Source organism: Myxocyprinus asiaticus, chromosome 44 (genome assembly GCF_019703515.2).
Source record: "Myxocyprinus asiaticus isolate MX2 ecotype Aquarium Trade chromosome 44, UBuf_Myxa_2, whole genome shotgun sequence".
NCBI classification, from domain to species: domain Eukaryota; kingdom Metazoa; phylum Chordata; class Actinopteri; order Cypriniformes; family Catostomidae; genus Myxocyprinus; species Myxocyprinus asiaticus.
This window is the reverse complement of record NC_059387.1, coordinates 34,590,672-34,734,850: the sequence shown is the minus strand read 5'-3', so window position 1 is coordinate 34,734,850 and position 144,179 is coordinate 34,590,672. Positions and strand designations below refer to the sequence as shown.

General features: G+C 39.0%; 1 protein-coding gene across 5 annotated transcripts; it reads right to left on the bottom strand.

Annotated features, from left to right (window-relative positions):
* Positions 1–40,059: 40,059 nt before the first annotated feature.
* On the bottom strand, positions 40,060–142,764 carry LOC127434805 (microtubule-associated protein 4-like). 5 transcript variants are annotated; one of them, XM_051687803.1, is made up of 17 exons: positions 142,687–142,764; positions 121,772–121,954; positions 118,948–118,998; positions 98,523–98,642; positions 93,277–93,363; positions 91,145–91,333; positions 86,224–87,450; positions 58,504–59,219; positions 57,667–57,918; positions 56,220–56,370; positions 56,047–56,106; positions 54,212–54,501; positions 51,375–51,440; positions 50,870–50,962; positions 50,327–50,408; positions 50,142–50,254; positions 40,060–46,063 (listed from the first exon to the last, which is right to left on the bottom strand). In XM_051687803.1, exons 2-17 carry the CDS (start codon positions 121,944–121,946, stop codon positions 45,821–45,823), a joined length of 3,915 nt encoding a protein of 1,304 aa, XP_051543763.1. In that variant the 5' UTR covers positions 121,947–121,954; positions 142,687–142,764; the 3' UTR covers positions 40,060–45,820. The 5 variants fall into 5 exon arrangements, with proteins under 5 accessions (XP_051543763.1, XP_051543761.1, XP_051543762.1 ...); XM_051687801.1 differs by lacking the exon at positions 86,224–87,450 and adding an exon at positions 47,654–47,825 and having other exon boundaries at positions 40,060–46,204; XM_051687802.1 differs by lacking the exon at positions 86,224–87,450 and adding an exon at positions 47,654–47,825.
* Between the last annotated feature and the right edge of the window lie 1,415 nt (positions 142,765–144,179).

The window sequence follows — 144,179 nt, the reverse complement described above, 5'->3', positions numbered from 1 at the left end:
CCAGAGCCCTGGGGATCCAAGCCTCATATGCAGACCTAGCGCTTGAAGGCAACAAAATGCCTCGCGTTAAGGTGAATGCTAGAACCGGACCCCAGAGGCGCCGATCACCTCACCAGCAGGGTAGGCAACAGAACCAGGGGGGTGGTAACCAGACACACCCCCAGGGTCACGGCAGGCCTAAACAACAAAATGTTCGCCGGCCGAAAAGAAATGCGCGTTTCGAATGAAAACCCATACAAGAAGGTGAGTGGGTAGGCAAGGTTTCAAATCCCCTCAGAGAACAAGATTTGAGAGAGGAAATGGTGGATATTAGGAGACGCTTGACTGAGTTGGTAACTAAGCTTGACGTGCTCCGTTGTTCACCAGGTCCGTCGACCTCCTCAAAGGAACACGGCACTGAAACCCTGTCAGTATGACTAGACGATGCACCCCCTCCCGTTAACGCCAAAGTTTACTTTGTAGGTCGGGAAAAGGGGAACAGTGTCCAAGTTGCTCCCCAAAACAGTCACTCCTAACATGCCACACCCTCCTTTCTGACCTTCTTGGGTGATCTGTACCGTAAGGGCAACGCCTGACACATGGGTCGTTCAACTCCCACACACTACTCGACACCGGTTCCGAAATAGTCTAATGGGTTCCAACACCTTCGCAGAGGTGGCTAGAGCAAAGCTCTCCCTTGGCAAACCATTATAGACAGAGACCTACAACGTAAGCATCACAAGCTACATGCAAGATAGGTTGTCTATCACAAAACAGGCCTGGATTGACACCTTTCAAGGGATGATGCTAGTACACCCTGTTTACATATGTCCCAATAATACAGAACCACTGTTAGTTGGCCAGGACCTACTGAACCGATTGGCTCTGCTCATTGACTGCCGTCGTGGACACATGTGGGCTCAGGTTGACATACTGAGACCACTTGGTCCAGAAAACAGTTCGCCAGCTTCAGATGCACACGTCGCCATCGTCCAAAAATCCAGCAAAGACGACGACTCCAATAAGAACAATTATAGGGCCTGGGTAAAACCCTTCAGGGTACTATAGTCACTGTAAATTTGCAATCCGTTCTTATCAATAACACTTTGCACACTTTAGGGACTTTTGTCAGAGAAAACAACTTATGCGTGTATCGTTAGAGATCTAATGCAGGACCTCAAGGAAATTAGCTCCTCAGTCAACAGTCTGAGTGGTGGAAGGATTCCAGCTTACCTGGTCTCCCTAGACCTTGTTGAACAAATCCTTAGATCTGCTACTATCTCCGTTGTGCAACCTTCACAGATACACCTGGCATATAGTTTGGCATTGAAATTCCAATCCATGTAAATCCTCAGAACCTCAAAATAGGATTTATCCTCAATCTACCGTCATAGGCAGAATATATATAGACTAAAATCTGTATTTAATGTTGGTTTTCAGAGAGGTAATGCACACATTCACCTCAAAACACCACCAACACTCGCCGACCATGATGAGGACCCCTCACTCTACCTTATCTCTAACCTAAACATGTGTACCAAGACAAAGAACATTCATTGGGTTTGTCCAAACGCAACCCCTTTGTTAGAGAGGTGACTAACTACCTCCCTGAACAAGTGTCATGGTAGCATGTCCATCAAAGATGAAGGAACAGAGACAAAGGTAGAGCGAGCAGGCAGTCGCTGGCTCGTTAACACACCAGCCACCGAAGTCATATGACTGCCATGATACAGCCACTAAGCTAAGGCCACTAAACTAAGGCTACCAAACCAAACAGTGTTCTTAACGGTTCCCCAAATAGCCATCGTGCACATTGACGATATTGTCCTCCATCATCTACAAAAATGATGCAGAAATTGAGATCATGGACGCATTTAGCGGTCACAGCCTCACCGTTGATGACACCCTTCAACAGCAGCTTCAGGCTGAAGGGATGGAATTAGTGAAGTTCAGTCTCAAACCGAATGGCTTGACCACTATATTTCATAGTCACATAAGCAGATCGTCATCTTACCGAGAACACCCTATCAGTTTGGTTGCCCTCTGGCTCCTCCTTAGTGGTTGGATCATCATCGCAATTATTGCACACGCCATGTACAGGTACATTCAACACCTACAGGCCAGACTGGACTCACTTCTCATACAGCCGCATTTTTCACACCAGTCTGAGCCCATCACACAGGTTAACCCCATCATTTCCAAGGATAAGCCTTTTAACCTTTAACCCTCCTTTCCTCTAACATTTTGTTCCTAGTAACCAATGTCAGGTTCTACTTTGATTTTGTGTTATGACCAAAGAACAACAAAGGATTGTGTTATGGTTAATGCTGTGCCTTCCAATAACTTGAAATGTTTATGTGTGATGAATGTAGTTTTAGAATTAGCTAGAAGTTCTATGCCCAGATGTGCCTCAATCTCTGTCCAGACGATAAAGCCTCTGTGAACTCTAATGAACTGTATGGACTGTGCAACCATTTCTCTTTCCTATCAGGAATACATGGATGGCAAAACCCATAGGTTACTGTGAACCGACAAGAACTGTTCGGCCCTTTAGTTGCTCTAAAGATGCTGGACAACAACCAACTCTTCAGATCAAAGGGGGGAATGTTGGGCCTCATGTATTCAGATAGAAGACAAAGGCAGGCCTAACACAAGTCGTAAAACCTAACTCAGCCCCCACACATTCCATGTTGTAAATTTTACTGATAAAAATCGCACCAAAATCAAACAAAGGGAGTCCAAAACAGACTACAAATCCATGAAGCCTTGCTCACTAAAGGATCGAACTCTCAACTCCTATTGGATGAGGCACACAACAGAACGTCCCTCAAACATGACATCATCAGGAGTTGAAATACCTCTGAAATGCTTCCAGAATTTACTTCCAGCGACTTTGTTCACCGAATATAGACGTAGCTTTTTTGCTGCTCTCCGGTGCAACCTCGTGTCACAAGGAAGTAATGTCCGACTTGAAACTGTAGCCATACAATCTCCATCTCGCTGGAAGAGTTGAGATTACTCTGTGTTCAACTGAACACTCTAACGGATCCGAAGGAGACCGCCGAGCAATTCGCATCTTCATCCGTTTGCCTACAGAAGTGAAGAGATTAAAGATTTCTCTTCCATCTTCAATCAAGTCGACATTTCTGAGTTCTCCGCCAGCCCGCCGAAAATCAACAGCTGTACCGCCCGCCGACAATCAACAGCCGTACTGCCCGCCGACAGAGCGAGGAAACGGCCTCCCATCATCACCCGAGCCTCAAGGAACCAGGTCAAAGTTAAAGGACGGAGGAAAACACATTCTACCTGTGTCCTCCTGCGATTCAAGTAAGAGGTTTATGTCTGGGCAGAGATAGAATATTATAGTGTGTTATTCTTGTGTTACAAAGTTTTTGCTTGTACAGTTTACGGACCGCCATGTCCGCTCATTATTAATACTCAGGGTATTAATTATCACAAATTTGTTTTGCTGTATTGTGGTCCAACCAAATTGGATTGTGCAATTTCGCCATCGCGGGTGAGACAGAAACTGAGTTCATCCATTAAAGAGTCAAATAACGCAGGACTTTTACGAGCCCCGCTCGTAAAACCGCGTCTCTGAGTGATGAACACAGCTGCTTTCTCTCCCGCTATCGCAAAATCGGCTTTAGGGCTGTCACTTAATCATCTCTCTCTCTCTCTCTCTCTCTCTCTCTCTCTCTCTTACTAATCACACACACACACACACACACACACTGTCACACACACACACCTTATGTGTTATAGGATTATTTTGATTTACATATCTAATCATATCACTATTTAGTTTGTAGTTGTAAGTCGGAAGTTTATTGACTGCATTGTATTAATTATTAATTGATATTACTGCATAAATAAACTTTGTTTATATTACAAAGAGAAGTGTTTTGGTTTGTTTTGCATACACCTGTGTCATGCTGACGGGATGTCAGTGCTCGGATTCAAACCTTCATTCATTGTTTTTTTCCCGAAAATCGATATTCTTCGGATGCCGATTTTCCTAAGAAAACAATCTAATATTGAGACTGTTTTACTATTCAGTTATTAGTCCCTGATTTCAGGGTGGTGCCCCGTCAATGTTAATCCTTATTAATATTCTATTGATTTTTGATAATTGATAATTATCTTTGATGATTGAATTTGAATGATCAATAAGCTAGTATTAATTTTAATTAATGTTTCATCGATGTTAACAATTAACGATTATCTTTGATAACTGTTGATTTAAAGGATTTAAAAAAGCTAACATTGATTCTCATCAATGTTCTATTGATTTTAATAATTAATAACTATCTTTGATAATTATTAATTATTGCTAATAACCAAACTTGCTCCTAAACGTAGCACACTACATTTACTGGAGTCCCATATGAGGTTTTAATGAGTTAGATCCAATTGATTAATTCAAATATTAATTAATAACTACAGAAATAATTATTAATTATTTCTGATAGTAACACTGATCTAAACCACCAGTAAAGCCCTACATTGTTCACTGGGTTTCTAAATACAATTATTATTTAATTACTTATTTTTATACACAATTCACAATCGTGTTTTTATCAAACTACACAATGATCAATCTAAGACTTTATAGATATTACAGTTTCAGTTTCTGTTAACGCATGATTTTCTGTAAAGCTGCTTTGAAACATTGTGTGTTGTGAAAAGCACTATACAAATAAAAATGACTTGACCGGTAATAGTTGCAAATTTGTAAGCCTGTGAATTTCATTCTTCCATGGAACTCAAAAACAGATGTTAGAGAGAATGTTAGTTCCCTATCTGTCACTCACTCGACGTTGGTGTCGATGTAATGACACTAGGGGTCACTCTTGGGAGCCCGAGACACCTCTGGTCTTTGATAAAAGGCCAATGAAAATTGGCGAGTGGTATTTGCATGCCACTCCCCCGAACATACGGGTATAAAAGGAGCTGGTATGCAACCACTCATTCAGATTTTCTCTTCGGAGCCGAACGGTCATGCTCATTGAGCTGAATACTACTGTTCATTCACCTCTGCTGGATCTGACGGCGCATTTCAGCGGCTTCTCCCTCCTCTGCACTGGTGCACTGCAGAGAATGCTCCTGGGCGCTTCGGCAGAAAAACTAGAGAGTATATTTTCTGAAAGAGCATTTTTCCCCTCTAAAAGAGTATATATTTCTCTAAAAGAGCACACACACAGAACGTCTTTTTAAAGACGCGTCTTTTTAAAGATGCTTTTCCGATTGTGTGTTATTCCTGGTTGTGCTCGTTATCTCTCGCCTTCTAACGGTCACGATCACTGTCTTTCGTGTCTGGGCACTGCTCACGCGGAGACAGCGTTCGTGGATGGTCATGTTCTCATTGCGAGAATATGTCCATGGCAACGTTGCGGTCGCGGCTCGCCTTCGTAAGAAAGCGAGCCACCCCAGAGGCTCCCGCCTCGGTCCTTTTACCCACGGGTTTGAGACCAGCGCGGCTAGCACTGGGGGCGATTTGGGGACCCCAATGGGACCGCCTCCGCCGGGTATCCCCCCGCGGACCTCCCATTCCCCAGCACGCTCGTCTGCCCCGATCGGGCTTCCGGGTGAGTCCGCCGGCTCGTCTCATGGCGAGTTCGACCTCTTATTCGGAGCCCGCGAAAGTGATGAGCTCTCGAGCGCAGCATCGGAGAGCGTGCTCGTCCAGTCGGAAGCCTCAGCTGGGCTCCTCCCTTCGGGGTCGATCGCCCAGTCACAGGCTGACGTGGAGATGACGACATGCTTTCCCGGGCAGCTGCGAGCATCGGTTAGAGTGGATTTCACCGCTGTTCCCTGAACCCTCGCGGCTCGCTGTTTGGTTCCTGGGCTCGCAGCGCTGCTCAAAGCCACGCCCCACCCCGCCCCGTTCCTTTCTTCCCGGAAGTGCATGAAGAGCTGACAAGGTCACAGGAGGCACTTTTTACTGCCCGGTCCCGATCTTTTCAGCTTCCCCGCTCTCACTACCCTCGATGGTGGGGCGGCCAAGGGTTATTCGGCAATCCCCCGGTGGATAAAGGCACTCGCGGTGCACCTATGCCTGCAGAGCGCCGCCACCTGGCACGGGTGCCCAAAGCCCCCGTCCAAGGCCTGGAGGTTTACGTCGTCTCTGACGGCCAAGGCTTACGGTGCCGCTGGACCAGCCGCCTCCGCCCTGCACGCCATGGCTCTCCTGCAAGTCCGCCAAGGTGCTAAAGGAACTGCACGAGGGTAGTTCCACCCCAGATTTGATGCAGGAACTGCGCTCGGCAACCGACCTCGCCCTCTGGGCGACGAAGGTCACAGCGCGGTCTCTCGGGCGGACGATGGCCACACTAGTGGTCCAGGAGCGCCACCTATGGCTCAACCTGGTCGAGATGGGCGAGGCCGACAAGACACGGTTCCTTGCTGCCCCCATTTCCCAGGCGGGCCTATTTGGCGACACCGTCGAGGACTTTGCCCAGCAGTTCTTGACGGTAAAGCAGCAGACGGAGGAAATCCGGCACATCCTACCCCGGCGCGACTCAAGACCCCGCACCCCGTCTGCTCATCGCCAAGGGCGTCCCCCTGCGGTGACTGCACCGGCTCCGCCGCAGCCCGCCCCTCCGGCCCGGCCCCGGCGTGGAGCCCACCGCAGGAAGCCGATGCCACCCGTCTCACAGCCGGCACCGAAGAACCCATGGAGGTCTTCGAAGCGCCCCTGAGACGGGCAACCCAGGGACGAGGGAACCCACTCACGTGGAGCTGGTAGAAAGACCACTCCATCCCCCGGTGGAGGGCCGGGTGGAAAATCTTTTGTTGCCTTTTTGTTTGATTTCACCGCACGCCCAAGTGGCCGCAGTACCCAAAAGTTCAGCAAAAGAGCGGCTTCCTTCCTCCCTGGGTCACATACCCGGTGTGTACGGTCGTCACCACGACCACCATCCACGGGCTGTATCTTGCAGGATTGGCGCTCCAGCGGTGCCCTTTCTGCCCCTGAGCGCCCAGCTGTGGCACAAATCCACCACCGATGTGACAGCCTCCATGGGTCGCGAGGACAGGCCTCTTCCTCCCCTGTCCCAGGCTGTTCCGGGGGTGGTCACAAGGAGCCAGGTAAGTGCTTCGATGTCCCTAGACTCAGCACGGCCATGACGTGCTGTGGCACCTCGCGCGCCGCCCCGCCGCGAGGCCCCACCTGCCGGTACGTCCGACAATGTTGTCCCCTTGGTCCCCCTCGCACGGAATTTGGATGCATGGCTTGTGCTTCCCAATCCATCGCGGTGGTTGATCCGGACCGTCCGACTCGGCTACGCGATTCAGTTCGCCAGGCGCCCGCCCAGGTTCAGTGGTATTCACTTCACCTTCGTCAGGGCGAAAACGCTGTTACCCTGCGCGCGGAAATCGCTACCCTCCTACGGAAGGGCGCGATAAAACCTGTCCCTCCAGCCGAGATGAAGAAAGGGTTTTACAGCTCCTACTTCATCATACCAAAGAAAAGCGGTGGGTTGCGGCCAATCTTGGACCTGCGAGTACTGAACCGGGCTTTACACAGGCTCCCGTTCAAGATGCTGACGCAAAGACGCATTTTAGTGAGCGTCCGGCATCAAGATTGGTTTGCGGCGGTAGACCTGAAGGACGCGTACTTTCACGTCTCGATCCTTCCTCGACCCCTTCCTGCGGTTCGCGTTCGAGGGTCGGGCGTATCAGTACAAAGTCCTCCCTTTCGGCCTGTCCCTGTCTCCTCGCGTCTTTACGAAGATCGCAGAGGCTGCCCTTGCCCTGTTAAGGGAGGTGGGCATTCGCATTCTCACCTATCTCGACGACTGGCTAATCTTAGCTCACTCTCGAGACGTGTTATGCGCACACAGGGACCTGGTACTCTCGCACCTCAGCCGACTAGGGTTTCGGGTCAACTGGGAAAAGAGCAAGCTCCTCCCGGTTCAGAGCATCTCTTTTCTCGGTTTGGAGTTGGACTCAGTCTCCCTGACGGCACGCCTTACGAACGAGCGCGCCCAGTCGGTGCTGACCTGTTTGAAGACGTTCAAACAGAAAACAGCGGTTCCACTGAAACTTTTTCAGAGGCTCCTGGGGCATGTGGCATCCTCGGCGGTGGCCACCCCGCTCGGGTTGATGCATATGAGGCCACTTCAGCACTGGCTCCAGACTCGAGTCCCGAGACGGGCATGGCGCCACGGGACACACCGCGTGGCCATTACGTCGGTCTGTCACTGTCTTTTCAGCCCTTGGACCGACCTCTCGTTTCTACGAGCAGGTGTTCCCCTAGAACTGGTCTCCAGGCGTGTTGTGGTCATGACAGACACCTCCAAAATGGGCTGGGGTGTTGTTTGCAACGGGCACGCAGCTACCGGCCTCTGGACGGGTCCGCGGCTGCGTTGGCACATCAACTGCCTCGAGTTACTGGCAATTCTGCTCGCCCTGCGGAGGTTCCGGCCTTTGATCCAGGGCAAGCACGTGCTAGTTCGGACAGACAGCATGGCAGCGGTAGCATATGTCAACTGCCAAGGCGGTCTGCGCTCCCACTGTATGTCACAACTCGCCCGCCGTCTCCTCCTGCGGAGTCAGCAGCACCTCAAGTCGCTGCGAGCCACTCATATCCCAGGCAACCTCAACGTTCTTCTCGACACGAAGACCTCCAGAGATGCGCAGTCGGATCAGTGCTTTCCTTCCTGCAGGAGAGGTTGGAAGGGAGGCTGTCCCCTTCCACCTTGAAGGTGTACGTTGCTGCCATAGCAGCACACCATGACGCACTTGACGGTAAGTCCTTAGGGAAGCACGACCTGATCATCAGGTTCCTAAGAGGTGCTAGGAGGCTGAATCCCTCCAGACCGCCCCTCGTTCCCTCATGGGATCTCTCCGTAGTTCTTCAGGGCCTACAGAGAGCCCCTTTGAGCCTTTGCAGTCAGTCGAGCTTGAGGCACTCTCCCTGAAGACTGCCCTCCTGACTGCGCTCACTTCCATCAAGAGGGTAGGTGACCTGCAAGCGTTCTCTGTCAGCGAAACGTGCCTGGAGTTCGGTCCGGGCTATTCTCACGTGATCCTGAGACCCCAACCGGGCTATGTGCCCAAGGTTCCCACCACTCCTTTTAGGGACCAGGTGGTGAACCTGCAAGTGCTGCCCCAGGAGGAGGCAGACCCAGCCCTGGTGTTGCTGTGTCCGGTGCGCGCTTTGCGCATCTATTTGGATTGCACGCAGAGCTTTAGACTCTCTGAGCAGCTCTTTGTCTGCTTTGGTGCACAGCGGAAAGGAAGCACTGTCTCCAAGCAGAGGATCGCCCACTGGCTTGTTGATGCCATATCTATGGCATATCTCGCCCAAGACATGCCGCCCCCAGTAGGGCTACAAGCCCATTCTACCCGGCTTCTTGGGCCCTGGCCAGAGGTGCCTCTCTAACAGACATTTGTAGAGCAGCGGGCTGGGCAACACCCAACACCTTTGCAAGGTTCTACAACCTCCGGGTGGAACCGGTTTCGTCCCAGGTAGTGGCATGCAACCTAAGCGGATAAGCCCGGGATAGCCGGCCGGGTGTATCGCTTGCACATAGCGCCTTCCACCTCCTTTTGAGCTGAAGACGTGCACTGTTAATTCCCAGTTGTGTTCACAAAAGTTGTTCCCTGGTTGACTTCCTCCAAGCCCTGTGGCAGTCGAGTTTTCGGAGAGACTCACTGCCGGCCCAGTACACGCGCTAACTAAGAGCCCGGTTCTGGGGTAGGTGCTCCGCATGTGGCGGTTCCCTGTAAGGCTAACCCCATGCGATCTATGTCTTCCGCTAATTCGTTTCCCTGCTGGCAAACTGCGTCTTCCTTGGGCAGAGCCCCTCTGCCCCAGTCTCCATGTTGTAGTACCTCCTCCCCCATTGGGCAGGATCTACCTTGAAGGCTCTCCACATGGTTGGAAAGACCATGTGACATATTTTTCCACTTAAATATCCCCCCCTCTCTGGGGTGAGGTGTGGTCTCCGCGGTGTCCTCCCCTTGGGAGGGACACCCCCCGACTAGACCTGGCGGCCCAGTCGGATAATCCCCCTTCTTTTTTTAGGGAGTGGAAAAAGGGAAGGGGAAAAGAGGCCACGACTGTGTTAAGCCCGTCTCTATCTTTGGGTAGTCGACTTGTTCCCAAAAAGGGCTGTTCGACACTCATAACTGTGTTGGGGGAGGTTACGTGTTGACCTGGTGTGCTGGCTATGAGGCACACAGCAAGTCTGCCCACCACACACCACCAGTTCACGTAACACAGTTCAGCCTTGTGGCGTTTTGTATAGGGACCCCTAGTGTCACTACATCGACACCAACATTGAGTGAGTGACAGATAGGGAACGTCATGGTTACTGGTGTAACCTCCGTTCCCTGATGGAGGGAACGAGACGTTGGTCCCTCCTGCCACAACACTGAACTACCCGCTGAAATGGCCGGACCTTATATCGGCTCCTCAGCGTAAAACCTGAATGAGTGGTTGCATACCAGCTCCTTTTATACCCGTATGTTCGGGGGAGTGGCATGCAAATACCACTCGCCAATTTTCATTGGCCTTTTATCAAAGACCAGAGGTGTCTCGGGCTCCCAAGAGTGACCCCTAGTGTCACTACATCGACACCAACGTCTCGTTCCCTCCATCAGGGAACGGAGGTTACACCAGTAACCATGACGTTTCAGTCACCATTCATTTTCATTGGAAACAAGTGACTGAAGACCATAATGTATGCTACATACTTTAAAAATCATTCCATCTGAATACAACAAGGTCAGAATTTAGAAAAGTATCCCCACATGAGTTTTAGGTGAGATTGTTGTAAATATTTTTTAGCATTATAAATTTTACCCTGAGTAAACTTTTTACTCGAGTTGATTGCATAGGAATACTATTACATAGGTTGGGCATCTGTCAGAATATTAGAAAACATACAATAGAAAACTTTTTAATTTTCTTCTCTCTGGACAAGTAAATGACCAATTTAGCATAGGTACATACAGTATAACATTTAACATATGTACATAAGTGGATTGATTATACTGTCTTTCGACCAGATTCATTCAATTTTGACTGAGCAGTAAAATGCAACAAGGGACACTAGCAGTCTACACAGACTGTCTGAGTTACCTCTCGGTAGTTTAAAATAGTGACTATGAATTATTGTTGTATACAGAAATTGATCACTGGACTGAGAACAAATTTACACCTCATTATCTAAAGCAAGGATGTCAGAAGCCTCTTTCTTTTTCGTCAATATCTGTTGGCAATATTTTATACCTAAACCTAATTTCTGATATGCTGTGAGTTTGAAAGCTGCCATTGTCAGTCACCACCACTTGAAGGCACTATTAATCTAACTTGCAGCCTTCTTCTTCTGAACCTGTCCATGTAGGAAAAGGGGCAATTTGTCACAAATGTTTACTCCCTCAATTTCTCAGGGTAGGTTTATTTTTTAAAGTAATTTTTTTTTTTGTAAAGGTACATACCTTAAAGGCCTGGCTACCAAAAAGGCAAGACAGAAGAGGAGTGTCTGAGCGATTTCACTGTTCTATATGATTCATCTGTAACCACATGCATGGACATAATAAAACGATGCATGGAAAAGAATCTGTCGGCAGTCTGAGTGAGTTTGATTTGTACATTGACAGATCGTTCATCTTATTAATGATATGATGTATTGAGCACTGCTGCAGGCAGGACCATTTCTAGCATAGGCGAACTAGGCGGTCGCCTAAGGTGCCACATGCTGGGGGGGTGCCAAAGAGGAGGCCACCGCCACGCACGGCAATAACAACCCCCCCCCCCCCCCCCACATCTTGCCTAGGGTGCCAGAATGGTCAGAAACGGCCCTGGCTGCAGGTTATATAAAAACACTCTCTCCTGCAGAATATGCATTTTTAGAGAAAAGAAAACTGAATCCTTGTAAAAGTAAAGTGATATCTCAGTTTTACTGGCAAAATGCCTCATCTGTGATCATATTTTCAAAAGACATGGCCAGACATGCAGTCCACCAATAACGTTCGAGCAAAAGCAGTAGAAATGCCCACTAGCGACTTCAGAGTACAGAGGCTAGTGACATCAAGTGATAAAGTCGCTGCACGTGTGTACGGGGCTTAAATATATCTCCCTGCACGGAGCACAAAACTACACAGAAACAGACTAACAGCACAACTGTTATAATCCTTAAAACTATATAAGTCTAAAACCTGCCATATTTATTTCTTATACACTACCATTCAAAAGTTTGGGGTCACTTGCCTGAAATGTTTCTCATGACCTTAAAAACCTTTTGTTCTGAAAGCGTATGCTTAAAAGTTTGAAATTTGTTTTTTTAGACAAAAATGTAATTGTGCCAACATATTAATTTATTTCATTACAAAACAAAAATTTTATAAAAAAAAAAAAAAAAACGTTTTTGAAATTGATGACTTGGACCGAATAATTAAGAAAAGCAGCCAATAAGTGCCCAACACAGATTAAGGGAACTCCTTCAATACTGTTTAAAAAGCATCCCAGGGTGATACCTCAAGAAGTTGGTTGAGAAAATGCCAAGAGTACATTTCTGCGAAATCTAGGCAAAGTGTGAGTACTTTGAAGATGCTAAAATATAACACAGTTTTGATTTATTCTGGATTTTTTAGTCACAACATAATTCCCATATTTCCATTTCTATTATTCCATAGTTGTGATGACTTTACTATTATTCTAAAATGTGAAAAAAATCTAAAATAAAGAAAGAATGTGTAAGTGACTCGGTAGTGTATATGCAGTAATGTATCTTAGTGTGTTTTTCTTGTGTTCCCTTGTTAACCTAGCAGCTATAATAAATGTAAGTTTCCATGTATGATAAAAAAGTCTAATGTCTTTGTTCTTGTTTAGTTTTAAACTAGGTCTTTGAAACCAACATAGAAAGCACTGCTAGAGAAAACAAGCATTTACTGTAAGCAGTTGGGCATTTGACTCAAAACCTTGTACTCATTAAGTTATAGCCCCTGAGACAATTTGCCCCAATCTTTCCTACTTGCAGAATCATAAGCACAGCCACATGAGGGCTTCTGAGAGCCATACACACAAAGCCACATTGCCCTTATGTTATTGCATCCTGATCAGAACAAAGAGATAAACTACAAAACGTTTGTATACATGTACAAAATTACACATATTATCAACACTATTATCAACTTGTCAGTTATTAACACAATAAAAGTAATCAACGCATTTATAGTTTGAATGTGACGAGGAAATGTCCGGGTCATATTTCCAACCAAAATTAAAAGATTTAAATAAGAAATTATATTTCACATAAATAAACTGAGAACTATTTTAAGACCTTTAGATTTTTTGGGACTGTGGCATTATTTTATTTTTTTGACAATTAAGCTCATTTCGACTTAAATTCTTATTACTGTAATGCAGGAAAATCACATTCTCAGTACTTAAATACAGTATAATCAGCATAAATTAATCAGCACTACAAATACTACCATGATGTATATTTACAATCATATCAATTGTACTTTACAAGCATACTGTATATCATTATTTTTCACATTACAGTAATAAGAACGAGATTTTCTCTGAGTCAATTTTTATTTTATATTTTCACATTAATTAACTTTCATGAAAAAAACAATGCAACACATCTTAATGGTCACAATAATTGAATCATCTTAAAGTCAGAATGCATGCTGTCACAATGCAAACAAATTATTCATTATTTATTCATTTAGCTTTTGTGGTGAAATATGACCCCGATATGTTCTTGACAGTTTTCGTGAGATTCACCCTTTTACCTTTCAAATTTTACACAGTATTTGTGCCTTATTAGAACAACTTTACTGCCAATTATACAAAATAAATTGTATTTTACTGCCATACATTAGGAGCATCAGAGAAATTAAATAGAAAAGGTTGCATTACCTTCTTCATTTGAGCCTTAGAGGAGTGGTGGGTCTTCTCTTGCAGAGAGCAACGTGTTTGTTTGTGTGTGGCTGTGTGGGTGAAGAGGATACACGGCAGGTGCCTGAGGGAAAAGAAACATTTGCACAGCAGAAGTCAAAAGGCTTGCATAATAATAATTCATCATGATCTTTAACGACCTTACAAACCTTTTGATCTAAAGGCTTCTGCTTAAATGTTTAAAATTAGTTTTGTAGACAAATATAAATTACGCCTATGAATTTTACTAACGAATTTCTTCACAAAACAAAATGTATATATTTTTTTTAATTGTTAAGTTGGATAGTGAAGGAAAAGCAGCCAACAAGTGTCTAGCCTACATGTGAACTCCAATACTGTTTCAAAAGCATCCCAGCAGGATGCACCTCATGAGTTTTGTTGAAAAAATGATCAGAGTGTGCAGAGTCATCTTTATGTTTCTCCATTTGTGTTATATAAAGTTTTGAATTACCATTATTCTAAAATGTGGAAAGAGTCATAATAAAGAATGTAGGTGTGTCAAAAATTGTAAATAGATGATTAAATATTAAAGCACTCAATAAAAATATTAAAATATGAATACCTGTAATCTCCGTTTCAATCATACATCTGCCTTGTACAATGCTTTATGGAAAAATGACTCGCAACTCAAGGAGAAAAAGCCTCACAGGACTTCCAATGGACATCTGAGTCCATTTGCCCAAATAAATCAAACAGACCCTCATCAGTCTCCATGAATAGCACGCTCAATGGTCATGATGTACAATGGGTCAAGTCATTGACCTTTCAGTGAGCTGTGACGTCAAAGGGTCTAAACAGCTGAGAATGAACCTTCTCAGTCTCACAGAAGAGTGTGGATCGGAATGTTTCACCTTGTCATTATAAGAGACAGAGCTGGAAGATGAACCTCTAAAATCATGTAAGCAACATGCTGCAGACAACATGACACCTTTCTTAGCTTCTCAGCTGAGCAACTCAAAACCTTTAAACAACATTTGCTCAACCAACTGGCCTTATGATGTCAAGACCTTACCAAGTTAATGTGAAAAAAACAAAACAAATAAAAATAGAGCCAGAATGTACTTATACATTCCTAAAGATATGTATACACTTCTGTATACACATATGTGTATATGTATACGCATATATATACACGTTGTCCATAAAATTACGATGTTTAACTCCGTGTCAAACCAACGCTGTAGCCTTACACATATCTCAATTATATTCTGTTTATTTAGTTACAAGCGAAACACATCAGTTTACAACTTTATATATACCTGTGTGCTTTTACTCGATATGCAGTATATTTGGTCTGTTAGTGAAACAATATACTTGCTGTATTCTTTATGAGACCTTTTCGATCTGTATGATATTTTGACCATATATTTCAGTGTGGTGTACAGTAAATAACCTAATCATAAAGTAATGAAAACTAAACACTTCTAATTTGTCAGCAAATTAAAACACACTTGTTAAAGATGTGTTCATATTGACTAGAACATTGTAAAGTTCAGCTACTAAGCTTTAAAATGACACCCATCATGTGTTGATCAAGTGAGTAGTTATTATTAAATGTGAAATTTTTTTCAGCATCCAAACATATGTATTTATTATTATTAAAGTGACTGAAGAGCAAGCATACAGTATATTCCTGATTTATTTTCTCTGCATACCAGGCAACTTGTATAATAAATAATAATATGTACCTAAATCTAAACATATTCACATACTGTACATTCACATGCTTTTGGTAATTTATGAAAGGCAGAAATAATTCAGAAATTAAGCCATTTTCTCTCAATACAGAAGCATTTTGGCTGTGTACTCGCAGAACTATACATGCAAACCACAGTGTAGACCATCGCAGAGGGGGTACGGTGTAAGTTTGACACAGAAGTACAAATCGGTCTTTATAGGATGTTAACTAAGCAGGTTTGCCTATCGCAATCAGCAAACTGATTTAACAGAACTGAAGTATGCAATTTTAAAGGACAAACCATTCAAACCACTTCTTACAAAAAATAAAATAAAAAAGGTCTTGTACTGTTTAAAACAACGTTAAAATTTAGAGAAAAATTAACTAAAATTAACATTAATGGTGATTTTCAAAGCCTAGAGTGACTTTGGGTGTTCTAGAAACTTGACAACTATTAAAAATAACATAAGCTGTGTATATAAATCATAAGTATGTATGTTATATCACAGTACATTGATACTGTGATGTTTATAGCATCACATGTTATTATAGATCCTAATCCTTATGTTAAATGATCCCAAGGTTCCTAATAAATGATACAGTACACAACAATTCACACATTTGCAACGTGGAGAACAGCTGCTGCTGCAACTCAATGGCCCACATCTACAGCTGACTTAGACCTTCAGCACTCACTGTAAGGAAGCTGAGAAACTTTTTTAGTATGGTTATCTTTGTCCTCAAGGATAGACCAAAACAATGGCATGTCAACAAGAAGTGCAAGAGGTTGCGGTCCAGCGGTACAGGCTGTGACAATCGAGCTGTAGGCCTCTCCTGACCTTGCCCCGAAGCACAAAATGGCAGTTGTTGGCTGTCTGTCACCTCCATCTATAGACAGTCCTGAATTAGTTTAATAATTGTTATTGTTCTTATATGCCCCCTCTTTATTTAACATGTAAAAAAAAGCCTAAATGTATGTAGAAGATTAACTTGATATCTCACAAACAAAGTGTGCAGACATTACTTTGATTTAGGCTTGTGCTGACATTAGTTTCGGAGACTTTAGATACAATTAATTATTTAGCTTCTTATATTAGTGAAGAACTTATTGTGTAAGAACTCACTAGTGACTTAATTATGAATTGTTTTTTTTGTTAACTGGATGCATCCCATTTGTTAGCTCCTTGTCTTGAAGAGGCTATGCAAAACAATATATATATATATTCTAACTATATATATATATATATTATTTTTGATTTTCTCCCCAATTTTGGAATGCCCAATTCCCAATGCACTCTAAGTCCTCGTGGTGGCATAGTGACTCGCCTCAATCCAGGTGGCGGAGGATGAATCTCAGTTGCCTCTGCATCTGAGACCGTCATCTCACACATCTTATCACGTGGCTTGTTGAGCACGTTACTGCGGAGACATAGCGTGTGTGGAGGCTTCGCGCCACCCACCGCAGCATCCACGTGCCCCACAGAGAGCGAACCACATTATAGTGATCATGAGGAGGTTACCCATGTGACTCTACACTCCCTAGCAACTGGGTCAATTTGGTTGCTTAGGAGACCTGGCTGGAGTCACTCAGTCCGCCCTGGGATTTGAACTCACAAACTCCAGGGGTTGTAGTCAGCGTCTTTACTCACTGAGCTACCCAGGCCCCCAAAATAAAATCTTGTAACATACAATGACCTGCTCTAAGAGAAAGTTATCTAAAATAGCCAACTGTTATTCATTTTAACCTAAGACAACATAGTAAAAGAAGTACCTCATTGTGATGGTGTTGATGAATCTTCTAAGAAACATGGGTGCTCTCTTGTTCTTCCTCCTTGAAGCCTGTTGTTACATCCCACCATATATGTCAACTTCCAGTGAACATCCTAAGCCGTCCAATCATATGAAGGTTTATTTAGAAGGACAAAGGTGGGGCATCCATGGCTGACAAACATTTTGGGATCAGTGACTCCCTTTAAAAAGGTGGCATCCACTCTGGAGTGGACAAGACATAGGACAACTCTAAGGTAAGAACCAAAGAGCCCACAAGCAGGAAGATCTTCAGGACCTCACAAGCATTGCTTCAAAAGCTGACACAAAAATGTAAATTAATTGCAAGTTAGAATAGAATGGTTACTACACCAAGATAGGTGTAGTGATTTTCCTGATCTGTTCAAATCAAAAACAGGTCAGTGTTCTCAAACACTAATGACTCTTTTATTTCATCCTCAGTTTAACACCAGTTAAGGGGTACAGAGGTCTGACAAACACTAGGTAAGTTTTATGAAGTAACTACTTCCAAATACATCCACGTTATTGAAATGCATTACTTTGGCATTCCTGTAACTGTGATGCAAATTATGTGGCACGAAATTCTAAATTCTTTGAGAGTGCTTCTCTGCAGTGTTGCTTAAAGACAGAAAATGTATGAAGTGTTACAGGTATGACATTGTTTATTTGTGTACTTCTAGATTTTAGAATGGGTGATGCTGTAATGGCAGAGTTTGGGCCAGCTGCTCCCTTCTTGCGGAAATCGGATAAGGAGAGTCTGGAGGCCCGGACTTGCCCCTTCGACATGAAGAAAGAATGCTTTGTGCCCGACCCTGAAGTTGAGTACGTCAAAGCCTCCATCACCAGTAGAGATGGTGACAAAGTCACTGTTAACGCTGAGTTCGGAAAGGTAAGGATACAGCGGGTTTCTTATCTCTCTAAAGCAAGCATCAATTAAGGTTCATGGTTTAGGTAAGTGTTAAATTAAATTTGTGCTACGGACATTCAATAGTATGGGTTACTGAGGTGTGCTGGTGCTTTTCTAAGTGATCACACTTAAATCAAATCAAATCCCTTTATTGTCACTCAACCATATACACAAGTGCAACAGTGGGTGAAAGTCTTGGGTGCGGTTCCAAGCAACATAGCAGTATAATAATTATAATAAACATCTGATTTACACATAACACAGTTTACACATCTGTTACACAACACAATATACACATAATAATATACAATATACAGTATACACAAAATAAGAAGACTGTATACAATAAAATACAATGTACCCCCCACCCATGTAATCAGTGGAAATAAAAATGAAGTGTTGTGTTGACATTCAGCTGTCAGTTGATAGTCAGTTGCCATTGTGTTATTAAGAGAAGTATAAAATGTGAGTCCAGTCTGAGGCTAATACAATGCGGTGCTGATATATGTATTGTGATCGATCAAGAGTTCAAAAGTCTGATTGCTTGGGGGAAGAAGCTGTCATGAAGTCAGCTGGTGCGGGTCCTGATGCTGCAATAGCACCTGCCTGATGGTAGCAGTGAGAGCAGCCCATGGCTCGGGTGGCTGGAGTCTCTGATGATCCTCCGAGATTTTTTCACACACCGCCTGGTATAGATGTCCTGGAGGGAGGGAAGCTCACCTCCGATGATGTGTCTAGCAGTTCGCACCACACTTTGCAGGGCTTTGTGGTTGAGGGCGGTGCTGTTGCCATACCAGGTAGTGATGCAGCCAGTCAGGATGCTCTCTACAGTGCTGGTGTAGAACCATGTGAGGATGTGGTGGTTCATTCCAAACTTCCTCAACCGTATCAGGAAGAAGAGGCGCGGTGAGCCTTCTTCACAACGGCCTCAGTGTGGACGGACCATATGAGTTCCTCAGTGATGTGGACACCAAGGAACTTGAAGCTGCTGACTCTCTCTACCGGTGCTCCATTGATGGTGATGGGGCTGTGTTCTCTGTCTTTTCTCCTGAAGTCCACCACAAGCTCCTTGGTCTTGCTGACATTGAGGGAGAGGTTTTGCTCCTGACACCAGCGTGTCAGAGTGAGCACCTCCTCCCTGTAGGCTGTTTCATCATTGTCAGTGATCAGACCTACCACCATCATATCATCAGCAAACTTAATGATGGCACTGGAGCTATGTGTTGCCACACAGTCATGTGTGTACAGGGAATACAGGAGTGGGCTGAGAACACAGCCCTGCGGGGCTCCAGTGTTGAGGGTCAGTGATGAGGAGATGTTGCTGCCCATTCTAACCACCTGGCATCTGCTTGACAGGAAGTCCAGGATCCAGCTGCACAGTGAGCTGTTTAAGCCCAGAGAGTTTCTCATCAAGCTTGGAGGGCACTATGGTGTTGAATGCTGAGCTGTAGTCTACAAACAGCATTCTCACATATGTGTTCCTTTTTTCCAGGTGGAAGAGAGCAGTGTGTAGTGTAGATGCAATGTCATCATCAGTGGAGCGGTTGTTGCGGTATGCAAACTGCAGTGAGTCCAGTGAGGCGGGCAGCACAGAGCAGATGTAATCTCTGATTAGTCTCTCAAAGCATTTGCTGATGATGGGGGTCAGAGCAACAGGATGCCAGTAATTTAAGCAAGTGATTTTGGATTGGTCCACGTGATCAAAACAGTCTTGTAGCATAGAATCTGATTGGTCCGACCAGCACTGGATTGTTCTGAGAGCGGGTGCTTCCTGTTTCAATTTCTGCCTGTAAGCGGGCAGAAGCAGAATGGAAGAGTGGTCCAATTTGCCAAATAGTGGATGGGGGAGGGATTTGTAGCCATCCCGGAAGAGAGAGTAGCAATGGTCCAAAACCCGGTCCCCTCATGTGTTGAAACTGATGTGTTGGTAGTATTTCGGTGCTACTGACTTGAAGTTGGCTTTGTTAAAGTCCCGGGTCACAATGAACGTGGCCTCAGGGTGCCCAGTTTCTTGCTTGCTTATACTCCCATACAGTTCCTTGAGTGCCCGGTCTGTGTCGGCTTGTGGCAGGATGTACACAGCTGTGATAATGACCACTGTGAATTCCCTCGGTAACCAGAACAGTCGGCACAAAAGCATGAGAAATTCCAGATCAGGAGAGCAGAAAGACTTGATAGAATGTACGTTCCACTGATCACACCAGGATTTGTTGATCATAAAACATACACCACTACCTCTGCTTTTACTTGAGAGGTCTTTCGCTCTGTCTGCTCGGTGCACGGAGAACCCCACGGGTTTGATGGCTGAGTCTGGAATCTTCGCAGACATCCAAGTTTCTGTAAGGCAGATAATGCAACTTATATTTTCACCGGGTGAAAAAAATCCTATAGACTTATTGAAGAAGAGAAATGTAGGGAGCAGAATATAAGACTTTGGGTTGTTTTTTTCCTAGGGACAGTAACAAACCACCTGGGATGCCCTAGAAACTGCAACACTCAGAACACCTTACCAACCACATAGTAACGCCCTGTCAACCACCCACAGCACACTAGAATCGTGATAATGAGTTTAATACTCACCTTTTTTTTTTCAGAAAATGTAAAAATCTACTTGACAAAAGAGTAGCAATGTGATTTTTTTTGCGTGGCAGGCAAACAAAACAAATGCTGGGGATACTCTCATAATCTAACTAAAAATGTATTCATTTTAAGCTATTAAAGACACACCTTCCTTATTTTCATTATCCAACAGACTCTGACTTTCAAGGAAGCTGATGTCCACCCTCAGAACCTGCCAATGTTCGATAAAATTGAGGACATGGCGATGTTCACCTTCCTCCATGAGCCCTCTGTGCTGTTTAACCTCAAAGAGCGTTACGCAGCCTGGATGATCTACGTGAGTGACCAACTCAGAGTCTTAATGAATATACTGCAAGTACTTGCATGTATAATCATACTGAGCCTATTTATCTCTCACATTACAGACCTATTCTGGGCTCTTCTGTGTCACTGGCAACCACTTATGACTCCTTTGTTGTCAAAGCCTACAGAGGTAAGAGGAGGACTGAAGCTGACTCCATCTCTGACAATGCCTACCAGTACATGCTGTCAGGTTAGAACTGTACTTTAACTCTATTCAACTGAATAACACTCATTTAAATGTTATCATACACAAACCTTTTTCTTACAATTCTGTCTGAATTTCTCCAAACAGAGAGAGAACCAGTCTGTCCTGATCACATCTGCTTAGAATATTTACATAATTCAATTCAATTTATGTGTATAGCGCTTTTCACAATACATAATGTTCCAAAGCAGTGAGCCAAAGTACAACAATGTCAAGGATCAAACTTTAAGATGTTTAATGAAGAAAAATATCCATCCCTTAAATCCACAGTGGAGAATCTGGTGCTGGAAAGACTGTGAACACCAAGAGACTCATTCGGTACTTTGCCAGCATGGCTGCTGTATCTGGCAAAATAGATGCAGCTTCTGAGAAGAAGGTGAATATAGCCTCAAAACAACCTATTTTAAAATAAATGCATGAAGCTTGTGTAAACTTTTAAAAGCATACTATGTTGAGATCCATTAGTGATAATTAAGTCTTACCAGGTAGCCTGGATTTATTGTGTGCATTTGAGGATTTTGAAAATGGTGATATCGTTTGTTTCTAGGGTAAGATCAAATCATCCAAGCAAACCTGGCCCTGGAGGCCTTTGGCAATGCCAAGACCATCAGAAATGACAACTCCTCACGATTCGTAAGTTTCCCCAATAATCGTGAATGTGTTGTGTCCAGATAGCAAATTCTACCGTAAATCATAATTTGATAATAATTATGAGATCAGTTTTTTTTCTAACTGAACATGGTAAATTCATCTGAATTCACTTTGGTGTGAGTGGAAAACTGTCCTCTGCTGATATTCTAACCTGTGAGTATGCTTTCTTGTAACAAGATTATGATTTATCTTTTTTTTATTTTATTTTTTTATTTTTTTATTCATATATACACCACAAAGAAAAACCCAACACATATACAAGGAATCAATATTTCACATTAAAATCCCACTAATATCCCTCCCTATTTACCAACCCCATCCTGACCCCCAACGAACACCCCTGTGGTCCCACATAACACACACACACAACCAAAAAAAAAAGAAAAAAAGAAAAATAATAAACATACATAATTAAACTAAACTACACTCTCCACATCCCCTCCTCGATAGTCCCCCCAAAAAATTAAAAAAATTCCAAATTTTTTAACAAATAAATCCCAAAACCCCAGCCTTCTACTTACCACCTCCTCGAAAGCAGCCACCCTCCCCATTTCCGCACACCACTCCGAAAAAGAGGGCACTCCATCTGACTTCCATCCCCTTAAAATGATTTGCCTGCCAATCATGAGACTGGTCAGAACCCAATTTTTAATGTGATTATCCCCCAAATTTATGACCGCCCCATCACCCAAAATACAGAGTCTGGGACAAAGACAAATGAGTGCCCAAAACGTCACACATACAACTCTGAACTTTAAACCAAAATTCTTGAATCTTAGCACACCCCCAAAAAACATGGATTGTGTCTCCATCTTCTGATTGGCATCGCCAGCAGGTGGGTGTGTCTTTAAGACCAAGCCTATATAATCTAGAGGGGGTCCAATAGAATCTATGTAAAATCTTAAATTGCATAAGGCGAACCCTTGCATCTCTAGATGCAGATTTGACATATTTTAGAATCCTAGCCCACACTTGCTCCTCCAATATCAAGTTTAAATCTTTCTCCCATAATCTCTTAATAGAAGTTAAAGCTCCGTCCTCCAGACTCTAAATTAACAGGGAGTAATATACTGATGCCTCATGACCTTTTCCAAAAGCAGTAATCACCTCTCCCAGAGTATCTGCCGCTTTAGAGGGGTGTGAGCTACTCCCAAAAATATTACAGAGCAGGTGGCGCAGCTGTAAATACCTACAGAACTGAGATCTGGGAATCTCAAAGTGCTGAACCAAATTTTCAAAAGATCTAAACACTCCACTCTCATATTGGTCTCAGAGTGTAGTAACCCCCATCACAATCCACTTTGACCAGCAGAAAGGGGACCTTTAAATACACCATTTAGGGTTCAGCCATATGCTAGAGGCAACATTTAAATAAATTAAACTGAATTAAACACTCTGGACACTTTTGTCCATACCACGTGCAAATGCAAGATAATGGGGTGTGACTTAACTACTCCATTTAGTTTAATCTGCAATGACTTTTGTCAGCATTGCCTACACATTCATCAATTCAAGCTGGATTTCTTTCAGTTCACCGTCCAAATTGAGTCCGGGGCTTTCGGTCTGTTGCTCCGGGGAATCAGCCCGAGCATGTAAGAGTCTTTTAATATCTCCAGAGCCCGAGGATTTTGAATTTTTTGACATATTGTCTTCCTTGAACAATTAAGAATCTGGGTGTATCAAATCTCACCGGTTTATGACACAAATAATAATAAAATTAGCAAAGTGTGCAGAGCTCGCCGTTCACACATCCGCTCCTCGCATGGCATCATGTGACCCTCATGATTGGACAGCTTTAATGTATCTACAAATATTTAACAAAGTAAATAATTACTTTATGAATTTTCCTCATTTAGATCTGCTGGAGAAGTCCCGAGTCACCTATCAGCTTAAGGCTGAGAGAGACTACCACATCTTCTACCAGATCTTGTCTCAGAAGAAACCGGAACTATTGCGTAGGTTTCTATATGCAGTGATGTACAACTATATTACATACACCAAGTGTATCAGTTCGCATAGCTAACTGTGATGTAAGTTCTTTACAGAGATGCTACTCATCACAAACAACCCCTATGATTATTCCTACATCTCACAAGGAGAGACACAAGTGGCATCTATTGATGATGCTGAAGAGCTGTTGGCCACTTATGTTAGTGACATCCCAATATAAGATGACCAAAAATACATTTAAAACAACACTGTTGAATTAAAAGGACTTTCGCCAAAAGTGTAACAAAAGTAGACTAAAAATATTGCTTTGTCATGCTGTTTACAAACCACAGGAGGCCTTTGATGTCCTGGGCTTTACTACAGATGAAAAGATGGGCATATACAAGATGACTGGTGCCATTATGCACTACGGTAATATGAAGTTTAAACAAAAGCAGAGAGAGGAACAGGCAGAGGCTGATGGAACTGAAGGCAAGTCACTTTGTGCAATTAATACAACAATGGTATTGGTTAGTCTTTGATACACAGTTCTAAATTTTAAACAAAACTTTTAATCTTCTCAAGATGCTGACAGAGTCGCATATCTGATGGGCCTGAACTCTGCTGACCTCATCAAGGGTTTGTGTCACCCAAGAGTCAAAGCTGGAAACGAGTGGGTCACCAAGGGACAAAATGTCCAGCAGGTGAATACACTTCATATTAAGCATAATATATAGCCTTACAATTTATGTCCTACTTTTTTTTCTTTTTTTTTTTTTTACATACTTTCACCGTTTAACACACTTCCAGGTGTACTACTCCATCGGTGCTCTGGCAAAGTCAATGTATGAGAACATGTTCCTTTGGATGGTTGTGAGAATCAACCAATCCCAGGACACTAAGCAGCCTTGCCAGTACTTCATCGGTGTGATGGACATTGCTGGATTTGAGATCTTTGATGTGAGCTGTCAATAACTGATAACTTTTATTCAAGAACAGTTTTAACAAGCATTGTTCCTTAGTTCACCAATTGTGATTAAACTCTGTATTCCACTTGTAATTCAACACGTTTGAGCATCAGCTTCACTAATGAGAAGTTGCAGCAGTCCTTCAACCACCACATGTTTGTGCTGGAACAAGAGGAATACAAGAAGGAGGGTATTGAGTGGGAGTTCACTGACTTTGGCATGGACTTGGCGGCTTGCATTGAGCTTATTGAGAAGGTGTGTTTATGAACAGATACTTTTAAATACAGGCCAAAAACATATTTTACTATCATTTACACTGCATTTTATACTCTGTTTTCTGCAGCCCATGGGTATCATGTCCATCCTTGAAGAGGAGTGCATGTTCCCCAAAGCCAGTGATGCCACATTTAAAGCTAAGCTTTATGATAACCACTTGGGTAAGAACCCAACCTTCCAGAAGCCCAGGATTGTCAAGGGTAAACCAGAGGCTCATTTCTCCCTGGATCACTACACTGGCATAGTTGACTACAACATTTCAAGCTGGTTGGTGAAGAACAAAGATCCCCTCAATGAGACTGTGGTTGGACTCTTCCAAAAGTCTACTGTGAAGCTTTTATCCTTCCTCTTTGCTAACTATGCAGGGGCTGAATCAGGTGTGCAGTGATCTTTATTTGAAGAAAACATTTCCTGGCTTAGTGATCTTTTAAGAGTTACGAAGAAAAATTAGATAAATAATTTTCTTTAACATTTTACTTGTTTCAGCCCAAGATTCAGGCAAAGGAGGTAAAGGAGGTGGCAAAAAGAAGGGTTCCTCTTTCCAGACTGTGTCGGCTCTCCACAGGGTAAGTCAGAGGACTTGGCCATAAAAACAAGTTATCAAACAACAAAATGAAAGTGATTTCACTTCATTAAATAGAACTGTTTACCTTTTAATGTTATGGTTCTTTTCTGACCATAGGAGAACTTGAACAAACTGATGACCAAATTGAGGTCAGCTCACCCCCACTTTGTGCGTTGCCTGATTCCAAATGCGACTAAAACTCCAGGAGCGATGGAGAATCCTCTGGTCATGCACCAACTGCGTTGTAACGGTGTGCTGGAGGGTATTAGAATCTGCAGAAAAGGATTCCCCTACAGGATTCTTTATAGAGATTTCAAACAAAGGTGAAAAGCTTGAAATGAACAAAGACTAGAAAAGGAAAGGTGTTAAAACTTTGTAATTTACTTTCATACCTCTTATCAGATACCGTATTCTGAACCCATCTGCTATTCCTGAGGGACAGTTCATTGACAATAAAAAAACTGCTGAAAAAAATGCTTGGCTCACTGGATCTTGATCACAACCAGTACAAGTTAGGACATGGTAAGGTATAATAATTCCAAATTATTTCTAAAAAAATTATAATCTTTAAATAGCTTGTTTAAATAACATCATGCAGAAAGTGAAAATATATGTAGTTTTTTTTTATCTATCTTTGTAAAGGTGTTCTTTAAGGCTGGTCTTCTGGGAACCCTTGAAGAGATGCGAGACGATCGTCTGGCTCTCATCATTACTGGTATTCAAGCAAGAGCTCATGGTATTTTCTCAAGAATTGAGTTCCAAAAGATTGTTCAGTGCAGGTGAGATTTCAGATTGCTTTATCACATTAATGAAGAAATTCAATACCTTTAAGTGGTTTAAACAATTGGCATATTACATAGCAGAGATTCATTGCTGGTGATCCAGTGGAATGTACATGCCTTCATGGGTGTCAAGAATGGATGAAGCTCTACTTTAAAATCAAGCCTCTGCTAAAAACTGCTGAGACTGAGAAAGAAATGGCCAACATGAAGGAGGAATTTACCAAGTTGAAGGAGGCTTTTGCCAAATCTGACGCCCGCAGAAAGGAACTTGAAGAAAAGATGGTTTCTATGCTCCAAGAGAAGAATGACCTGCAGCTTGCAGTGCAGTCTGTATGTCCATATGGGGAAAAATTGTTTTTTACATTTAAAATATAATAGAAAATTATCAAATAAAATAATACAATACAAAATAATGAAACCTTGCCTTCAAAATTATTTTGCACTTTGACAGGAGCAAGATAATCTTTGTAACGCTGAGGAGAGATGTGAGGGTCTGATCAAGAGCAAGATCCAGCTTGAGGCCAAAGTCAAAGAGCTGACTGAGAGACTGGAGGATGAAGAGGAAATGAATTCTGAGTTGGTTGCAAAGAAACGAAAGCTGGAGGATGAATATTCTGAGCTCAAGAAGGACATTGATGATCTCAAGCTCATTCTGGCCAAAGTGGAGAAAGAAAAACATGCCACTGAGAACAAAGTTAGCTCTTAAACCTCCTACAGTTCTGTCAGCATTACACATGTTTTGAGTTTGTTGAACTCCTGAATTCTTTCCTTAGGTTAAAAACCTGACTGAAGAAATGTCAGCTCTAGATGAAATCATTGCCAAGCTGACCAAGGAGAAGAAAGCTCTGCAGGAGGCCCATCAGCAAACGCTGGATGATCTCCAGAGTGAGGAAGACAAAGTCAACACACTCACCAAAGCCAAAGCCAAGCTGGAGCAACAAGTTGATGATGTAAGAACTTGAAAAGTTGTGGACTCCCAACAAAATCTTACTTTAAAAACACATGAGGTAAGATATGTTTTGAAAAAAATATAATTATATTTTAGATAATAAGCTTGAGGGATCCCTTGAGCAAGAAAAGAAGCTGCCAAGAGAGGGCCAAGAGAAAGCTGGAGGGTGATTTAAAATTGACTCAGGAGAGCATTATGGACTTGGAAAATTACAAACAGCAGTTGGAGGAGAAGCTAAAGAAGTAAGAACAGTTAAAATAATTCTGAAAAAAAAAAAAAAAAAAAAAGAACACATATAAAGAATAAAATCACTCACCAAATATTCTGATGTGACCTTTTAGGAAGGACTTTAAAATTGGCCAGCACAACAGCAAAATTAAGGATGAACAAGCCCTTGGTCCCCAGCTCCAGAAGAAACTGATGGAGCTGCAAGTATGTTTGAACCATAAAAGCTAAATCATAAAAAATTAAAGGATACATTTTTTGAGTCAGTTCTAACACAAACCTTCGATTTTGTCAATTTTTAAGCACATATTGAGGAACTTGAGGAAGAGCTGGAAGCTGAGAGAGCTGCTCGTGCCAAAGTTGAAAAGCAGAGGGCAGATCTGTCCAGAGAACTGGAGGAGATCAGTGAGAGGTTGGAGGAGGTTAATGGTGCCACTGCTGCCCAGACTGAGATGAACAAGGAACATGAAGCCAAGTTCCAGAAACTGTGCAGAGACCTTGAAGAGGCCACTCTGTAACATGAGGCCACTGCTGCTACACTGAGGAAGAAACATGCAGACAGTGTGGCTGATCTGGGAGAGCACATTGACAACCTTCAGTATCAGAATCAGAATCAGCTTTATTGCCAAGTATGCTTACACATACAAGGAATTTGTCTTGGTGACAGGAGCTTCCAGTGTACAGCAATACAAAAACAATACAAAAACAGCAGCAAGACATAGATAATAATAAAAAAATACAAAATAATTATACACATACATTCATACATACATACACACATACATAGTGCAAATCTAATACAAATCTGTTATCTGTTATGTACAGTGCAAAATACATATCTGTTATGTACAGTGCAAATGTTGTTTTTTTTTTTGTTTTTTTTTTTAGAGGAATGAAATGGCAGAAGAGGTTGGATGTGTTGGATAAATATAATAAAGACTAAACTGTGTATTGCACATAGTTATTGCTCAATGGGGCAATTTAACTGTTCATGAGATGGATAGCCTGAGGGAAAAAACTGTTCCTGTGCCTGACGGTTCTGGTACTCAGACCTCTGAAATGTCGGGGGGGGGGGGGGCAGGGGACAACCAATAATCCTCCCAGCAGTCCGAACTGTCCTTTGTAGTCTTCTGATGTCTGATTTTGTAGCTGAACCAAACCAGACAGTTACTGAAGTGCAGAGGACAGACTCATTGACCGCTGAGTAGATCTGTATCAGCAGCACCTGTGGCAGGTTGAACTTCCTCAGCTGGCGAAGGAAGTACAACCTCTGCTGGGCCTTTTTCACAATGGAGTCAATGTGGGTCTCCCACTTCAGGTCCTGTGAGATGGTAGTGCCCAGGAACCTGATTGACTCCACTGCTGCCACAGTGTTGTTTAAAATGGTGAGGGGGGTCAGTGTTGGGGTGTTCCTCCTGAAGTCCACAATCATCTCCACCATTTTGAGCATGTTCAGCTCAAGGCTGTTTTGACTGCACCAGAAAGACAGCTGTTCAACTTCCCTTCTGTATGCAGACTCATTGTCATATCGGATGAGGCCAATGACAGTGGTGTCATCTGCAAACTTCAGGAGCTTGACAGAGGGGTCCTTGGCGATGCAGTCATTGGTGTAGAGGGAGAAGAGTAGTGGGGAGAGCACACATCCCTGGGGGGCACCAGTGCTGATTGTACAGGTGCTGGAAGTGAGTTTCCCCTGTCTCACAAGCTGCTGCCTGTTCGTCAGAAAGCTGGTAATCCACTGACAGATAGACATGGGAACAGAGAGTTGCTGTAATTTATTCTGGAGTGTAGCTGGGATTATGGTGTTGAAAGCCGAACTGAAGTCCACAAAAAGGATCCTTGCATATGTCCCTGGTCTGTCCAGATGTTGCAGGATATGATGCAATCCCATGTTGACTGCATCATCCACAGACTTGTTTGCTCGATAAGCAAATTGAAAGGGATCTAGAAAGGGTCCAGTGATGTTCTTCAGCTGGGCCAACACCAGTCTCTCAAATGATTTCATGACCACAGACATCAGGGCGACAGGTCTTTAGTCATTAAGTCCTGTGATTTTTGGTTTCTTTGGGACAGGAATAATGATTGAGCCTTTGAAGCAGCATGGGACTTCACACTGCTCCAATGATCTATTGAAGATCTGTGTGAAGATGGGGGCCAGCTGGTTAGCACAGGATCGAAGATCCTGGCCTGAAGCTTCAGGGCCTGAAGCTTTCCTCGTCTTTTGTTTCCAAAAGACCTGGCTCACATCATCTTCACAGATCTTAAGTGCAGGTTGAGTAGCAGGAGGGGGGTTGCAGGAGCTGTTGGTGTTTGTGTGAAGTGAAGGTCACAGTGGGTGTGGGGTGTGAGTTTGGGCCTTTCAAATCTGCAGTAGAACACATTCTGGTTGTCAGCCAGTTGTTGGTCCACCACAGGGTTGGGGGTAGGAGTCCTGTAATTTGTGAGTTGTTTCATGCCACTCCACACTGATGCAGGGTCATTAGCTGAAAACTTGTTTTTCAGCTTCTCAGAGTATCTTCTTTTAGCCACTCTGATTTCCTTGTTCAGTGTGTTCCTGGCCTGATTGTACAAGACTTTATGTAAGCATCCTCTTTGGCCTGACGAAGCTGCCTGAGCTCTGCTGTAAACCATGGTTTGTCATTGTTGAACTTTAAATAAGTCCTAGTATGAATGCACATATCCTCACAGAAACTGATATATGATGTAACAGTATCTGTGAGCTTGTCCAGGTCTGTGGCTGCAGCCTCAAAAACACTCCAATCCGTACAATCGAAGCAGGCTTGTAGTTCCCGCTATGCTTCATTGGTCCATCTCTTTACAGTCCTTACTACTGGCTTGGTTGATTTTAATTTCTGCCTGTATGTTGGAAGAAGATGAACCAGACAGTGATTAGAGAGTCCGAAAGCTGCCCTAAGGACAGAGCGATATGCATCCTTTATTGTTGTGTAACAATGATCCAGTATGTTCCTGTCTCTGGTGGGGCATGTAATGTGCCATTTGTATTTGGGCAGTTCACGTGTGAGATTTGCTTTGTTAAAATCCCCAAGAATAATAATAACTGAGTCTGGGTATTGTTGTTCTCTGTCTGTGATTTGATCAGTCAGCTGTTGCAGCGCTGTGTTCACACACGCGTTTGGCGCGATACACACTCACCAGAATAAACGAGGAAAACTCCTGCGGTGAGTATAACGGCTTACAGTAAATAAAGAGTGCTTACAAATTAGGACAGCACATCCTCTTTAACGTTGTTACATCTGTATACCAACTTTCACTGATGTAAAAGCATGTTCCACCGCCTCTCGTTTTCCCCATAACTCCGCAATGCGATCCACTCTGAACAGCTGAAAGCCCGGCAGATATAACGTGCTGTCCGGAATGGCTTCACTCTGCCAGGTTTCTGTGAAGCACAAGGCAGCAGAGTTCTTGTTTGTACTGGTGAGGAGATGTAGTTCATCCCTTTTGTTAGGAAGAGAGTGGAGATTTGCTAGATGAATGCTCAGCAGTGCTGTTCGAAAGCTGCGCCGACGGAGCCTGACCAGCATGCCTGCTTGTCTCCCTCGCCTGCATCTCATTGCGCGTTTAAACAACACAGCTGCGCTTCCGACTAAAATGTCCAGGGAAACGTCTGAATATTCAAAAACCAGGAATAGGTTGTCTGGTATATGCTGCCGAATGTTCAGGAGTTCGTCCCTGGTAAAACTGACTGGAAAAATATTACTAAATATTACTAAATATGACTATATATTACTAAATATTACTAAATACAGGACAAACAAAAAACAACAACAAAAGAACTGAAGAGCTACACACCAAGGCGGCCATCCGCGGCGCCATCTTGATGAATTGATAAAAGTCAATATGGGTCTTCAGAGAGTGAAGCAGAAGCTTGAGTAAGAAAAGAGTGAACTGAAGTTAGAGCTTGATGATGTGGTGTCCAACATGGAACAAATCGTAAAATCGAAGGTTAGTAACAACACAAAAATGTGAGACAGTAAGAAAGATTATGTGAAACTCCATTGTAAAACCAATATACTTCATTAGAGCAACCTAGAGAAAATGTGCAGAACTCTGGAAGACCAGATGAGTGAGTACAGAACCAAAGCTGAGGAAGGCCAGCACACAATTAATGATTTCACCATGCAAAAAGTCAAGCTGCAAACTGAGAATGGTAAGGGCACAAAATATACTGTAGCTATTATAATTTGTCATCTTTATAAAAACAACACTTTTTTTATATATATTTTGACTTGACCTTTCAGGTGAACTGTCCAGACAGCTAGAAGAGAAAGATTCCCTGGTGTCTCAACTGACCAGAGGCAAGCAGTCCTACACTCAAAGATATCAAGAGACAACTAGAGGAGGAAGTCAAGGTTTGCTTAAGTCCATAATGTTTTCCTAGAGGTTGAATTGTTTTTACACATTAGGACATTACACATCACTAACAAACAATTGGCTCTATTTTTTTCAGGCTAAGAATGCCCTGGCCCATGCAGTGCAGTCTTCTCACCATGATGTTGATCTGCTGAGGGAGCAGGAAGCCAAAGCTGAGCTACAGCTTAGTCTCTCCATGGCAAACTCTGAGGTGGCTCAGTGGAGAACCAAGTATGATACTGATGCCATCCAGAGGACTGAAGATCTGGAGGATGCCAAGTAAGAATTGTAGCATCTGGACCAATCAGACACACAATTATTCATTATTTAATGAATAATCCAACAGACGTCTCAAGACCGTAACAAGCAAAGGTCCAAGTAGGCCCAGGCAGACTGAAATGTCTGCTCTCCCACTAATCATTGTCAGTTTTTACTCCCCCTTTGCTGACACTGGTCCAGCAACTAGTGGACCTCAGAGACATTCCAGGTGGGGGAAGGTAGCCACATGCAAAAGCAAAGGAATGTGGCTGAGAAGAAACTCACTCCATTCCCCCATAGAAAAGACACATAAAGCCCATAAAACAGGCTTTTCTTCATTCATTTATAGACAAACTGTTCTATAAATGAACATGCACGTCCTCAGGACATTGTATGTATGATTATTACTGTCTCGTATATTGTCTTTTTTACTGTATACCATTTTGTGCATGCTTTATGACAGAGCTACTAGATAATGTCAAATTATTGGTATCATGCTTCCTATCAAATTAATCCTTGTGTGATGCCCTAAACATTGGAGTATAGCACCCCCTTATAGCATGCATTGTATGCTTGTTATATTAATCAGAGCATAAAGGGGCACAAACTGCTAGCTTACACCAATCATGCAAATGAGTCAGCTTCCAAACAAAGGAACTTTTCCTGCTGGAAAATTGCACCTTTCTCATTGGACAAGCCAAACTCGAGAGGAGTGACCTCTCTCAGGAGTTAAAGGGCACTGTCGGAGTGACCTCCTCCTCTCTCTTCCCTCTTCTCTTTCTCCATTCTGCTCATGGTTGCTGCTCGTGTGAGACCGGAAACACCCGGTCCGACTGCGAGGTCGCGGGCCGGCAGGCCTTAACACATCAAGCCATGTGTAACTTCCTCAACCATAACGGAGTCAAACTAACACCGCAAGTTCATCACCATTTCTTCATTCAACACGGAAGAATTTGATTGCAACTTCAACACCATCGACTCAAGGAACCATCAAGACTTTCTCCTGAGACTGCATCCGGGCTCTCTCTCAACAGCCAAGGCATTGCAAGTATCGTACAATTAACTAACTAAACAGAGGTTTAGTGTAAGCTGTGAACCCCTTTGTTAACAAAGGTGCTTTGAAGTAAGAAACTGATGGTTCTTTCAGATGGTTAAATGACTCTTGTCATAGCTTCTTTTCCCTGTTCTGTTCCTGTTTCTTTCACTTTTCCATTTCCCATGTATGCGTGATTTGTGTGTATGTGTTTGTTTAGATTTGTTATGTGTTCGTGATTTAGTTAAAGCTTTTGTGTACATTCTTGCGAGTTGATTCTGGTCTGCTTGTAAATCAACATAAATTTAACAATTTGATCACAGCTACATGCTAAGAATTATTTTTCTGTGGCCATGAAAAATATCCTTTCTGAGAATTGATAGACGATCAATACTGAGTGTTCGCTGGACGAACAGATTAGTTGATTGTAATATTAATTCAGCTACATTAAGTTAATTCTATTGACTGATCCAAATATTTATAGTTAATTATAATGAGTTATGGTTAATTATTCATTTTCCCCTTTTAAAGATAATTTGACAGTGGTATATTTTGATAAATAATCTCATCCCTGTTTTTAAAAGATTTCGCTTCAAAGCTGTACCTAAATATGTGTAATATTATTTTCAATAAGCCAAGAGAATAATATTACTCCAATAAGAGAATTCATCATAATTCCCTTATTAAAGCTAATTCCTTGCAATATAAATTGTGAGCGGATACAACGAGATGTTGTATTATGATTTTAATGGTGGAGAATTTTATTCAGACAAATAATCTAGTTATTTGTCATTTATCTAATTTATAATGGTTGTCGAATGCGACTAATTCCATTATACATTTCCTTACACAATAAAGTAGAATAAGGACAGTTTAATTTAATTCCTAGCTCACACATACTGTTTCCCTACATATAACGGTGGAGGTACGTGGGCACTTTAACCCATCCCGTGTACATTTATACTACCAAATTCGCTACAGAAGCAAAAATATTCTTTGATTTCATGTTTTATTTTCTGGCTTATTATTTTTTAGAGATGCATCAAGGAGCTCACCTGCCAGGTTATTTTGATAAAGAGACACTGATAAACAAATGTCTTGATGTTCATACAAACATTTTTAAAAGCATATGGGAAACAATCAAGTCACATTGTACCCCTTAACTCCATTTGCAAACTGAGGAGGATTGTAAGAATCTGTCCCGTCTGCAGGATCTGGTGGACAAACTTCAGCTGAATGTCAGGTCCTATAAGAGAACTGCTGAGGAGGCTGTGAGTATTTTTTTCCACTATTGCCATTTGTGTGCAATGACTTCTGCAATTGTTTTGTCTCTGTCAGATTACACAGAGTAACAATATATTTTGTAATTTTGTTTTTTAGGAGGAACAGGCCAATGTTAACCTGGGCAAGTTCCGTAAACTGCAGCATGAGCTGGATGAAGCAGAATGAAGGGCTGACATTGCTGAATCTCAGGTCAACAGTGGTCCAGGACCAAAGGTAGGTTATTTATTTATTTATTTAAAAAAAAAAAAAACTTTTTTGTCCTATTAAACAAATTCAAATGTTTAACAGCATAGTTTACAATGACACTTACACTGACAAATCTACATTGGTAATAGATCTGTTCCTCCCATCTTTGTTACAGAAAGGACATGATGAAGAGTAATTCTCCAATAAAAAGCTTCTGTGATGCTGTTATGGCATTATCATGTGCTAGTTATGATACAGTATTAAAATAGCAATTCTAAATCCTTGTGGCTGTGGCTTTCATTACAATTTCTGTTTCATGTATAATATTTAGTCCCATCATACATAGGATGAAATGATAAAAAACAAACAAGCAATGCTTATATATATATATATATATATATATATATATATATATATATATATATATATAGTACTGTGCAAATGTTTTAGGCACTTGGGAAAAATATTGCATAGTGAGGATGTCTTCAAAAATAATGCCATATATAGTTTTAATTTATCAATTAACGTCATATAAAGTCCAGTAAACATAAAAAAGCTACATCAATATTTGGTGTGACCACCTTTGCTTCAAAACAGCCCCAATTCTCCTAGGTACACCTGGATACAGTTTTTCTTGGTTGCTGACAGATAGGATGTTCCAAGTTTCTTGGAGAATTCGCCACAGTTCTTCTATCTATTTTGGCTGTCTCAATTGCTTCTGTCTCTTTTGTAATCCCAGACTGACTCAATATTCAGTGGGGGGCTCTGTGAGGACCATGCCATCTGTTGCAGGGCTCCCTGTTCTTCTATTCTAATTGCAAAATAAATGTTTGGGAGTCTAAAATGTATATTTCCTATTGACACACTTAAGCTGAAGATATAAATAACCATCTTAAGACAAATGTTTTTGTGAAGCATCTTATGTGCCAAGACTTTTGCACAGTACTGTATATATATATACAGTTGAAGTCAGAAGGTGGGGGGGGATTTTCTCCCCAATTTGCAATGCCCAATTCCCAATGCACTATAAATCCTCATGGTGGCGTAGTGACTCACCTCAATCCAGGTGGCGGAGGATGAATCGTAGCAGCTGCCGTGTCTGAGACCGTCAATCCGCGCATCTTATCATGTGGTTTGTTGAGCGCGTTACCACAGTAATTTTTCCAACAATTGTTTACAGACAGATTGTTTCACTTTTAATTGACTATATCACAATTCCAGTGGGTCAGAATTTTATACTAAGTTAACTGTGCCTTTAAGCAGCTTGGAAAATTCCAGAAAATGATGTCAAGACTTTAGACAATTAGCTTCTGAAAGGAGGTGTACTGAATTGGAGGTGTACCTCTGGATGTAGTTTAAGGCCTACCTTCAAACTCAGTGCATCTTTGCTTGACATCATGGGAAAATCAAAAGAAATCAGCCAAGACCTCAGAAAACAATTGTGGACCTCCACAAGTCTGGTTCATCCTTGGGAGGAATTTCCAATCACCTGAAGGTACCACGTTCATCTGTACAAACAATAGTACGCAAGTATAAACACCATGGGACCATACAGCCATCATACCGCTCAGGAAGGAGACGCATTCTGTCTCCTAGAGATGAACATAGTTTGGTGTGAAAAGTGCAAATCAATCCCAGAAGAACAGCAAAGGTCCTTGTGAAGATGCTGGAGGAAACAGGTAGACAAGTATCTATATCCACAGTAAAACGAGTCCTATATCGACATAATCTTAAAGGCTGCTCAGCAAGGAAGAAGCCAATGCTCCAAAACTGCCATAAAATAGCCAGACTACAGTTTGCAAGTGCACATGGGGACAAAGATCTTACTTTCTAGAGAAATGTCCTCTGGTCTGATGAAACAAAAATTGAACTTTTTGGCCATAATGACCATCGTTATGTTTGGAGGAAAAAGGGTGAGGCTTGCAAGCCGAAGAACACCATCCCAATCGTGAAGTATGGGGGTGGTAGCATCCTGTTGTGGAGGTGATTTGCTGCAGGAGGGACTGGTGCACTTCACAAAATAGATGGCATCATGAGGAAGGAAAATTATGAGGATATATTGAAGCAATATCTCAAGATATCAGCCATGAAGTTAAAGCTCGGTCGCAAATGGGTCTTCCAAATGGACAAAGACCCCAAGCATACCTCCAAAGTTGTGGCAAAATGGCTCAAGGACAACAAAGTCAAGGTATTTAAGTGGCCATCACAAAGCCCTGACCTCAATCCAATAGAAAATTTGTGGGCAGAACTGAAAAAAGCATGTGCTAGCAAGGAGGCCTACAAACCTGACTCAGTTACACCAGTTCTGTCTGGAGGAATGGGACAAAATTCCAGCAACTTATTGTGAGAAGCTTGTGGAAGGCTACCCAAATGAAATTTTTACCCATTTCTCATGAGCAAAAGCTTCCAGCTCATTGACATTCTTTGGTTTATGTGCTGCCACTGCTTACTTGAAATCCCAATAAAGGTTTGCAATGGGATTTTAATGATGGACTGAAAGGGCCATTTAAGGTCATTCCACGACCTATCCCTGAATCAGATTTTGGACAACTTGGATGTATCCTTGGTGTTATTGTCTTGCTGGAAAGTCCAGTGATCACGAGCTTCAATTTACATACTAAAGGCATCACATTTTTCATGCCAAAATGGCCCGATAGATGAAAGAATCCATGGTGTCAGTCATATAGTCAGGATAGCCATTTCCTGCAGCCGCAAAACACCCCCATAACAGGACTGACCCACCTCCATGCTTGACTGTGGGGATGGTGTCGTTCTTGTCATCACCTTGTCATCTTACTCCAGATGTACTGCTTACCTATGGGTCTAAAATCCATTTTCAATTTAGTGTCATACGTCTATAAAACCTTCTTCCAGGACTCCACAGGTCTTTCCTATTACTTCTTGAATATTCAAGTCAACATTTCCCTTGAAGTTTTGCTTTCTTCCACACCCCAAGAAGGTTGCTGTTGTACCATATTTAAAAAATGGATGAATGGTGCTGCCAACTTTGTCTATTGGAAATTGAAGTGCCTTGGAAATGTACTTTTAGCCATGAGCTTTTGAGACTGATTTTTTTAATTGCATTTTTTTGCATAGAAATACATTTTTGCTTACAACTCTAAACTTACATTTTAAAACTTAAATAAGTGCCACTGCAGATTGATGACAATTTAGTTTTAAAATAATGACTTGTGTAGCCTTACATATTTAAGAAACGGCTACATGCAATAGTGGTTGAATAATTATGACATGGCTGTATTTATAAAAAAATCCTGCTATTTAGAAATATTAGGTTATATATTCACACTATGACTTTGAATGTGTCACTCAACTGATATAGATGTAAAGTTTAAAAATTCTGGGTCATCAGAAAAGCTTACCTTTGAAAATCCTTACTATAACTTTGATTGCAACTATATACTATGAAGAAAAGTATTTAGTAAATATATAAAGTAAATTAAAAGTGAAATGATACCACAAAAATTAGCCTAGAGGAGAAATCTTGGGATTCATGTATTTCATGAATTTTATAATGTATTTTCTTGTCATTACAAAGGCCATCATCCTGGACCAATTTAGGGTTAAGTGTGTAACTCAAGGGCACAAGTTTTAAAATACAGTACTTAGCTACACTGAATAAGTATTTTAAGTATTATTCATAAACAAGTTTATTTATTATTTGTTTTCCAGCTGAATTTTCTAAAACTGACTAGTCCTCTGCAGACACCTCCTTGTGCTCTACTTGGCTTTTTAAAATTGATGTGTGACTTTGTTTTGTGTTAAAATTATTTCAAGTATCTCAGCTTAATAGAATGAAAACAAGGCTGTGAATTAATCTATTTAAATCTCTTCAGTGGGCTGTACTGTATGTACTATAATGTAATTAAATAATTGCCGTACTTCGGAGACCATTAGAATACAGAACATGTTTTTTTTATTTTATTTTTTTATAATTTTGCATTCCCTTGTAATAGTTTCTTTTCCCTCACAATAACTTTCAAAAATAAAAAATAAAATTAAAAAAATGGTTTTACTACAGTAACTGTATTTTACCCTTGCTATTTGTTGTGAAACTACAGTAGTTATATTACAGGACAACAAAAACTATGGTAATAAAAATCACAATGTTGTGGTTCTTATGGTTTTACTACAAATACCATAGTTTAACTAAGATTTCTTCACACACACACACACACACAAAATGTTTTACTATATTTGTATTTACTATATTAGTAAAACCATGTTTTTTTTTTTTTTTGTTTTTTTAACTATTGCTGTATAATGTGTAATATTTGTTGTTATACAAAAAAATGAATAATGTTGATGTTTATTAAATAAATAAATAAAATGTCATACCTGTGCCTTTGAGTCATAGAGTCGGTTTGAATAAACAATAATGCCTGCTAAAGTGTCTCTTTGTGACGAACTTTAAAACACAAACTTTAACTCATGCTGTAGTTCATGGGTCTTCTCCAGCACATCCCAAACACTTTCAGTGGGGTTAAGGTCATGACTCTGTGGTGGATTCATGTGTGAAAATAATTCCTCATGATCCCTGAACCACTCTTTCACAATCTGAGCCCGATGAATCTTGGCACTGTCATCCTGGAATATGCCCGTGACGTCAGGAAAGAAAAAATCCACTGATGGGATAACCTGGTCATTCAGTACATTCATGTAGTCAGCTGACTTCATTTTATTGCCACATAACATTGCTGAGCCTCAACCTGACCAACTGAAGCAACCTCAGATCATAACCATTGTAAATGATAAGACATTAATCTAATATACAAAATAGTGACATTGATCACGTTAACTCCTTTGTACAGTTCTTGCTTCCATTAAAGCACACAAGATGCTCTTGGGAACATTCTTAAATCATGCTGGATAACATGATCATCAGATCATGTTCATGTCAGCTCCACTGCATGCTGTTATTACAGAAAAAGAGGGATAAAGGATTCAACTTTTCAATGACAAATATAAATGTACATATAAAATGAGTTTCCCACATAGGGTTCTTTTGGTAATGCTTTGTTATCCAAAGAGCCCCTAAAGAAATGCATGCAATGGTTTAATACCACTTTTCCACCTTTAATCACATGAGAAAACAATACTAAAATCATCCAATCATTAAATCAATTTCAATATACAGTATATTAATAAAAATAACAGCTACAGAATGTTTTAAACACTTTTTTTATTTAATGTTTAATGATCACATCATAGTTAACAAGGAACCACAATTAACACCTCATTCAAACCAAAAATATAATGAAATACAATTTTCATGAAAAAAAAAAAAAAAATGACGAGTCTACCAAACTCACTCGGTTTCTGCATGCTTGCAGCATGTTTTATTCACACCAGGAGAAGCAGATCTACCATGAGCTTCCTGCTGAATCACAAAAACACAACAGACCTACTAGTTTTGCAGAATAAATTTGTCTGTAACTTTAGTTATGTTATTTCAGGGTTGTAAATCTTTATAATAATAGTATGATTATGGGCAACAACTCTCCCAGATTACTCCCACATAAGAATAAAATAAAATAATAATAATAATAATAATTGGATCTCTCCTCTCACTCTTTGCTTCAACGAGACGTCCTGGTCCTTCATGGCACAATAAATCAGTGCAATTGAAACGCATTCAATGCATTCCCCTCTTTTAGTTCTGACAGTACGGGGTCTCTCTGTCAGCATTCACTGTTGTAAGACTAGTATTTAAGAGGTAAGGGGCTATGTGAGACTCACTGAGATTATTAGAAGATGCTTTAGAGGACATGGGCTAAAGATTGATAATGCCACCTGAAAATGACCCACCTGCTGTCATAGCCAACCAACTACCCACAACCGAAATATTAAAGACACACAAATATATGTGCATTGCATCTTTAGTATATTTCAAACACATTTGTTCTCTACCTTTTTCCTTGAAAAAGGGGCAAAAATGACAACAATAATAATAATTATTATACGAAGAATAGTTAAAAATACCAAACATCACATAATATCAGCAGTAACTGTCTTTGAGCATTACAGATTTATTTTTCAAATGTTCCTTTCACTTTTGTGACATTATAATAAGTGTTAACAGAGATGGCAATATGCATTTATTTACATAAAACTGTTTGCTAGTAATCGGGAGATCAATTGTAAATAGCCTATATTGAAAATAAAATAAAATACTGTGATATTTATATGGGTTGCATTCAGGCACAGGAGAAGGATTAAAATATAACCATGTTACAACAAGCAAAAGTCACGGTTAGACATTATTATTGTACTTCAAAGACTAAGGCTGGCCCATAGTGTTCGAATGCAGCACAACACAGCTCAAACACAACTATTTACACACCTCTCATTTCTCTGAAAAAAAAAGAAAAAAGAAAAAAAAAAAAAAAAGAATAGACTATAAATAATATCTATTATTGCCCAAATTCATTAGTTAGTAAAATAATGTATTTTCTTGTGTTATATTTTCTTTTTTCCAATTCATGGGTGAATTATTTAAATAAATGCTGTTTTCCTTTATCAAATGGAAATGACAGACTGCTGCCAACTATCAAAAGTACACTGTTGTATTCTTTATCTAAAAACATCTCCAAGAGAAAGAATTTTTCTTATCTTTTTTTTGCTTTAAGGTTATCAGGCATTCACCAATAATTTTAATTGAGCACAACATATTTCAGATTTCTAAATGTCAATCTGGGGCCTGTTTTATTGCTTTGCATAATCTGGGATTTAAAAAGTTTTAAGAGAATAAGCAACATATGCAACAAAGCGTCAAGTCAATTATAAGTCATACTTGTAAATCTGTTCAAATGGAAAGCGTGCTAAAGAACTCCTATTCATCCTCCACACTGCTCACAGTCGATAAAAAAAAAAAAAAAAAAAGCTGAAATGACACCAAATCATAAGGCTACATGTCAAACGTGCATGATTTTTCAAACTGGGTGCAATCTGCTGCTAATCTGACCATACGCGAAACAAGGCTACTCGGAGATCAATTATTAAAGAAAATGCTACAAGAGACGCTTGGATGTTATACCCCCACATGAACTGTTCAACTCGCAAGATAGACCAGAAAGCAAAGATTTTACCCTTGAAAAGACCTGCAAAAACATCTGCAATATTATACCGATATATCGGCCAGACCGATTAATAAGCCGATATCTGGCCATTTTGAGATTATCAGCGTAAGCCAATAACTGCGTCTGCTTGGCCAATAAACAATTTTGTAAATATATAGTGTAAAATAAGTGCTATTTTGTGTACATCTCAACTGCTGTCATTCATTTTCCCCAGCATTATATCAGCCACCCTGCTCTCTAGACATATCGGTTTCAGCATCAGCCACTGAAAACCCCATATCCGCTGACCACTAATATGTAATAAGCAATTAAAACTACTGGAATCACTAACAATTTCACTGGTTTCTCATAAAGCAGCTATTCAAAGTACACAAAAGGTTTCAAGCTGTGATATTCTGTCTTGTGTCCCTTCAAAGGCAGTATATTAGCAGATGCTACAGGTACCAGGCACATACTCGGCACTGGACTTTCCCCATGTACAAACATACTGTACCTACCCAAACTCCAAAACATCAATAAAAAACATTGCCAACAAAACTCCCTCAGTATAAACGTAACACCGCCTGTTACTACCTTGCTTCAACTTGTCGACATCTACTAAATGTCTCCACACTTCCTGTCTCTCAGAATTACTTTCAGCTGTATTGTCCATTAAATATTCACCTCAAACGCTCTTCACTTCCACAAACCTGTCTGGATATGCGTTTGACACTATCAGCTTAATTAAATGTGCGTGTATGTGGAGTTAAATGTCTTATAGGCATTGAAGGAGACCGTTATATTGCTTTACAATTGCGAGGAAAAGAAAACATCAGCTGGTAACAAAAATTAAATTAAAGAGTTCAAATAAACAGTTTAACAACACAGATCAATGCTACAGTATTAAACACAGCACGAAACACAGTTTAAGAGAGATCGGCTGTGTTCAGAATGGAATACTAGCTTACTACTTAATGAATGCTGTACTACAGGACAGTACATATGAAATACTGTAGTATATACTATAGCAGTTTGCTACTTTGTTGTCACATGACTTGATTACCTTGTATGTTTAGCTCATGATCTTGGTGATAAAAATTGGTATTTTGTATGCATGCACCGATGTATCAACTAATTATTTACTAAATTAATTTAAAACCATCAGCATATCAGTCATAGGCATGAAAACACAGAATAAAAAAAATGGTTTATTTACTATAATTAATTACATAAAAATATTGCATTAAGAATATTCTTTCCTCTGTGCAATATACGTAAACACCTACCAATATATAGATATATTTTTTTTAAAAAAATGGGAAAAAAATTGTAATGTTCTATCATATATAAAATGTGAGTTTTATTGTTTAGAACTGTAAAAACAAAAGTGCAAAAATGATTAAGAGGTGCAAAATACCCCCCCCAACATCAATCATCATGCTATTTAAACTAATAAATAAGTAATAATAATCTTGTATTTATCTGTATTTTTTTATCTTGTACTTACATTTATCATTGTGGCAAAATTGTGTCCCGTCATGTGTTCAACAGGACTAATCCATGCTCAAAGCAAATTATTTATTGTTAGAACAATAAAATAGCTTTTGTACATCTTTGTGCATTTTTTAAAGCATATTCCTAAAAAATAAAAAACTGATCTGATGTCAAAACAAGGCAAGTGGCACATAGAATTATTTATTACAATCGATATCAATCAAAAATGTATATATTGGTGAATCTCTACTATTTTGCACTGCTAATCCAATTTTGCGTAAAAAAAAATAAAAAATCGTAACATTTGACGGCCCAGACAAATCAGTCATGAAAGAGATGTTACAGTTTAAATGTATTTCAAAATTAATTTTTCTGCATTTCCATGCTTATGACACATATGCTCATGGTTTTAATTTGGTCAATAATTGGCCGATAAACATCGGTGCATACCTACAAAATAGCCATTTTTGTTACCAAGATACATGTAAATAGAGCACACTAAAACATGCAGTTGATATTACTTGAAATTTAAATCATCACAGTAAGTTTACATGCACTATAATAGATCAATTTCAGTCTGACTTAATAATTTGTCCTTTTAAATGGTAAATGCTTTAGTCTGACTGAAATCGTTCCTGTCTGGTTATTGTGAAGTCAAACAAACCTAGATAATGCGGTTGTAGCTCGCCTTTGAAAAGGAAAGGTCAAGTCGAGCGCATTGCTTTGTTAAATGCAGTTTTGCACTGTTGTATACTGCAGTAGGTGGTCATCTGGGTACTCATGAATACAGAAAATGTGCATACTTTGCACAGTATACATACTATATACTGCAGAAATAGTAAGGGTAGTATGCTTTTCTGAACACAGTCATTCACATAGCCTAAATGTTTTAATATCAGCTCTACTTGAGGTCAAGGGAGAGGAGCACATGACAGGGTCACATGACAGCCCTGTATGCTGAATGAAATGATGGTCAGATGGATCCAGATATATGGTGGTGATTGGCATGTACAGATCAGCTACTTCCATTATGAATACCAAGTTAGAATAAAGGCCTTTTCACATAACTCATGCCAGGGTGTAAACGCAAGTGTCACTGACAGATTTTAAACATTTCATGTTGCTTTGTACACTAAATATCATCAGTGAGACACAAATCATGTGTGAAAATCACAAACTTGTAAAGTTTGCAAAGTTAGACATGTCATTAAAAAAAACACAATTTGCATATGTCATGCAAATTGTCCGCTAATGGCTGAATGTGTTTACATGCTCACCAATAATAATATGTTTTGAATAAATAGACTCTATGTATGTTTTTAATGATAATGATAATTCTGTAAAAAGTCACCATCAGACTGATTCGCTTTGATGAAGTTTCTTCAATAATTAGGTTGACTTAACTTATTAAAGTGTAATGCAATCGTTACTTACACCACTTTTTAAGTCAGCACAACTATTTGGTACATTGGTGGCATGATCTTATGTAGACATGTAGATCTGCTTAATAAAGAATATCTTTTTATACCAAGAATATTGAAAATTATGGTCCACTATACTTCAAAACGCAAGTTTGTACTTGCAAAATCATTATTTTTGAGTTTGCTGAACTTATTGTATTGAGTTCATGGAACTTACAATCCAACTTGAATTGTTAAGTTGGTACAACTCATTTTTATGATGTTGAGTTAACTGAAAAAAAAAATGCTTTGCAGCTGGTTTCATTACTTTTAACTTTTTATTTTTTACATTGTAGGGAAAACCGTTTAAAAGCATTTACACGAGCGCACAAGTCGTTGGCTTATTAAGCATAAAAGATCACGCATTTAAACATTCCCATTGGGTGTGCTTCAAATGATCATATCCAAGTGTGTTGAAGTTAAAATTGTTTGAACTTTAAGTGTCACATTAAAATGTTTGACAAGCACGCGTTGCATACAGTTCAATGCATTGGGCAATGCTGACAATAGTTATGTAAAAAAGCCTTTAGTTGTCAGGTCTAGAACTAGATTTCACGCTCTACAACTAGTTACGTAGGTGTTATGATTGTTGAATAGTGTGAGTTTAGCAGCAGAGGAAGGCTAATGAGAGGATTCTGCTTGGGGGTTTGCCATGTCATTCCCAAACCAAAGCTTCCAGACCGTTACCATCAGAGTATACAGACCCTCAGGAGGAGTATTAGCCTCCAACTTTCTTCAATACAGTCATTTTGAGCATATTCTGAAGTCCGTAGTCTGTGCACAGCCGAGTTATAGCTCTAACCAATCAGAAATAACCGTCAAGAACATCAACAAGCACACCAATCTAATGAGTCATAGCAATGGTAGGACGCGGGATTTAGAGAGCAGCTGATGAATGGCAAGTGAGAAATCATGTCTGGAGTCCAGTGAGTGAGCCAACGTCGCCTCCTTGTTCCTGGGAGGAGAGGAGGGCAGGGGTCGTTTGAGATCGGGGGATGCCGGCGGTCGCAAGGGAGTCGTTGAGCGAGATGCTGCTGCGTAACAGGTGAGGACGGACAGGGCTGTCACCCGAGACGGGCCAGGTGATGATGTCGGCGCCGTGGTCTGTGCGAGAGCAGGCGTTCTCGCGGAAATTTAGCTTGAAAGACTCAATCTGCATCAGAGAGTGAGGAAAGACAGAATAGAGGAGCAGAAGAACATAAAAATGGGGTAAACGGGGAGGAGAGGGGTTGATCGGGGGGGGGGGGGGTGAAATGAAAAGGGCACAGTGATAGCAAAAAGTCGAGTTAGAAGCCTGAAAAATAAGAAGAGGTCAAGATGATTTGGTGATCAGAGAATTGCACTTTAAAAACATCAGTACAGTGTAGATTGTACATTGACCATGCCAAGAACAATTCTGGAACTGTGTCTGTAGTGAACAGTAGGGCGAATTGCCATATTTTGAACATTAGTGTATGTTCGTAGTATGGAGTCAATTAAACAATCAATCACTGAACAATGCTCTAGAGAATTACTGTATGTTTGCAGACCAGGTTGAGAGCATGCTTATATTAAATCATATTTTATGTTTCGAGCTAGCAGTCTGAATTGAATATGAGTTAAAAAGAACTGGGAACTGTATCGCATTGTTTCTGCTGACTCCACGCAAAAGCAAACATACAGCAAGTCTGATTCTCATGAGATGTAATTTTTTAAAGAAATATTCCAGGTTCAATACAAGTTAAGCTCAATCAACAGCATTTGTAGCATAATGTTGATTACCACAAAATTGTATTTTGACTCTTCGAGGTTACAGTGACTACATTTACATGGACACCAGAAAACGGCGTACTGCGAGAAAGCAGCGTTCCTGTTTACATGCACTTTATAAGCGGTGTACTCTACTCCCGTATACATGCAGGATACATACATATATACACATACACACACATATATATATAAGTGTATATATGTGTGTGTGTGTGTATATATATATATATATATATATATATATATATAATGTATATATGTATGTGTATATATATGTATGTGTATATATATACATAGATATGTGTATATATATATGTATGTGTGTGTGTGTGTGTGTATATATATATATACACACACACACACACACACACACGTGTATATATGTATGTGTGTGTATATATATATTTTGAAATTACTCAAAATTAAATCAAGAAATATTTAAATTAATCATTAAATACATAATTATTATAATACAATAATTATAGATGTGTGTGTGTGTGTGTGTATATATATATATATATATATATATATACACACATATACACACACACACATCTATAATTATTGTATTATTATAATTATGTATTTAATGATTAATTTAAATATTTCTTAATGATTTAATTTTGAGTAATTTGGCCCCTTAATATGTGACACATTCATGCATTTAAATATTAAAACCTAAGTTTTCATTCAATATATCGATTTTAGAATCTGCTGTTTTCCCACCTTGCTTAATTATCGGTCGACCTCTAGTACAGTGATGGACAACAAAATAATAAACAGTTTACACAGAACTGAACATTAAGAGCTGATGACAAATAATAAAAGTAATAGTGTATATGAAATGGCATAGAAATAAATAACATTTAGTTTTGAATGAAAGGAGTGGAACTTAGATTAGGCAAACATTACAATCCTCAACCAAACAGGTCTTATATACGGGATTCTAGTCTGACTGGAGCTTTGGTGGGAGCTGGGTTACACACAGACTTACTTGTTTCAGGGATGAGTGAGCCCAGACCCTGCGGGTCCCGGAGCTCCTCACTCCTGCAGGGGGCGCCCTCCTTCAGCCCATTCTCCTGGGCCGGGCTGGCTGCGGGCTGGGCGGCCGAGACACCACTAGAGGGAGCCCCGCTACCCTCAGCAGTCTCCTGGGCCCCCTCAGCCTAGAAACACACAGCAGGGCATCAATAACATGCAGATGAAATGGCGATGGAGACACAGCCGGGTGTTTGTGTGCTTAAAATGAATATAAATTAAAAAACCTGCATGGTGAAACAATATGGCTGATGTACCACATGAGTCAAATGTTTGGACACACTAGACTGAGTTTGTTTAAATGCTTGGAATTAGTTTTGTAGATAAATGTGAATCATATATAATACCTAAAAGTTTTGTATTTACCTATTTCTTTTTTCTTTTTTTTTTTTAATGGATGAGTGGGAGTGGATATCCAACAGGTGTCCAGCATACATGGAAATTTTATTTTTGATTTGTTTCAGATTTTTGGTAACTACACAATTCACCTTATGTCTATTTATGTTTTAGTTTTTTTTATAGAGATGAGTGAACAAACTTTTGTAAAGAGTAATGGTTTAAATATCCCCAAAAAACAGAGCAAACATATATATGTATATATATATATATATATATATATATATAAAAATCAATCAACAAATAAATGGAGTAGACAGAAACAATGAATAAACACTATTTATTTTTTATTTATTTATTGTTATTTTTAATAATCCAGGTTGACTATATTGTGGATCTATATTAACCTTCAACAAAAAAAAGAAGGCTTAAAAAATGGCAAAGGGCAGACATCTTGCAAATGGAGATGTCTGCCGATGATTAATTTAATGTGTTCAAAACGTCTGTTCAAGTGAACAGAGATATTAAAATTTTCAGTCACTATAAATTGGTTCCCATGTCAGCAAGGACTCAAAACCCCTGTGGTATTTTTTAACACTAATGGGGCTTTTCCACTGCACGGTTCAGCTCGACTCGACTCTGCTCGCTTTTTGGGGGTTTTCCACTGTGGATAGTACCTGGTACTTTTTTTAGTACCACCTCGGTCGAGGTTCCAAGCGAGCCGAGCCGATACTAATAGTGACGTCAAAACCCCGCAGATCACTGATTGGTCAGAGAGAATCGTCACTACCAGCGTCACTGGATTTGCGACACGGGACATCAACCCGCTAGTTTTAAAGTTAGCAACAGCGACAGCAGTATCATTTGTTCACGCGACTTTCGAATTGTAAGAAATGGCTGTGCGCAAAACCACGCCGTGGTCAATAAACGAGGTGCAGACGTTCCTCTCGTTAGCGATGAACAAAACGACGCGAACGAAAAAGACTTTCATGAAGTGTCTCAGTTGTTGGCCGCACACAGCTACCACCGGACCTACCAACAGTGTATGGGAAAACTTAAAAAAACGTGACTACAGAACCATCAAGGACCACAACAGCCGGAGTGGTTCAAACAGAAGAAAGTGGAAGTGGTTCGACCTGACAGTAGTATTAAACTATTTACTATACACTGTTTCAATTTAGCATCCCTTATGGCCAAATCTGTAAACCTAAAATACACTTTAAAGTCAACATGAAACTGTATTCGCAACCCATTTTACTTCCGTAATGTCACACATTTTTATGCGCAACAGGATATCCAATTGACTGGATTGTGAAAAGTGGGCGGTCCATCCCAGAATATGAGTGACAGATGGTTTTAGGAGAGTTGATCAATAAGAAAAAGATATAGATTTTTTGGAATACCATCAACTGGTGAATCGTTCACAATAGGAACTTTTATTAATAAAGTAAATCAGGCCAATTTTGATTTCATGTTGACTTTAAAAACAATATCAGTATGATCTTTATAATGGACATGTGTTCAATGTGTGCATGCATACAAAACAATAATGGGTGCAGCCATGGTACAAGTGGACATGTGACTGAAATGGATGGCCATAGGCTGAGGGGCCGGTGACTGTAGCTTTCAGGAATTTCATGGACCCACCAACAAGAGTTGGGAGAAAATAAGCAAGGGATAATGATAACTGGAATTCCAAGCCATAATTTCCATCTTAAATGACATGCTATGTTGATCTCTCTTTTAATGAAGAGCTTGTTTCACAGAGCTTTCACACTCTTTTTCCATCAGACAAAAACGGTATTGTGCTAAAACACATCGTAGAAGCATGATAACGGTTTTTTTTTTTGCATGGACATAAGTGATTATTTGAAATGAAAATAGCAACAATAAAAAAAATACAAATAAAAACAATGGATTAAAAAAAAAAACATGAAAAAAAAAAGGATAGAAAATGACTTTTTACATGGTCCATTTAAAAAGCATGCTTTGTTTGAGGCTCACTTTACTTACCATTGATTTCTCACCAACACCTCCACCGTTTTAAAGTTTTAAAAGGTTCTTTAACTCTTATAGACTGTGAGTTACTTCATGGAGGCCAATCTCACCTTAACATTACCACCTCCAGGCTCATGACTGACATTATCCATGGAGCCAACCTTGGACTGAGCTTTGTCCTTAAAGTTCACTTTGTGACTCTCGATCTTCACATCACCTCCACCTACAGGATATATTCAAATTGAAAAACCGAAGTGGAATGGATCGCAAAGGAACTCTAAAGATCTGATTGTACCTGGTTTATGTTTGATATTGCTCTTGGAACCACACTTTGCGGTCACTTTACTCAAGTCCACCTTCTTGTTGAGAATCTGGACCTGTGAACACATTTGATACGACCCGATACGACACATGAAAGCAGCACAAATCAAAACTCAGGACTCTTCACTGATTAATGAAAACACATTTCACATGCAGTGGAAATGGTCCCCCAAACGGAGCCTGAAATGAAAAGGCTGATGATGGAAAAACTCTAGAATAAACAATAGCAGAGTATCCAGAGAGAGCAAAGCAGCGTATTTGAGCTTGGAGGAGTTTGAGAGTTAATATAGGAGAAGATTATGAACAAATATCAGGCTCTGCAAATGTACCCTCTGCTGTCACAAGGGTTTGTATTGAAATGTTGCTGCTTTGCACAATGGATTTGGAAAAGGCTTTGGAAGCTCTTATTTGTTCATAGCAGAAGATTTGCGTTGCGTTCATGTAGACACAATAGACAGAGGCAAAATTACTGTGTTCCTCTGAACAACGACTACACGCATGCAGTGACGTTACTTACGTTCCCTCCACCAGGGACATGTTTCATATTGTCCTTGGAGCCCAAGCGAGACGTGACGTGACTGTAGTCCACTTTTTTGGAGACTATTTGAACCTACAACACAGCACGGCGGGCCGGGAGGGGCGGGACACCAGGAAGGACCAGGTTAGAGAGGGAAGACAACAGAGGAATAGAGCAGAAGCCTCTACAAGCGACTAGGACCCCATTTCGTGCACTGCACATTGAAAATAAGACTAATGCCTAGAGCTTTGGTGAACTAAAGCTTGTTTGACAAACTTTCCCTTTGATTACATATTTCCTATTGAAACATATTTCCTTTGACGTGGAGTATGAAAAGTTGGTGGTTGAGTTATGGACACTGTAATGTGTAGAGTTTCTTAATGAGGTGCATGAGATGGTGTAAATGCACTAAAACCCAATGGAAACATCCCGAAGGCTTCAAAAGGTGCAATCAGAGATAGAGACATATAGAGACATAAATGAGATGGTGATGAATTCAACTCACTTTGCCCTGGCTGGTCTCTTTGGAGGGGGAGCTGCGAGTGTCCGTCCTGCTCTGAGACACTGTGACCTGGCGGAAGAACCCCAAATACCATCCTTGAATCAAATCACTCATGTGTGAGTCATTAAGAGATGCCATGTAATACTGACCTAAAACCAAACCCCTGACCTTCAATGAAACTCCAGATCTTCAAGGAATGTTTCAGGTTCAATACAAGCAAACTCAAGCTACAGCACCTGTGTCATGCTGTCTATTACCACGTAAAATAATTTTGTCACTGGTTTGTAAAATGTGAAAATCGTGTTTACAGTAATGCACTTACAGTGGAAGTCTATGGGGCACAACATAAAATTCCCAGTATTAAAATGACGATTTACCGATAACAAATATACAGACAACAAATTTTTATATGGAAGAATATAAGTGCTTTAACATAAATACAAGCTGCATATTTATGCTTTTAAATCCTGCAGTACACTTGCCCCATAGACTTTCATTGTGAGTGCATTAATGCAAACACAATTTTTGTTTGTTATAATAAAATGAGGAGCAAGCCAAAATTATTGTCTGTGGTATTCAACAACATGACAGAGATGTTGTTCATAGAGCTTCAATTGTATTGAACACAGAAAACATTACTTTAACCTTGTAAGAAAAGCTGACAAACTACTTGATGATCAGAGGAAAAGGATGAAGTCTTCAAATCACAGGGGGGTGAGAAAAGGCAGACCTGGAGGAGAGGGTTAGTAATGGCTTCAAGTGCAGGACATCATCCCTAAGATATATATAGACACATTTGAGACGTGCACGAATCTGACTCCAGTACAATCCGAGGTGTAAAACATCATTGCTCGGAAGCCCAAACACAAAATAGTGACATCCAATTATGACCATGTTGATACTTTGGAACTAAGAAAAGCTTTTGTCGGACACCAGTCTTAACTCTGTGGTGACAGCAGACGTTTCTCAGATATCAGGCATATCGAGTGTTAATTATTAAGGCAAACAGAGAGAACTCAGCCAGGAGAAAGATGACCATGATGAGCGACAAACATTGGATGATGCCGTATGAGGCAATGAAGCTGTGACATCAGGATATGAGTGATAAATAATGATGTTTAGATAGGATCTAGTTAGAGATTGAGCTAGTTAACAGGACTAGATACAGTATATTACGAGCCGTTCAGGGGTAAACAAAAGCAAGGAGTCTTTTTAAAGCAACTCTAAAGGGATGCAAGGACCATGAATCATGCAACAATTCACTCATAATCACATTACACTGGAAAACAGGACATGCCCGTCTCTGTTTGCATACAGTAAATCTACTGATTAGGAGAGAAAGTCATGAAAAAAAAGACAAGCTGAATCAGTATAATAAATGTTTCATTTGCACGTCCTTTAAATGAGAAATCAATGGACTGCTGAACTCAACATGTCTGACTACCTCATAATGAATGAAGCTGAGCAAGTCTATATACAGTGTTCTTACTTCTTACTGAAGAGTGATGGTTCATAGTAACACTATGGTACTTTGGACATGGCTCCTGGTAATACCGTGTTTTTATAAACATGTTGCCATGGTAAATCATGTTTTCTATATGGTACTATGTAATACCATGTTTTTGATCATACTATGGTAATACCAAGTTACATGTTGTTGTTTTTTATATACATACTATGGTTATACCACATTTTTGAACAAGTTACCATGGTAACACTGTTGTTTTTTTTCAAATGACCATGGTAATACCATGTTTTTCAAACACTAGGGTAATACAATTTTTCTTGAACAAGTTACAATGTAATACCATTTTTTTTTTTTTTAACATGACATCATAGTAATACCATGTTTTTTGATCATACTATGGTTATTCCACTTTTTTTATTTATTTATTTTTTATTTTTTACATACTGTGGTAATACCATGTTTTTGAACAAATATATCATGGTAACACCATTTTTTAAATGATACTATGGTAATACCATGTTTTTTGTCATGTAAAATATGTTAATGATTTTTTTGGACATTGCACCATGGTAATACCCTTTCTTTCTTTCTTTTTTTGCAATGTTCCAATGGTTATTCTACTATGACGGTATTACCATAGTTTCTTTTTTAGTTTTTTTTTTAATTACCTTGGAGTACAATATAAATACCACTGAATTTGAATATGGCAATCATTCAGTACAATGATCTATTTTGTCACCATCTGATACAATCATAATAACCATGGTACTGCCGCACTACTTTATTCTAACTGTGGATACTGGCACTTAAAAAAAAAAAAAGCTGAATATGTTTTTATAGCATTAAGGGTCTAAATTTTTTTTTCTCCCCAATTTGGAATGCCCAATTCCCAATGCGCTCTAGGTCCTCGTGGTGGCGTAGTGACTCGCCTCAATCCGGGTGGCGGAGGAGGAATCTGAGTCGCCTGAGACCGTCAATCCGTGCATCTTATCAGGTGGCTTGTTGAGTGCGTTACCGTGGAGATGTAGCACGTATGGAGGCTTCACGCTATTCTCCACGGCATCCACGCACAACTCACCACGCGCCCCACCGAGAGCGAGAACCACATTATAGCGACCACGAGGAGGTTACCCCATGTGACTCTACCCTCCCTAGCAACCGGGCCAATTTGGTTGCTTAGGAGACCTGGCTGGAGTCACTCAGCACACACTGGATTCGACCTCGAGACTCCAGGGGTGGTAGTCAGCGTCAGTACTCACTGAGCTACCCAGGCCCCCTAAGGGACTAAATATTAAGCAAATTTCAAAGACGAAATGCCTCAAATGTATATATTTGCACTTGTATGTGGTTTTGTGTATGGTAAGTTCGGTACCTTTCCTCCTCCGGGCTGGTGTTTAATGTTATCCGTGGAGCCGATCTTGGAGCGGATGTTTTTGATGTCTGGTGCAGGGGCGGATGCAGGGCGAGGGGTGGGGCGAGTCATGGTGCTAGTGGTCGTGGAGTTGGGTCGAGGGGCGCGGGGCACCTGTGGCTTCTTCTCTGGTGCAGCAGCTGGTGGAGCGCCACTGGAGGTGGCGGGTGTTTTTGTGGCGCGAGGGCGAGTGGTGGCACTGCTTAAAGTGGTGGAGGTTCTGAGAGGTGTAGATTTAGAGCGGGCCGCATCTGAAACCAGAGCAGAAAAGATGTATATGACTTTCTTTCATCTGCTGAACTCAAATGAAGATTTTTAGAATAATTTCTCAGCTCTGTGGGGCCATACAATGCAAGTGAATGGGTGCCAAAATTTTGAAGCTCCAAAAATCATGTAAATCAGCATAAAAGTAATACATAGATTGAAGACTCCAGTGGTGATAGGTGTGGGTGAGAAACAGATCAATATTTATGTGCTTTTTACTATAAATTCTCCTCCCTGCTCAGTCAATCTCCACTTTAACTTTCAATTTCACATTGTTCTTCTTGTGTTTTTGGTGATTCACATTCTTCATGCATATCGCCACCTACTGGACAGGGAGAAGAATTTCTACCAAAATATGCCGTAACTATTGATTGTTTCTCACCCACACCTAGACATCCAAGACATGGATTAAACCACTGGAGTTGTATGGATTACTTTTTCGCTGCTTTTATGTGCTTTTTGGAGCGTCAACATTTTGGCACCCATTCACTTGCATTGTATGGACCTACAGAGCTGAAATATTCTTCTAAAAATCTTCATTTGTGTTCTGTAGAAGAAAGAAATCATACTCATCTGGGATGGCATGAGGGTGAGTAAATGAGAGAATTTTCATTTTTGGCTGAACTGTCCATTTAACACAAAAGTGACATTCAAGAAATCAGAATTCCAACATTATTTTCTCACCCTCGCGTTGTTCCAAACCTATTTGCTGTTATAATGCATTTTCTTTTTCTGTCAAAGATAAAGCTCTGAAATCTCATTTTCCATTTGGTGTAATTGAACTGGTGTGCCATTCAGTTTCAACACACGCGAGAACCAATGAGATTCAATGGCGTCAATGACGTTAAATCTTTCATAGATTGAACGTGGATACAATAAGGTTTTGCAACTTTGGCAGAGGGAAGATTTTCAGTGAATAACAACTTAAATTTTTGTCTGTGCCTCACACAAAGCTATCATATGACTTATATACAGCACAGAAGGACTATGGACTAGATTTACGGTGCGTTTATAGTGTGTCTTAACTGACATGGTCATTATGAGCTACATAAAATTCTTCAAAAATTCTCTTTTGGTTCCACAGAAAAAGAACAAAGAATTGTAACAGCTGAATGTTTAGTTGTGTAGCACACAAGCCTTTGCATGTGTCAGATTAGAATAATCTCTGCAGCACTCTATTCAAATCTCCGAAACTGGGGTAAGAAGCAGCGGTGATCAGCATTGCTCCATGTGCGGGATTATCCCTCATTCACTCATTCCTGCAGTGGAATTCACTGGTGGATTTTATAAAGATTTTGCATGGCCTTAAATGTGTGCATGCCAATGTGGAGTCTCCATATTTTACCTGTTACTACTGACACACTAGTAAGTCACTATGCTGAATATTGTTGTGTAAAAAAATTTAAAATAAAGAACATTTTGCAATATATAAACAAGCACAATCCCAAACTCTCCACATGAACACTAGAAACAGTAATGCTTGACTTAGAAAACACCAATAATAATTTGTAGAGGTTTATATCCAGCTGTACCTGCAGTTTTCAGTGTGCTTGGTTTCTTTTCCTCTCCGGGTTTGCTCTCAGTCTTTGTGGCTAAATGCAAAAAACAGCAAAGAACACTGAATATTTTCAGTATTTAATAAATCAGCATGAATGATATGCTTCATCTTTAAATGTCAAGATTTTTGTGTACAATGCAGACTGACCCGGGCGTCGTGCTGTAGGGGCGCCGGCTGTTGTGCATGTTGTGGTCACAGGTTTGTTTCCTGCTGTTGTAGACGTGCTGTTTTTGGGTGCGGTGGGTCGTGCGGGCGCAGCAGTGGCCTTTGGCACCAGTGGCCGTTTCTCAGTGGCCGTCTACAGGAGAAAAACAGACAGGAATGAGCCGGGATAAGTCCATTTCAGGAAGCCAATTCCAGACCATCTGAACCAAATGGTAATATTGTCCTCAAGTTCTTTTTTAAACAGAGTTATTTCATCCACATACAGGCATATCTGTAAATTTTTGGACTGTGTCTACACAAGTACAAGAACCTAAAAACATCAATCTTAAATAAACCTTCAAATTAATTTATTTATTTATTGGGGCCTGGGTAGCTCAGCGGTAAAAGACGCTGGCTACCACCTCTGGAGTTCACTAGTTCGAATCCAGGGTGTGCTGAGTGACTCCAGCCAGGTCTCCTAAGCAACCAAATTGGCCCGGTTGCTAGGGAGGGTAGAGTCACATTGGGTAACCTCCTTATGATCACTATGATGTGGTTCGTTCTCGGTGGGACACGTGATTAGTTGAGCGTGGTTGCCGCGGTGGATGGCGTGAAACCTCCACACATGCTATGTCTCCGTGGCAATGCGCTCAACAAGCCACGTGATAAGATGCGCGGGTTGGCGGTCTCAGACACGGAGGCAGCTGGGATTCGTCCTCCGCCACCCGGATTGAAGCGAATCACTACACGACCACGAGGACTTAAAAGCGCATTGGGAATTGGGCATTCCAAATTGGGTGAAAAAAATAAAAAATAATAATAATAATAATATTAATTGATTTACTATGTGAAAAAGTTCACAACATTATTCTAAATTCATGTTTTTTTTACTGTTGCCTCATCTGTTAATTTTGGACTCTGACTTTACATATGCATTAACCTTATTTTAATATAGATAAATAAGTAAATAAATAAATACAATAGAATAATACTGAATGTAAGTAGTGTGCTGTGGTTAAATAGACGGCCACAAGAGGGAAAGCTCACACTGAAAATTCTTCATTCATTTTTAGCTTTTTTAGATTTAGTTACATGTCTGTTTAGGGGATTGCATGTTAATATTAGTATCTTACTTATGAATGACAATGTGTCCAACTCTTTTGAAACTTCTTTAACAGCAATAACAACACTGAAAAGGCAGAACTTGAAGCCTTTTTTTCATATAATCTAGTTTAACAAGAATTGGAAACACTAGTGGAATATTTGAAACAAGATTCCAAAGTGAAATGGTCTTCTACGCAACCAGGGGAAACTGCATCACACTGCAAATTTAGCCGATGTGGTCAAGCATGGACAAAGAGCACACAACAAGAGCGTCCATGCAAATAGCTGAGGTTGACCTTTGCAAGGCGGTTCGGAAGACCTCTTTGGCAGACGGGTGGAGACTCACCTTGGGCCTGACCTCTTTGGCCACCGTACTGGACATGGCAGTGCTGGTTGTAGTTGTGGGTCGAGTGGATGCTGTAGCTGGTCGTTTGGTACCAGCAGCTGGGGTGGGTGCTTTGGGTACAGGGGCTTTTTTGATGGGGGCAGATGTGCTGGGGGCTGAGGTAGGGGTTGGACGCTTGGGGGCAGCTGTAGCGGTGGAGGCGGAGCTTGGCCGGGGCTTGGCGGAGCTAGGTTTGGTTGCCCCTGCAACAGGCTGCACGGATGGACAGCAAATGATGAAAAAAAAAATAAAAAATAATAATTAAATGGACAAATGATATCGGCAGTAAGACATAAGCAGTGGAGGCTGTGTTAAATGCAAAAGAATTGAATAGAACTTAGTTTATTATAATCTCTAGAGCAGTGGGTTTCAGGTCTGACCTGATTAGCTCGCAGACAGAAATGCTAATGCAAATAGGGTTGCAAACCAAGAACCGGTTCCGTTCCATTTAAAAAAAATATAAAACCCGAAGTATATTAATGACTTCTGGTTCCGCTAATGGTTCTTGAATGTGCATGTTTTCCTGCAGACAGGACACGGTGCTAAAACACTGACTGTGTTTCCTGCGATACCATTCAGCGACAATGCAACATCACTGCAAAGTCAGTGGTGTGAAACATACAGCACGACCAGTGTAATCCGATTTGATGACTCTTATGACATTAAACTGCTTTTGGCATATGGTTTGACATTGATATGCTTTCTGAATGTTGATTAATCTAAAACAAACTCATCAAACGAATGCATCAGCAGGTGACTCAATGGAGGATGGAGTAATGATGGATAGTTTTCACTCACCTTGGTCTTCTTGTCGGGACTAGTCAAGTCTTTTGCAGGTGCACTGTTGGTTACTGCAGGTTTGGCTGCGGAGGGTTTAGCAGCAGGTTTTTTGGCTTTCTCGACTTTATCGTCCTTCTCAGGTTTTGCAGATGTCTTGTCAGCTGATTCAACCTTTTCTGCTTTCTGCTCTACTTCATTTTTGTCAGTTTTGTGTTTTTCTGTCTTCTGTTCAGTTTTCTCCTTTTCAACTTTATCATTTTCTTGCTTCACATCCAGCTTGTCCTTTTCTGCTTTGTCTTGCTCAGTTTTTAGATCAGATCCGTCCTCCTCGGCTTTTACGTTCTCCGTTTTCAGCTCGGTCTTTTCCATATGACCTATCTTCTTGTCTTTGTCCACCTTTGGGGAGGAATCAGCCTCTTTTTTGTCTGTAGTCTTCTCAACTTTTTCGGGCTCATCTTTTATGGATTTTCCCCACTGATCTGTCTTTTCAATCTTCTCAACTTTCACTGGTGTTTTTACCTTGTCCACTATTTCAACTTTGTCCATTTCTTTGTTCTTGTCCAGAGATTCTGTCTTTTCTCCTTTGGCTGTCTGTTTGTCTGTGTGGTCAGATTTGTCTTTCTGCTCAATCATGTCCATCTTATGATCTTTGTCAGTCTTGAAGACATCAAAGTTGTCAAAATTCTGGACATTGTCCATTTTGTTCATCTCTGGCTTGTTTTTCTCAGAGTTGCCTGATGAAAAGAGAGCAGAAATACAGTCATACACAGTTCAAATTATAAACGTATCAAACATTATGAGCAACTCATGGCAAGACAAAGTATTTGCACAGAATATCTACTGTATGTTCCACTTAGCATCTTCAAACCATAAAACCCAAAAACAAAAAGTTGCCTTTGTGCCACTTAATACGACAGTAGAAAGACAACAGAAAATGATGAGATAGGAAAAATGACACAAACTAAAGAATGGTACCTAACCACTAGGCCACAACTCTGTGAAAAAATATGTGAAAATAGGCATTATTTTGTTTCCTGTGTGGTGGATTTATCAGTATAGAAATCATAAGCAAATAATTAACCGCTAAGTATAATTTTATTTAAGATCTGCTTCTCAGTCAAAACCCGACAGCATCAAATCTGTATTAATGCATCATATCTAACAATAATTCAGTGAAGACTTGGAAACAAATGAGAAAAGTACTTTTTACCTCTAATAACGTCTTCCTTGTATCTGGATTAGTTGTGCATGTATATGCAGTAATTATACATAGTTGTTAAAACGGTTTTCATTCACAGAATGCTACATACACAACGGGCAATTAAGAAATGTGTGATGCAGAAGTTTTCATTCAGGATCAAACCATGTGTTTCATTTTTTTGGGCATGAAGTGCAGGTCTAAAAATTTTGGTGATAAACCATTTTCCTTTAGTTTCATGAACAAAATATCAGAATGAAATTAACCGGTTATTAACAGTTACCAGCATTTAAAAATAAAGTTTTCACTCCGGAACAACTGAAAATCACTTTGTTCCCGTTTTCGGTAACGCTCTGCAAAAAACAATTCCTTCGTTTTTGGTTTTCGTTCCTTGAAACGTTTACAGTCCCTGGTCTACAGTGGATCACTGCAGCCACCTACTGGTAATAACTGTCATTTCATGTAAATGTGTGTATATGTGTGTGTATATATATATATATATATATATATATATATATATATATATATATTTTTATATATATATATATATTTTTATATATATATATATATATATATATATATATATATATATAAAAAAAATATATATATATATATATATATATATATATATATATATATATATATATATATATATATATATATATATATATATATATACATACACACACACACACACACACACACACACAATATAAAATGTGTCTATTTTATATAAAAATAAATTGTGTAATTTAGTCATTTAGAGGTAACTTAGGTCTAAATACTATTAAAAATATTATATATATAAAAAAATGCATAAGTTTATTGTTTTTACTTTAGTGAAGTTAGTATATTTCTTTAAAAAAATAAAATGATTACAAACCCTCCACATGAGTGTCGGCCGGTAACGAAGACTGCAGAAGGGTTAAACATAATATGCTCTAAAAATGAAAGTAAATCATGTTCTTTCAGCCTTGATATATATATATATATATATATATATATATATATATATATATATATATATATATATATATATATATATACATATATCTCATATTACACACACACACACACACACACACTACCGTTCAAATGTTTGGGGTCACTTGTCTGAAATGTTTCTCATGATCTTAAAAATCTTTTGATCTGAAGGCGTATGCTTAAATGTTTGAAATTAGTTTTGTAGACAAAAATATAATTGTGCCACCATTATATTAATTTATTTAATTACAAAACATTTTATTGGATGACTTGAAATGGATGACTTGGACCGAATAATTAAGAAAAGCAGCCAATAAGTGCCCAGCATATAGATGGGAACTCCCTCAATCATGTTTAAAAAGCATCCCAGGGTGATACCTCAAGAAGTTGGTTGAGAAAATGTCAAGAGTACATTTCTACAAAATCTAGGCAAAGTGTGACTACTTTGAAGATGCTAAAAAATTTGGCAACAGCTTTTCTCCCAACCAAACCATTTACCAGAAAGTTATTAGATTTTATAATGTATTACAGTGCATTAGTGTAAAGCTCTATCATTCACTTAATTATATCCGGCAGACACATAGTGAAAAGAACACAGTGTTTTCTAATAGCATTGCAATTATGTGATGTGTGACAACACTGACATCATCTGTCATGTGCTTCTAAATTTAACAACAAAAGGTAAATCGGTTTCCAGAAAATGCAAGCTCTTGACATAGTTATCTGTATTGTTACAAAAAGCATTTGAACACTTATTGTGTGACTATCATTGCATTAGATAATAAAATGCAAAAGGCATTTATTTGAAAGAAATATAAAAGCTTCTTAGGTTTGAAATGATGAAAGAATAGTGTTGAACATAAACGATGGTGGTTGTCAAACATTAGAGGAAATTGTTTAAATGTGATAAACTTCAGTGCAATCATTCCTGAGAAAAGCTCATTTGTTTGCAGATTTGATATTTAGTTATTTAATGAAATATCCTGTATATGCTTAATTATTTTCATTGCAACTTTGTTTTGAAGAAGGTTATTAAAATCTTTCTTTCTCAAAATAAATAAATAAAACTGTTGATATTCCAGCTGCATTTTTCTTTTGGAAATATAAGCTGCTTCCCGGCATGCAGAAATACTGAATATTTCAAAGACAGCACAGCATGGATTTCAGCTATTTGTAAGAAATATCTTTGCACCAACTAAGAACTCTTGCGTTAAGCTGATCAAATGTCACATGACTCAGATGTATCATAATAACAAAGACACCAGATTCACAATGACACAAAGCAGGAGATCAGTTGCGGTGTTTTTGTCAGCATAAAAAGCAATAAGCCTGAAAGTATAATCTTCAGTAGAATCACAAATCAACACTGAATAGACACTGAAAAAGTGATAGGTGTTAGTATAACAATTTCCTAAATAATTTGAATTAAAATCACATCAACTTAGCATTTTTAAACATGGTAAGGTGTTTCTGCAACTTCGGGCACTTTTGGCACTGTGGACTTTAAGAGTCATATTAAAACATTTTTCACACTCTCACTAGTTTATTAAATTGATCTACTCAATATGTCCGACAGTGCACGTTCATGCATTGCAGGAGATTTATGTAATTTTTTGTCATGAAAATTCCCATCTCAAATTCTGTGCTGGAAATGACATTTTCCATCAGCATCTTAATACTTAATTACTTAATCTAAATCTAATTAGAATAAAAATTATTGACTTTGTTCACATATTGTATTTTTTTTTGGTTTTATTTCACTTTGTTACACTTGTTGTGTTCCCGGTCAAAAATGACCGGCCATTGGAAATGAATGGTTTAGACTACAAAATACAGAAATATGAAGTGTTCAGGAGCATCCCAATCCTTTAGATGAGCACATATGTGGATGTGTGTTCCTCGGACATGTGCACGCACAAACACACACACACACACACACACAAATAAACACAAAAGCGCCCTCTTGTGCATCGTCTTTCCATTTTGGGGAATATTTCAAGCTCTATTTATCATATGTTGCGTTTGGGCTCATTTGAATCGGGATAGTCTGCTGTAAGTTATGATAAGTCATTGTCTACGTTATATGTATGATTTGGGAAGTTATAATTTTTATAAGGATTGTAATGTTTAATGTATGTTCTTAAATGTATGTTTTTTATATGTAGACCCCAGGAAGACTAGTTTTGCTCTAGGGCACAGCTAATGGGGATCCTAACAAATAAACAAATAAGGAAAACGTGACAAAAAGACACTTCTGTTTATTATATTTATGTGTCTATGGGAATTTCATACATCTAATACTCACTGCAGGTTGGCCACTGAGTGAAACAAATTTACTCATTGTAATCTACTAATTGAGACCTTTCAAATGATATATAACACATGGCTATCTCATGCTTTTTTTCTCTGTTTTCACCAACTCTAAATATAATTGTTGTGATTACAAATTTGTAAATAATGATTACAAAACAGTTTAATTTGTCTGCGAATTAAAAAGCATTATTTAAGAATTGGTCAGATCAGCTATATGCATTGTAAAGTCCAGATTCTAAGCTTTAAAATGACACCTATTTTGTTCAGATCAAGCAAGTGGTTTTTTATTACATAATTATTTATTTTACTTTTAATAAAAAATGACCCGGTTTAAGCTCAGTTCAATGAATCATTCTATCAATAATAATAGTAATAATAAAAATAATAATTATAATAATTTAATATATATATATATATATATATATATATATATATATATATATATATATATATATATGTTCAAAAAAGGAGTACAAACCTGTCATAATTACTAAACAAAATTTGAAAAAATATCGAATGCAATATCTTGTGATAATATATGCAATATGAGAGATTTATGAAAATCTTATTGGACCGGTCATTTTTGACTAGGGACACACAATGTGTTAGCACAAAACAAACACATCAAAAGGGTTAAACATGTAATAATTTGTATTTTAATCATAGATGTTCATAGTTTAATACTGAAAGTCTGGGTCAAGGCTAAAACAGTAAAATCTATACATAACTGGCATTTTAAAAAAGTACCAGAATTAAATGATGATGGCCTGGTAAAAAGTTTTCAATTCAGTTTTAATGAGACCTTCAATTTACAAAAAAAAAAAAAAAAAAAAAATCATTTGAATTAAAATAAATAATTGAACCCCTGGGACACGAATGTGCCTAAAGCTGAAGAAACACCCATTATCTATTTTTGCAGGAAATTCTGCAGTGATGATAATGCAACATCTATACAAGACACTATACAACACTGTATCTATACAACACTTTATTTATCTGGACTACCTTGAGTGACTGTATCTGGAGTTGTTTGCTTCCCCTTGAGGCAGAATGTGTTTTATTAAGACCGCCAATACAATATCGCACAATACTGTATATATATATATATATATATATATATATATATACACACACACACACACACACACAAAGTCAACCAGCCAAAAGGCAATTGTACAAGAAAACTGGCCCATTTGTGTATTCCTCACTAAAAATTACTATTAAATACTCTAAGACAACACTGCTAACTATTCTCTAGGATTGAGGTATAATGTGTTGCTATCTTTAAATAATACACTAGTAATGATGCTCATTTTAACCAATGCTCAATTCTGGAGGAGGGATGGTATCTGCAATGCATGCCAAGGAGTTTCTGACCTTGATTAGGTGAGGGGCGGATCTTTACTCGAGGAAATCAGGACAAGTATTACTTATGCTGACTGTCAAATGATCATCTGTTGACATTGAGCATGCGTTTGGCAGTGGCGTGATGATGCCGTACAAAGAGACCACAGATCACCTACCTCTGCTTCAGTCTACCGTGACATTCCTTGTCAGAGAGACCTACCATCCATCAAACAGCTTAAAAGACTGATAGCTGATCATACATCCTCCAATAGGATGCAATATTACACAAATATAAGCAGAAAAAATTACATTAAAACAGTGTGTGCTTTCCAAATTTTCCTGTTTTTACTTTCATTTCCTTGTTTCTTAGGATCATTAAATCAGATTCTGCCTCTCTAAATAAGCCCTCACTTTAAATTTGTCATTCATAAATTATCCTCTCATATTAAATGTACGATGCTCTCTATGGTGCACGATCTGCAGCATTTTGAAACCAGCGAATGACCGCATTGCCACCTACCCTCAAGTGTCACGGCAATTGGGTCGGTTTTGTCTTCTTCGTTGTTGCAAGTCCCATTAATGGCACGTGTAGTCACCGGCACAGGCAGAACGACTCCTTGGTCCTTGTCAATGAACGGCCCTTCCAAGAGGTCCTCCAATGGTGAAAGGGGAAAGCTACTTCTCTCCTTGAGTGTTGGGAAAGGGCCAAAGTGTAGATCGCCAAGATCGTTGCGAATGGCACCAGCTGAAAGAGTTGGTGGTGGTGTTGGGGGTTGATCGTCTGCAACGGTGAGGGAGCGTTTCATTGCCGCCGCATGCTGGCGGCGGGGCCCACCTACGGGTGATGGTAATTCGTCAAGGACGCCTCCACCAGGGTATTTGTCTGGGAGCTCGAGGCTGGCGGGCACAGAGAGGTGCGAACACTCAGACATCGCTCGTCTCATCGCCTTCCTCTGTTGCTCGGCTCTCCCCATGAAACAAGGCTCGAGATCTTCCTCTTCTTCGCTTTCATGCGATGACCCCTCAGCCTTAGGACGTGCACCTGTAACCTCATCTTCGCCCTCAAGGTAGCTGTCATTCACAATGCCAATGACACAATAGTTTGGAGGCGTATGAGGCGATTGCATTCTGGTACTCGGATCTGGAAGCAGTCCGGAGAATGAAGTCGGTTTGAGGGGTTTGATTGGCGATGGAACATCTTCATGACCTACAGGTGACTCCAGAGCAGGTGCCAGAAGCACCATTCCATTGTTGTCTGTCGTGCATCGTAACGAAGCTGTAAATTTTCCTGGAGATGCGGCCAATGGCGATGAGGACGAAGGGCTTTCAGGACTGTCCCCTGTGCTGCCGAATGACATGCTTGCAGGAACGGTTCCTCGACCGGGAACGTTGAGCTCCGAAGGTGATGCATAGAAGCAGAGCTTGTCTTCATCTGTAAGTCCTGTGGCCCGAAGGCCACCTCCAAAGGTCGGAGGTGCCCCCAGATCTCCATGCTGCCAGTTCCACCCCTGAGGGGCAGCAGGCGTGGACATTGATGGGGCTTTACATAGCTCGCTGTACTCTGAAAACGGAGATGCCGGCTGGTTCGAGAAAGAGGACATGCTTCTGTTCCTCTTTCTCTGCTCCTGGTTCGGATATCTTTGTCTTTTAGTCCTTTTCCTTGGTATTCTTCTTTAGTGTTACAATGTAAACGTGTGGATTTGTGCTTGAGTGAGAAGCCCTGGTTAAGGCTGGAAGTGCAATGTAACCAACTCCTTTGCTTCTGCACGGGCGCAAAAGACTAAGAAGCACTGAGGTCTGGTTGAAGCATCTCTCTCTCTCTCTCACTCTATCTGTGAGTATGCTGCCGTGACATGAATCACATGCCTCCTAATACAGCTGTTCATTTGCTGCCTGAAATCAGCTCCCTCCTCGTGTCGAGTCTAGAGATCCCCTCCCCTCTGCCTTGCTCGTTTTCTCCACGTTGTCCTTCAGCATCCATCTTTCTGCCCTCTTCTCTCACATAGTGACAAGCTACTATAATCCCTAAGGCCACATGTGACCAAAATAATGAGGATTGGCTTAATGAACACACTTTTGCACGCAAGGTTTGGATGCACACTCAGTGCTCGCATCTTTCCTAAGTGGGCAAATCTATTGAATATCATCATGGTGCTTTTTCAGTGAAACATATTCTGTCTGACAATTTTAGCATAAACAGTTTTTTTTTTCCTCCTACATATTTTATTTTTGTCTACCTTCTGACTTTCTTCCATGGAACACAAAAGGAGATTAGGCAGAATGTTAGTCTCAGTCACCATTCACTTTTAATGCATCTTTTTTCCCATACAATGAAAGCGAATGGTGACGGAGGCTGTCATTCTGTCTAACATCTTTTTTCGTTCCACAGAAGAAAGTCATACAGGTTTGAAACAGCATAAGGGTGAGTAACTGGCAGACTTTTCCTTTTTGGGTGAATTAAACCATTAACTACAGACAAATTAAAATGAAGATATTTTTATTATTTTATCATTATCATCATTATAATTTATTTAAAGTGATGTTCCTTATTCAAAAAGTAAAGCTATATCTACAGAATTTGAGACATGCTCTCAATTAAAACAAAGAAACATTTTGACTTTTATAACTATTATAAAACAATTAATTTGACAAATCAAAATAATTTTCTGTGTTAACGAACATTACGCCACAGATACTGTGGACGGGGCCTAACCTGTTTTGAACTGTAACATTCTTTTAAAACAGTCAAGAAATAATTTTAATTCATTTCATGCTTTGGGCATTGAAGATGTCACTCTGGCCTAGACGTTTCAATCAACGTTAAAAGTTGAAGTAACAAAACGAATGAACTACATCTCCTCACCCGTACAAACAAGGACTTGTCAACCTCTGCTGCCTTGTGCTTCACAGAAACCTGGCTGAGTGAAGCCATTCCGGACAGTGCATTACATCTGCTGGGCTTTCAGCTGTTCAGAGTGGATCGCATCGTGGATTTAACGGGGAAAACGTGAGGCGGTGGAACATTACATCAGTGAAGGTTGGTGTACAGATTAGGGATGTGCGCTACGACTAATTTGACTGTCGTTTAAACTGAAGTTTTATAACCAACTAATCGACTAGTCTAAAGAGAAACCAACCTTCAGAAAACAGTAAAAACAGTAAAAAAATGTATGCAACTCATTTAAAATACTTAATCTATTCCAAATCCGATGCTAAATTCCACTGAAAAGGGGCATTTATCTGCAACGTGCTCACCTTGAATTATGATCATTGTACATTAAATATAGAACATGACATGCATTCACTGAATCAACATTAGCGAATATTTAATAGATATATTTATTGAAAACAATTGAATGAATAGTGCAGGATCAATGGAACAACCATTAAAAGCCTGTTCTAAACGGAAATCACCAAGTAAAAGTTACTTAACATATTAAAACAGTCAGGACATTGTTGAAAATAATTAACAGGTAAGCCAAATTTTTTTGCTGAAAAGTTGCGCGTATTTCACGACGTGCAGTCGTGCATTAGCCATTGATCTAATATGACAGCTGTTTGGTAAAGAACGTCAACCAATAACAGTTAAGATGTAAAAAAAAAAAAAAAAAAAAAGTAGCTATAAGATAGAAAAAATATGCCTGTGATGTAGCCTACAATAAACCTAATGTATTCTAAACATGCCGTGCACACAGAATAAAAGATAGTTTAACCTGTTAAGCAGTCGGCACCTCGTTGAAAATAGCCTTCTTAATCAGCAGATTACAAAAAATGCATACCTAGTCTAAAACAGTTATTTTCTAGGCTACTAACTCAAAAGCATAACTCTTCTGATGAGTAAAATTAACACGTCGACATGGTCCAGTGAAAGACGGGACTTAACTCACCTAAGGTGGCTGTCCTGCGCTTGAAAAAGCTTTCTCAGCGGAAAATGCACAGATGTAAAGAAGACTCAAATGTGAAAACATCCTTAGGGACTTTCAAACATTTGGAAAGCCGGTTCCCGCACCACCGAAGTGATTTCATAACTACTTTGCTGAGTTTGCTTGTCTAGCGAGAGGAAATTTCCTGCGCACGCCACGAGTGAGAGTGAAGCACACGCAGCCTGAGGTGAAATTAAACTCTGTATCTGCTCCAGATATCCTCTTTTTTAAATAATATTTGTATTATTAATTATATTTAAAATATGTAACATTAATATGACAGTAATTTAAGTGCAGCCTCTGTAAAAATATAAAGCCAAACGTAAATGTGTAAAAATTATTATCAGTTTAATGGGGGGAAATATTAACCGACTAGTAATTCCAGTGTCGACTAGCAGTATCCGAACCGTTTAGTCGACTAGTCTCACACATCCCTAGTACAGATGTAACAACGTTAAAGAAGATGTGCTGTCCTAATTTGGAAGCACTCTTTATAAACAGTAAGCCTTTCTACTCGCCATGGGAGTTTTCCTTGTTTATTCTGGTGAGTGTTTATATCCCGCCACACGCGTGCATGAGTGCTGCGCTGCAACAGCTGGCTGATCAAATCACAGACACAGAACAACAATACCCAGACTCAGTTACTATTATTCTTGGGGATTTTAACAAAGTAAACCTCACACTTGAACTGTCCAAATACAAACAGCACATTACATGCCCCACCAGAGACAGAAATATACTGGATCATTGCTACACAACAATAAAGGATGCATATCGCTCTGTACCTCGAGCAGCTTTGGGACTCTTTGATCATTGTCTGGTCCATCTTCTTCCAACCCACAGGCAGAAATTAAAATCTGCTAAGCCTGTAGTAAGGACTGTTAAGAGATGGACCAATGATGCAGAGCTGGAACTACAAGCCTGCTTTGACTGCACTGATTGGAGTGTTTTTGAGGCCACAGAAATTGTTACATCATATATCAGTTTCTGTGAGGATATGTGCATTCCTACTAGGGCTTATTTAACGTACAACAATGACAAACCATGGTTTACAGCAAAACTCAGGCAGCTTCGTAAGGCCAAAGAGGGGATAAAATCTTGTACAATCAGGACAGGAACACACTGAACAGGTAAATCAGAGTGGCTAAAAGAAGATACTCTGAGAAGCTGAAAAACAAGTTTTCAGCTAATGACCCTGCATCAGTGTGGAGTGGCATGAAACAACTTACGAATTACAGGACTCCTGCCCCCAACACTGTAGGGGACCAACATCTGGCTGACAACTTGAATGTGTTCTACTGTAGATTTGAAAGGCTCAATCTCACACCCCACACCCGCTCTGACCTTCACTTCACCAAACACCAACACCTCCTACAACCTCTCTCCTCCCCCCTTCTGCTACTCAACCTGCACTTAATATCTGTGAAGAGGAGGTGTGCCGTGTCTTCTGAAAACAAAAGAAAAGGAAAGCACAGGGCCAAGATGTGGTTTCACCCATGTGTCTTAGATCCTGTGCTAACCAGCTGGCCCCCATCTTCACACAGATCTTCAACAGATCACTGGAGCAGTGTGAAGTTCCCTGCTGCTTCAAATGCTCCACCCTCATCCCTGTCCCTAAGAAACCCAAAATCACAGAGCTTAATGACTACAGACCTGTCGCCCTGACATCTGTGGTCATGAAATAATTTGAGAGACTGGTGTTGGCCCACCTGAAGGACATCACTGGTCCCTTTCTAGAAAACAGGTCTGTGGAGGATGCAGTCAACATGAGATTACATAATATCCTGCAACATCTGGACAGACCAGGGACATATGCAAGGATCCTTTTTGTGGACTTCAGTTCGGCTTTCAACACCATCATCCCAGCTAGTCTCCAGACTAAATTACACCAACTCTCTGTTCCCACGTCTATCTGTCAGTGGATTACCAGCTTTCTGAAGGACAGGCAACAGCTAGTGAGACAAGGGAAATTCACTTCCAGCAACTGTACAATCAGCACTGGTGCCCCCCAGGGATGTGTGATCTCCCCACTACTCTTCTCCCTGTATACAAATGAATGCACTGCCAAGGACCCCTCTGTCAAGCTCCTGAAGTTTGCAGATGACACTAATGTCATCGGCATCATCCAAGATGATGATGAGTCTGTATACAGAAGGAAGGTTGCACCAGACAGCCAGCTGTTCAGTCAAAACAACCTGGAGCTGAACACGCTCAAAACGGTGGAGATCATTGTGGATTTGAGGAGGAACACCCCAACACTGAACCCCCCTCACCATTCTAAACAGCACTGTGGCAGCAGTGGAGTCATTCAGGTCCATGGGCACTACCATCTCACAGGACCTGAAGTGGAAGACCTACATAGACTCCATTGTGAAAAAGGCCCAGCAGAGGTTGTACTTCCTTTGCTAGTTGAGGAAGTTCAACCTGCCACAGGTGTTGCTGATACAGTTCAACTCAGCGGTCACTGAGTTGGTCCTCTCCACTTCAATAACTGTCTGGTTTGGTTCAGCTACGAAATCAGACGTCAGAAGACTACAAAGGACAGTTCGGACTGCTGAGAGGATTATTGGTTGCCCCCTGCCCTCCTTTCAAGAACTGTACACTTCCAGAGTAAGGAAAAAGGCTGGAAAAATCACTCTGGACCCCACTCACCCACACTCACCCACCTTTTTGAACTGTTGCCTTCTGGCCGACGCTACAGAGCTCTGAGCACCAGAACCGTCAGGCACAGGAACAGTTTTTTCCCCTCAGGCTATCCATCTCATGAACAGTTAAAACTGCCCCATTGAGCAATAATTATGTGCAATTCACAGTTTAGTCTGTTTATATTTATCCAACACATCCTACCTCTTCTGCCATTACATGTCCTTGCACTAAATATAACAGATTTGTATTTGCACTACGTATATTATATATATATATATATATACACACACACACACACACACACACACACACACTCTATATGTGTATATTTTGTGTTATTGTGTATTCTATATATACACTTTATATCCAATTTTTATTCTTATTCTATATAAATATATATATATATATATATATATATATATATATATATATATATATATATGTATATATTATTATTATTATTATCTCTATCTCTGCCTTGTTGCTGTATTGTTGTGCACTGGAAGCTCCTGTCACCAAGACAAATTCCTTGTATGTGTAAGCATACCTGGCAATAAAGCTGATTCTGATTCTCGCTTTGTCAGCACACCTTATGTTAACGCAGTCCGACACAGCGTCCATCAAAATCAAAACTGTCACTTCGATTACAAAACCGATTCACTGCTGAGTCTAATTTCCTCCATCAGCAACTGTTGTTTCAGTAGAACATCCATTCACCACTCATGACCCACGTTACGTAAACACTGATGCTGTCAGCTGTTTAGAACGCTGAAGATGACAATAATCAGAAGATAGAGTGATGACCGCATTCAAATTACATTGAAAATCGAAGAATGATGCTCTGCTTCACACAATGAGTTAGCATGCTGGAGGACTTCCTGCAAGACATCTCGTCCTGTGTACTTGGGTATGGCTAGATATGCAAGTCTATCAGATTTTTATGCCTATATAATTGTCTGCTTGGTGAGAATTGTATGTTTGGCCACTTATAAAAGTAACAGCACACCTCTCCAGCAGCATGATTTGTGTTTAGTGTTAGGGTTGTTCAAATCACTAACCCAAAGTACAAGTAATAATAGTGATGACTGACTAAGCAAACACCACTAACAAAAACAAGATTTCTCCACCCATTTACCAAAACTGTCAGATTTTAAAAGCTGATCTGCACTTGTAAACTTCAGAAGTGTCTTATGTCTATGGGTCTGTAATGCTCACAGAGCGCCTGTCCAATGAATGTGATATATCAATGCCGCGTCCCCAAACGAGTGCTGTCCAGGCCATCAGGGAGAGAGACGCTATAGGGCTGATCTCTTCTGACCTCAAACACAAACTCATGGACCCCGTTACATAAACCAGAACTGAGAGAAGATGCCTGTCTGTTATTGTACTCACACTAAACCAGGGCGATACAGTATTGTAATTTTAGAGTAATTTTCTGAATTCCAATTCAAAGAAATTCAAGAGTCACACAACAGAGAATTTTCAGAAGTTCAACGCAGGTTTTGCAGCAAAACAAAATATTGCAAAATCAATTTTGATTAATTATGCCTATTTTTTCCCCAATGAGAAAGGAGAGAATACACTTTTCTCAACAGATTAGACATATACCTATACATATACCTATATACAAACATTATTTATATATATATATATATATATATATATATATATATATATATATATATATATATATATATACAGAATCAGCTTTATTGCTAAGTATGCTTACACATACAAGGAATTTGTCTTGGTGACAGGAGCTTCCAGTGTACAACAACACAAAAACAATACAAAAACAGCAGCAAGACATAGATAATAATACAAAATAAAAAATAAAACTAATTATACACATAAGTACAGACACACACATACACATGGTTTGTGCAAATCTAAAACAATCTGTTATGTACAGTGCAAATGTTTTTTTTTTTTTTTTCTCAGAGGAATGAAATGGCAGAAGAGGTTGGATGTGTTGGATAAATATAAAAAAAAAAAAAAAACTAAACTGTGTATTGTACATAGTTATTGCTCAATGGGGCAGTTTTAACTGTTCATGAGATGGATAGCCTGAGGGGAAAAAAAAACTGTTCCTGTGCCTGACGGTTCTGGTACTCAGAGCTCTGAAGTGTCGGCCAGAAGGCAACAGTTCAAAAAGGTAGTGGGCAGGGTGAGTGGGGTCCAGAGTGATTTTTCCGGCCTTTTTCCTCACTCTGGAAGTGTATAGTTCTTGAAGGGGGGGGGGGGGGGGCAACCAATAATCCTCTCAGCAGTCCAAACTGTCGTTTGTAGTCTTCTGATGTCTGATTTCGTAGCTGAACCAAACCAGACAGTTATTGAAGTGCAGAGGACGGATTCAATGACTGCTGAGTAGAACTGTATCAGTAACACCTGTGGCAGGTTGAACTTCCTCAACTGGCAAAGGAAATACAACCTCTGCTGGGCCTTTTTCACAATGGAGTCAATGTGTGTCTCCCACTTCAGGTCCTGTGAGATGGTAGTGCCCAGGAACCTGAATGACTCCACTGCTGCCACAGTACTGTTCAGAACGGTGAGGGTGGTCAATGTTGGGGTGTTCCTCCTAAAGTCCACAATGATCTCCACCGTTTTGAGCGTGTTCAGCTCCAGGTTGTTTTGACTGCACTAGACAGCCAGCTGTTCAACCTCCCTTCTGTATGCAGACTCATCGTCATCTCGGATGAGGCCAATGACAGTGGTGTCGTCTGCAAACTTCAGGAGCTTGACAGAGGGGTCCTTGGCGATGCAGTCATTGGTGTAGAGGGAGAAGTGTAGTGGGGAGAGCACACATCCCTGGGGCGCATCAGTGCTGATTGTACAGGTGCTAGAAGTGAGTTTCCCCTGTCTCACAAGCTGCTGCCTGTTCGTCAGAAAGCTGGTAATCCACTGACAGATAAACATGGGAACAGAGAGTTGGTGTAATTTATTCTGGAGTATAGCTGGGATGATGGTGTTGAAAGCTGAACTGAAGTCCACAAAAAGGATTCTTGCATATGTCCCTGGTCTGTCCAGATGTTGCAGGATATGATGCAATCCCATGTTGACTGCATCAACCACAGACCTGTTTGCTCGATAAGAAAATTGAAGGGGATCTAGAAAGGGTCCAGTGATGTTCTTCAGGTGGGCCAACACCAGTCTCTCAAATGATTTCATGACCACAGACGTCAGGGCGACAGGTCCGTAGTCATTAAGTCCTGTGATTTTTGGTTTCTTTGGGACAGTGATTGAGTGTTTGAAGCAGCATGGGACTTCACACTGCTCCAGTGATCTGTTGAAGATCTGTGTGAAGATGGGGGCCAGCTGGTTAGCACAGGATCGAAGACACACTGGTGAGACGCCATCAGGGCCTGAAGCCTTCCTCGTCTTTTGTTTCCGAAAGACGCGGCTCACATCATCTTCACGGATCTTAAGTGCAGGTTGAGTAGCAGGAGGGAGAAGGGGGGTTGCAGGGGGTGTTGGTGTTTGTGTGAAGTGAAGTGAAGGTCAGAGTGGGTGTGGGGTGTGATATTGGGCCTTTCAAATCTACAGTAGAACACATTCAAGTCGTCAGTTGTTGGTCCACCACAGGGTTGGGGGTAGGAGTCCTGTAATTTGTGAGTTGTTTCATGCCACTCCACACTGATGCAGAGTCGTTAGCTGAAAACTTGTTTTTCAGCTTCTCAGAGTATCTCCATTTAGCCACTCTGATTTCCCTGTTCAGTGTGTTCCTGGCCTGATTGTACAAGACTTTATCCTCACCCTTGTAAGCATCCTCTTTGGCCTGACGAAGCTGCCTGAGCTCTGCTGTAAACCACGGTTTGTCGTTGTTGAACTTTAAATAAGTCCTAGTAGAAATGCACATATCCTCACAGAAACTGATATATGATGTAACAGTATCTGTGAGCTCGTCCAGGTCTGTGGCTGCAGCTTCAAAAACACTCCAATCCGTGCAATTGAAGCAGGCTTGTAGTTCCCGCTATGCTTCATGGGTCTATCTCTTTACAGTCCTTACTACTGGCTTGGTTGATTTTAATTTCTGTCTGTAGGTTGGAAGAAGATGAACCAGAGAGTGATCAGAGAGTCCCAAAAATGCTCTAGGAACAGAGCGATATGCATCCTTTATTGTTGTGTAACAATGATCCAGTACATTTCTGTCTCTGGTGGGGCATGTGATCTGCTGTTTGTATTCGGGCAGTTCACGTGTGAGATTTGCTTTATTAAAATCCTCAAGAATAATAATAACTGAGTCCGTGTATTGTTATTCCATGTCTGTGATCTGATCAGCCAGCTGTTGCAGCGCTGTGTTCAAACACACGTTTGGTGCGATATACACACTCACCATAATAAACGAGGAAGACTCCCGCGGCGAGTAGAAAGGCTTACAGTTAATAAAGAGCGCTTCCAAATTAGGACAGCACATTCTCTTTAACGTCTTTACATCTGTACACCAACTTTTATTGACATAAAAGCATGTTCTACCGCCTCTCGTTTTCCCCGTTAACTCCGTGATGTGATCCGCTCTGAACAGCTAAAAGCCCGGCAGATGTAACGCGCTTTCCGGAATGGCTTCACTCTGCCAGGTTTCTGTGAAGCACAAGGCAGCAGAGGTTGAAAAGTCCTTGTTTTTGCGGGTGAGGAGATGTAGTTCATCCGTTTTGTTAGGAAGAGAGCGGAGATTCGCTAAGTGAACACTCGGCAGCACTGTTTGAAATCCACGCCGACTGAGTTTGACCAGCGTACCGGCTCGTCTCCTGAACAAAAAAGCCGCGCCTCCAACTAAAATGTCTAGCAAAACATCTGAATATTCAAAAACTAGGAAAAGATTGTCTGGTACATGTTGTCGAATGTTCAGCAGTTCGTCTCTGTTAAAACTGACTGGAAAAAGATTACTAAACCCAGGACAAACAAACAAAAACTATAAAAGCACTGAAGAGCTCCACACGGAGGCAGCCATCCGCGGCGCCATCATGATGATATATATATATATAGAGAGAGAGAGAGAGAGAGAGAGAGATATAAAGAGAGAAAGAGAGATATTGATATTTCAATTTATTGATTTTAAAATAAATTGACTTGGCTTTTCAGAATCATAATGAAAAAAAAAACAATTGAGCTACAACTACTAATAAACGTGTGTGTGTGTGTATATATACATTTATATATATATATATATATATATATATATATATATATATATATATATATATATATATATATATATATATATATAAAAAATCCAGTCTATTTTTTTTTTTTTTGTACTGGTGAGATCACAATTCTTGATATAATGTCAGGAGTTTACAGTTCAGGTTATACATTTGCATACCACTCTTGTTTTAGTTTACAAACCCCTTGCAAAATTAATAAAAATAGAATACAAATTAGTACTGCCCTTCTGAAGTTATAACAGAATATTTACATATATGCCACAAGACAAAATAATAACAATTTACACAAATCATCCTGTTCAAAAGTTTAGCTTAAAGTCTTATATATATACATAAAAAAAAAAAAAAAAAAAAACATCTTTCTTTAAGAGTTACGTAAACTTACAACCTCAACTGTACAGTATATGTTATATGTAGTTCATACTGACAAATTATATGTATACTGTAATTAAAAATTGCACGTATTGCAGTTACATGAATTTCATTCCATTTTAATTCCACTTAAATTTGAATTACAACTCTAAATCCTCAAATTAAATTTTAGAACTGAATTGGAACTAAAACACATTCTCACTTAAATTCTATATGGCGCACAACGCTGGAAGAAATAAGGACCTGTAGTGGCCATGAGGAAAAAACACATATGGCCTACTTATATGTATGATCTCTTAGCTGACCTAAATGTATATTTATGACGCATAAGGCTGGGAGCATCTTCAGCAACATGCTGTACAAGGGAGAAAACGCTGTAACAGAGATTTGAATGGCCAGCTGAAATTGAAGTCCAAGTCACAAATAAATGCATCCTGAATTTGCTGAAGCATGCACACTTTAATTGCACTACAAGATTTTTTAGTACTTGATGTTGAGATCCTAAACTTATCAGATAAGCAACACACAAGGAACAGAAGGCAAACGAAATCCATAAAGAGCTCCACTCCTCTCAAGTGGCATTTTATTGGAGCGGCTAAAAACATTCATCAATGTCACAATAAAAAAAAACACAGCTGAAGTTCAAAAGTTAGGAGAACTGAAAATGAGATTACTTGACTGTCTATCCAGATTCTAATTTTAGCTCCTCACCCCTCCTCCTAAGAGCCAACATTGTTTCCTTGGTACCCTTGCTTCCTTAAGTCTCCCGAGCAACTGCCTCCCATCGCCATGGCAACAGGAGGCTTGTCAATGTGGGCGATAACAGAGGAGTGGGTGGGGGTCTGCATCGGCATCGCTTCTGAAGAACAGCGATGTCCAAAAATAGAGCTCGAGTAAGGTTGTGTACTGTTGAGTGCTTTTGTTAAACGGCGGGCATTATGGGTAACACTATGGTGCAGACAAAACCAGCCCAAAACCAGATGTCTCCAACAGATGTGACTTTGTTCCATCACTGAAAAAAGCAGAACTTGGCTTGCCGTAAGAACTAAGCCACTTTAATGGCTACTTAATCTGCCACGCTGTGCCAAAAACATAGTCCTGCGAATTTAAGAAAAGAAACAAAACAAAAAAAAACAAAAAAGGCTTTTTTGTTTGGTTAGATCAATGCTGTCACAAAATTTACAGCAGAGCGCAGCCCCTGTAGAGCGTTCACAATCGTTAATCCAGTCAACCGAAAATGCAAAGTCACTCATTCTCTGTTAAGGAGGTCTGTCATTGCCAGCAGTGAGGTAAACGCAAGAAAGCATGATGAAAAAAACTTGACGATGATGTCCAATAGTTTGTTTGAAAGAGAAACAGACAACTGCAGGCAACTTTTTGCAGCAAAATTATGTCATCAACTGAAGCATCAATCAACCAGAGCTGTCGAACCAATGCAAGTATCAATATTCTGAAAAGTAACTAGTAAGCATTCAGTCATTCTCACTACTTAGTAGGCCTAAGGCGATTATTAAAAAATTCTATGTAATTAAAGCTAAAGTTTTTAATTTCTGCACAATTAGCGCCACGGGTCACTCAAAACAAAGAGGAAATTTGAAGCACTTTTGCAGCACTGTGATGTGCCATCTGCAGTGATTCAAGCCAAACTTCCACAAAAATGTAAGGAAGCATTTTGATCCTGACCATAAAGTGCTCCAGTTTCACTTTCAATTAGTGACTGTGCAATGGCAAATATTTTTGGTCATTGCAGTATTAATGGCACATAGTGACACAGAGGAGACGACGCCCGCTTACTATATTTCTGTGGAGATGATAGAATGAAGAAACATTTTTAAATACACGCAGAACCTCAAAGGTCTTCTTTCATGTGAAATAATATAATATATATAATAATATAATATATTATAGCATGATATAATATAATATAGCTTAATATAATATAGCGTGATATAATATAATATAGCTTAATATAATATAGCGTGATATAATATAATATAGCTTAATATAATATAATATAGCGTGATATAATATAGCATGATATAATATAATAATATAATCTAGCATAATACAATATAATATAATATAGCAATATAATATAATATAATATAGCGTGATATAATATAATATAGCATGATATAATATAATAATATAATCTAGCATAATACAATATAATATAATAATACAATATAATATAATATAATATAGCGTGATATAATATAATATAGCGTGATATAATATAATATAGCGTGATATAATATAATATAGCGTGATATAATATAATAATATAATCTAGCATAATACAATATAATATAATAATACAATATAATATAATATAATATAGCGTGATATAATATAATATAGCGTGATATAGCATGGTATAATATAATAATATAATATTTTATAGCATGATATAATATAATATAGCTTAATATAATATAATATAGCGTGATATAATATAATAATATAATCTAGCATAATACAATATAGTATAATAATACAATATAATATAATATAATATAATATAATATAATATAATATAATATAGCATAATATAATATAGTATTCAGGTTGGCTGGGTTCCAAAAATAAGTGTAAATGTAAAGTTGACCAAGACTAAAGTAAAAACAAACAAACAAAAAAAAAACATTAAGTATTTGATAAAAAAAAAAAAAAAAATCATTATTTAAAATACTATTTAATACATTTTAAAATATTTTTTTAAAGGAAATCATACATCTGTATTTTATTATATGATTCCAAGTAAAATATGAATAAATGTCTGTATTAAGGACACATACACCCTTAAAGGGATAGTTCACCCAAAAATTAAAATTCTCTCATCAGAATTTTTGAAGAATTTTATGTAGCTCATAATGACCATGTCAGTTAAGACACACGATAAACGCACCCTAAATCTAGTCCATAGTCCTTCTGTGCTGTATAAGTCATATGATAGCTTTGTGTGAGGCACAGACAAAAATTTAAGTTGTTATTCACTGAAAATCTTCCCTCTGCCAAAGTTGCAAAACCTTATTGTATCCACGTTCAATCTATGAAAGATTTAACGTCATTGACGCCATTGGATCTCATTGGTTCTCGCGTGTGTTGAAACTGAATGGCACACCAGTTCAATTACACCAAATGGAGAATGAGATTTCAGAGCTTTATCTTTGACAGAAAAAGAAAATAAATTATAACAGCAAATAGGTTTGGAACAACGCGAGGGTGAGAAAATAATGACGGAATTCTGATTTCTTGAATGTCACATTTGTGTTAAAGGGACAGTTCAGCCAAAAATGAAAATTCTCTCATTTACTCACCCTCATGCCATCCCAGATGTGTATGACTTTCTTTCTTCTGCAGAACACAAATGAAGATTTTTAGAAGAATATTTCAGCTCTGTAGGTCCATACAATGCAAGTGAATGGGTGCCAACATTTTGACACTCCAAAAAGCACATAAAAGCAGCGTAAAAGTAATCCATACAAACCCAGTGATTAAATCCATATTTTCTGAAGCAATATGACATGGGTGGGTGAGAAACAGATCAATATTTATGTAAATTTTTGATAGAAATTCTTCTTTCTGCCCAGCAGGGGGCGATATGCATGAAGAATGTGAATCACCAAAAACACAAGAATGTGAAAGTTAAAGTGAAAATTGACTGAGCAGGGAGGAGAATTTATAGTAAAAATTGACTTAAATATTGATCTGTTTCTCACCCACACCTATCATATCGCTTCTGAAGACATTGATTAAACCACGGGAGTCATATGGATTACTTTTATGCTGATTTTATGTGCTTTTTGGAGCTTAAAAAAGTTGGCACCCATTCACTTGCATTGTATGGACCTACAGAGCTGAAATATTCTTCTAAAAATTTTAATTTGTGTTCTGCAGAAGAAAAAGTCATACACATCTGGGATGGCATGGGGGTGAGTAAATGATGAGAGAATTTTCATCTTTGGGTGAATTATTCCATAAATAGTTTGACAATTTGTATCACAATTAATGGTCAGCCAAACTTTTCACAATCGTGACAAGTCCTAATACAGACAATTGAAAGAAATATTCCAGAATCAATACAGGTTAAGCTCAATCGACAGCATTTGTGGCATAATGTTGCTTGCCACAAAAAAAAAAAAAAAATATATAATAATATTGACTCGTCCCTCCTTTAAAAAAAATAAACTAAAATAGTAAAAATCTGTCAATTAAGTTGTTAAATTGGATATAACTTTACACAGAAAAGGTACACTGCCAGTCAAATGTTTAGGGTCACTTACTCACACTTTATTAATATTATTATTATTATTATTCTTTTCTTCACATTTTAGAATAATATTAAAGTCATCAAAACTATGGAATAACAGAAATGGAACCATGAGAATTATGTACCCATGGTTAAATCGTCAGCCCAATTTCATAATCGTGACAGTCCTACTACTTAGGTAACTGAACAACTGAGCTATCTTCCAAAACCTTGTGAGCTGCCTACCTAGAAAGCATTTTAAGGCATCATTAGCACACTTTCAATGCAAATTGATGGTCCAGTACATTTTGAGTCGAGCGAGAGCTATTTGTGTGGTACAAGTCGCCTATGAAGAGAGCTCCAAATCGGTCACTAATGAGATTTCATGTAGGTTAGGATGCAGCCTTAAAAGACAGCTGCCTACAGTATGTAGGCTAGTTAACTAGTTTTTGGAACAGAACTACAGGACATACTTATTTCTGCTCAGGTTTGAAGAGCTTGGCTCTTTAGATGCTAAAATGAGTTAGATTGAAGCTTTAAAAGCAGACGTTTTAAGGATGTCTTCTCATCAACGCTGCACCTAATCTCATCTTATCCTGAAACGTGCATTTAAGGAATTTAAAGGATTTCAGAAAGCACAAAGCAACAGTCAGGACGAATAAAGAAATCATCATCAACTACATTGACAACAGACCAAATGTACCTCAACTTTCAAAAGGCAGTTTAAAAGCTGCGCATCATATGTCATTTCACTGTTCCACTTTTCAGTTGCACATAAAGATGCTTAATGCCATCTGGAAATACAGATTTTCCTGTACAAGTCTATAATAAATGCTGGATTTTAACTCTACCCGCCAAAAAAGTGGAAAGTCAGAATACTGGCATGAACGGATTCAGTTTCCTGCATTACTGAGCAGACACTAATTATTCTGTTGCGTGCAGCCCGTTTGCTTTTCTCCCACCGCCCACCATTTGTCAAAACAATGAGATGCAGCGACTGCTGCAGTAACCATCCACAGGCAGCCTGATTTACATATTTGCATAATTAAGATCATGATACACCAGAATCACCTTATGCTGATCTACATTTTTTAGCTGGTCTGTTTTGGTCTAATGGTATCATAACTGTTCATCTAATTTCCTCAATTTTCGTATTACAGAATATAATTTTGAGAAAACATTGAGGAATATTAAAAGTGGTGATGGTAGTATAGCAAGTTTGCTACATCTTTTAGTATAAGATCTGAAAGATTTTCAAGATTTAATAAGCCACATGGCGGTCATGCTTGAGAGTAACCTATGGCCACTGTGTTACCATGGCAACATCAGATGCATTTTATCAGTCGCCATGGCAACTAGACAGGATCCACACCCTCCCCAGAGGCAGCATGTGTTTACGGCAGATTCGACGGGCTGACCTTTACCGCTCCATCTCTCTACTCGTTTCAATAGTCTGATCATCATAACCTTTGATTGACCGCCTCAATTTTAATTCAACGACGCACTAATGCAACACAACAATTAGGCAATTAACTCTTACCTTTCAATGTGGTAATACAGTGCATCCCGTTCCTGCTAGATGCAAATTCATCCTAAGTGTATGTGCAATTACAAAGAAATTGTCTGGAATTTAAATGCACTTCAACACTAACACAAAACCACACAAAAGCTTTGGGTGCTGTCACACTGCATTGCTGTCAAACTGCAGGATTCGACACTCACAGGGTGTTCAGTTGCGTTGGGCGCTGAGGCTGATGGCCCTGTTTGCCCGTCTTCACCCTGTGAGAGTTCTCAGTGGGATTTACTTGCATAAGATCCTCCCTAATGACTCCTATGTCGACAATGACAACCTCAGGAAACCTCTGGCTACTAAAAATACATCTCGCACCTGTTTCTAAACTCTGGCACTCAAAAATAGCTTTAGCGTACTTTCTTTAGGGGTGCTATATCCTGTATGAATCTAATATGAAGAAAAGAAAAGAAAAAATATTCATAACCTCCTGAGACACGAGTGCGACTACAGTGTATATTTTCCATTTCCCTTTTTGATTTGTAACTAGTAGCACCTAATAAACATGCAGAACATTTTTTTCATAAAAATGTATGTTCTAATATGGAGACAGCAGGACTAAGTTGTGAAATTTTAAATAATACTTAACTGCATAAGAAAGATCTAGTATGCTCCCTTGCTCCCTATTTAGTGAATGACTTAACCTCCAGAGTGCTGTCTGTCCGCACTGGTCTCAGAACAGTTTGAAATGCACCTTATTTTCATCCTAACTCCATATAAAGCCTCTGAAAGCAAAATTTTTTCAACTTTTGGATGAACCCATTTATTCTCAATGTTATAAAGCACAGTGAATATATGATTATTAAGGGGGGGAAAAAAGCATTTATTCCACATAAGTAGACATTGTGTTTAATAACGCCATTTCACGATAAATCGCTCAAACTTTCATAATGGCATATTGGATGAAACTAGAGAATCTTTGGACTCAAACAGGTTTCGATGTTTCTTACCAGATGTAGTTTTGTTGCCGTTTCTCCCAAAGAAAAACTCAAAAGCCATGTTGTTTTGTCACATGACTCTGTACGTCAAAAGTTTAACCCTTTACTGACAGGGTTAGGGCTAGATTTGTGTCAGATTTGCCTCTGCATTTATTCACACAACGGCCCAAAAATTACGTTGTAAGTAGAACATACTGGAGCAATGGGAGTACACCTAAATGGAATGCTTTAATTGACACTTTTGACAATTATGTATTTGTGACTACTAACGCTTTAACGTCCAGGGTTAATGATTGTGCGTGAAAATCCCAGGAGATCAGCAGTTACAGAAATACTCAAACCAGCCCGTCTGGCACCAACAATCATGCCACAGTCTTTTTTCCCCATTCTGATGGCTGATGTGAACATTAACTGAAGCTCCTGACCCATATCTGAATGATTTTATGCACTGCTGCCACATGATTGGCTGATTAGATAATCACATGGATGATTGTTGGTGCCAGATGGGCTGGTTTGAGTATTTCTGTAACTGCTGATCTCCTGGGATTTTCACACACAACAGTCTCTAGAATTTACTCAGAATGGTGTCAAAAACAAAAAAAACATCCAGTGAGCGGCAGTTCTGTGGATGGAAACACCTTGTTGATGAGAGAGGTCAACAGAGAATGGCCAGACTGGTTCAAACTGACAAAGTCTATGGTAACTCAGATAACCACTCTGTACAATTGTGGTGAGAAATATATAATCTCATCTGCTATTCTGAGATGCGGGTTGGTGCTGTTTTGGTGGTACGAAGGGGATCTACACAATATTAGGCTGGTTGTTTTAATGTTGTGGCTGATCGGTGTATATCTTTCTATATATATATATATATATATATATATATATATATATATATATATATATATATACACACACACACACACACACACACACACACACACACACACACACACGTTTTCTTTTCTCTTTACTGACTTGTGCAGGGCTAGGCCAGTTTAGGTTATTCGTGGTTACATCTATGGTTTACCAGTACTTGTTTTTATACTCAGTGTGTAAAATTGTGTAGCTATCTATTTGGGTATAATGAGTTTATAATATATTGAGCCAAAAAAGGGTTCTTTTCCACAGTTGCTAAACTGGGACTAACTTCAATTCAGTTACCCCTTTTCCCAAGAAAGCACACTTTTAAAAGTCTCACCACAGAACAAGTAGATTATTTCTGCAGGCAACACAACACAGATTAATAGAATTCACACTAATGTGATATTTGACATAGAGTTTATACAGCTTTCCTTTTTCTGGGCTCATGAGCTCATAGTACACTCCACACACACATTATTGTCATTAATTTGCCTGTTGGTAAGTGTGACAACGAGCACTGATGTCCTGTCTCCTGGAGTGTATAAGTAGCTCCCTCACCGACAGAGCTCCTCCCAGCTGGAGAGAGCAGCGAAAATTACAGAGAACCCAAAGAGACAGCTGTGTCATACTGCCAGACGTGCCCAAACACAAACACATACACACTTCTTTACTGCCACTACACCCACAGAATCCAAAAGCAGCAATTTTTCATTTTAAGATATACTCTACTATCTTTTCTGCAGTTGTGCAGCATGCTTAGGTTATTAAAGTCAACATGAAACAGATTTCACAACCTATTTTACTTCCGCATTCTGATGTATTTGACTGAAACAGGCTGTTCAATGACAATAAATGTGGGGCGGGATTTTATCCATCAAGGAATTGTCTGGATCGTGAAAAGTGGGCATTCCATACAGAATGAGGCCAGGTGGTTGGAGGGGCAGGGTTGAAAAGTAAGAGGGCTTGATGATGTCAGCAGAAAAGGAACATTGTTTCAGAGGCGGAGCAAGTTATTACATTTTGATGAAAGATAACAAAGGCGCATCTCTGACGTCTGAGCTTTTGGTATTTTCTGCCTTTAAGATGCAAAGTGAAAGATAAACACTGGTTCTTTAAGTGAGTCACAAGCATCAGTAAACCTCTATGAAGTACTTTGAGAGCTACACAACATCATGCCAATGAGACCCACAAGAGATATCAGGTAGAGCACAGGAAATTACAGATACATAAATATCTATGCAAAGACTATTGACTACATAAAAAAAGGTAAACCTCTCTAAGCATCACATAGCCCAATAGTTATATATTTCAGACTTGCAATACAACTTGGTCCAACCATTTCTGGTTACAGTTAGAGATAGTTCACGCAAAACAATGAAAATTCATTATCATTTACTCATATCTTTCCAAAGCTGTTTGACTTTCTTCCATGGAACACAAAAGGAGATGTTAAATTAATTTTTGGGTGAACCATCCCATTCTGTTCTAAATCACCAAAAGTCACCAAGTTGTCTCACATGAGCTTTACTGGCTGCTGTGACACTGGTAGATATAAAAGAAAGCAATAGACAAAGAAATGTTGACTTACCTTAATTGGTGAATTGGAAAAGAGTATGAGACCATCGGGACATAAATTGGACAAGAAAGAAAGAAAACGATTATCACTTACAACTGGATTGAACTTTGTATACATTCTGATGTGACAATGTAGAAAATATCCGCACAGAAGGGTGCTAGAAGAGAAATATTTTGGGGGGGGGGGGGGGGGGGAAATGGAAGAACAGTACAAAAGACTGTCATTGTTAGGTGTCACCCGTGGTAGTACAAGAAACAATTTCAACAGCAGTGTGGATACGCAACGGGTTGAAACATTGTGCAGGAACAACAATGCTTTCTCAACAAACTGCAAACAGAAAGCGTTTGATTAGTAGAGAACACCTTGGAACACATGGTTAATGGGGGTGAGCCGAGCTTGTTGGACATTCAATGTGGAAGAAACACCCAAGCCAAACCAAGCTGACCCGCTTTGAATGAACCCGGACATTTGCGTCCAGGAGACGGGGTGACATGTTAGTTACTGCGGTGCACAGTTTAATCACTCTAGCCCAGGCCTGGAATCCACACAGCCATGCATTACGTGGATCCACTTCCCAAACTTCCACAACAAACCTTCCAGCGTGACGGTCGGTCCAGCTACGTGTTCCTGAGGTTCCACAAAACTAGGGAAGAACGGAGGTGCGGCTGGATTCAGACTGGAATTCTTTGCATCAGGGGACTTGGGACTCTTTAATGTCGATGAATGGGACTTCTTGCCTGGTTTGGTTTTGCTCTTTGGTGAAGGAAGAGGTGCAGGGATTGGGACATGAGTCTCAAAGCTAACACCTTCCATTCCTGAAAGATCGAACGGCTGACTGTGATTATTATGAGACCACACTGGTCTAGATGGCAAGAAAGGGGGTGCTGAGATGAGAGCCTCCATTGGTGGTACTAAACAAGTGCTTCCAGGGGTTGACACTTGAGGTTCTTTCCCCTGGGACTCAACCACACCTTGGGTTTCCATTGTGGAAGTCGTAAAGGGTTGTCCCTGGACAAACATGGCTTCCTCAAAGGTTCCACCAGTAGATATGAAAGGTTGAGTCTCACTGATGTCACAAGCAAGTGGATCAGCTTTGCCCAGTGGATTCTCCAGATAGGCGTCGTCTGTTTCCATGATGATATCATGGAAACCAGAGGAAATGGACAGGGGTTGATGGGGCGAGAGACCAGAAGCCTGACTTGGAGACTTTGGAGAGAATGTTGCAGGATGCACTGTTGATGTTGGGGAAGTGGCCGCGAGGGACAAAAGATCTCGAGTAAGAGACAGCGAAATCAGACTCTCATCGGTGTAGTCTTCAGAAAGGGAAACAAGAGCACTATCACCTCCAAGTGGTGATGAGGTAAAATCAGTTCCAAACTCTTGTGACATGGAGGCCAAAGCAGGGACAAATGGTTCGGCATGGATCGCCCATTCTTCAGGAATCTTCTTGCGGCTTTTTGGCTTCTTGGCTCGTCCGCTGATGCGTCCAACATCTTCCCAGCCTCCATCTCCGTCCCGTTCCTTGCGTGGCGAGGACTGATGTGGGCTCTCAGATGAAACAATTTCGCTCTGTATTTCTGAGTGGAAGTCACACACCTCATCACGGGGTCTCCGTTTTTTCTTCTTCTTTTCCTTCTTGCGGTCAGATCCATCACCGTCTCCCATCCTGCTATCTCTGGGGGACCACTGAGGGTCGGGCATTTCATGTAGGCTTTCTGCCAGGTGGGTGGCATGGCGGCTGATAACTGTGGAAACGCTTGGTGTAAAGGGCAGGTCGGATGGAATTCCGGCCTCATTGGACCAGTGGTCACCAAAGACACCTCGTATATAAAGAAGAAAGATTATTAGAGTAGCACTACCTCCTCCTATCGCTGCGTCTAAAAATTACTTCACACACTGTCAAAAAAATGGAATGGTGTTCCACTAAACAACATTAATATTAAGTGTAATTGATGAAAATGATTCATGATATTGACGTAAAGAGTTGAAATGACTGAAGTAAATAAGGATAGCCAGTCATTGTTTCAAAATAAACGTGACAGGTTGATCAGAACCTTGACGCAAAGCTTATTACACAACACAAAATAAAAATGGATGTCATGAAATATTGAATTTAATTTGAAATTATGTTATTATGGGGGGAGAAAAAAGTATTGTATGAAGTGATATGAGAGACATGAAGCTGGCACGCCTATGTTTGCCCGGGGCAACAGTCAATTATAAAGTTTAGTGGTCATTGTACAAAATATTTGAGTACAGATTAAAGCGACTGACCAGTTGGAATCAAGTATTTCAGAGAACTGCGTTTTAGAGCGCAACAGTGCCCGACCACTTTCTCAGCTGTCTTGGATTAAAAAGTATTTTTCCCATAAATTTTTTCCATAGTAATTTCATAAAATCCTTCATAAGAGTTGTAAGCCATGAACCAAACCAAAAAGCTCAAAAGTGAATCACAACATTAAAAACATTGATCTGAAGCACAAAAAAGTATTTGACAACTTGGGGCAAAAAATAAAATAAAAATAACGTACAAGATGGTGTACTTAACGTCTTTAATAAGGTAATGAACTACAATCACGTGAAGCATTTTGAATGAAGTAATCAAGTTAAAGATGATGGAAAAACATAAAACTGTTGATTTAAAGTTGTTGTTTTTAAGTCTAGAAACAATATATTTAAATTGTATTCAAAATATTCAGATATATAAGTACTTTGAGAGTAGACTTAGACCAATACAGGTGCATCTCAATAAATTAGAATGTCGTGGAAAAGTTATTTCAGTAATTCAACTCAAATTGTGAAACTCGTGTATTAAATAAATTCAGTGCACACAGACTGAAGTAGTTTAAGTCTTTGGTTCTTTTAATTGTGATGATTTTGGCTCACATTTAACAAAAACCCACCAATTCACTATCTCAAAAAATTAGAATATGGTGACATGCCAATCAGCTAATCAACTCAAAACACCTGCAAAGGTTTCCTGAGCCTTCAAAATGGTCTCTCAGTTTGGTTCACTAGGCTACACAATCATGGGGAAGACTGCTGATCTGACAGTTGTCCAGAAGACAATCATTGACACCCTTCACAAGGAGGGTAAGCCACAAACATTCATTGCCAAAGAAGCTGGCTGTTCACAGAGTGCTGTATCCAAGCATGTTAACAGAAAGTTGAGTGGAAGGAAAAAGTATGGAAGAAAAAGGTGCACAACCAGCCGAGAGAACCGCAGCCTTATGAGGATTGTCAAGCAAAATCGATTCAAGAATTTGGGTGAACTTCACAAGGAATGGACTGAGGCTGGGGTCAAGGCATCAAGAGCCACCACACACAGACGTGTCAAGGAATTTGGCTACAGTTGTCGTATTCCTCTTGTTAAGCCACTCCTGAACCACAGACAACGTCAGGGGCGTCTTACCTGGGCTAAGGAGAAGAAGAACTGGACTGTTGCCCAGTGGTCCAAAGTCCTCTTTTCAGATGAGAGCAAGTTTTGTATTTCATTTGGAAACCAAGGTCCTAGAGTCTGGAGGAAGGGTGGAGAAGCTCATAGCCCAAGTTGCTTGAAGTCCAGTGTTAAGTTTCTACAGTCTGTGATGATTTGGGGTGCAATGTCATCTGCTGGTGTTGGTCCATTGTGTTTTTTTGAAAAGCAAAGTCACTGCACCCGTTTACCAAGAAATTTTGGAGCACTTCATGCTTCCTTCTGCTGACCAGCTTTTTAAAGATGCTGATTTCATTTTCCAGCAGGATTTGGCACCTGCCCACACTGCCAAAAGCACCAAAAGTTGGTTAAATGACCATGGTGTTGGTGTGCTTGACTGGCCAGCAAACTCACCAGACCTGAACCCCATAGAGAATCTATGGAATATTGTCAAGAGGAAAATGAGAAACAAGAGACCAAAAAATGCAGATGAGCTGAAGGCCACTGTCAAAGAAACCTGGGCTTCCATACCACCTCAGCAGTGCCACAAACTGATCACCTCCATGCCACGCCGAATTGAGGCAGTAATTAAAGCAAAAAGGAGCCCCTACCAAATATTGAGTACATATACAGTAAATGAACATACTTTCCAGAAGGCCAACAATTCACTAAAAATGTTTTTTTTATTGGTCTTATGATGTATTCTAATTTTTTGAGATAGTGAATTGGTGGGTTTTTGTTAAATGTGAGCCAAAATCATCACAATTAAAAGAACCAAAGACTTAAACTACTTCAGTCTGTGTGCATTGAATTTATTTAATACACGAGTTTCACAATTTGAGTTGAATTACTGAAATAAATGAACTTTTCCACGACATTCTAATTTATTGAGATGCACCTGTATATCGGTTTTACCGATTAATCTGAGGGAGTATATGCTGTCAATTAATAACCTCAGAGCTCACTGTAGGTCGGTCTTTAAAGGTTTAAAAGTTATCGTTAAAATCAATTCGTTTTTAGAGAAAATGAATACGATTATTCTTTCGGAATCAGACTATTGTGCACTATAAACAAAAAGGGCCTATTTTTCATCTTTGCAGATCAGAAATGTAGATCAGCAGCCACAATTGATGTCAACCGTAACCCATTTGTGCAAAAGGTCTCTAGTCTACTTCAGCTCAAGTAATGAGCAGCAGCTATAATTGGTGGGGTTTGCATTTGTAGAATAACATAATAATGGAGCTACACAAAATGATTGGCCTCTATATGGTATGCCTGACTGACCCAAATGTCTTTGTCATGGAACAGTAATACTGTGTGATGTCAAACGTGTTTTTCCTGACAGCCTGTCCTGTTTAGATGGATCAGTGCTGTACAGACGAATGGGGAAAAACCTGTGAGTGTGCAACGCATTGCAGCAGACACTCCATCTGTGATCTTGAAATACATTTCTGTAAGACTGGTAAAAAAAAAATTAAAAAAAATCTTGCAATTATTTTGGCTTGAAAAAGACAAGATACTGGTTAAGGGTTTTTCCAGAATGCCTAAACCAAGACCAGAGCTTTCAAGCTATATCCACCAAACTCTTTACAGACTTTCAGACTATTCTGTGCTATGACTTTTCTAGCTGATCAGACAACTTACTGATATTTCAAGGTTTTCCGTGATGGTGGGAACCATAAACGGGATTAAAATGCAAAGGTCTTTGACAACCAACTCTTGCATGAGGAAATTTGATTACTCTGGTTGGTGTGTAACACACTGTTTGCATATTAACAACCTGCCATCAGTAAACACAGACCACTAGCATGATTCCATCCATCTAATGTGGCATGACTCTGGGCATTAGCTGCACTGTACTCACCCCATGCAACTGTGGAGCCCTTAAATGCACTTGGGACCCCAGAATGGATGGTATGTTTATCTTGCCTTGGCAACTAATGATGAAGCTGTTACAATCTATCACCAGTTATAGTGCCCCCTAGTGGACAGTCACTACATATATATATATATATATATATATATATATATATATATATATATAGTGGCCAACTACACTACATATCATGGTATTTGACCACATTTGTGCTGTCCTCTACCTGCAGGCATGTCCAGTGGGTTTTTAGGTGTCATGGCAGCTAGAGCTTCGGGAGGTGTTTTTGGTGCATCGGTGGTGTGGGCGGCCGGTGGCCCCTGTGGTTCAGCAACATCAGACGGTCTTTCTGTCTGGAGAGGAGCTGCTACAACAGCTGTGTTCACTGCAGACGTCACAAGAGCCTGAGAGAAACCTATAGATTTAAAGACATAAAAAAAAAAAAAAGAAAGTACATAATTAGATACATGACATTTACTCCAGGCCTCTGTTTGTGGCTTTACAATCATTAAAATGCAGAGATTCCTTTGTGTCCTATTTATGACGGTCAAAATGCTTCAGTGCAATTAAATGTGTAAAGTGGTTACAAGCTTACGACACCTTATAAAACCGTTTATGATTTTGTGCTATGTATAATGCATTGCTACGGTAATGGCATATTCACAACACGAGTAACACATTCTGACTAGCACGTAACTTAGTAAAAGTTCAGCTGTGCATTCGCTTTATTGTCTGTGCAAGCTGCAATATTATATTTATGTTGTAGATATACAGTAATCTCATACAGGATGTGTTTGAGTAAGGTGATTAATCTGCTAGTAAAATGCTTTAGTTTCCTGATGTTCAGCTCACGCAGCTCAGGCGAGGCAATCCACACAATACTATGACTGGATCATTTGAGTTAACCATACTTGATATTTTCTTCTTCTGGAAACATTGTTAGTGCATTGTAAATATCTTGCAGTGTTGCTAATTTATTGTCATACAATGTTTTGTAATGATCGTCATGATTTGCATTATTTGTCTCGTTTTCTTAATCGTTTACGAAACAATTCACAGTGATATTCTTGTCTCAAGATATGATTCGGGGTCCCTCCTTCAGTGCAATTATATGGATTTTTTCACCTGTTTTTGCATCCACAAGGTGAATTTCAGAAGTCTGATTGCTTGGAAAAGTGGTGGTAAAGTTGGTTCAAATCACTAACACAAACTATAAGCACTAGTAACAGTGATGCTCAACATGCATCACATCGGACACATACATTTTGCAAAGGCAAAACATAGTAACTACACGTATATCAGCTCTCTAAGACTATGATTTGTCCATTGACAGGTTTGGCTCATCAACACTCAAATTCAGAGAAAACAGAATGAGACTCTTTCATAATTCGTCGTCGTAGTTACTGCGTTTTGGCTGCCACATCAGTTATGACAGAAAGCGTGTGACGCTGTAACAGGCATAGAAATGCAGCATCAGACAGACAGAGATGTGATGTGAATTCTGATGCGAGTGTGACTCATCACCTCCCAACAGCCCCTTTAAACCGCTACTATTGTCTTTCCACAGAGAGAAACAGGGCTGTTCATTTATTCTGCTAATGAATTCACACTCATTAAAAATACTAGCATTACTACTAATGTGAGCCATTAGAGTGCACAATGAGAGCACCACAGTTATAGCAAATTAAATCATCATATATTCATTGCCACATAACTTTACCTGGAGGAATACGTTTCCAAAATGTTTACTTTTAGTGGCCTAAACACAGAAAATTCTCACTAGACTTCAAATGGGTTGCTACAGATTTGAGATCTGCACCACAATATCGAAAGAAGAAGCAGATCATTTGCACGAGTGAGGCAAAACCAGGCTTCAATCGCACAGCACTTATGCATCTGTCAGATGGAAAGCATATTTAGCAAGTATAAAGGGCAGAAAGCTAGACTAATAGAATTTGCAAGGTAAATAACAAAAATTTTCGATAGAGGATTAATCCTGGCATTTCTTGCTACCGCGACCCTATCCTAACAGACCTGTGACCCATTTTGGGGTTGCAACCAACCAGTTAAGAAACACTGGCCTAAAATATGCTGTGTTTATTGATGTTTCTAAAACAGGTACAGTTTCACCACGAGTGACTAAATGATGCTGTGAGCAACACAATGACTGACATTGTTTGTCACTAATATCCATGGAAAAAAACGTCTAAATACTTTTATTGTTCTAAAGACAAAAATACAGCTTCATGCCTAAAAGAAATATGATATTTTCTTAATTCACTCGCCATTGGCAGGAGTGACAGAGTTAATTTTGGACCCTGCATCCATCAGGTATTTGGACTAGGTGAAGATGTTCACCTGAAAACGGCTCCAGTGGGCTACTGTCCATCATCTGTGGGGATACAGACTGTAAGCCCCACTGATCGTGAAAACCAGACGCTGAGCCTGAAGACAGAGAGACATAAAGAGATAGAGACAGAGAGAAGATAAACAATAGGGAGTGGCGTACAAGCAAACAGACATGTAAACAGATAATTGTTAAAATCGATTTATGGAATGATAAATATATATATACATTTCCTTACTGTGAATTACACAAACATAGGGCTATAAGAGTCAAAAATAAAATCCCAAAAGCAGTTTATTGTGCAACCATTAATAGTCATAGACATTAATAGTCAGAAAATTGAAATTTGGTGCATAACGTGGGACTTCTAACCATAAACAAGCCAGAAATTACAGAGATTTGCAATGCTCTATATGCAAGTATTTACCAATTTAAGCTTTATTTATAGCCTACATATTCACAGATGAATGGTTTTGTGTGTGTGTGTGTGTGTGTGTGTGTGTATGTATATATATATATATATATATATATATATATATATATATATATATACACATATATACATATATATATATACATACATATATATATATACATATATATATATATATATATATATATATATATATATATATATATATATACACAGGTGCATCTCAATAAATTAGAATGTCGTGGAAAAGTTCATTTATTTCAGTAATTCAACTCAAATTGTGAAACTCGTGTATTAAATAAATTCAGTGCACACAGACTGAAGTAGTTTAAGTCTTTGGCTCACATTTAACAAAAACCCACCAATTCACTATCTCAAAAAATTAGAATATGGTGACATGCCAATCAGCTAATCAACTCAAAACACCTGCAAAGGTTTCCTGAGCCTTCAAAATGGTCTCTCAGTTTGGTTCACTAGGCTACACAATCATGGGGAAGACTGCTGATCTGACAGTTGTCCAGAAGACAATCATTGACACCCTTCACAAGGAGGGTAAGCCACAAACATTCATTGCCAAAGAAGCTGGCTGTTCACAGAGTGCTGTATCCAAACATGTTAACAGAAAGTTAAGTGGAAGGAAAAAGTGTGGAAGAAAAAGATGCACGACCAACCGAGAGAACCACAGCCTTATGATTGTCAAGCAAAATCAATTCAAGAATTTGGGTGAACTGCACAAGGAATGGACTGAGGCTGGGGTCAAGGCATCAAGAGCCACCACACACAGACATGTCAAGGAATTTGGCTACAGTTGTCGTATTCCTCTTGTTAAGCCACTCCTGAACCACAGACAACGTCAGAGGCGTCTTACCTGGGCTAAGGAGAAGAAGAACTGGACTGTTGCCCAGTGGTCCAAAGTCCTCTTTTCAGATGAGAGCAAGTTTTGTATTTCATTTGGAAACCAAGGTCCTAGAGTCTGGAGGAAGGGTGGAGAAGCTCATAGCCCAAGTTGCTTGAAGTCCAGTGTTAAGTTTCTACAGTCTGTGATGATTTGGTGTGTAATGTCATCTGCTGGTGTTGGTCCATTGTGTTTTTTGAAAACCAAAGTCACTGCACCCGTTTACCAAGAAATTTTGGAGCACTTCAGGCTTCCCTCTGCTGACCAGCTTTTTAAAGATGCTGATTTCATTTTCCAGCAGGATTTGGCACCTGCCCACACTGCCAAAAGCACCAAAAGTTGGTTAAATGACCATGGTGTTGGTGTGCTTGACTGGCCAGCAAACTCACCAGACCTGAACCCCATAGAGAATCTATGGGGTATTGTCAAGAGGAAAATGAGAAACAAGAGACCAAAAAATGCAGATGAGCTGAAGACCACTGTCAAAGAAACCTGGGCTTCCATACCACCTCAGCAGTGCCACAAACTGATCACCTCCATGCCACGCCGAACTGAGGCAGTAATTAAAGCAAAAGGAGCCACTACCAAGTATTGAGTACATATAGAGTAAATGAACATACTTTCCAGAAGGCCAACAATTCACTAAAAATGTTTTTTTTTTATTGGTCTTATGATGTATTCTAATTTGTTGAGATAGTGAATTGGTGGGTTTTTGTTAAATGTGAGCCAAAATCATCACAATTAAAAGAACCAAAGACTTAAACTACTTCAGTCTGTGTGCATTGAATTTATTTAATACACGAGTTTCACAATTTGAGTTGAATTACTGAAATAAATGAACTTTTCCACGACATTCTAATTTATTGAGATGCACCTGTATATACACACACACACACACACACACACACACACACACACACACAAACACACTTGTTGAAGTCAGAAGTTTACATACAACTTAGCCAAATACATTTAAACTTCCTGACATTTAATCGTAGAAAACATTCCCTGTCTTAGGTCAGTTAGGATCACTACTTTATTTTATGTGAAATGTCAGAATAATAGAGGAGAGAATTATTTATTTCAGCTTTTATTTCTTTCATCACATTCCCAGAGGGTCAGAAGTTTACATACACTTTGTTAGTATTTGGCAGTATTGGCTTTAAATTGTTTAACTTGGGTCAGATATTTTGGGTATCCTTCCACAAGCTTCTCACAATAAGTTGCTGGAATACTGGCCCATTCCTCCAGACAGAACTGGTGTAACTGAGTCAGGTTTGTAGGCCTCCTTGCTCGCACATGCTTTTTTCAGTTCTGCCCACAAATTTTCTATCGGATTGAGGTCAGGGCTTTGTGATGGCCACTCCAATACCTTGACTTTGTTGTCCTTGAGCCATTTTGCCACAACTTTGGAGGTATTCTTGGGGTCATTGTCCATTTGGAAGATCCATTTGCGACCGAGCTTTAACTTCATGGCTGATGTCTTGAGATGTTGCTTCAATATATCCACATTTTCCTTCCTCATGATGCCATCTATTTTGTGAAGTGCACCAGTCCCTCCTGCACTAAAGCACCCCCACAACATGATGCTGCCACCCCCATTCTTCACGGTTGGGATGGTGTTCTTCAGCTTGCAAGCCTCACCCTTTTTCCTCCAAACATAACGATGGTCATTATGGCCAAAAAGTTCAATTTTTGTTTCAGCAGACCAGAGGACATTTCTCCAAAAAGTAAGATCTTTGTCCCCATGTGCACTTGCAAACTGTAGTCTGGCTTTTTTATGGTGGTTTTGGAGCAGTGGCTTCTTCCTTGCTGAGCAGCCTTTCAGGTTATGTCGATATAGCACTCGTTTTACTGTGGATATAGATACTTGTCTACCTGTTTCCTCCAGCATCTTCACAAGGTCCTTTGCTGTTGTTCTGGGATTGATTTGCACTTTTCACACCAAACTACATTCATCTCTAGGAGACAGAATGCGTCTACTTCCTGAGCGGTATGATGGCTGTGTGGTCCCATGGTGTTTATACTTGTGTACTATTGTTTGTACAGATGAACGAGGTACCTTCAGACATCTGGAAATTGCTCCCAAGGGTGAACCAGAATTGTGGAGGTCCACAATCTTTTTTTCTGAGGTCTTGGCTGATTTCTTTTGATTTTCCCATGATGTCAAGCAAAGAGGCACAAAGTTTGAAGGTAGACCTTAAAATACATGGTTAAAACATTTATTTTAATGACTTCAACCTAAGTGTATGTAAACTTCTGACTTCAACTGTATATATATTTGGTGTGTAAGGGTTCGCCATCCACGATTCGGTAAGCATTGGCACCGTAGTTCACCTCAAGTTTATTGACACACCTGGAGCACAAGGTTTTGCGAAGAAAATAAAGTGGCAAATACACACGCACAGTTACAACCTCTGCTAATGCACCTGAATGGATCTGTAGATGGATACACCCCGCCTGTGTTTCACTTGGGTCAACTTGATGACATCACTGTTCTGCAAGCATTGTGTGTAGATGAAAATGGCAAGTGGAGAAAACGAGCCACTGATAGAGAAGCCCCCTGAGTTATTCAGGTCTCCTGTCTGGAAACATTTTCTTTTTGCAGTCAATTACAACAGCAAGTTACAACCCTGTTTTAAGCCATTCGGTTTCATCCAGCTGCTGCCACTTGTTTTTTGTGCACAAAGTGCTCAACATACTGTTTTTTCCCCCATCCGCATAACTTTAATTGTTGGTGTACAATATGTAAACACACACTAGATGGACGTCTTTGACCATTCTGATGTTTTTACAGTGATGTGCATTTCAGTGCAGGATGATACTGAACACTGGATGTGTGCATCTTCATTGTGCTCTGGACTATGTGTGTGCATCTTGTGGATGTGTCTTCAGCATATTTCAGTGCGGTTTGCATGTTTTGTCAACTCGTATCAGCGTGATTGCTTGTGAACAGTCATAAAATTCAAGCTTTGAAAAGGAATTATTGAAGGATGGGGAAGTTAAAACATTTGGATGGATCAAAAACGTAAGTAAACAGTTCCATTAATGAATGTTTCAGATGTCATGACTGTTTGATGGTGTACGGTGCTGACACGCTGTTTACAGCGGGTGTGTCCATTGACGCGACGCAACGGCTTGAGGCTGTCTACACCGGGTGCACCAAAATAAACTTCCTAAAACATTTATTTGTGTTGTTGTTGGCAGTAGTATCCCCGGCGCGTGCAGCGCAAAATGGAACGGGATATCTGTTTACTGTTGGCATGATGCGACACGCCACAACAGGCGCTTCCATGGTAGAAAGCATCACTGATTATTAATGGGTTCTATTGCTTTTGACAAAACTCTCACATCCGGTGTAGACAGGGAGTGAGTGTTAACAGTTGTGGTTGAGATGAAAATGTTAATATATTCGGATGCAATATGTTGGATGCGCGTTCTGTAAACTCTGAAATTTAGTTTTATAATGTTGTGGAGTATGCTCATCGTCTTCCGATTGAGTTTTCATTTTTTATTTCAAAATATTTTGATTTTTAAGCTTTTAAAATTAATAAGCATGCACAGTATGTTCTTATTATGAACCTATGTAAATTAAATTACACATAATATTTGGTTATTTTTTCCAAAAATCATCTCAAACTTCCACAGCAGCAGTGGAGTTTTTCTTGCTGTGTGAATGTTTAAATACTTCATATTTTTATAATGACGAAGTAAATCATGCTAAATTTCTTGCGAGAAGTAAATCCAGCTGACTAATGCATAGGCTGTTCGTGGCAAACGTCACTCATGTGCACACACTCCTTTTGGATTCCACGGAAGAAAGAAGGTCATACCAGGAATATGATGGTGAGTAAATGATGACAGAATTGTCATTTTTGGGTGAACTATCCCTTTAACATTCGATGTGTATGCATTGATGAACTGATCACCTGTTAGAAAGTCTGCCCCAAAGGCCTGCTGGTCAGTCTGATGTGGCCGTACGTCTCCCTGTTTATCTGGCCACGATGCCAAAATCTGGCCACCTGATGACCCCGGTGGATTTACAGCACCTGTAACACGGATATGAGATTAGTTTTCTGCTCTGATTACAGACTATAAACCTCCAAATATCCAACTTACCAGCCCTGTTTCAAACGCACAACACACCAATGGCAATTCTAGTGCATACTTTAGTCAACAAACAGCTCTACCGTGACAGAAATCGATCAGTTAACCCGCAACACTCCAGCGGGCCTCTGACTGGCACACAGTGAACTTGTGGTCCCGTCGTGATGTGGGACCTCCTGACTCAATCCGGGCCAGTGCTCTGACCCGAAGTGGCTGTTCTGTTAGCATCGGGCAGGCTGAACCCTCCCACTACTAACTCTCACTCACCCCCTCTTCTGACGGGCCTGCGGCTCCGAGCGGGTGATGATGAAAAGACTCAACAAGACGAGACCCAAAGTCACAGCTGAACGGTGGGTACCCAAAACCCAAACAGAGCTGCTGTCCTGACCTCTGATTAAGATATGTCTGTGATTTCAAGAGAGGGTTCAGTTTGGTTGGAGAGGTGTACAAATGTCAAAATAGCTTGCAGTATAGTGAGTACAGTTTCAGTATTAGTGGATGATATCAGTGGACTAATGCAGTCTCCATGTACATCTGTTAAACCCTGATTTTTGGGGTGGGCGTTTAGGGTGAGTCTGAGGTTAGAGAAGGGGACGTTGGGAAATCAACAACTTGCAGTGAGTCAAAGCTGTACACAATCCAGAAAAACACTGCTAGAGGACAAGAGAGAGAGATGCAAAAAAATTAAATAATATTTGTCTAGGCCAGAACTGCCAAGTCATGTTGAATTCTCTTCAATTAATTATGTACGAGACTGCAGGACCTTAAAGTGTTTGTCAAAAAACAAGTCAACGGAGTTCACATGAAAAGCTCCAGCAGCATTCGTTTACAGATGACACTCACACCTTGATATTTTGTTATCTAATGCGATGACATTGAGATGTTTTTAAGTGTGACTTAAGTAATACTTTTTTGGCCACTGTATAAAATTAAAGGAATAATCTGGGTCCATAAAATGTTGGTTAATGGAGAAAAATAACCTTGGGAGAAACCAGACTCACTGTGGGACCCAGTTCCCCTCTAACTAAACAACATGAATATAATGCCAATATTACTTATGTATAGTGCAAGTCATGGTTTAAAATGAGTAAACTAAGTAAGTGTTAAGGGCCAGTGTTTATTAAAAAAAAAAAAAAAAGTGTATGACCTGTAAGATTAATGACTAATGTCTTAGAAGTTCATCCTGGATTAACCTTGAAAGTTCACAGTAACTACGTTTCCATCCAAGGATTTTTTGCGAAAAAGTTTTAGCGCATCAAAATTAAGCTGATGGAAACGCAAATTATCGCAAAAATTTCACAAGTGTCCACATAATATTTTTCCATTTAACTCTAGCGCATAAACTCTATGTCGATACTTCGAATGTCGTGAAAAACTGGTTTGAAAACACTTTTTGTCGAGAAAATTGGCATTAACGCAAAAATGTAGTGTCACATGACACAATGTACCCCAATCGTTAGCCTGTGTTAATCATGACGACAAGGTATACATCCTTGAAAGCCAATTTATTGTACGTGATTATGGATTGATCTTAACGGCATAAAGATCCGATCACTGCAAACATGACACTTCCAGGAGTACCAACACAAATATCTCGTATCATGCACGTCGACAAGTGCATGGAGAACAATTTAATGGCTAATGTTTGTGATTAATATAATCGTGGTAGACATCCATTTATTTATTAAAGTTGCTTTTTCACGCCATTCAGAATAATAGACGCAGTCATGGAATTAGCCCACAATACAAAAAACACATCATTTCTGTGCACAAAGATGTTTTAAATTAAAAATAAATACACAATACTAGGAGAAAAGCTCCAGCTTCAGCTGGAACACTAATATAGCCCAATTCTATCAAATTATTATTTATACTTGTATTAAATGAATTACCAAACGAAAAAAGCATTAAACAAATAAATTACTAAATGAAAAAATTATATTGTTTGGACTAAATAATTGCCTTTTCTTTACACAAACTTAAATTAGCCGTACCCTGTTCTGTAGACGAACAAAGTCAGCTGAATGACATTTTCTACACTTCAAGACTATAAACTATCGGAACTATTTGTCCAATGAGTTCACTTTCAGATAACAAGCTTTTGAACATTTAAAAACATTTACATTTTTTTAAATCTAACCCTCTTTACCTCAGATTGCATTTGCTGAGCACTTCAGAAAATGTAAATTGCATTATGACACAAATTAATTTGAGATGACAATCAAGTTCAGTTGGTCGTTAAAAGTTGTTGGAGAAATATGCGGGACATAATGCAGTTGTGATGATGATGCTTTAGATTAGATGATTGTTCAAAACAGTCTATTGAATATCAGGAATGTATCTTATGTAAACCCTGATATTACACCGCATCAATGTTTCTTTAATATCTGTGTACACACAGCATATACACATGGATGGATGCTCCTTATACTCAGACTGAAAGTTTCCTCCACTACTTGGTGCAGGTTGCCAGCTTGAACAGGGTCATGATGATTCGCTTTCGGGTCGGAACCGGTGGCAACCTGCGATAGGTGCAACATCAGGACCGATACTACAGTCCTATCAGAAGGGCAACTGCTCCATTTTGACTGCAATTCCTCGTCTTCTGATTGCATTTATTTGTGAAAGTAAAATGACAGTAAGCTGTTTAATTTCAATGAATTGTCTCAATACTCTCCACATTTTACCAAAACTTCAGGGGAAAAAAAATTGGGGACATCTGTGAGGCGAAAGGTACACAATTAGCGATAAACACACATTAAAAAGTTAACATGATCAGTGAACAATACACTAACACTTGCACTACAACATTTATTGATCTTGGTTCCTGTAAATTTCTACATATTGCAATACATTTTTAACTTAATGCTGTAGGTATAATGCATTATGAACTAATATAACAACATGAATATTAGTGTATTTATACATTACAACTAACCAAGATTAATAAATGCTGTAAAAATGACTGTTGTTTGTTATTGGTAGATCATGATCCCCAATGCATTAACTAACTTTACGTATAGAACCTTATTGTAAAGTGTTAAATAAAAATAAAATAATTCTACATAAGAATAATTATTATTAAAAGTGTAAAATAAAAATAAAATAATTCTACATAAGTATATTATTATTATTATTTGCATTATTATTATTATTAAAAGTAGTGTTAAAAATAAAATTATTCTACATAAATATATTATTATTATTATTAAAAGTAGTGTTAAATAAAAATACATTAAATAATTCTACATAAGTATATTATTATTATTATTATTATTATTAATAATAAAAGTATTAAATCAAAATAAATAAAATAATTCTACATAATATATATTATTATTTTTATTATTATTAAAAGTATTAAATAAAATAAAATAATTCTACATATGTATATTATTATTATTATTATTATTATTAATAAAAGTATTAAATCAAAATAAATAAAATAATTCTACATAATATATATTATTATTTTTATTATTATTATTATTAAAAGTAAAGTATTAAATAAAAATAAAATCATTCTACATAAGTATATTATTATTATTATTAAAAGTAAATTAAATAAAAATAAATAAAATAATTCCACATAAGTACATTATTATTATTATTATTATTATTATTAATAAAAGTAAAGTGTTAAAAATAAATAAAATAATTCTACGTAAGTATATTATTATTAATAATAATAATAATAATAATATTAAAAGTGTGCGTAAGAAAACCAAGAGAGAACGGTATGCTTGTTTGTGTACACAGAACACTGGATGATTTTTATTATGAAACTGCATTTTGGGGAAGTAAAATGTTTTTGCCCAGAGTTTGACCAATCAATCTTACCTTCACCCCATGTGAACTGCTGATAAATGTTAGCGGACAGCAGTTCTCTCTCTCGGTCTTTGTGCCTTGAAACCGGGCCGAACAGACCCTGTCTATTTTTATTACTTTGCCAATGAGGACGCAGGCAGCGTGCCAAAACACTGCTGGGCAAACGACCCTCATCTCACGACACATGTGCCAGAGGAACCAGAGCAAAGTCATGGAGTCTCAGTGTTGTCATGGTTGAACTTGTTTATAGCAGTATCTGAAATAAATTAATGGGACACATTCTACATATTTGCAGCTTTTTATGTAATTATTTTTTTCCCTGAAGTCCAGTTATAATGTTCGTCATAATTAGGTCTTGCACAGCTATTTTCCAGCCATAACATGTTCGTAATGATTCGTTTTTACCCATTGATGTCCATTTAGAAGATTGGACTCTTTATTTAAAAGAATGAGAAAAATAAATGTTCTCTTAAACATTCACTCGTTCCTCACATCCTGTCCATTCATTTAGCAAAAAATACATCTAAACTTCAACCAAACAACTTGCCAATGGCTGTGTGAGGCGTAACATGGCAAAAGGAAGTAAACATAGTAGAACAGGAGGGGTGTTTGTCCTCTGAATGACCCCACAATCAAAAGTCTGACAGCTGCTCAGACACTCTCGGACGGGCTGGACGCCAAACTGAGCAGGAACCTCAAAGCTGCACCTCCAGATGCAGGCAGGACCTTATCTGCCCTCAAAAGTCTGCTGATTACTGTCTTTCTGCTGCAGGAGGGCCAAAAGAGCTGCTCTATTGATCTGTCCTACATTTATCCTCTAGATTAGAGTGGTTATGCAATGCTACCAGCTTACAAATGATTTAAAATACATCAGAAATCTTTAAATGATGAATCCTTAAGAAGGGAAGCAGAGAAAAGCACCTCTGCAGACAGGGATTATGGGAAACACCAACGTTAGTAACATCAGCAGAGAAACAACTTTAAAACTGACCTCAGTGCACATTTGTCTAGAAGAAAAGAAGTACGGCAACATGAGGATGCCAAACGCTGCAGAGCTTTACTAACATATTACAGATTAATTACAGAAGCAGGGCCATCAAACGGACAAAAGTTTACAAAGTTGTTTTTTGTTTTTTTTTTTGCATTATAACTATTTCTTGAAAATGATATATATACACAATGGTGGCCAAAAGTTTGCAATAATGTACAGATTTCACTATTTCTGAAGGAAATTGGTACTTTAATCCACCAAAGTGGCATTCAATTGATCAAAGTATAGTTAGGACATTACTGATGTAAAAGCAGCACCATCACTATTTGAAAAAAGTCATTTTTGATCAAATCTAGACAGCAGCCATCACTCCAACACCTTATCCTTGAGTAATCATGCTAAATTGATCATTTGGTACTAGAAAATCACTTGCCATTATATCAAACACAGTTGAAAGCTATTTGGTTCATTAAATGAAGCTTAACATTGTCTTTGTGATTGTTTTTGAGTTGCCACAGTATGCAATAGACTGGCATGTCTTAAGATCAATATTAGGTCAAAAATGGCAAAAAAGAAACAGCTTTCTCTAGAAACTCATCAGTCAATCATTGTTTTGAGGAATGAAGGCTATACAATGCTTTGAAAGATTTCATACAAAGGTGTACACTACAGTCTTCAAAGACAAAGGACAACTGACTCTAACAAGGACAGAAAAAGATGTGGAAGACCAGATGTACAACTAAACAAGAGGATAAGTACATCAGAGTCTCTAGTTTGAGAAATAGACGCCTCACATGTCCTCAGCTGACAGCTTCATTGAATTCTACCCGCTCAACACCAGTTTCATGTACAACAGTAAAGAGAAGACTCAGGGGTGCAGGCCTTATGGGAAGAATTGCAAAGAAAAAGCCACTTTTGAAACAGAAAAACAAAAAGAAAAGGTTAGAGTGGGCAAAGAAACACAGACATTGGACAACAGATCATTGGAAAAGAGTGTTATGGATCTTAACCCCATTGAGCTTTTGTGGGATCAGCTAGACTGTAAGGTGCGTGAGAAGTGCCCGACAAGACAGTCACATCTATGGCAAGTGCTACAGGAAGTGTGGGGTGAAATGTCACCTGAGTATCTGGACAAACTGACAGCTAGAATAACAAGGATCTGCAAAGGTGTCATTGCTGCACGTGGAGGATTTTTTGATGAGAACTCTTTGAAGTAGTTTAAGAAGTTCTGAACATTTTCTTCAAATTGTAATAGTAATTTTTCACATTATTAATGTCCTGATTATACATTGTGATCAGCTGAATGCCACTTTGCTGAATAAAAGTACCAATTTATTTCCATAAGAGCAAAATCTGAAAATTATTCCAAACTTTTGGCCACCAGTGTGTGTGTGTGTGTATATATACAGGTGCATCTCAATAAATTAGAATGTCGTGGAAAAGTTCATTTATTTCAGTAATACAACTCAAATTGTGAAACTCGTGTATTAAATAAATTCAATGCACACAGACTGAAGTAGTTTAAGTCTTTGGTTCTTTTAATTGTGATGATTTTGGCTCACATTTAACAAAAACCCACCAATTCACTATCTCAAAAAATTAGAATATGGTGACATGCCAATCAGCAAATCAACTCAAAACACCTGCAAAGATTCCTGAGCCTTCAAAATGGTCTCTCAGTTTGGTTCACTAGGCTACACAATCATGGGGAAGACTGCTGATCTGACAGTTGTCCAGAAGACAATCATTGACACCCTTCACAAGGAGGGTAAGCCACAAACATTCATTGCCAAAGAAGCTGGCTGTTCACAGAGTGCTGTATCCAAGCATGTTAACAGAAAGTTGAGTGGAAGGAAAAAGTGTGGAAGAAAAAGATGCACAACCAACCGAGAGAACCGCAGCCTTATGAGGATTGTCAAGCAAAATCGATTCAAGAATTTGGGTGAACTTCACAAGGAATGGACTGAGGCTGGGGTCAAGACATCAAGAGCCACCACACACAGACATGTCAAGGAATTTGGCTACAGTTGTCGTATTCCTCTTGTTAAGCCACTCCTGAACCACAGACAACGTCAGAGGCGTCTTACCTGGGCTAAGGAGAAGAAATGGACTGTTGCCCAGTGGTCCAAAGTCCTCTTTTCAGATGAGAGCAAGTTTTGTATTTCATTTGGAAACCAAGGTCCTAGAGTCTGGAGGAAGGGTGGAGAAGCTCATAGCCCAAGTTGCTTGAAGTCCAGTGTTAAGTTTCCACAGTCTGTGATGATTTGGGGTGCAATGTCATCTGCTGGTGTTGGTCCATTGTGTTCTTTGAAAACCAAAGTCACTGCACCCGTTCACCAAGAAATTTTGGAGCACTTCATGCTTCCTTCTGCTGACCAGCTTTTTAAAGATGCTGATTTCATTTTCCAGCAGGATTTGGCACCTGCCCACACTGCCAAAAGCACCAAAAGTTGGTTAAATGACCATGGTGTTGGTGTGCTTGACTGGCCAGCAAACTCACCAGACCTGAACCCCATAGAGAATCTATGGGGTATTGTCAAGAGAAAATGAGAAACAAGAGACCAAAAAATGCAGATGAGCTGAAGGCCACTGTCAAAGAAACCTGGGCTTCCATACCACCTCAGCAGTGCCACAAACTGATCACCTCCATGCCACGCCGAATTGAGGCAGTAATTAAAGCAAAAGGAGCCCCTACCAAGTATTGAGTACATATACAGTAAATGAACATACTTTCCAGAAGGCCAACAATTCACTAAAAATGTTTTTTTTATTGGTCTTGTAATGTATTCTAATTTTTTGAGATAGTGAATTGGTGGGTTTTTGTTAAATGTGAGCCAAAATCATCACAATTAAAAGAACCAAAGACTTAAACTACTTCAGTCTGTGTGCACTGAATTTATTTAATACACAAGTTTCACAATTTGAGTTGAATTACTGAAATAAATGAACTTTTCCACGACATTCTAATTTATTGAGATGCACCTGTACATATATATCCTTTTTTTTTTTTAATTCTTAATTTTTTTTTATTCCTCATTAAACCTCATCTGGTGAATAAAATAGGCTATAAAAAACTTTATTCGGTAAATACTTACTTATATAGAGCACTGTAATGGAGCCAAATCTCTGTCATTACAAAATAAGAGTCCCCATTGTATTTTGGGCTTGTTTATGATTAAAAGTCCCATGATATGCACTAAATCTGAATTTTTCTGGTTATTATTGGGATTTTGGTTGCACAATAAACTGATTTGGGATTTTATTCTTTTTGGAATTTTGCTGCCTCAATGTCTGTGCTCGTCATAGCTATGAATTTTTTTTTACATTTTTTTTTATTTTTTATCATTCTATAAATTGATTTTAAAAACCTATCAGCCGATTAACCAGTTATCAACTTTTCCACCACCTCAGTAATCAGTATCGGTAAAATCGGTTGACCGCTAATTGAGAATAATGAGAATTACAAAACAAAAACAGTACAATGTCCAGACACATTACAGTAATGACAATCTGGGGAAAGTGTGCTTAAATGTCTTGAAAATAATGTCACAATCCAAAAAAATATCTGGTGTCCCTCAACAGACTTCATTTTCTTTCTTTTTCCCCCTTTTTTTAATATACACTTTCAAATCAGATGATTGCAACACGCTCCAAAAAAGTTGAGACGGGCAATTTAGGACTAATAACAATCTGACAAGTTAAAATAAATAGGTGATGTGAAGCAGATGTTAAACAGGTGAGGCAATCGTGTTATAGTATATAATGAGCCTACAAAAAAAAAAAGCTTAGTCCTTCAAGGATGGGTCGAGGCTCGCCAATTTGCCAACAGATGTATCAGCAAATAATCTAGCACTTTGAGAACAATGCTCCCCAAGACAAGTTGGAAGGATTTTGTGCATTTCAATGTTTACAGTGCACAATATAGTTAAAAGTTTCAAGGGATCCAGTCAAATCTCAGTGCATAAAGGGCAAGACGAAAACCACTTCTGAATGCACTTGATCTCTGATCCCTCAGACGTCACTGTCTTTAAAAACACCATTCATCTGTAGTGGCTATCATGACATGGGCTCGGGAATACTTCGGTAAACCTTTGTCAGTCAACACCATTCACTGCATGCAATTTAGGCTTTACCATGCAAAGGAGAAGCCATACATCAACACTGATCAGAAGCGCCATGCAAAGGAGAAGCCATACATCAACACTGACCAGAAGCGCCACCAAGTTCTCTGGCCTCTGCCTCATCTGAGATGGAAAGCTGAACAGTGGAATCAGGTTCTTTGGACAGATGTGTTCACATTTCAAATAGTTTTTGGGGAAAAAATAGCCGTCATGTTCTCCGGGCAAAAGAAGAAAAGGGCAATCCAAGCTGTTATCTGTGTCAGGTCCAACAGCCAGTGTCTGTCATGGTATGGGGTGTGTCAGTGCCCATGGCATGGTTAACTTGCACATCTGTGAGGGCACCATTAATGCAGAAAGGTATGTAAAATTTTGGAGCAACATATAATGCCATCCAGACACCGTCTTTTCCAGGGACGTCCCTGAATTTTCCAGCAGAATTTTCCAACGCCAAACTGCTTAGGTTGCAGGTGCATGGCTGCGTGATCAGAGAGTGCGGGTGCTAGACTGGCCTGTCGGATTTGTCTCCAATTGAGAATGTGTGGGGCATTATGAAGTGCAAAATACAGCAATGAAGGCCCTGTATAATTGCACAGCTGAAGACCAGCATAATGGATGAATGGGGAAAATTCTGCTTGCTAAACTTAATTTTGTGTCTTCAGTGCCCAAACGCTTGTGTTATTAGAAGAAATGGTGACTGTCCCAACTTGTTTGGAGTGGGTTGCAATCATTCGATCTGAAATGAGTGTATTTTTATATATAAAAAAAAAATTTACTTCACAAGGTAAAACATTAAATGTGTTGTTGTGCTTTCAATATAGCACAAATTGAACAGAATTTATAACTTTCTCCTTTTTTGTTTTAGTAGCATTTTCTATGCTGTCCCAACTTTTCAGAATTGGGATTGTACTTTAGCTACTGTTGTACTGTTGCTAGACTGTAGTGTAGATACTTAAGTTATAAGTAGCTTACAGTGTGGTAAGCTACAATATAATATATTATCTAGGGCTGGGAAATGTATGTGATTAATAGTTTTTAACGCATAAAAAAATAAATAAATAAAGCTATTAACGCAGCATCCGTTTTTTGTTGTTGTTGTTGTTGTTATTTTATTTACTTTTTGGGACTGCACACGATGGGAGGATGGGAGTGTCTCAAGTTGTTCCTGGCAGGCTACTCAGCCTTACAGGCTCAGCTTAGTGTGGGGGTGGGGTTAGGGCACCTGCTGCCCACCAGGAACAAACCTAGGCACCTTTGTAAAATCTGCAAAACTTCATTTATGTTTTTCCCCACTTTCTGTGCCTAAAAATGGCATATATAAACTTCCTGGAGGTGCACGCTCGACTCCTCTGCACCTCCTAGAACAGAAACTGATTGTGTGGATCAGTGCACTCTTACTCATTACGCGTGATGCATGTCCCTGGCATAATAAATACGGGAGCATATTTACTGTACAGAGAATGGAGACTTCACCCGCAAGCTGTGAACCAGGCGTGTAAGAGATACCAGCTGTTGTATCTCTCTGAATCGCCCAAAAATGCTCACACACTTTCATCTGAACCATTTTCAAAAGCGAAACCGTGTGAAAGAGCCCCAGGGACTGAAGGACCTGGCCGTTCAGCAAGATACAACCAGGTATACTTGTAGAGACTGAACATAAGCTAGAGAAAATAATAGTTTTGATATTTTAAACTTCAGCAAATTAAACTTCAGCATTCAATGTTTTATAACTGGATGTTGATCGTGTACTGGGCACAGCTGGATCAGAGACTGACTCAACAGAGGTTCCTGTCCTCTGGAGAATCATGGACACAGACTCCAGATCGAGCACATCTGCTGCGGGCCGGTCCAGAACGACTGCCGCCCTAAAACAGACTAAAGTAGGCCAGGCTGACCCATATAGAGCTCCCGCAGGAGATACGCCACATAGACTACGTCCAAACACGCACTCCATTTGCCCATTTGTTACTGGAGCTGCTGAAGTCATGCCATCACAACGATGAGGAGTCAAGTCGATTGAAGAGAAAGGATGGGTGTATTGAATTTCTATAAGACAAATTAGGGTGAAAACCAGGATGAGCTGTAAAACAAAAACAACCTAAAAAAAGGGAGTGTGCAATTAGTTTTATGTTAAAATCATTATATTTAGATTAGTGGTGGATTTATTTAGACTTTTCAATGGTTGACTCAAATTATTACATTTGGAACAGATATTACACACTTCACCTTTAACAACTAACAAACTAGCAAGTTTGTCAGGAGAGGATGCAAAAGTTTGCCCCAAAAGAGTCTCAAACCTTTTTGAAATCAATATGGTAACAAACGAACACATTTGCAAGTACAGGGAGACAGACAGATCAGTTTAGGCACTCAGATACAGTTGATAAAAACTTTATTAGCAGTTTACACTAGAAAAAGACACACAAGACTACAGCAATATGTGAGCGGAGGGTTTGGCATATGTGAGGATAATGTTGGAGGAATAAGGCACACTAACTTTTGTGTGTTATAAAAACAAAAACACATCTAAAGACTGAGGTTGTAATGCGATCTGTGTGTGCAACTGCAATCTGCAGTCAAACAAAACCTTTACAAATACACTCATGCACGAAGAGACTGTCTCTGAATATAATGAACAAAATAAGCATTGATTCGAGTCCTTTTAATGCGAGATCATGCGAGATGGTGTTTATTGTGGCACAGGAACGTTTCTGTAAAGCCAAGCTCACAATACAAGACTGAAAGTCATCGGCCTCGCATGTTTGATGTCTAAGACTAGTCTGTGGGAAAAAAGGCATGGATCAGAGCCAACTCGCAGCGTGTGCTTGTCGCCAATGCTCTTGCTAGGACACTACAATACATTTCAAACTGGTCTGAAATCTTTGCTATCAGTCGTCAGCTGTGCATACTGTCCAGACAAATGAAAGAGCAGCAATCGCAAACAGCCAGTGAAACTGCGAGAGGAAGGTTCTTCTGACATCACTACAAGATGATAAAAACATTTGGGGCTTTAGCCCCATTAGCCCATCCCTGGCACCGCCCATGGCTATGTGTGCAAGTTTGTATGAGAATTAAAATCTCAAGATCATTGCAACAGTCAGGGAGGAGATCTTTGAACTGATGCACATAGTTTGCAATTAGTTGTGTAAAGTGTGCAGGGCGACGTCCTTCTGTCTTGTAGTGCGCACTTGGTATGTTGTACAAGAAAAACAGTACGTTTGTAAGTTTCAAAAAAACATACAGCAAACGAACAGCTGAAAGAAACTGAAAGTTGCATCACAGATCCAAAACACACAATTGAGTGCAGTACTAGACAGACAGCCGGATAAAAACAGTTAGATAATGCTGCCGAGACTGAGACAGGCCGGCTTAGTTTGTGTGTGTGTGTGTGTGTGTGTGTGTGTTGATGAACTTTGGCAGCGGAGGTCTCACAAAGTTGAAGCTTAACATGGCCAGACACAAGGATGAAAAGGAAGGAGTAATTTGGGATGTACGTGAGTGTGTGTGTTTACATTTTGTCACCATGACACTTAAAGGGCTAGTTCACCCAAAAATGCAAGTTCTGTTATTATTTACCAAACATGCATGACTATTTCATAAGGAGATATTGAGAATGTTAGTCTTAATCACCATTCACTTTTATTGCATCTTTTTCCCCCCGTGAGGGTGAGTAAATAATGACAGAATTTTCATATTTGGCTGAACTACCCCTTTAAAATCACTTTACAATGTATAAATCTCAATGCATTCGAACAAAATATAAAAGAAAGTTTATTTATTTGAAATAAAGATAGCACAAGCATACTTTCCAAACACATTTTTAAAAATATATAAATGTTTTGTTATTAGCTATTATTGCGGTAACCTTTATTACTTTAAAGTGCAAAGGCTGCATTTCCTAAAACAGCAGCAAAAAAATAACTAAATAGCTATATGCCATTTTGTAAGCATTAACCAATAGTCTGTGTGGCCAAAGGGTTATTAAACTGGAGTCAGTGGACCCCCAGGGGGTGCTAGGGGGTCTGCAGAAAAAGTAGAAAAACACAGTTTGACATTACAGAATTTGGCATCATTATGGTTTCATTCTGCTTTCTAAAGACTGGTTGGAAAAATGAGATTAATCATGATTAATTTATTCTGATGACAGCCATATATTTTAATCATATTAAATAATAACAATACAGGTTTGAATTGAAAAATGTTTCTCTTCAGGTTTACATATAAACTTTAATAGTGAAAATAAGGTGATTATTAAAAAGATACACTGAAAACTTAATACAAAAGAATATCTTTGGAGACTTACAGATTACTTCATTTCTTTTGGCTTTAGTACGACAATATAAAAAACAATTGTTTAATTTTCCTAACATGCTTACTTTATAATATGTTGTGAATAAATGTGCTTGTAGGAGTGGGAAGAGAGGACTGACAGTAAGATGGTAAACAGATCGAGTTTGTGTGTGTGGATCCTGGGGCTGAAACACACACACACACAGAGACAAAAACACACACAGACACAAACACAGACACTCACGCACTCACACACACGCCCTCACACAAACAAACACTCTCTCACACACACTCATGCACTCACACACACACACACACACACACACACACACACACACAAACACTCTCTCACACACACACAAACACTCTCTCACACACAAACAAACACTCTCTCACACACACACACACACACACACACACAAACACTCACTCACTCACACACTCACACACAAAAAGGGGAATCAGTGTGACTGTGGTCTGTCATTCCCAGATATATCAGTTCTGACCCTCAGCTACGACACCCTTAAAAGTTCCTGCTTCCTATGAGCCTACAGCGTAATTGTCTCCAGTGATGTTTGTTTTGTGTGTTCAGTGGTCCCCTGATGTTGATTTACAGTGTGCATGAGATGACTTTGCCAAAAATGAAGAGTAAATGAGTTTCTTTAAATGCATTGCACACTGCCGGCCGGTTGTTTGGTGTTTCATGGGCTCTGTTCCAAAACCTAGTGAGCTACCTACATTGGCAGCAATTGGCATCGTACCTACACTCATGACACAAAGCCTGTTTCAAAAGGTAGGCGGTATAATTGCCTTAAAGGATCGGTTCACCCAAAAATGAAAATTCTTTCATCATTTACTCACCCTCATGCCATCCCAGATGTGTATGACTTTCTTTCTTCAGCAGAATGAAGATTTTCAGAAGAATATTTCAGATCTGTAGGTCAATACAATGCGAGATAATGGTCGCCAGAAATTTGAAGTTTCGAACATCACATAAAGGCAGCATAAAAGTAATTCATACAACTCCAGTGGTTTAATTCATGTCTATAGAAGTGATATGATAAGTGTGGGTGAGAAACAGATCAATGTTTAAGTCTTTTTTTTCCCCACTATAAATCTCCACCTTCACTTTCACATTATTTTATTTTTATTTTTGGTGATTCACATTGTTCATGAATATCGCCACCTACTGGGCAGGGAGGAGAATTTACAGTAAAAAAAAAAAAGGACTTAACTATTGATCTGTTTCTCACCCACACCTATCATATCACTTCTGAAGACATGGATTAAACCACTGGAGTATTATGGAATACTTTTATGCTGCATTTATGTACTTTTTGAGCTTCAAAGTTCTGGTCACCATTCACTTGTATTGTATGGACCTACAGAACTGAAATATTCTTCTAAAAATCTTCATTTGTGTTCAGCAGATAAAAAAAAAGTCATACACATCTGGGATGGCATGAGGGTGAGTAAATGAGAGAATTTTCATTTTTGGGTGAACTAGCTAGATAGATGGTCTTTAATGTCCCAGAGGGAAATTTGTTTTCACCAGTCTGCCCCACAAACACAAAACATACAGATACCCACATTACATCATATGACATATAACATAAATTCCCCTGCCCCAACCCATGTGCATGCATACAAATGATCAGTGCTATCGAGTTAATTTGTTTAGAGCAGCAATGGCTGATGGGACAAAACTTCTGCCAAAGCGAGCTCATTTCCATCTTAGAGTCCTGTATCTGCGACCAGAGGGTAGCAGTGTAAAAAATTGATTCAGGGGGTGATCAGTGTCATTTGTTATTACTTTTGCAAGACATGCGGTGGCTCTGTCATTCATATCTGAAAGGCTGAGAGTAGATAGGCTGATGATTTGAGGCAATATGTGTTATCTTAGTGAGTTTGTTTTTATTGGAAATGGTTAACATTGTGAAGAAACAAGAGGATCAGTGCAACAAGATGGATTGAATTATGCTTTTATAAAGCAGCACCAGAAGGTGGGGGTCAACAGACAGAGATCTGAGTTTGCGTATTACGTAAAGTCTTTGCTGTGAACGCTTTTGGATGGCAGTGATATGTTCATCGAAACTTAGTTTATTATCTATGATGAGTCCAAGATATTTGAAACTGCTGATCTGTTCAACTGGCTGTCCGTGGTTAATGGTGTAGTTCAGTCTAGGGTGGGATGTGTTTGATGCGTAAATGACCACTTCTTTTGTTTTATCCACATCATTTGGAGGTAGCTGTCAGAGCACCACTTTGTGAAGTTAGAGACTGAGTGTTGGTAGGCTGTAACAGAGTTCTTGTCATTGAGCAGTGCCAGTATGGCAGTGTCATCAGAGCATTTGTAGTATGTGGTGACGGGTGACTGACTAATGCAGTCATTTGTGTAGAGGGTGTGCAGAAAGGGACTGAGGACACAGCCCTGAGAGGCACCAGTATTGAGGATGATGGTTGATGATGTAACCGTGCCCACTTTTACAGCATGTGGTCTGTTGCTGAGGAAATTGTGAATCCAGGAGTTTCTTAATCAAAAGGTGGTGCTGTATTGTATTAAATGTGGAACTGAAATCAACAAAGAGGACTGATGCGAAGTTGCCTGGTGATTCCAGATGTTGAAGGCGGGAGTGGAGGCATGCCACAGCATCTTCTGTTTCTCGTTTGGCTCTGTAGGCAAACTGATGCAGGTCCAGCTGTGGTCCGACAGCTGGCAGGATGTGATGTATTATCAGTCTCTCCATGCATTTCATGATTATTTGTGTTAGTGTAACTGGTTGGAACTATCCAATTTCGGCCCATTTCTAAAGGCTAGGGTATACTTTGTTTTTCTGTGTGCTGTTCCATCTTGTGCATGGTCGAGTGCTCAGAGGAGGCAATCTCAGAATGTATTTGTAATGTTGCAAATAATTATTACAGTTTGAAATGTGTTTTACATTTTCATTTATTTTAAAATAAAAAAATGTTTTAGCCGTGATGTCAAAGCTCCATTTTCAGCAGTCATTACTAAAAAATATCGTGTCACGATTCCTTCTAATGTGCCAAACTAATTTAGTACAAAAAAAAAAAAATTTATTATTAGAATGGTTGAAGTATGGTCATTTTGTTTTCGGTTGCTTAAGCACTGAGTACACTTGCATTTACTTTTGCAAGTCATTCTACAGTAAGGGGCGTGCACAGACAAAACAACTAAACAGAACAGAGAGACACATTTATGTTTGTTTTTTTTAATCCCCTTTTCTCCCAATTTGGAATGCCCAATTCCCACTACTTAGTAGGTCCTTGTGGTGGCGCGGTTACTCGCCTCAATCCGGGTGGCGGAGGACAAGTCTCAGTTGCCTCCGCTTCTGAGATAGTCAATCCGCGCATCTTATCACGTGACTCGTTGTGCATGACACCACGGAGACTCACAGCATGTGGAGGCTCATGCTACTCTCCACGATCCACGCACAACTTACCACACGCCCCATTGAGAGCGAGAACCACTAATCGGCACCACGAGGAGGTTACCCCAGGTGACTCTACCCTCCCTAGCAACTGGGCCAATTTGGTTGCTTAGGAGACCTGGCTGGAGTCACTCAGCACACTCTGGATTCGAACTCGCGACTCCAGGGGAGATAGTCAATGTCAATACTCGCTGAGCTACCCAGGCCCCCTCAGAAAGAGGCCCCTTGGAAGTCAGCTGCCTATGTAGACAGCAAGGACGCTCACTAGAGTTTGGAACAGAGCCATGGTGTGTATGAGTGTGTTTTGAATGTTAATTCATCAAATCCTGAACTCAAGTCCTCAGAGAGAATGTCAAAAAGAAGGCTTTTGGAGACAGCGGCAGAAACAGGTTTTCCAGAAGATTCTGTGGCGTAAAGCGTGAGGAGGTGCTGGGAGGAAGCTTCAGCCACGGACAGAAGAGCTAATCGTCTGGAGTGACACAAAAGGCCAAAGAGGGCAGAAAACAGGCACGGCACAGAGTAGATAGAAGTGCCAGACAGCAGCAGAGTAGGAGAGAATAACAGTGTTGGTTAGTACTACTGTCAATCAGTCAAATAAGCCCCACCCCTTACACACCATGCTCCACCTCATGCAGCATGCACCACCCTCAGATGCACTAATAAATAAATAAAGACATGTTTAAAAATGGCTCAATTCGCTGGACACCTGCGTCTGCGGCAGCTCACGGATCTATATTCTCTGTCCTACTTACTGCAACACCAGCAAAGAGACACTTTATATAATCATGATGAATGCTGGGAAGTCTTCAATGTGGTTCACAGGGGATAAAAATTCAAAAACAACAGCGCCATCTTACGGAGATAAAATGAAATAAAATAAATAAAAAACATTCAGGTCACTGTTTTTCCGAGATCTCATTCTGAGCCTTCAAAGGAGAAGTTATCCCAAAAATGCTCACTCATGTTGTACTAAACCCATAACCCACAACTCTCTTTCTTTCTTCCGTGGAACACTGTATGGAAAAACATACAGTTTTTGGGTGAAATATCCCTTTAAGAGCAATACAATATTATCCACTGATATGAAAATAAATGGTATTTCTGTGTGAATCAGAATATGTAAAAAAAATTAAAAAAATCTGTGGGTGGGACTTGTTTTTATCCATTGGGATTTGATTGGATAATGAAGATCAGGCGATTATTGGTAGGCTATTTTATTGGTAAACATTATTTTTCGCCCACAAGGCCTTGTTTACATCAGCAGAATACATGTTGTCGCTTCATATGCCCTTTCAGAGGTATAACGTTTTCTCTTCAGAATAATGTGCACTAACAACTTGCTCTCATAAAGTCAATCTAAAGCACACACCCCAGCAGAACGTCTCTTAGAACTGCGGTGACACCAGCGTCCAGATGAACGAGCTTCTTGTAAGAAATACGACATGCTGGCCATGCCAGAACACTCACATTGGTAGATGATCTGCATACAACGACAGATCATCTGACTTGCCCCGTCTGAAGCTTTTTGCTCTTATGCGCCGATAGTGAAATTAGTGTTAGCATATGTGTGCAGAAATGGAACAGATCTTAGTCAATTAAGACAAACAATGGCTTTAGAAGAGCAAATAGCTTTGACAGTTCGAGCTGAAATCATGCACTGGACGAAACATGCAGCATTGATCCGCATGACAAAGAAAAACACAAACTGATGCAGATATGACAAGGGCTGAACAGATAACATCAAGCGACAAGAAAAAAAAAACACTGGAGAATAAACTGATGATTAAAAAAAGACTTTTGTAGTATGTAGTTTGTCTTTTTTTAGCACATGTGACATTGATTACCTGCAATAACTGCATTACTGATCACCACTTATTGCAAGTCGGAGTTTAAGTTTTGTGATAATTGACAGGCACATTTGCGTAATAGAGCACAACATCCACTTGTTCAGCCGTCTTGGTTCCGGAAGAGTTTTTCCCGTTGGTATTTCATAAAATCCTTTATATAAGATTTGAAAGCCATGAAGCAACCCAACCAGCTCCGAGGTGAATCAGAACATAGCAAACTTTGATTGAGCAAAAACATTTTTAAAAATCGGACCAAAAGACGACGGTACAAGTTTGATTTCAAAGTAAAGAAACAATATATTTTATAGCAAAATATTTAGACTTACACAGCGGTGGAAAGTAACGAATTACAACTACTCTCGTTACAATACTTGAGTACATTTTTCCCATTTTTCTAAAGTATAAATAAATAATAGTGCAATGTTAGTTTGGCATATACTGTATGTGGAGATATCTTGTTTACTTGCTACTATATGTCTAAAACAAACTTTTCAAATACCTTAGAAAGATACAATGCCAATAGTGTTGAAAATTAATGGGGACTCGTGGCAAAAATGCCACCGAAATTAACAAAAACATCTACAATTACATACATTGCGTTCTTCTTTTGACTTTTCACTGAACATTATTTTTCCCACCAACAATCATGCCACGCTCCAAATCACTGAGAAAATTTTTTTCCCCATTCTGATGGTTGATGTGAACATTAACTGAAGCTCTTGACCCATATCTGCATGATTTTATGCACTGCTGCCACATGATTGGCTGATTAGATAATCACATGGATGATTGTTGGTGCCAGATGAGCTGAATTTACTCAGAATGGTGCCAAAAACAAAAAACATCCAGTGAGTGGCAGTTCTGTGGACGGAAACACTTGTTGATGGGAGAGGTCAACAGAGAATAGCCAGACTGGTTTGAACTGGCAAAGTCTACGGTAACTCAGATAACCACTCTGTACAATTGTGATGAGAAGAATATCATCTCATCTGCTATTCTGAGATGCGGGTTGGTGCTGTTTTTGCGGCACGAGGAGGACCTACACAATATTAGGCAGGTGGTTTTAATGTTGTGGCTGATCGGTGTATATATATTAGGGGTGTAACAGTTCAAATTTCTCACAGTTCAGTTTGTATCACGGTTTTGGTATGGTTTGGTATTTGCAATGTTCAGAAAAAAATATATTACTGCCAAATCAAAAGTAAGAATACTCTATTTGGTAACAAGCACTTCAACAGGTTTGCCCATTGTTTTATAGTAACCATAGTTTAACTATGTTATTTGTAGTAAAAACATAGTAACCACAAAATCAACATGGTTACTGTCATGTTTACAATACATAGTATAAACATGTTTACTATATGGAAACTACAATATTACAGTCTGGTATTATTTTTTAGGATGAAAAATAAACATGAGTCCGCTTTGTAAGGAAATTCTCTGTCTGTTAATTCATTACACAGTAAGAATGTTTAGTTTAATGACACAGCTTCATCATCATTGTCTTCTCTACACCCACTAAAAGCATCTCAAAGAGTTTAACAAGTGGATTCCTGCCCAACCAAAATGAACCAATAGAAAATAAAATGATCACTCAAATCTAAAAATGAGAATGAACAAACAAGCAAACTAAAATATAAATATGAACAAACAAGGTAGAGGAAAAATGGAAAGACACCCAAAAAATGAGTCGGGGCGAAGACAAATTCTGACGTATCTCTTACCAGGGTTCTGAACCCCTTCCTGTTGTCCATTCTTCACTACTGTATCTGGATCTGCTTACACACACATAAACACACAAACACAAGCAAACACACAGACGGATTAAATAATTAGAGGTGTCTGAATGGGGAAAAACCTCAAAAGCAAATACCAGATTCATGACAAACACACAGTTTGTTCAATGCCAACAATCTGATAGAAAGCTTCAACAAAAGATTCACGTCGCCCAATAACGCTGATGTTGAACATCAAACACCGGAGCGGTCGGCTCTTATTTCACAAAAAAACATACATTGAATATCAGTTTATTTAAACAGGACAGCTCTGTTTGCTAACATCTTTCATCTCAGGAAAAAAGAGCTTCAGTTTTGTCACAATCTGTGAATACAAATGCTAGACAAAAGTTAAACGGGTACATGTAGGCGATTAGTCCCACAACAACTCTCGTTATGACCAATGAAATAATTGCACATGATCCCACTGCACACAAAACATGGATTGCTGCACAAGGTAAACGGGTCATAAAGGTTGATTTTAAAAGCACATTCAGTAGAGGTCGAACGATAGTGGATTTTGCTGATACCGATAACCAAGGTGGTAGAAAAGGCAGATAACCGATTAATCAGTCGTTTATTTTTTAAATTGACTTATTGAATGTAGAAACAATTTGGTAACACTTTCTGTGAAGCCCATATTTATAATGCATTCATAATGTCTCATAAAACACCTTATAATAAGTTATAACTTCTCATAATTAAAACTACAGTTAGAATACATTATAAGACTTCCCCTATTCATAGTTATATTTTAGAGTATAATGCATTATATCACAAGCAACATCCAATTGTAACGCAGCAGAAGTTAATAAATTAATTGCATAAGTGCTGTATAGTGTAAACAGTCAAAAGACTTTATGACGTGATCATATTATATCACATAATTACATTGAATGTGTGTTTTTTTGTATTTTGTGCATGTGTAATGTATAGAAATCCTAGCATGACTTGTAATGTCTTTTAACCAATTAAAGATATCTTATGGATGTTTATAAGAAGACATTGCTTTTGTCACTTAAAGCATACCTATTACATATATTACAACTATACTGTATATAATACATTATAACTTCTGCATAAAACTGGATGTTGCTTGTGTTATAATGCATTATACCCTAAGATATAACTAGGAGTAGGTAAGCATTATAATGCATTACATTCTAAAATATAACTATGAGTAGGTAAGCATTATACCTTAGAGTGCAATGCATTATAATGCTTACCTACTCATAGTTATACCTTAGAGTGTAATGCATTATAATGCTTACCTACTCATAGTTATAATGCATTACATTCTAAGGTATAACTATGAGTAGGTAAGCATTATAATGCATTACACTCTAAGGTATAATGCTTACCTACTCATAGTTATAATGCATTACATTCTAAGATATAACTATGAGTAGATAAGCATTATAATGCATTATACTCTAAGGTATAACTATGAGTAGGTAAGCATTATAATGCATTATACTCTAAGGTATAACTATGAGTAGGTAAGCATTATAATGCATTATACTCTAAGGTATAACTATGAGTAGGTAAGCATTATAATGCATTATACTCTAAGGTATAACTATGAGTAGGTAATCATTATAATGCATTGCACTAAGGTATAACTATGAGTAGGTAAGCATTATAATGCATTATACTCTAAGGTATAACTATGAGTAGGTAATCATTATAATGCATTGCACTAAGGTATAACTATGAGTAGGTAAGCATTATAATGCATTATACTCTAAGGTATAACTATGAGTAGGTAATCATTATAATGCATTGCACTCTAAGGTATAACTATGAGTAGGTAATCATTATAATGCATTGCACTCTAAGGTATAACTATGAGTAGGTAAGCATTATAATACATTATACTCTAAGGTATAACTATGAGCAGGTAAGCATTATAATGCATTATACTCTAAGGTATAACTAGGAGTAGGTAAGCATTATAATGCATTACACTCTAAGGTATAACTAGGAGTAGGTAAGCATTATAATGCATTATACTCTAAGGTATTTTTGATTTTTACATCATTCATATGTTTTTAAAGCCTTAAAAGGAAATCATATACCCGTTTTATTAATTGATTGATATATTTCAAGTTAAATAAAAATGGCCTCAAAGTGTATCAAGCACACCTTAAAAAATATGACAATTTATATAACAATTAATTGTGAAAGCCCTTAAAGAGGCAATTATTTGTCTGACAACTAACCATCAGCCAAATTTCATAATTGTGACAGCCCTACCTGGCATGGAGAAATAGTTTACAGTTTGATATTATCTGCTGACAATATCGACAATATAAACCGATGCTAATTATGACTGTCTGATATGATCTCCAATATATTGTGCATCCCTACCTAGTTACCATACATGTTTAATTTTAATTTGACAGTTAGCAATGTGTTTATCTGAAGCGAATGCATTAATCAATGTTGGTCAATGAGATACTACTGAAATACTGTTATTTTATAAATGCTATGCTTACGTATAATAATAGTTCTTTAGCTAAATTGCTCTGTACTTTGATTCATTTGTATAAAAGATCAAATACTACACTAAATATCTTATGAACACTATTAAGTCCGTTTTACAAACAGTTCAGAACAGGACAACTTCGCAAAGACTCTCAAATATTTAAAAAACATGTAATGCATTGTATGGCATTATGTATGTACAACAGAGAACTGTTGGATTCATGCCTGTCTGGTGTTTTCTGTGGGTCAAATGAACCTGTTACACATCAACACAGATTAGACTCACCCTTGCCATCACTGTCCAGCAGTGGGATGAAGTCTGTTTTGCCCACCGTCTCTCCGACCCGATCATCAAAGGTCTCGGCTTCCAGAGTGGCCACAAAATCCCTCTCCACTTTGTTCTCCACATCAGACTGAGGAACGCTGTCGGTCAGAGCGTCGGTCAAACTCAGGTCTGCCATGATTCCCACTGCAACAGGACAACACTTTCATTTTTATTCAACATCACAGTAATTCAATGTTCAAACTGCACACTATCATACTACTCTCACTACTTCTGAAGTACATAGTAGTGCGATGATCAAACCGCAAGGACTGTGATTGAATTAAATAAATAATCTGGATGCGCTGCGCTTGCTGAATGTGCGCAGCTCTGTTCTCAGTAGTGTTACACATACTCAAAGCACGTGTGATGCTATTAAGCTGAGCGCGTTCAATTTACAGTGCTCTAAATTCACTATGTGCACATTTGTGTAATTCCAAATATCCCTGGAAATGCTAAAAGTTACTATCGAAATCTAAGTAACCTCAGAGTTTTTGTGGACAGAAAAGTAGATGGGAGCATTTCTCTGCATTAAAAAGGACGTTGTCAACTCAACTACAAACAGAAATGTCTTCCGTGTACCGCCAAATAAAAGCTTCAACTAAAATAAAGGCCTGCATAGCAATGCCACATGAAGGTTAAGAAAATATGACAAATATTGTTGTTGATTTTAATATTATCCAAAAATTAGAGAAGTCAAATTTAATGAGTTAACTGTTTGAAATTAGTTGCATGCATTAATTTTTCTTAAATCGCAATTAACGCATTAACCGTTAATAAAGCATAAATCAGCATAAACGCTGGTCGGAATATGGCGGAATCATTGCGATGGGTCCGCCCGGAGTCCAGATGGGACTAGTGACTGAAATCAAATACTTTACACCTTCTGTAAGGAGCAATTTAATTACCACAGAAGCACGTCAAGTCTTAACTATCACGAAAAATGCAGAATGAGACACTGTTTGCAAGCACTTTTCATGTGGAGATGCTGGCGTTGACGCTCTGAATCATGAATATGGCTTCACGACTGCTGTAGCAAAGCAGATAGCCATAGTCTTTGGAAAATGAGAGTTTGAGAGATTTAATGTGCATTGCAATGAATATGCAACCTATGTGGGGACTAGTTCTTTTAATTAGTCAACCTCTCTTTGGGAAACATTTAATGTTATTTGAAATGGTGCTATTTTAGTGCATTTCTATCTTTATACTGTGGAGGGCTTTGTTTGGAAAATTTCAATAAAGCATTTTTGTTACATTTTTTTTGTATTCTTTCATAAGAAGAAAAGAAGTGCATTTTGACAGGAAAATAAGTATATAGAGTAAAATTTCATAACTTTCGAAATCTGTGATTAATCGCGATTAACTATGAAAAATTATTTGATTAATCGCAATAAAAAATAAATAAATCGACTGACAGCGCTAATAAAAATATATTTCCATTTCTTAACATTTTATTATTATTATTATTATTTTAAGATTCTATAAATATGTGTTTCAATGTATTTTTTTATTCATAGTCTGGTTCTTTTTAAAAGAACAAGTCTAAACACCCTTTCTTGAACAGTTTGCCCGCGACTTAATTTTGATCAAAAGGAAACACTTACTAAGATTTCTTTTTTTCCTTTTTTTTCTATTAATAATCATATTACAGTTCGAATTGCAATTGCAATATTTTCTAAATAATCAAGTAGATTTTTTTATGCAAATCATTCAGCCCAAATCAGACTAAAAATATTAGCCATTTTTTTCAAAGGACGCTTTCAGTGTAGACAGCGTCTTTGATTATATTTGCTTCTGCTGTGACATGAGCGTCCCATGTAGACAGGGTGTAATTCTTCTATAGTGTGCTCTGTTTTATCAACTTTTTTTTAGTATGAAACGGACCTAAAACGTACTTATTTTTGTCTTCCTCTGACATGTTATCTCAATACATTTGGCCTGTGCGATACTAAATCACACAAATTAAACATGTGACAGCGGTGTATCAGAGTGCGATTACAGCTGCGGGACACACTGTCCAAAGAATGGACAGCTATACACACATACATACACACACACACACACACACACACACACACACACACACAAACAAATTTCCAATTAAACAGGACAAAGTTATCCTAAAGCAACAGTTCTCTCTTTTTGGAGTCCTCACCACTGGGCGAGGTGATCAAGACCCTCACCGGCATCCAGCAGAACCAGCATCAGGCCCTCATCAAGCTGTGGCTGGAGCAGGAGCAGTGTTTTCAACTCCTGTTCCAGGCCCAAGTGGAGGACCGACAGGACCAACAGGTGGAGCCTAATCAGACACAAGGGGGTTGCTGCGGTGGCCCCGGAGCCCACCTCGACTGTCCAGCTGGTCACCCTTGTGAAAATGGGGCCGGCCGATGATCCAGAAGCCTACCTCGATCTCTTCAAAAAGACGGCCGAGGTGTGGGAATAGCCACCTGATCAGTGGTTGGCCCGTCTGTTGCCGTTACTCTCCGGGGAAGCGCAGCTTGTGGCCCAACAGCTTCCCACAACCAACTTCCTCATCTACGCTGACTTGAAGAGAGTCATTCTGCAGTGGGTTGGCCGGACCCCCGAACAGAGCCAACAGCACATCCGTGCCCTGAAGCTGGGCAAACACGGCCGCCCATTCGCCTTCGCACAGCAGCTCCGGGATGCCTGCTGGAAATGGTTGCTAATGGGGGAAACTCACGGCACCCAGGACATCGTAGACAAGGTGATACTGGAGCAGATCATCGCCCAGCTGCTCCGTGGGATGGCCAAGTAGGTCCAGTGCCACCGTCCGGCATAGCTGGAGGAAGCGATCCAGCTGGCCGAGGACTACATGACGCCATTTCCGGGAAGAAGTGATCCGGAATCTCTCTCTCTCTCTCACTCTGTCTTCTCTCTCACTCTTCCCTACCCCCAAACCCTGCTACCACCCCTCCTCTTTCCATCCCATTCCTTCCCCCAGGAGGCAGGGCAGTCCTGTGCCCAGGTTTCCTCCCCACTTAGGGGGGTCTCTCCCCCCGTCTCCCCCCGTCTCCCCTGCTAACTCTGCTTCTCTCCGCTATCCCTCCCAGGTTGGCGAGTCCAGTCCCACGGGTGTAGGAGGGGGGCCTGTGCCTGTCTGTTTGAGCTGCGAGGATCCAGGCATTTCCAGGACCGTTGCCCCGTAATGGAGGTGGGTACGCTGGTCCGGATTCCCGACGCTCTACATATCGGATACCGGTGATACCCAGGGGGATACATATCAAGCTTTGATGGATTCTGGCTGTTCTCAAACCTCCATCCACCAACGTTTGGTACAAGACGGGGCATTGGGCACAAATAGTCGGGTGAAGGTGTGGTGTGTGCATGGAGATATTCACACGTATCCGGTGGTTACCATTGAGATACTATTCAGGAGAAGACGACAGAGTGGAGGTCATGGTTATTTCCCGCCTCACCCATCCGCTAATTTTGGGGATGAATTGGCCTGATTTCAAGAATTTATTAAGGGAAATACGTGAGGATGGGTCCTGTGAAATAATGCCTCGGTGTGTGACATGCGATACTATGGCTGGGGAGGCGGTGCCAGGGCCGTCTATGTCTGCTCCACATCAAAATGATGCAAGTGAGGGAGACCCCGCCCTCAGGGAGTTCTCTGAACGGGACTATGCTCGCTGTCATTTGCTAGAAAAAAAAAACGTGTGCGATGCTCATGATGGAGTTTTCCGTGTATGAGCCAAGGAGCTCTAAAAGGTATGAACAGTTAAGGCCAGTGTATACTTTGGGCATCCGCATTGCATATCGCTCCGCGCACAGCATGTGTGACGCAAACTGCTTTCCAGTATCAGTATCGGGACATCCCTCTTAAAATATTTTATATACATACACCTGTTATCGACTGAAATCTATAATAACGTGCTAACTATCTTTGATTGTTTATCTCAACTGGCAACTGTAAACAACCTACAGTTGTATTGAATTATACTAATGAACATCACAAAAAATTATTTGTTGGTCAGACAGGTCTCTTCCTGTCTAAGTGGGTGGTTCTTGTCCAGAATTAGCAGCTTATGTGGACCAGACTTCACGCTGGAAGGTAAAACTCTGAAAACACAAGACTATACTGAGGTGACCTATGGTCTCGGGTTAAAGCAGGAAGTGTTCTTTTTGGCTGTGAGCTTAATCTGTGCTGAAGCGCATCGGAAGTCATCAAGTTTGAACAAAGGAAGGAAACTGGTGAAAAGTGGGACAATTTGATTCTATATATTCGACCCAACACGACAAAAACTAACACAGCTCTATTCAAAAGTCATTGTGTGTGCACTTTGTCTGTGTTTGGCCATTGATAGAGTTAAACCCATTTAATCTACTGCTCTACAACAAATCACTGTTGTGTATAAATGCTTACACATACACACACACACACGCACACGCACAGGCATGCTGCTCACACGCATTCCATAATCTTCTGCATATGAGTTGAGATTGAACTGTGGGTGTGTCAGGAATCCAATAACACACTATCTGATCTGAGAATCACACACACTCACTTTCACTCAATCTTCTGTAACGTCACACACTTTACTCCCCATGAATGAGGTACTGAAGAACAATACTGCTACTACATTACTACTGTAATTAACAAACAAAAGAAAAAAAAAAAACAACAACCAATCATCTTGATAATGAATAGTAAAATAATAATAATAATCATTCTCACAACATCAGATTAAATAAATAATAAATAAATCATAAAATAAATAAAAAGTTATTGGGGTTTATTTGGAGCTTGACAGTGTAAATAGAGCACAGCAGTGTGCAATTTTCCATAGGTGAAAATATTTTTAACGATAACTTATAAACCTTTAAAGACAGACCTAACGTGAGTTTCGAGGTTGTTAATCGATAGTATATGCTCCTGTAGAAGCCATCAGCTTGTGTCATTTCATCTTAAGTTTTTTAATATAGTGTTTAATAGCAGAATTCCTGGTGAAGAACTACACTACCCATGATCCTGAGGGAGAAAATACTCCAATCAGAGTTCTGTCAAAACAGCTCTGCAGCTCCGCCCACTCCCATGATGCACTGTTAATAATCGAGTCGCTCTCCCTACACTCTCAAACTACTTTTATTTTTGCATTTATCTGAATATTTATACTTACAATCAACAACTTTAAATCAATAGTTTTATACATTTCCATAGTTTAATTTGATTACGTCATTCGCAATGCTTCATGGGATTGTAGTTCATTCCCTCTTTAAAGACAGTAAGTACACAGTCTTGTACCTTTGTCTTTTTGTCTGGTTTTCAAATATTTTTTTTGCTTTAATTCAAAGTTTGTGATGATGTGATTCACCTCAAGAGCTGGTTGGTTTGGTTCATGGCACACGACTCTTTTGTGAATCCCAATGGAAAAAAAATCATTTAAATTTCATATTTTTTTATATCAAATTGAAAGAGCAATCTTTAATAAAATGTCAAAAAAAAATAATATTATATATATATATATATATATATATATATATATATATATATATATATATATATATATATATATATATATATATATAAATATACAAGTTATTACTTTAATTTTGTTAAGCGTTAAAAACAATATATTTTATGGAATTTTGTTACGAAATTTAAATTAATAGGACACACTAACCAGCCATGGATCAAATGCAGGCAGGCGTCTATTTATTTTCTGTGTTTTTTGTCTCTTATCAATAATAACTGAATTGTTTTTTTAGGGTAAATTTACCCCATCATATGGCCACAAGTAGAACCGAAACTGCATCCATTCGTCTCGATATTATTTTCTTAGCATGCAACACCTATAATTTGGCAGCATTGGTTACTCCACCCTAACATCCCCAGTGAGGTCATTAGCTGTTTAAGAATCAGCATCAGTGACGGGGGGCCTGGGTAGCTCAGCAAGTACTGATGCTGACTACCACCCATGGAGTGCGCTGAGTGGTTCTCACTCTCAATGGGGCGTGTGGTAAGTTGTGTGTGGATCGTGGAGAGTAGCATGAGCCTCCACATGCTGTGAGTCTCCGCGGTGTCATGCACAACAAGTCACGTGATAAGATGCGCGGATTGACGGTCTCAGAAGCGGAGGCAACTGAGACTTGTTCTCCGCCACCCGGATTGAGCAGTCAAATGTGTTTCATGGTCAAAATGTCCATCCTGCGAGTATCAAAAAAACACTTATTTGTTTACTGGATATTTAAGGATTAAATATTATGACGGTTTACCTAAATAAGTATTTAAAAGTTGTTAAAAACACTTGAATTAGGCTATAATTTTTATTATTATTATTTATTTATTTTTAACTTGAAGGCAACATGCCATTGTTATTTAATATTGCATAAATCTTTTATTTATTTGAATATTCATATTATAAATGTTTGTTTGTTTTCAGCTCAGGTGGCCAAAGTCTACCCAATAGAAAAAGGTTTTGCCCAGTGAAAACATAAATTAGAGGAAATATTTATTGTCAGTTTACTACAGGTCTGGTCTTCATCTTCTAAATTGGAAATTCATGATGACTGCCACAATAAATTTACACTTTCACTTCAACATTCTGGTGTGGAAGTGACATTCACTTTCACATCCAGCCACCTACTTAGGTTGGTCGAAGGTGGAGCTTTATAGTAAAAAGGACTTAATTATTGATCTGTTTCTCACCCACACCTATCATATCACATGGATTAAACCACTGGAGTCACATGGATTACTTTTATGCTGCCTTTATGTGCTTTTCGGACCTTCTGAGTTCTGGTCACCATTCACTTGCATTGTAAGGACCTACAGAGCTGAGATATTTTTCTAAAAATCTTCATTTGTGTTCTGCAGAAGAAAGAAAGGCATACACATCTGGGATGGCATGAGGGTGAGTAAATGATGAGAGAATTTTCATTTTTGGGTGAACTGTCCCTTTAAAAAAATTCCATGCATCAGTGCAGCTAAACGACAACCATCATTTCATATTCTATTCAGTCGGGTTCTCTATTCCTTCAGTAACTTCTGCTTTTGCTTCTGCTGACACTCGCACATGCTACAACCCGACATGGTGGATGAAACTAAAACCACTGACAGCAGGATGGAAACCAGCCCAAAGAAAATCATTAAAGACTGACAAAACCTTTAAAGCAGAAGTTACGCAAGCATAACAGCATACTGAGTTTAATCTTTAGATTTGTCATTTTTTAAAGGTAGACTGTGGCTTAAAAACATCCAATAAAAGAAGTAAATAAGGCCCAAACTCAAGACTAACAAACTTAATACATTAACACAAACACTTCCAGCAACACAAACTTGATTTGGGAATTGTGACAGAACGCAATTCTCTGGGTTCATTCAAATGGCATTAAAGCGGTAATTAGCACAAACTATAGGGTAGGGCTCGGGGATATATAGAATATCAACGATATAATCGAGATAATTTTGCTTATGATGTAAAATTGACCATTATCATGAATATCGTGATGATGTGCTTTCTTTTGGTCATTAAGTTTCATAAAGAGCACATCAGTAGACTAATTTCACGATCCTTCAGGGTTGCACAATTAATCAAAATAACATCAAAATGGCGAGTTGGTCATACATGATTATTAATCCACAAAAGTCTGTGATTGAAAGATAAACACGGTCTGTGTGTGATTCAGAACAAACCAGTGACGCGCTGATCTGTGTGCATGTGCATCGTGAAATCAAAGTCATCAAAGTCTTACAAGCAAGTCAGTTCACTGTCGGCCATCTTTGAAACGCTCTCGAGAGGCTATTTCCAGTCATGCCAGTGCAGCTCCTATCTACTTGAATGGAGAAAGACCAAAATCTCAAAAACGGTAGGTCAAGATTACGATCAAATAACATATTTCAAATCAGCAATAAAATCTGACAACACTGGAATCATCAATTATGATTCTTTAGCTCATATTATACTAAAAAACGCAATTTTCCAGGCTTGTATAGCTAATGTGCATGCGCGTTCTAGAGTTGATTGACAGGCGATGTCTGTATCTAAAAGATGACTGGCTCTTTTAACTGTAAGGAGGACTTTCTTTCTGCATCCATTGACCGTTGGGCGCTCAGAGCTCCTTAGTTGATCGTTCCAATTTCTCCCGTTCATTTAAATAGAAGAAGTGGCCCGTCTCTAATAAATAACCTCTGACGTCATGCAGGTTCAAGCATTCACGCAATTCCAAACATTAGTAACTAGGGCTGGGCGATATGTCAAAATTATTTTATCGATAATCGCCTTAAAAAAATAACGCGATTTACGATTATATCGTCAACCTCCTGCCGAGGGTGGGTGAATTTTTTTTGCTTTATTGATTTTGTTTTAAAAATTTTATTTGTTTATTGAAACATGAAAAACATAAGCAAAAGACATTTCTAAATTCAAATTGCACTTTAAACGAAATAAAAAAAGCAATAAAATAAAGTGATTAGGGTTGCTCCGATACCAACATTTTGGCTTTGGTACGATACCAGCCTTGGTACCTTGGTATCGATACTAACTTGATCCTTAGGCAACAAATAAAATACAAAAAAAAAATCAGATTTTTGATGAAATTACACAGAAAATTATTGACAAAAAGAACTGCATAAAGTCTTTTAGATTAAAAATTATGCCTTTTCTGCTTCCCATGTTAAATGTTTTAATTAAATGTTATGATTAAATTGTGTTTAATCAAATACATACTCTACAGCTTTGATCAAACGAAAATATAAAAATTTATTAGAGCCTGACCGGTATGGGATTTTTGAGACCGATACCGATTTTAGAGAGGGAAAATTCACCGATTACCAATATGGTGGCCGATATAGCTAATTTTTGAGCTGGAATGAAAACAGACGTTTTCTATGTGGATTGTGCACCGATTTTGCACCGATATGACAATAAAAAGGTACTCAGAAGGCTGCTTTCTTAAACAAATATTTTTTATCAAAGAATATTTGACATTATTAATATTATACATTGTCAACACTGGAAAAAGTACAATATAAGTAAAATGTAGTGGAGTGGACAAACTATGCAATGACACCAATTCTAAATCACCCAAGCACTGTTTTCTGCATTATATGTTCTGAAAAAAAAAGTTTTAATATCTGCGCATATCAGAATGTATAACATATATGCCGTACCGATATATCTGTGAAAGGCTAATATCGGCAATTAAATTGGCCGACCGATAAATCAGATGAATTGTATCAATGAAAATGACTGAATTTCATTCTCCCTCTCAAACTAATTATTATATTTTAATTTAAATGTCTTTAAAATATTGAACATACTTGGCTACAATGGCTGTTTGGATTAAATGATGGTTCCTCAGATAAAAAATAAAACAACATACATAATTATCGAGATATATATCGAATATCGTCAATAGGCTGAAAAATATCAAGATATAATTTAAGACATATTGCCCAGCTCTACTAGCTGCCTTTAAGCAACAGTTTAAAGAGAATCTTGTTGAGCAAGTGAAACCGTGGACATGTTTATTGCTAGATACTTGAATAATAATATATCTGTTTAATGGCACAGACCTTTGAAGGAAACTATCCCCCCCCCACCGAGTTCTAGAGTTTGTAACTCCACAGTAACGGATGAACGCATGTAAACAGGACAGCACACTTGCAATGCATTGGCCAAGCATTCACATCTGCATTTAGGTACTTGCATCAAGCATGTTTCTGGCCTTAGGGATGTACGAGAGCCTCCCAACGTTCCAGAGATTCTTTGAATTCTCTAGTGTGACAGTGCTGCAGGTTTGGAGAGCGACTCGACTGTGTCTCATAATCACAGCTAAACTAAACCAACATTGAACACACACACTGCCTGTGTGTCTCATCACAGTCTGAACAAAGATAGCATTTATTCGTCAAACTCTGACCTTCCTCTGGGTCATCTGAAGACTGTTATCCAGCAGCAGTCAATGATCAACTCTTTAACCCCTCGTTTCATATCTTTATCATACCAAAGTTAATGACTTTGGCTTGTTTCACAAAGTTGTGAGAAAATAAAACAATAAGCCACTCTAGGCTGCATGTTACGATGATTCTTGCTTGTATGAAGAAGAAAACAGCACTGCTTGCATGGCATTTAAAGAATAACCATAAAGTTCTAGGTGGTTAAAATCGTTGTTTTTGTTTTTTGTCTTAATGACATGCTGCATCCAGCCAGTTTGCTGTTTGTCTTGTTTTTGTTGGCTGTTTGAGAATCGTTAGCACAATTCAAGTGATGCTGTCAAGTATTCGTGTTTCAGCTAATGTCCAATAGTTTCTTATTTGGTTCATCCAATCAGTAGAGCCATGTCAAATCTGTTTTATTTTACAGAGCATCAGAGTATAGCTTAATGTGGAAAAAGTAATATCGGTGAAAACGTATTTTCTTGCTTGAGATATTGCTCAAATAAAATATGATAATTGATATATAATTATTGTATTATTAACAGTATTAGTTGTTGACTCCAGTCAGGCTTCCTAAGCAACCAATTGGCCCGGTTGCTAGGGTGGGTAGAGTCACATGGGGTAACCTCCTTGTGGTCGCGATTAGTGGTTCTCGCTCTCAATGGGGCGTGTGGTGAGTTGTGCATGAATCGCGGAGAATAGCAGGAGCCTCCACATGCTGCGAGTCTCCACGGTGTCGTACACAACGAGTCACATGATAAGATGCACAGATTGACGGTCTCAGAAGTGGAGGCAACTGAGACTTGTCCTCCGCCACCCGGATTGAGGTGAGTAACCGCGCCACCAAGAGGACCTAGTAAGTAGTGGGAATTGACATACAATACATGTAATGAACCACGTTGTCATTTTGCAAAAATGCCGCCACCATCACGTAACTTTCATGAGATCAGGCTGCAAGTACTCAATAGCCACGTTTCCACTGTCGGGACAAATGAAAGCGTGCTAGTGCATGCCAAGGCAAGTTGCGCCCCCACTGTCACTTCCAGGGCTTAATCGTGCCTTCTCGGGGCCAAAGAAGGCCAACTGGGGATTGAGGCGTGGTCAATGTCAAAGGCGGAGATCAGTGAGACACTCGTGTGGCGTTTCAATCAATTTAGATGTGGGATATTCCTACCTGATTCTCCGAACTCCGACCATAAAGGAATTCCATTGCCAGATGCTTGGAAAACTGACGTTTAAACAACCAAAACTGCAACACTACCATTAGCATAACGGGGTTTGACTGTTTCCTATCAACCCAACTAATAAACAGTGCTGCTACGCTAGCATTTGTGCAACAGATATACGATCATCAAAAGAGAGTTTAATTTACTGTGTTTTGTACACCAGTCTCTGCAAATGTTTGTTAAACAAACTTTAATATCTTGTAATGTAGGAACTTTGACTCATTGATCGATATCATTTAATAAAAGTGAATGTGTATCACTAACTTATTTGTGACATCACGCACCTGCATCGCAGCGAAAAAAATTGCGGACACATTACAAATCCGTTAAGATGCACAATGGAGAAAGCGGTGTCCAAAGGAAGAACTTTCCATGGTTCGAGATCACGGACGGTGTGCTGGGACATGCTCGGGACATCATGCCAGTTAAAGCCATTGAGTTGTCAATGTTAAATCATCTTGCTAGCTAGCTAACGTTTACATGCAATATAAACTTGATATTCTAGATAACTAGATAACATGCGTGTTTGTTTTGGCTTGTGAAATGGGCGGGATGTGTGACGTTTGCACCAGGGTGGCGTATTAAAGGTGGGTTTTAGGGCAACGCTGCATGGCTTTGTATCGCGGCTTGTGGTCCGAGGCTACTGACCCCGGCTGACCAGTTTATGGCCCTGGCTCGCACTGGCCCGACAGTAGAAAAGCGGCTAATGTTTTTTGGAAAGTCTCAGTTCTGAATGAGACAGCATGTTCTCACTGGATGACAGTGTTTGTCTAAATTGTGGGGATCAATACTGCTGCCTACCAGAGGTTACACGCCTGTGAGAATTGACATAGATCCAACACATCCTCTGAGCTGACTGTGCACAAATACTGTGACAGCTCGACATTACCGTGTGTGTGTCCCTTTGAATGGGACAGGGACACAAATCCCACTCTATTCAAGAGGCAGGCACTCTAGTGGAGTGGACAACATGCATATCTTGCGTGTGTGTGTGTTAGTGAATCAGTGAATGCTCTAAGGGAAATTTTTCCATAATTTGTCCCTCGTTGTAACTTATTAGCTCAATCTGCCCCAGACACACGCAACCAACAATCCCCTACACCTAAACACTCATCTTGCACTGGTCAAGCTCTGGATTTCAGAAGGCAAAAACAGATCCACTGGAATTAAAGTCAACATGACATGGGAAATAATGAAGGGCAAGACTAATACATTGGGGTTTGATTGGATCGTGAATAGAGATATTAACAATTAATCACGAGAGGGAATGTTGTCACGGTACCAAAATGTTAGCACTAAGTACCGATACCAGTGAAATTTCACGGTTCTCGATACTAATTTCGGTACCACAGCATAAATATGTTAATTATGATAATGTGCTTTTGAACACACTCCTTTAGCCTATTTAAAAATTTACATTTCAATGTAAACAATAAACTAAATGAAATCAATGTTTCCTTCAAGTGTTTCTCAATCAAGGATGCATTGCTTAAGTGTTTTTAAGTAGCACCCAACTGAAATCATGTTTTAATTTTTGTTATTATTATTATTATCATCATTACAGTTAATTTTACTATACAGTTGTAATAAATTTCTAGCTTATTTTTATTCAGTATATAGCTTATATAAACGTGCTTTTATTATGACATGTGTTTTTTGCCGGAAGCTTCACTTTCCGGATAAACAGTTTGCAACACTTTTAAGTCACGTCTGAAATCTCGTCTCTTTACACTAGCCTTTGAGTCAGACAAATGAAATGTTGGACACAGTTTTGGAGTGTTTGTATTTTGTGTTTCAGATTACTGATGTTTGTGTATGTGGTAATTTTTACATTTTATGATCTAAACTGTATTACTGCGAAGCACTTTGGTCAACTCTGTTGTTTTAAATGCTTTATAAATAAAGTTGAGAGATTAAAGTGCAAGTGATTTTAATTATATAAATATATGGTTTACATATACTACATGGGTCACAGTTGATTAGTGCTCTGCTGTGTCATCTCGTACAACGTGTTGTCAATGATTCTCAATGTCTATGGAGTTTCCAGTTTATGAGCGGTCAGACTTATGCATTCATTCAAAGTATGCATCTCTTCCACAGTAAGACTGTAGCCTTTTGCGGTATAATAAATCACACTAGGACATGTCACAATTTTAATTTGATTAATTGTCCATTTCAGTGTAAGGAGTAAGAGCACATGCTGTCGTGTGTCAGTCATAATGCACGTTGGTACCGGATTAAGTTGTTGCTCGATACTACTGGTACTGCAGAAACACTGGTACGTTACATCTTTTTTATTTCAGTATTGACTTGGTACCAAAGTACCGGTACTTTTGACAACACTACACAAGACTAGCAACATATGCTAAATAAATAAATGATTACAGCAGTACTACTGTATAGCCTTGATGTCACTTCTGACAACAGTTCATGTAAAATCAGTTTTTAAAACCAAATCTGGAACTCGAACAGCTATGATAGCTTAATTTTCTGTCATCCATCATGCATTCAGTTCATTACGTCCATCTGAAATCCCTCTCTCCTCACTTAACAGCTTGATAATGGTGATCTTGGAGATTTCCCAGTGGATGATTGCACGTAAAGCTCTGTGATCATCCTGCTGAGAGCAGTTGGGCAGATTACGGCTCAACCAATAAGGTGAACACGCTCAGGGTGAATCTCACAAAGAAATGTCTGGCTCACATTTCACCCCAAACTCAAAAGAACAACAGTATCGAACCATAATTTTGCATTTAAAGAAAATGTAACATATTTTAGCACCACCTGCATTGTGACATTTTTTGTCATGACAATAAAGCACATTTCTAGGGGGCCTGGGTAGCTCAGCGAGTATTGACGCTGACTACCACCCCTGGAGTCACGAGTTCGAATCCAGGGCGTGCTGAGTGACTCCAGGCAGGTCTCCTAAGCAACCAATTGGCCGGGTTGCTAGGGAGGGTAGAGTCACATGGGGTAACCTCCTCGTGGTCACGATTAGTGGTTCTCGCTCTCAGTGGGGCGTGTGGCGAGTTGTGCGTGGATCGTGGAGAGTAGCATGAGCCTCCACATGCTGTGAGTCTCCACGGTGTCATGCACAACGAGTCACATGATAAGATGCGCAGATTGACGGACTCAGAAGCGGAGGCAACCACGCCACCAAGAGGACCTAATAAGTAGTGGGAATTGGGCATTCCAAATTGGAGAAAAAAAATTTAAAAAAAAATAAATAAATAAAGCACATTTCTCCCCCAAATTCTGATTCTTATTACTGTGAGAGAAACAGCACTCCTCTATCACTTTACGAATATACATAAGTAATGAGGCATCCACCCACAATGGTATGAAAACCAAGAGCAGCTTGGCAAGACATGCAGATAGTCTCTCTCTATCTATCTACCTCTAGATGTGTCAGGAATCATGCAGGGGTTTCTGTGACTCAGCAATCTTCACTAACAAACACACACACAAACACACACTGTCCTAACACATGTACAAGTACATGTCTCTCACAATACATGCCCTATCACTGAACTATGATCCCTTCCTGTAAACGATCTGATACACACAAACAAGCACAAAGGAATCACCTAAAACACTGGATTGTTTCCTTTCACTTCCTGATGCACTTTAAGTGTTAACACTTTGCAAACAGAATTAAAATAGCCAACAACAAACCAAACAGGACTAGAGGAGTCCTGCTTTATGACTTAACATGCCAGATTGCATTTAAGCAACAACCATTAAACATATGTGTAAACAAGGCAAATTAAATTAAAAACTTCATGTATATCATCTTCACCCACATGCAAAGTGTAAATCAATAGTGTCTGACTTCCTGACTAATTGTTTACATGTTAAATTGACCAACCTCTATAAAATGTCAAGCAACATTAATAATTTTAAACTGTTTTAGTGCCATGTTGAGTCACAACTTGATGTGCAATGTAAAATGTGGGTCTTGAGGCAAGACATTTACATTAATGTATTTGGAAGATGCATTCAATGTATACATTTTATCAGTTTGTGTGTAACCCTGGGAATTAAACCCATGACCTTGGCATTGCTAGTGCCATCCTCTACCAGTTGAGCTACAAGAACTATGCACCAATAAGCTCCAATTCAAGCAAAACCAAAAGCAAAGACAAACAAGCTTATGTTATAACATTAAGCAATAGTGCCCAACCGATATATTGGTCGGCCGATATTAGCCTTTCGCCGATATATCGGTATTGCCGTATATGTTTACCGATATGCGCTGATATGAAAACTTTTTTCAGAACATATAATGCAGAAAACAATGCTTTAGAACTGGTGTCATAGCGTAGTTTGTCCAGCAGAGCGCGCTCCGACTCCATTATTTACAGAGCTGAGCTGACGGTGGCTCTGCAGACAGGGCGGAGTTCAGCAGTGCCTTTTCAATAAGTTGTTAACTAATTTGTGAAATACATACTGGAATGTTAATAAACAATGACCCCATCATTTTCCCTTTTCAATATAACTAATATAACGTTAACCCTGACAACCATGTCACTCATGTTTGTTTGCTGCTAGCCAGTTATAGTTTATCAGTGCTGTCAATAATGTAGCAGATTGAAAGATAAACATCAGAGCATCTTTTTGCAGCTCATCAGACAATGGTGTGGTGGTGGATTGTGTCTGTTGAGTGTTGATTTCACGCTATGTTGTTACCTAGTTGGTGAGATGCAACGCTGGAAAGTAAAATAAACAAAGTCCGTCTTTTACTCTCCGTGACAACGAGCTTATAGCTAACTAGCTAATCACGTAGCTACTTTCATTGTTGTCAGCTGAGTGGAAGCTAATGTATAAACATGTATTCACCAAACTGTTTTGTTCAGGATTCACAGTTTGGTACCCCCTTCAAATGAACAATTCCAGTCATTGCATTTACAAAATGTAATATTTAAAAGTCTGGTTTTCCACCGTTGAAAGTTTCCCCTGAACTTGTATAGCAGAATATGGCATAACACCGCTGCCGCTGTTTATCTCTTGACTCTGCAGGTGTAAATGCTTCTTGTTTTACAACCTGACCCTTATTGACTGGCAGTATTAATATAGTCAGCATTTGACTGATACTAAACATACAGTGCTGATGTATATTAAGCTATTTATTGTATTTTTATTTATTCTTTATTTTCTCAGTGTTCATTTCTAGAATTTGTTGACAATGTATAATAACAATGGCAAATATCCTTTGATAAAAATATTTAAGAAAGCAGCCTTCGGAGTACCTTTGCATAGTCATATCGGTGCAAAATCCACATAGAAAAGGACTGTTTTCATTCCAGCTCAAAAATGAACTATATCGGCCACCATATCGGTAATTGGTGAATTTCCCCCCTCTAAAATCGGTATCGGTCAGGCTCTATTCAGCAATTATAATAACTGCAGGTAGAAGTCAAAACGATTGAGATGAATACTGCATTGTCCAAAAACTCCATATAGACAAGAAAATTCCCTTACATTTAAGGGTGTAAAAAAATATTGTATTGTATGTTGTTTTATTTACGCTGACATCACGCAAATCTGTGGATTTGTAAAGCAGAAACAGCAGCAGTCCTTTTAACGTCCGTTTAACAGCCGACACTGAGCGTGACATGCACAGCAAGACACTCATAAGTTATGAGTCATAACTATAAAAAACAGCTTATTCAAAAAAAACGATAATGTAAGAAACCCACGATTACATGAGACTTATAATTATCTGCTTTTGACTTCAAAATGTGAACAGCTTTGTGAACAACACTTACACACGTTATAAGCCGGTAATAACAGCGGTAAAGTTTACATGCAAAGTGAAACGTGGAAGAGGGCAAAAAAAAAAAAAAAAAAAAAAAAAAAAAGTATGTGTGCTATATATCATAATCATAAAACCATATATCATAAAACCAGAGGTCAAGTTCCTCTTGTTATATGAACAGAAAACAGAATGACAGTGTAGAGCAAAATACAACAGAAAAAAGAACAGAATAATGTAGAACAAAACAGAAAAGAATAGAATTAGAGTGTAGAACAGAAAACAGAACGACAGCAAAATACAACAGAAAAAAGAACAGAATAATGTAGAACAAAACAGAAAATAGAATTAGTGTAGAACAGAAAACAGAATGACAGTGTAGAGCAAAATACAACAGAAAAAAGAACAGAATAATGTAGAACAACAGAAAAGAATAGAATTAGTGTAGAACAGAAAACAGAATGACAGCAAAATACAACAGAAAAAAAGAACAGAATAATGTAGAACAACAGAAAAGAATAGAATTAGTGTAGAACAGAAAACAGAATGACAGCAAAATACAACAGAAAAAAGAACAGAATAATGTAGAACAAAACAGAAAAGAATAGAATTAGAGTGTAGAACAGAAAACAGAACGACGGCAAAATACAACAGAAAAAAGAACAGAATAATGTAGAACAAAACAGAAAAGAATAGAATTAGTGTAGAACAGAAAACAGAATGACAGCAAAATACAACAGAAAAAGAACAGAATAATGTAGAACAACAGAAAAGAATAGAATTAGTGTAGAACAGAAATCAGAACGACAGCAAAATACAACAGAAAAAAAGAACAGAATAATGTAGAACAACAGAAAAGAATAGAATTAGTGTAGAACAGAAAACAGAATGACAGCAAAATACAACAGAAAAAAGAACAGAATAATGTAGAACAAGATATAATGAAATAAGTGTAGAACAGCACAGAACAGAACTCGACAGAATATAACAGAACAAAACAGAATAGAGTAGAATAGAATCTTTGGCACACAACTGTCCCGTGTTTCACAAAAAAGCTGAAGAAATTCTGGATTCCAGGATTGGTTTTATTTTGACAAAACTCACCAAGTCCAATCAGGCTTCATTAGGGTTAAGTGGTATCAACACGCTCGTTAACTTTCTCCATTAATTCACAGTTTGATCCCGAGGTTATGATTAGATCACAAGCGCGTTCACATGAATGAAGTGAACAGCCAATCGAGTGCGAAACAGCGCGAGTCACATCTCGCAAGAGAGTTTATGTTTATGAAAATGATGATCAATTATAAGAATTTAAACAGTCATAAAAAAAATATGATCAATCAAATCACATTTACACAACACAAATAATTGCTATGAAATCATGAATTATTATAATACATTCACACAGCAGTAACTTTATATAGGTCCACTACAAGAACATTCAGGCTTGTAATTTTAAAAGTTTCATATCTTGATTTGAAATAATAAAACAAAAAAAAAATTAAATGAAAAGCTTTAGTATTCATTTAAATTACTCACTTAATATAATTTAATTCTATTAGACATTAATACACTATTGAATAATAAAATGTGAGCAATTGGAAAATGAGATAGGTATGCACTAATAAAGACTTATTTGTTCTTTCTTTCTAACAGCATAAGACACAATAAAGACATATTTGGTGCTGAAGTGTGCTTTTATTGAACTTCAAGTGAAATACTGTATGTTCATGTAGTCGGTACCGATACCAGTGAAATTTCACAGTTCTCGATATCAATTTCGATACCGCTGAAAAAATGTGCTAATATGACAATGTGCTATTGAACACACTTTATCCTAAAGTTAAATTTCAATGTAAATAATAAATTAAAAGATATGCATGTTTCCTTAAAGTGTTTATAACACTTATTTGTTTTTATTATTATTATTATTATTATTATTTCAACAATTCCATATTTTAAAGTTTAATTTAATTTAATTATTTAAATGTTGTCTAATCAAAAATATTTCCTTGAACTTTTAAAAACATTAAGTAAAAAATAGAACAATTACTTTTCAACATACCATTGCATTTTTTTAACAAACTTTTATTCAGTATTATATTTATATATTAATAATATTATTATTATTATTATTATTATAATTTCTACAGTGAGGATTACATTTTACTATACATTTAATATTTCAATTTCTTAAATTTCAGGAATTTAGCTTTTATTATGAATCGTGCTTTTATTAATAATCATGCATCATTTTGACGCAAGTTTATCTTCTCCGGATAAACAGTTCGCTACACGTCCCAGTGTGATCATTAAAGCGCAAACGCTGTGATTTAATTCTATAAATGAAATAAAAATAATGCTTGAGAGTGGATTAGTGCTCTGCTCTGTCATCTCGTACAACGTGAATGATTCTCATAGTCAGTGGAGTTTCCTTTAAATTCATTTAAAGCTCATGCAGCTCATACAGACTAAGATTGCAGCATTTCGCTGTTTAATCATCGCACTAGGACATATCACGATTTTAATTTGATTAGTTGTGCATTTCAGAGTAAAAGGAGTAACAGAGCACACGCTCATATAAGCGTGAGCATTTAAAAGCAGTCGTGTGTCAGTCATTCTGCGCGCTGATATTGGATTGAGTCGGTGCTCGGTACTACCGGTACTGTAGAATCACTGGTATCGTTACATCTATTTTATTTTATTACCGACTTTGTACCGAAGTACCAGTACTTTTGACAACACTAGTCATTCTGATATATCTACAGTATATTGTGGAGTGATTAATTAAGCTTTTACATTTTAAAGTCATTTGACCACCATTGATATTGTATTACTATCTTACTTGAAATTATATAATTATTTTAGGTTTATTTATTCATGCATATTTTATAGCCAGTGTGGGAAAATTATTGAGGAAAAAATGTGTCTTTAAACAAATGCAAGACTGCCAAAATATATTTCATGCAATAAATAATGATCATAAATATTTTATTTTGTAAATTTATCAAACTGTCTCATGAAGTGCACTTTAAATTGGAGTGAGAGATCCTGTGGGGGGGGGGGGACATAAACTGCCCCAGAGCAGGTTAGTCGATTAACGTATGTTACTATGGCGATGAAAGCCCATCCACTTTACTTGTACCGCAAATTCAGAGTTTGCTTAAACTAAGTTTAAACTTATCTAGCTAGTTGCTTAATCCTGCTTTGTGACATAGGCCACAGCTAAAAACCACACAGAACATGTCCAATGTGTGAATACAAAATGTGCAATAGATTTTGTTAATAATCTTTTCTGCTAATACCTGTGCAAAGGCCATTTCAAAACAACCTAAAAACAGAAAGTCCCTGTGCGTTTTGCCACCAGTATTTCCTCATGACATCATACAAACACTAATGTTATCATCAACATCAAAACATTCTCCATACCAAATATCAGAGCACAAATAAATCTAGGGTATCTCCAGTAAAATGTTTGTTTATATCTAAATCCTCAGCAGAAGGCATCATTTACTGCACACCAGCTCTCACACACAGGACAAACTTTGCAGACCGCATGAGTTAAGATGATAAACTGATGGATATGATGTAGTGAAGGACTGATATGTTATATATATGAGGTCAAATTATAATCTCTAATATTCTGGGGGGCACAGGCCCACCCCGGCCCGCCCTTGGCTACGCCACTGCATAACACAAGATCAGATTATCACACACACAATCCAAACCGTTGCAGCATCATTAATGTGTACTTTCATGTTTGAACTGATAAAATCTGTAACATTTCAACCAAACAACAATGATAAACTTATCCACAGTGAATTTACCACATAGTAACTGTAATTAGAAGAGTGTGTGTGACTTATCAGTTTAGCAACACACACATTCACATTAACTGACACACACAACACACTTCACTTACACACGCTGTCACTCTCTCGGCTGATAAATATGCTGACAAAAATGATTTAACGTACTTAAATAAGTTTCTTCTTACCGTTTCCGTTAATTTCGGTGCGTTTTCCGCGCGTGTGTCGGTGTCGCGGCCTCGCACTGATCCGCCCTGCGTTCTTCACTGAACGCACACAAATGTCACCGCCCCCTGACGCTGTCAGCCAATCATTGGTCAAGAAAATACGACGGACAGCTATTTCCTCCACTCACGGCGCGGATGAAATGTCTCCGGGTCTCACGCCGTCTGTCCGACTGGCTCACTTTTGATGGACACGCAGCGCGAGCAATGAGAGAGTTTGATTCCTTATACGGCCAGAGGTGAACCAATGAAAATAAAATAAAATAAAATAAAATAAAATAAAATAAAATATGTAAATAAATAAAAAAATAAATAAAATAAAATAAAATATAAAATATAAAATAAATAATAAATTAAATAAAATTACATTACAATAAATTAAATTAAATTAAATTAAATTAAATTAAATTAAATTATGACATTCACTCAAGTGAAGAAAATAATATTTGTGAAAATTAAACTAATCATAAAGGAAAATCTGAAATCACTGCTGGAGTTTAATATCTTCTGATGGTTGAATATCGCCATCTGGTGATCAGATCATAAACAAACATGCATGGATAGATTTCACCACTCATTACTGTTAGTTTGAGTTTTTCCCTGGTTCAGTTTGACTCTAAATAAGAATATAAAGATTATACATTTTTATTTAGAACAGAAATGCATGGATGAAATGTGTCAGGATAATAAAAGAAGGCATAATAGACTAAAAAGGCTTGTTATTAAAGCAGTTTAGAGCGTTAACCAACTGTAAATTCCAAACCTGTTATGGTGGGTTTTGTTTGTTTGTTTGTTTGTTTGTTTGTTTTGGGGTCTGTAAAAACACCACTATTAACTTAATTGTCAATGTATTTATTTCCTCACGGAAGTGAGCTGGATTCACTAACCTTGATTATAACACATTTTTGCATCTGGTGGATTAACACATTGTTTCCATAATTTCAGAAGTGTCAATAACTAGAGAAGACTTTAATTAAGATCTCTTATTTCCATTGGGCCATACCAGAAATCTCTTAAAAGGTTCAAGAGTGGAGACAAAACAGTGTTAACATTGAAACTTCCCATTTTAAATAAATAAATAAATAAAACAAAACTGTAAAAACTGTTCCGTAAACAAATTTCCATTATATACCGCATAAAGAGATTTCCATTTCTATTCTTAATGTCCATTATGTAGTGAATATTAACATTTTGTAATTTGAATTTAGCGTTTTATTTTATTTTTTTTATAAAGAATGTCAAAATAAACACAGTATATCAACCAATTACTGTATAGGTTCTTACAAATAAATACAGTTCATTGGATTTAATATAGTATGAAAATGTGTGTAATGATGTGAAAAGGTATTTCACAATTAAATCACACTTAAAAGTGTGTGATAAAAATAATAACATTAATAATAATAATAATAATAATAATAATAATAATAATAATAATAATAACCTTGTCAGTGAAA

Coding starts and splice junctions, on each gene's coding strand:
- LOC127434805 (XM_051687803.1), bottom strand. CDS start 121,946: ATGGCAGACCTGAGTTTGACCGACGCTCTGACCGACAGCGTTCCTCAG. Junction 51,441..54,211: donor ACCAGCCCGGAGGAGGAAAG/GTACCGAACTTA, acceptor TTCTTCCGCCAG/GTCACAGTGTCTCAGAGCAG. Junction 46,064..50,141: donor CTGGAGGTGGTAATGTTAAG/GTGAGATTGGCC, acceptor TCTCTGATGCAG/ATTGAGTCTTTCAAGCTAAA.